The sequence below is a fragment of the Nasonia vitripennis genome, chromosome 3 (genome assembly GCF_009193385.2).
Source record: "Nasonia vitripennis strain AsymCx chromosome 3, Nvit_psr_1.1, whole genome shotgun sequence".
NCBI classification, from domain to species: Eukaryota; Metazoa; Arthropoda; class Insecta; order Hymenoptera; family Pteromalidae; genus Nasonia; species Nasonia vitripennis.
In genome coordinates, this window is record NC_045759.1 from 19,163,507 (window position 1) to 19,285,402 (window position 121,896).

The following is a 121,896-nucleotide window of genomic DNA, read 5'->3' on the forward strand; positions in this document are numbered from 1 at the left end:
CGAATCATCCAGAACGCCGCGTCTTAGTAGGTATAGTGAATAAAAAAGTCACACGTGACTAGCGTATCGACATTATGCTCGATAGACTCATTAAAATAAGAACGTAATCGCAATCGCGCGCGCAAATGTGCGATCATTAAGGCGTGCATGAGAACGGGCACGAAAAGAGCTTTCTGATATCTGTATATAATTCTGACAGTAATAATAGATCCTCACGGGGCCACGGAGGCATTGTTCGCTCGCAGCAGCACACAAAAGAAAAACGCGATCGTTCTGAATAGCCGCGCGGCGATCATCTCGTCGAAAAAAAATGAGGAACGAATAGTCATTACCGCTCCCGTATGGATAGCTCACCGGCAATGCTCATAATCGAGTCGAAGAGTATGGGGAGGGACATTCGTTCGGGAGCGTAACGAGCGCGCGCGCGCGCGGCTCCGTTTAATTTTCTCGCCTTGCGCCGCGCGTAAATTAATGTTTTCGGCGAAGATCAAAAGGGGAGCGCCGATGTCAAAGGAGCACAGTCTCCGGCTCCGATCTCTCGCCGCCGCGATGTAATTAAGTCGGTCGTTAATGATGCGTCGTCCGGAGCTCTCGGGAGTCGCGTGCCTGCCCCGGTGTATGATCCAGACTGATTAAAACGGATGACTCGCTCGGATGCAGAGGGTAAGCAATATATGCGATGCACTTGGCGCGGGAAAAATCGAACGATCGAGTGTATACGCGCTGTGGAAATGAGTATTATATACGAGCGTGGTTAACATCTAATTATGCGCGTGGGACACGAGTGAAATTGAGCCGCCGTCAACCGTGACGTCTTGTACATCGATCGACTTTATGCAAGACTATCAATTAATCTTGTTACATTGCAGATATTTCAAGGATACGTCCGCGTACACGTGTAATAAGCGTGTTTATCGACGAGGAATTTCGGGCAAGAGTATTTTTAATTGAAAAAAGTGTCCCCGATTCTCCTTGCGCAATAATGAACCCACTCTGATCCCGATCGTTTTATCGAATCGCGATACAGAACGCGCGTATCAAAGGTGGAAAGTTTCGGAGCGCGGCTAATAAGAGGCTTCTTGCAACAATAACAGCGCGCGACGAATGCGACAGAAGCTAGGCGACAAGATCGTGCCAGGCGATAAGGAAGGAAATTACTATTTTGCAAAGGTGAGCCCATAATGCCGGCATCCTCGTCGAGAAAGAAAACTCGTTAAAGCAGAGTTACAACACGCCGGAGAACATAGAGAGTGCAGCTGGTGGCCGTAAATAGCCTCGGCCCGCACCGAAATCCCAGCATAAATCCGCTCCCAAAGTACGTTCCTCATCCCCATAATATAAGGAAGACGTCAGTGTCTCGCTCGTGGGAGTGTCTCGCGCGAATTCGAGTTCAGTTTTAGTATAACAAGTCCCGAGGTCGTCCAGCTGCTCGTAATCCTCGAGCGGAGGCTGTGCGCGTCTTGCTGGTGCCCGGGCGCGCGCGCTCCTCTTTCTCTCCCTCTCTCTCTCTCTCTCTCTCTCTCTCTCTCTCTCTCTCTCTCTCTCTCTCTCTCTCTCTCTCACACACTCAAGGGCGATGAAAGAGGCCCGTTATCTAGAGGACCATCGCAGATCGGCGAGGCAGATAGGCTCGCTAACAGGACCGGAGGCTCGGCGAGCTGCGCCGCTCTCGCTTATGGCTAGATCTCGGGGGCGAGATAAGGCCTCTGGTGGCTAAGCTTGTGGTGTTTGCCAGACCCACCAGGGGGCCCACAAAGAGACGTAGCGTACCCGGCTATTGTGTTGCGCGCGCGCGCGCGCGCGAGTCGCGCGCCACGGCCGGCTCTGCCAACTTGTATTTTCATCCCTCCCCCTTCTCCTCTTTCCTTTATCCTGTCTCTCTTTTCTTTTTTATTGGGAGCTTTACCGGCGCTGGCCCTTCGACCCAGAGGTCGTTTCGTGTAGCTCGGAACGTACGTTTAATTTATAGGCAAATGAGCAGCGTTTCGCTATCGCACGCCGACAAAACCCGCAATGTAGCCGTAATAGGCTTGTCGAGATATACGAGCACCTAATTCCCTCTTCGAACGCCGCTCCGCATCATCGGGTATACTCATCCCATTATTCGCATTGCGCACTTGGTGAATGAGCTCAGTGTACGGGAGGACTAAATTTTCACGGGACACGCGTTATTGGCCGGGCCTCCCGTCGATCTCTCGCGGTATATCTCGGCTGCCGATCTCAGTTTTCGGGAATCCGAGGATCCCGCGGACATGCGTGTACGTAAAGCGTTTAGAGAGCTCTCCCGGCTACCTGATTCTCCTTTCTCCCCGCGACTCTCGGCTCGCACGAATTATAAGGACACGTGAAGAAGCGACGCTGCCGCCTCGATCGGTCCCCGAGATTACGACCGAACACTCGAAAAGCGTGCTAAAAAAATCACCAGGACTATCCGAGTTACGTAAATACCTATTACCGGCTATCTTCTCGAGTGGAACGGTGCGGAAATCACAATGGGGCCCAATCTCGTTTTTCGTGTCTATATCCCAGAGAGACGGATACATTAGTTTGCAAACTGAGAATCAGTCCCTCTTCGAATGCTCCTCGAATCTCCTCTCGTCTCCTTCAATGCAGCTGAACGAGAGAATTATTCGACACATTTGTTCGGCGCCTGGTCACTTTAAAAGCTCGACGGGGAAAAAATGTTTTCCGATATTTGTATCCCCTCGCGCGATTACGATCAGCGATGGGAATTTATTTACTCGAAGTTTTACGAAAAATCTATGTTTGCCTGCGGTTTTATCGCGTCGCGTTCCAGCTAACCTTTTGTTTCCAGGTGAAGGTGGATTTTATGGTTACGAGAGAGAGAGAGAGAGAGAGAGAGAGAGAGAGAGAGAGAGAGAGAAGAAAAAAACACTTTTCCCGATACTTTCTTTTCATCCCGTTATTCGCGGCTTTTGTTGCGCGGACACTCGTCGGCATTTTTATGCGAGGGGGCGCGCATCGACGTTTCAGAATTTTTATGACGCGGGGAAAGCGTTTTTTCTTTTTTCACGAAAAGCCCGCAGTATCTTACTCGAAACCGCCCCCTTTCTCCGCGGGAGAAAATCTAGACAGCTCTCTCCTTGACAGCAGTCCCGAAATGCAAGAGACGTGATGTATACGTCAGTGGGCCCCGGAAAAGGGCGCGCTTCTCCATACACGAAAATACGAGGTAAATATTTAGCCATGCCTCAAGGGCTCGACATTATGACGACAGCCATGACAATGGGCGACTTTCAGCGTATTCTTCTTCTCTCGCCGCTATATACCTTCGGTCCACGTACGTGAGCACATACATATACACACTCGTATATACAGCAGTAGTCCAAGGGGATCCCGTGGGGCACGTATCGGCGCCGATCTATACCTGCTCGGCGAGAGCTCTTATGCAGCACACTGCTATCCGAGAGATCGAGCGATAAGTCGCATGATGGAACTTTATGCCCGGCATTCTCACTCTCTCTCTCTCTCTCTCCCTCTCTCTCTCTCTCTCTCTCTCTCTCTCTCAACGGCGTTGGTGTATGTATATATGGTCGCGAAAAACCGGACATGGGATTTTCAAAGTTCGTAGAATCCAGGGCTATGGAGATTAACCGGGATTAGCTTGAATTAGGAGGTTAGGAAACTATGACCGTTGCGCAACTTTCGGCTTAAAAAGTGTGTCATTAAAAAAATTTAAATACGTTAAGATAAAATTGATTTATCTAAAAATTTCGGGGAACATCTAATTCGAAATTCGACATCTGCTCAAACGAAAAAAAGGCTTGCTCGAAGCTTCGTAAATGTTTCTTCACACGGTTCGCGCGCTGCGAAAGTGTACAATCAACTTCTCTCGGGGCAATCGGAGAAACAGCTGAGGCTAGTTAGCTCTCTGGAACTGTTGTAACCTTTTCTCCCTCTCGGTAAATAGAACCGAGCAGCAATAATAGTCACATCGCGAGGAATAATTATGGGGGAGCTAACTGTTCGTTTCTCGCCGCGCGTTTTATAGAGCCGCGCGCGCTTCTATGCCTAGTTTGCCAAATCTTTCGTCGACGCGCCGATTTTAACACTTCAGCTTCGAATGTATGACATTAGAGCCGTTCGGGATTGCGGTGCCGAATATAAGCGCCTCTCGCCGGTTCTAGCGCGGCATAATTTATGCTAATCGTCATAAAAAGCTGAGACTTGTCTGACCCACGTTTTCCGTACGCGCTCATTCCGCCGGTTTGGTAGTTAGACTCAACGTTGCTTCGAATTGCGATAATGATAGACTGGCTTTGCACGATCCGATGAAGGAGAATTGATTCACGTGCGGCGCAACACGAGTTATGATGTAGCTTATAGCTATAGCTGTTTTTACAAAAAAAAACTCGGTATAAATATACGTTCATGATTCAATTCGTGTTGGAAAGACCTGTTTAATCAATTATCTATCGCGTATAAATGGGCATTTTTCTAAGAATTTTTTTATTCCAGTGATACAATGTCGAGTTTTGCATAATTCAAGCACTTAGACGATGCCGCTCTAAAGATCACCGGACAGTCGATCGTCCTTTTTTAGGCTCTTAAAAATTTTGCTCCCCTTATAAAGGCTTAGTCTAAATTGCTCCCACGGACAGGACAAACTCGATAGTTATTAAGCGAATTACAATTTATGCTTGAAAAAATTTGGAATGCAAATTAGTTTACGTTCACTATGAAACTGGCGTACGCCGCAAGCCGATGTGTTCAGAGATGAACTTATATATTCATCTCAATCCAGGGTAAATCAAGGAACACTGCGACTAACATTGAACTAATTACTATACAATATCTTTGCAAAGACATTTTCCTCTTATACCGTGACTTGCTGGAATGCAGTAACATACATAAGAAGGATATAATAAAAACATACATACACTTCAACGGTTAAATTTTACCACCCTTTGTCGCGTCGCGTTTTTTTTTTTTTTTTGACTAGTCATAGAATTCAGTTATGGAGGGCCAATTCATTCAGCATTTGTAATGGTAGACCACATATTTACACTAACTCTTTATTCTTTCTTTATTAAGTACTTAATCATAAAATGATATGCAAAGTTTACTGGAAGTCTTACACATGCCTGACCTCGTGTTTTTGCATATAGTAAATACATGATCGTTATGAATTCGGCAAATAAACTAAAAAAAAGGAGAGTAAAAGAGAAGACCGACTCTTCAATAGCGACTCTTATCAATTTTTGTAAAAGAAAAAAAAATTTATTGAACTTGCTAATCTGCATAAAATACAGATACACAAATATACTAAAAATAGAAAACATTTGCATAATAAAAAGAATTGAAATTCAAATAACTTAAAGTGAATCCACTTGCATGCGACATTTGCATAAACTTTTTACACAATTTCATAGTTTTGTTTACAACCGACAACATTGTATCGAGTATGTCGTCAGCGTTATAAATCTTATAATATGCAGGTGAGCTATTAAATTGTCAAGTTTATATACATCAACAGTGAGTATTTAATGAAAAATAAATCATCATTCTTTATAACTTTTGTACTCGCAATCGTTAGAGTAAAAATATAAATTAATCAATCTCTATACTTGAAACGTGTGATTTGCATGAAATGGTGTCATTTTAGCATTGTTAATCAACCGAATCAGCGATGCTGATGTGGTTCATCGTCATCATCAGTGTTAATGTAGCAATCAGCAACTGATAGCGACACATGAGTTACTGACATCCGTGAATCGAGTCAGTTTTGTTCTGACCGTTCGTATAAGAGGAACTCATTTTCGGCGGACTAAAATATACTCAGATTATATACTTTTTTTACAAGGCTGTCTATTTTTCGTGTTTGGATCATAAGTATTTTTATTATTAACATTATTATTATTAAAGGTAACTTAAAGTCCTGTTAATGAAGTACTTGCCATAACCAAATTTGAAAAATCGTTGTTATAGAAAATTTAAATTTTGCTCTAATAAGAAGCATTTCTTATTTCACAATTACGATATGACATTTTGTAACTACATAGACTCTTGCATTGACTCGATTTTAGTAAAGATGAACTTATATTTGAAACGCATATTAGTTCGAAGTTGCAAAGCGTTATCAAAGTGCCAAATGCATTTTATACACAAATATGTTAATTACCGCTTTAGAAGATCAGAAGCAATTTATTCACCTATTAATATACTTCTGTATCGATTGTTATTTTAATGACATTTTAATGTGCTGCGTGATTATGTAAACCTTATTACAACCGTACAAAAGAGCATCTCGAAAGAAAAAATGTTGTATTCTTCATTCAGCCGTGAACCTGACATATAGAGAAGGTGTAGCAAAGAAGACAGTATCAAATCGTCAATATTTTAGAAAAGTTATTACAAAGTATTTGAAGATAAAATTTGTGATTTCGCAATCCTCTGTTAAAAAAATGATGGCCTTTGTTGTGAAGCATTTAATACGTGATTCTAATTGGTTGCTGGTTTGTTGCCTAGGCAACGAGATCAGAACCACGCTTTAAATTCATAATCCTCAAAACAGTCATAACTCATAACTCTGGTAGAAATGTTTAAGGTGTTTAAAATGAAATGTGGAAACCTTGAAAACAGATAAAATATATGTAATATAACTAGCAAGAAATTTTAGTAAAAATTAATCATTACCAAGAGTGTGTAGTATTATCCCTAACCCTATTTGAAGTAGTAATAAAGTGTGTGAATATTATTTAGTTTTTTTTAAATGTCAGTGAGAAGCTCAATTAAAAGAATAAAGAGTTTGAAGATATACTGTGTCTCTGTGCCCAAAGTCGCCCCGGTGAGGTTTGAGAGGTGAATTTAAAGAAAAGTTCAGTATCCGAGTCAGTAAGTTTAAGTCTATCATTATACAATGCTCTTTGAATTGTAAAAAGGCTACTAGACAACTAAAATATGACACTGCCACTTCCTATGTTACCTAGAAATATGTAACCTAGATGATTCTGATTTTTAAACTGTTTTCGTTCATATTTTCACATCCAGGCTCATGCGAATTTTTTAATTGAGCAGGTCAAATTTTACTTATAGCCAGTTACGCAGAAACTACTATCTCTAGCACATTGTATTTCTGGTTTCTAGCATATTTTTACATGGAGAAAGTGATAAATGTTTTGGCTTTTTAGTCAAGGTTTTAGGTAATTATAATTTTGACTTTTAATAGTTATGAGAGATTTTGAGACCGATATCTGTTTTTTCATTTTTGCATTTATTCTCATTCAAAAACTAACAGATTACTTTTGTGATTGTGGAAAGATATTTAAAGTTGAATCAACGTTAACTGAAATACTTTTGTGTTCGACTACAACACTGATGTGAATGCAAACTCATGCTATACGACTAAATAATTATCATGGGTGTTGTAGTCGAACACAAAAGTATTTCAGTTAACGTTGATTCAACTTTAAATATCTTTCCACAATCACAAAAGAAATCTATATGCAAAATATGAGCTTTCTAGACTTGTTAGTTTTCGAATGAGAAAAAATGGAGTAAAAGGTATCGGTCTCAAAATCTCTCACAACTGTTAAAAGTCAAAATTCTAAGTAATGCCTTCACAAAAAAGCTAAAATACTTATCACTTTTTTCATGTAAAAATACACTGGAAATCAGAAATACAATGTGCTAGAGATGGTAGTTTCTGTGCAACTGTCTAAAAGAAAATTTTGATACGCTAAATTAAAAAATTCATATAGGCCTCGATGTGAAAATATGAATGAAAACAGTTAAATCATAATCATGTAGGTTACATGTTTTCTAGGTAGCATAGTAAGTATCTGTGTAAAATTTCAGTTGTATAGCTTTTTTATAATGCAAATAAATGGCATTGTAACGATAGACAAACCCACTGACTCTTATACTGAACTTTTCTTCAAATTCACTATTCGAACCAATGATGACGACATTGAGCATTATTAATATATTTATTAAAAAATAGTTTTGAGGGATTTATTAACATGTTACATGCTTATAAAATATTAGCAGACGTTAGTGTGCCGCACAACACTTATAATAGATTTTCTACCAGTGTTATTAGACAGAGATAGAATCAAGAGCGCGCGAAGCGCGCCTTCATTCCTAGTAAGTGATAACATTTGTGATTTCGCGATAAGTGATAAAATGTGCTTATTATTGCAGTGGCCAATAATTTTTACAATGTATATTGAAAAAATTGGAGCATCGTGATAAAGAAGTTTTAAATAGCGGGAAAAACTGAAAGATTTTCAGTTACACTCTTGATACATTTTCTTACATTTCGAAGAAGATACATCTTGATCAGTAAAAATGTTTTATTTACTACTTGTTATTCTTGGGGTTCTCATATTTCACATCTCTACTCGATATAGTAGAATGGGAAAGTTAGTGAATAAAATTCCTGGACCTAGACCAATTCCAATATTAGGAAATATGCTGCTTCTGAACGTTTCATCAGGTGAGTCAAGTTAAAATATTTTACCTCCATAATGAATTCCCGATTTTTCTCATTGTTTGCGCCGTTATTGCATTAAATCTTTTGACTGTAAATAGTTTCTTATTTAATCGACATAAAAGTCTTATGAGCTACGACTTATAAAAAACACATTCTAAAAAAATATCGTAAAATTAGTATCGTTAATCCTTCAAGTTAGTCATATTGAAAATAAATAAAGCAAAACATAATTGTTTCAGATAAACTGTTTGGCATTATGAGAGAACTTATAAACAGCTATTATCCGATATTGAAAGTATGGTTTTGTACCAATGCAATGGTTGGTCTTCGACACCCAGACGATCTCGAGGTAACAATTTTAGTAGTTATTGGTATCATTGAAAATATGTTGACTTAATAAGAAAAACTGGAAAATTTGTATTACAGGTAATACTTTCAAGTCAAAAAGCTATAGATAAAAGTTACGTTTACGGTTACCTAGAACCTTGGCTCAAAACTGGACTTTTAACTAGCACAGGTAGGCTCTTTCATTAGTTTTTTAAACACTTCCTATATGAGTATTTTTATTGATAGAATGAATATGGCTGTATGCTATTTACAGGGGATAAGTGGAGAGCACGCCGAAAAATTTTGACACCAGCTTTTCATTTTCAAATTCTGAAGAAGTACATGGATATAACAAGCGAACAAGGTGAAAAAATGATTGATGCTCTTAGACAAAAGAAAGAGATGGTAGAAAATATTGTGCCAATGTGTTCGACTTTTACTTTGAATATAATTTGTGGTAATTAACGTGTTTTTCGAGTCCAATCGTTGGAAATTGAATTGTGCAAATCAGTATATCCCTTTTTTATATGCACAGAATCGGCTATGGGTGTTGCATTAGATAAAATTGACGCTAAAGAACTCAAGGAGTATAAAATGGCAATCCATGATATGGGCGATGTTGTTGTTCAGAGGTAAACATAATTCAATACAAATGATAAACAATTTGCAAGTAATTCATAATTTTTCACTTTATTTTGTGAAAAGGTCGGTCCAGCCATATGTACTAGACTGGATGATGTCTCCTCTTATAAAACTTGGGCGAATGCAGAAAAATGCGCTTACAGTCCTTCACAAATTTACCGACAAGGTTATTAATAAATTTGCGAACTTTTAACATCGATTGCATTAAAATAATGTTAAGCGTTTTTTCCAGGTATTAAAAGAAAGAAGAAACTATCATAATCGCACAGAAAATAAATACTTACACGAATTGGATGATAATGCACACGATGATGATAGTGACAAAGTTGCTTTAGGTATTAATTATTTATCGCATTCATTCTTTTTTAAGCTTGCGAAATTATATTTGTCAATAAATTTTTAGGTCGTAAAAAAAGATTAGCAATGCTTGATCTTTTACTGTTAGCTGAGAAGAAAGGTTTAATTGATGAAGAAGGAATAAAAGAAGAAATGGACACTTTTACCTTTGAAGTAAGTTGTGGGAATATCTAACCTTGCAATACTACAATTTCAGTAATAAATATAACTATTATGTTTTTAGGGTCACGATACAACTGGTATAGCCTTGATTTTTATATTATTAATGCTAGCTGAGAACAAAGAAGCTCAGGTAGGATGAAATCAATTATATGTATTCCAATGTATGTAGAATGTAGAACAATGTTGTTAACTCTACGAATTTTATCACAGGACAAAGCCAGAGAGGAAGTATCAGAAATGCTGAATTCGACTGGAGGAAAAATATCACAAACCGAAATTCAAGATTTTAATTACCTCGAGAGATGTATTAAAGAAACCTTGCGACTTTATCCATCGGTGCCGAACGTTTTGCGTCATTTGACGGAAGATCTTCAACTCAGTAAATATTGTTCCTTGTTTTCACATAGAGAATTAAGAGTTTCTTCATTAACCTATTCATGTTTTTTTAATTAGAAACCCACACCCTTCCTGCTGGCGTAGACGTTATTTGTTTTCTGTACGACGTCCATAGAGATCCAAACTTTTGGCCTGATCCTGAAAAATTTGATCCCGATAGGTTTCTTCCCGAAAGCAGTGCTGGGCGCCATCCTTACGCCTACGTACCATTTAGCGCCGGACCTCGTAATTGTATTGGTAAGAATTGGAAAAAATGCATTCGATCTTTGATACTATAAATTTAATTAATTCATTTGAATTCTTACAGGGCAAAAATTCGCGATGATGGAACTCAAATCCCTAGTGGCACGCATACTGTACAACTTTCAATTAGAGCCTATCGACCGTTCTGCTGATGTGAAATTTACGACGGATTTGGTCTTAAGACCAACCAATCCAATACGTGTAAAATTTGTCAGGATAGACAAATAAGACAAGTCCTGCGGGTAGAATCGAATGTTAGGTTGATCAATTTTTAGAATAAGATGAGAGGTGATGGTCAAAATTTGTAATTCATTGCAGAATTTCCATGTCCGTCATACATGTGTAGATAACCTTTCATTGTCCCGACAATTTAAATATATAAAGGCGAAAATGATAATACACGAAAGTTGCCTGATGGTATATTTATATTATAATTTTGAGTAAAAATAAAGTTAGTTTTTTGCAGGGTAAATTAATGTTCAAATCAGTTCAATATATTTAGAAATTTCATATTTTTTGAAAATTAAACTACATAATAACCATAAGTAATTAACATTTTTTTAGATCTAAGAGGATATAATTTTATCTAATTCGACGATTGGCGACTATCAAAATGCTAATACCGAGGAATCAAGAAAATTATACGTAAAAGTATAGATTGTCCTTTTAATGGCCAGATTCGTTTCATATTACTTTGCGAAATAAAGATTTTCAAAGAACTTGACGAATAAGTGGAAGATGATGAACATATTGAAGATTTTGCATGAGAAAGATTGGGAGGTACAGATGGCGGTCATCACAGACTATTAAAAAGGGATACTTATTAAAATTAGCAGGCAGACCAGAATGAGTCCTTTTATAGGAAATAGTCTTTCAGTCATAGTTTTTACCTAAATCGCCAAATCGAACTAAGATAATTGTAGGTCTTTGTATATATGCTAAACATATGCTATAATGGTTGGCCGTTCGCGAAGGTGATCGCTACAAGTATACTAATATAAGTAATATTATATTACATACTTTTCATAAGTTTGTAAGATATTCTAATTTAAATAATGCAATAATTGTTAGATTAATGAAAAAATCAACTGTGTCAAGATATATGTAAATATTATTCAGAAATGAATTTGTAAAACTAATTTAACACATGAAAAGGAAACGGACGCAACTGTAATTTGAAATTAAAATTAATGTTAAACGCGGACAAAATATGTGTTAAATCAACCATAATATTTTCTGAGAATTTGTAGAGCATTTTAAGACAAAAGAAGTAAGAGCCGAATATTAGAAAATGATTAAAGAGGAATGACAGCTGAAAAAGGTGGATGCCCAAAGGACATTTTGCTGAGGGGGAGGGTCGGTAAAAGGTAATCGTCCATGATTACAGAGCAAAGGATGCTAACCCCGTGGGCTGTTCGATCTTCCTCTCTGGTGGCTGGCAAGAAAAGGCGAGTCCCGTTCATTCGTCGGAGTTGATAATTACAACACAAGGCGCAAACTTGGAAAATCTTCCGGCTTCTTTTGCTACGCGATTTTCATTCATTAATGCCAGGTTGCGCCGCGGACTTGATTCTTTTCAGAACGTTCTATGAACCTATCGGTCTTACGGCAACGTAATTTTCTCTTCATAACTTTCCTATACACAAACTCTATATCAGGCTGTGGTTTTCTTAGAAAAACATTCCTTCGATCAAATCAGAACTGTTGATTTATAAATTTTGCACCCGAACGTGCACTGGCAAATGGAATAATAACTATGCTCGAAAGAAAATACGGTGATCTGGTCAAATGTATTTGAATTATGACCGGATGTCGGCGTGAAAGGAAAATCGACCGCGCTCATCATCAGGTGAATAGAAACAGAAGAGCCGAAGAGAAGTCGATAATTACACAGTGCGGGCATTGGACACTTGGTATTTCTCCCAAATCCTCTCGAAAACAGACGGAGGTCGAAAACAAAAAAATTTATTAGCCTGGCGCCATTCACTGCGCCGGGCAGTTTCCGCTTGTCCGCGCGCGCGCACGCCACGGATATTTACTATAATGGAATTCCGCACACGAGCCAGGAGCAAACAGCCCATTCACTACTACCTCCTTCTATCTCGCTTGTACGTTTTCTGTCTCCCTCTCTCTCACTCGCGGTCTCGCCAGCCGCATTCAGCTGCTAGTTCGCGGAAAAGTAGACAATGGGCAGCGCGCGCGCGCGCGCGCGCCCGTACTAAAATGCGAAACGAGGCGCTCTCACGCGACTGCGAGCTGCGCAAAAGTCAGTCACCGGGAGTCAACCCGTTCGCGGGGCAGCAGCTGCAAACGCGTTTCCTATGGGCATACGCGAAATTACCTATGTACACAGGCACATGTGTTAATTCCGGAGGCAAACAAAGCGCTTGAATTGACCCTTTAAACGAAAGCTTTTTGTAAAACTAACACACCACGCGCCGGCGCATCGTAAATGCTCGGTAAACGAACCGCAATTCAAGCGACCATCCGATTTCTTTCTTCCTCTATTTTCGGGCGAAGAACTTTTTCAATTTTTGTGCGCGCGCAACGCTCGCCCAACGATTATCGTCGCTAAGTATGGTGTAACCCGGAAACTCGAACATTGAATTAAAACGGAGAGAAAGCTTAAACCCCTCTCGAGTTTTGGGACTGCAATTGCAGTATAACGCGGCTCTAAAAGCTGCAGTCTAATAATCTTCTAGAAGTCTATGTATACGCAGGCCGGACCTCGTTCAAAGCGCGGCGCGCAGACGGTGGCATTTAGCTGGCGTCGTCGCTGCGCAGCCTTTTCCCTGTTGTTCTCTCTATAGAGAAGAGAGGGCGGCCGGCGCAGCGACGCGCGTAAGCCTACGCACAGGCCTGTAATTTCCGCCTTCGCGAAGGGTGGCACTTCTGAAAATTGCAGATTTTCGAGAGGTCCGGCTGGTGCGCCGGCGCCTCGAGGAGAAACAGGAGAGGAAGACTACTCCTGACCCGGCCTCTCTCTCCCGCTGGACCGTTAAATTGATGTGTCCAAAGGGAAGACGCCTATTAGGCTCGAACTTTGCCGTTGCTAGTCATCTCCTCTTTGTTTTTAATTGCGCTCGCAGGTCTACGCGCGGTTGTTGGAAAACCGAGATTTTCTCGGACGTTGCGCACGAATTCCTAGTCTGATTCTCTTTGCTACTCAAACAATGTCACGAGACAGTGAAAATACGTAAAAGCTGGAATTTGGGAAGGCGGTTCCAACAAAATGCGCCATGGGCTAAATCCCAAAAATCTTGCAAATTAGGTGAAGCAGGGAAATACATATGGTTTTGGCAACGAGTGTAAAACAAAGTATACAGCACCGCGTACACGCTCCGAAGAGAGACGCTGCCGAGAGGCCGAGGACGAGCAGTTTATATCGAGCTTCTTCTCCGCCCAGCATTTGCGCGCGACCAACCCAAAGGCGTAGGCCGAGAAGGAGGGTGAGAGCTGCATGCATAAAGCCAAGCGCGAGTCCGCGTACAACGTTTGAGAAATGCCCGGTCTTTGTGCGCTCCAGATCTGCAGGCGAGCGTACGACGACGCCCTCGCGCGCGCGCTCCTCACGATAATAATCGCTAAGTTACTCTCGTTTGTTGCTGCTGCTGTCCGGAGGGCATATCGGCGCACGCGCGCGTGCACGCTTCTCTTTCTCGATTTTTTTTTCGAGATCCCTATCTTTTGTCATGCATGCTCGTCGAAGTTCGTCGAAAAATCCAGAAAGCACGGCATCATCGATCCGCAGAAGAGAGAGGGAAAGAATAGTCATCATTTATTAATGAGTCGTTGAGGGGAGCTTTCGAGAATGACTAATTGAGAAGGGTGTCGCACGATGCTTATCCGATGAGTTTGGACTAGGCGATAGTTATACGGCTTCTAGCGCCGCGTAGCTTTGCTCTCCCGTGAAAGCCGGAAAGTCACGTAGGCCTCGTGAATCACGCGCCGAGCGCCCGAGAGCAGGAAGTAGCTTCGCCGCTATCGCGCCGCGACTGCAATCGAAATTGCTGCATCGCATATAGGGGCGAACCGGAACCGGGAAAGAGTAGTTCTCGCAGGCGCCGCTACCGGATACTCGCCGTTGGTACTATATTGCTCCTCGAAATAATTCATTAGATCTTGGCCGTTGAGAAAACCTTTTTTCGACAATCTCACGGTTTTTTCTTTCGAAGATTCGGCCCCATCGGTATTCGAGTTTCGTACGATTTTCGCGCGAGTTTTTCCAAAGAGTTGCCGCGCGCCCGTGAAAATAAACGAAACATCTCGGTGATGCGGAAGGAAAAAATCCGGCCCCTCGTGTTGCGTTCCTTTTTTTCCCGAAACCGTTCTCGGATTCCCGGTCGCGCGGCCCGGAGTCAAAGGAGGTAACGTAATATTTTCGTATTAGGGACTGCAGGTCAGCAGAAGCAGTGTCATGGCAGCGGACTCTATTATTTCGGTAATATGGTAAAACTTTGAACGAGCGCCGCCGCCACCGCCGCCGCGTATATTCAGTATCGCGCGCATATGTACGGCGAAGAAACACGAGAGTTATAGTCTCCTTCTCGAAAAACTCGAGCTCCCGCAGTAAGCGACTCTTCAACATGCAGCGGCAGCTCTAAATCTCGGCCTGCTATTTTATACTCGAATTTTGCCAGGCGGTAAATCGCTCGCGCGGGTGAGTTTGGCGGGGAGAAGGCGAACCGAAAAAAAAGAGAGAGGGAGAGAGAGAGAGGAACGCGCTCGAGGGCACGTTGTGTCATTGTTGATGTACAACGCGGTAAGTATATGCGATAAGTAGAGCTCATAAATTCGGCGATTCAGAATAAACGAGTCGGCAATTTCTACGAGCGCGCGCTCGATTCTTTTTTCTTATTCCTCACCCTCGAATTTATTAAAACCGCATTTGGCGCCTCTCTAAAAGAACGAGCGCAATCTCTAGAATAGAGAACGACTTTTTTCTCACGTGCGCGCACGCACGTAATAACAACGCTCGCGGAGCGTAATCTGTTCAGAAGTGGGGCTGCGCGGCCTACAATTACACCCACGAACGGGCCCTCGCCGCTCGGCCTTTCTTATGCGCATAGCCCTGGGTCCGAGGAGCGTCAACGCGATAATAATTCAGCATCGTTAATCCTGTCGGCACATTAGAAGTTTTACGGCCTCGCGGCGCGGTAATATCTCTCCTCATTAATTGCAATTAAGCAAATCCCGCCTCGAGGCGCTATATGCGCTCGCTTCCTTCTATATCTGCGGCAGCGGCTCTCGGCTGCGCGAGGTGCATTATATATGTATATATCAAGAGAGAGGGCTGTATATCAGCCGAGTGTCTGCGCTTTCGGCTCGCCGAAAGATAGCCGTCGCCCGGGCTCTTATACTTCGCGCGCCATTTCCCAACTAAATGATTCGCACGTATGGGATAATTAGGAGCCGACGAGAATGCTCGGGGTTGCGGTTTTAATTGCTGGTGTCGCGGCTGCTCTCGTACCCTCGGCGCCAACGCGCCGATACAGGCCGATAGATTATGCAAATGTTTTGTGTATGTGCCGCGGCGGCCTTCTCGCGCGAGTAAATATTTTTAGTAAATTCGATTAGGAGGGATTACGCCGAGGAAATTAGCATCGAGGCCGGTTCGACAAACATTGGTGAACTGACAGCTGTGTATGACGAACAGGTATATTTCAAATATCCGCGCGCGCACTTCTCTATATCTTATCCTTCGCCAAACAGCGTAAGCTGCAAGTTAGGCCGCGGAGTATACATGTCCCGATAACGGAAAAAAATCGACGGAACATAAACAAATTTTGAACAAGGAGCTCTCGCTCGCGGCCGATGGCGCATAGACCGCAGCTTGCGAGACAGAGCCTCGCACTTTGCTCTAAAAGAGATTGCGTGTCGTCGTGCCGGCCGAAAAAAGGGGCGAACGGAGGAAGGAAGGAGGAAAAAGAGCTGCGGTAATCCAGGGGGACCATTAGCCGGGGTGTAGTACAGGGGGGCCCTGCCGCCGCCGCCGCCGTCGGTACACGCGATACACACACCTGGTATCGTGTGTCCCAGAAAACAAGCCGCGCCGCCGCGGTCCCCTTCGGGACACACGAGATACTCTCCTCTCTCTTCTGCGGCCCTTTTTCCTTCGCATGCGCGTGCACGTGCGTACGTATAAAAGAGCCCTCCTCTCTCCCGATCTCTACGCCTTTTTTCGATCCTATATGTAAAGAAGAAGAAGAAGAAGCGGAGGCGAAGAAGAAGGGCTAGCGCATGGCAGCTGTGCCGCTGCCTCGGGCGCGCGTACACGCATGATAAGGCCCCCCCTTCGCGCAATTACACGCGATTCGCCCTCCGTTGTAGGCTAATGAAGCGGCGCATTCCGCGAGGCGTTTACACGCGCGCGTTCGTTACTCTCTTTCTCTCGCTCGCTCGGGCAAAAGTTCGCCAGTATTTCACAGACAATCGGGGCCCGATTATCGCCCGCGATAACAATAAATCACCAGATAAGCCGGCGATTAATCGGGCTGGCTCTCCGTCGTGCCAAAACGACGTCTCGCCTATACACACGCACTCCGCATCGACAGCCGAGCAAGTTTCCTCCCGCGTTCGAAATTTTGCGCCAGCGAGCCCGCGGCGAGAATACACCTTTCGCGCGCATACACCTGCACGTCCGCAGACCGCTGACAATTACTCGCCGATCGATGGATAGCCCGCGGTGCGCGCAAGGATCTCATCGGCGCTCGACTGTGTGCGCGCCTCTTCGGCAAATTCGGGATAATCGCGCGGCTCGACGTTTAAGTATTTGCACAGTGTGTGCCTCGGAGTTCGGCCATTATTCCGAGATAAATTTCTGCGGATTCGCGGCCGCAATTAGCCTCATTATTAATCCATTAAGTTGCGCGCGTGTGTATATACGCAGTACGCACGCGCCGGGCGAGCTTATCAGATTGAAATGGTAGCTCTCGCAGAGCCAGTCTCGGATAAACGTATTTTACGGTAATAAGCATCACCGAAGCGGACTCTCGCGTTCTCCCCGGCGATGTGTAGATAAACTCTCGGTCCTGCCAAATAAGCACGTGACGCCGCGCACACTGCACGTGCCATTTTTCTTCCTCCGCACGTACCTCTGCGCGCGAGAGTTATAATACAGTGTATACTTAAGCAGCGAGTTTGACCCTCGACATAATAACAATAATCCGAGGAAGCTTGGGTTTGACGGTTTTTTTCCGAATCATTGTCTTTTTCGAGGATTACACACAGTATAAAATAAGTGACTCGAGGGGCACTGGAGAGAGAATAAAGCACGCCGCCACCCACGTTCTCCTCTCTGCGACACTCGTTCAACTTTTCGAGTGCATTATATACGCGAGTGCATGCAGGATGGCACAAAACGAGTGGAAAGAAGAAAAAACAGGAAAAGCGCGAGAGTGACTTCCTTGAAGCACACGGAACACAAGTGCGCGGCACTTCCCGTCAAGTGAGCCTCGAATAGGCCAGTGGAGCGCGCCAAATCCCAAAGAAATAGTCAATGAATTGCCACTAGAGCCTCGTGCTGGGAATCGCCGCCGCCCATTGACCGGACTCGTGAATGAACGCTTAGAATCGAGTGGACAGATTTTCTCTCGCTCCACGCTGCTGTCGTGGGCTGCGACAGGAAGTGGACACTTTTTCACCGCGCGCATAATGGAAAACGCTCCCGCGGCGAGAACCACCCATGCACCGAGCGAGAGCCAGCCGCATTCGACACGGAATTTGCAGATGTCAAGTGAAAAGCGCGGGAGTCACTTCAAATAACCCTCAGCGACAAATTGTCAAGGAATCGCCTCCGCCGTTCCGTCCTCCCCCGAAAAAGTGTCTCGGACAAAACGAGCCGCGCATAAGGAATACCGTATGTACGGGCGACACTGTCTTGTTCTTGGGCGTATTCGGCTGTTTTTGAAAATTCGTCGATTTGTAAGTTTTGTCTTGTCGCAAAGCGACAAGTCCGCGAATGATCTCCTCCGAAAATCAACAAGTACACATTTCCTGAGAAAATTCGGCCATCGACGAAGCTATTGGATATATAAAGAGAGCAATCGAAAAATAATTTTTTCAGCAGATGTGAATGTACAACGGCTATGATTTTCTCGGTAAAAAGCCAGTCAGTCATCGATTAACGCAATTTTAAAGGAATCGTATTCACTAAAAATCACTGAGCACGACGCTGCTTGCCGAGAGAAGACGCGGCTATGAGATCGAAAAAAGGCGCGTGGATGAATGCACATTGCACGCGGGGGTGGAAAAAACGAGGCTTTCTCTCGTCGCTCCTACAATTTCTCTGATTTTCGAGCGTGCGACTCGGCGCGTGAATGAGCTCTAGGTAAGAAAACTTGAATAGAAATTGGCTGGTGGCGTAAAAGGCTCGTGCTTTGGAGAAGAGACTCCGGCCGGTGTCGGTCGGCTGGCGCGAAAAGCCCCGGGCAATAAAAACAGCAATAGCCTTCGGCGGGTCTCGGAAAGCCGCAGAATGCAAGTGGCCAATTTCAAAATATCCACTCGGACAATTACTTAGCTCTTATAATAGACCAGCCGCATTGTCCGCGCGTGCCACCGACGTGCTCGAGTCGAAGAGTCGGGCTCCTGCAACAAAGTGCCTTTTGCCGGGCTCTATTGGGATACGCGCTTTGAGAGCCGACGGCAGATGTGCCGTTGTCCACATCCGTCAAAGATAAACTGATCGACGCAGGGAGTGCATCAATGAACTCGAAAACTCAGATTTTATGTGATTCTTATTTACTGCGAAAACGACCAAAAAACTAATGCGCAAAAAAATTATTTTTCTTGAATACTGGTTCTTTCGTACTTTAAGTTGCGCCTTGTACACCAATTTTTTTAAACATAAAAAACAAACAACTATATAAATAATGCAGTGAAATCGACACGCGCGGATCGTGCAACATTTGAAAACTATAAATAAATAAACAAATACAACGCTACTCCTGCATGTCAAACGCATGGATGAATAAAATATATAAAATGTTTGGTCAAAAAACACAAAATGAGCGTCATTGTCAAGGGGATGAAAGACTTTTTTTCCGAGTAAATCTTGGGAGGAGAAAAGCCAGAGTAAAGTCGAGTCACTTGGCCGTCTGCGAGGCGCGTGGAAATTTTAAAAGCGACCTAAACTGGTATAATGCACCTTGGGGAACGGACGCGATTTCTAAAGCATCGCGGGACCATATAACTGGCGAGGATACGCCTTTCTAACTCCGGCGATATTCGAGTGCACTCAAGTCTGAATTTCACGACAATGGGAAGCCAATATGTCCCCGGTGAAATTGTCGTTTATTAACTATAAAACGCGCGAGGAGACAAGCTGACAGGGGACGCAACCTCCTCTCCTCCTTTTTCCCTCTGCAGCTTGCGAGCCTCCACAGGCTCTAAACGACGACAGATGAGCTGGTCATTTTGAATTTTCGACTTCTCATCCACTTATTCGGTAATTGATTTCGGCTCAATGTAAAATATTGCTCCATTCAACGATACTCATACATCCTTCGCGCTTACACGCGCAATCGCTTCTTTTTTCAACGCGCAATCAGCTGGGTAAGCGAAGAATGAATTTTTCTTTCTTTCAGAAACGCACTAATTTAATATCGTTATAAAGTGTGGAACGAAATTAATAAGTTTTAATTGTCCCGGCCGAGATAGATACGAGCAATTAAAATAAACGAGACGCTGACACGGGGACAATAAAAATGGTTTCTAAAGCCGCTTGCAATGCAAAATAAATAAAAGGAAAATCCAAGCTGGATCTTGAACGGCGAACCCTCTTGGAATATCTGACCGGCGTCGTGTCGAAATCCGGGACTTGAGCTAGTTAGTTGGCAAAGTCGTCCGGCCTATTTGTCACATCCGAGTGATTTTAGTGTACACCTGCCCCTATTTCGAGGATTCCGATCGCAGTGGAGAAACCAGATTGTGTGTGTGTGTGTGTGTGTGTGTGCGCGCGCGCGCGCGTGTGTGTGTTGTGGCCTGCCCGAATTCTCGTCATTTCGTATTTGTTTGTTTCGGACATCTCTCAGTATCTCTACAGCTAATCGCTCGGGCCAAAAAACTCGCCGAATCTTATTTAAACTTCTACTGCTGCTGTATAGGAATTTTTGGAGCAGAAGCGGATCTTGATAAAAGACCTTCTCCTCGGACTCAAGGCTCCGAAAGTGCTTTCCTTCTTAATCTTCATCCCGTTCGATTTGTTTGTTTTTTTTTTTACTTTTATACGAGGAAACAGTTACAACCGCGACCAGATGACCGTTTTTGATAGATTTATCTTATTGTCTGATGAAATTGCAAAATATGAGATTTAATTAAGAAGGTGCCAATGAACACGATAATTGATTATTTTAACATGTTAGAAGTGACAAAATCTAACGCATGAAATTAATTAACGCGCAAAGTTCAAAAAAAGCTCAGGCACTGCGACAAATCAACCCATTTATGGTGTTGTGTCAATTAGTCAGGCTTTCTTAATAAGTTGAGGCAATTGCAACGGAAATGAATTCCTTGTACAGGGTAGCAAAGCAATTTTATTTCTTTGAATAAAGCCATAATTGAGAATCAAGTCTAGTACCGGTTAAAAGAAAGATGTCTCAGCTCCTCTTTTAGTTCGATTACTTAATAAACCACTGAATTTAACCGTAATAAGAGTCAAGAACTTAATCAAAGATAGAATTAAGAAGAAAAACACAATTTATCGTTAACTCGAGTAACGTTGTGAGTATTGAAGCTTAATACTGTCTAAAAACAGCACAAGTTTGAATACAGAAGTAGAGACATATTTCATTTATAATAACCAAAGTTATGACTTCAAAGAACGATGTACTCCAATGAAAAATTATAAAATGAAGTTTACCTTTTTTCGAAACTAACAAGTGAAAATAAATTAATTATATTTGTATATTTGCGCTGCAAGCATTCTCGTGTAAAAGGGAAAATTCAAATACACCTAAGATATCGCTTGTCAACTTGTACTGAATGAATTTTTTATGTCTGTAGATATACTTGGCAGCAGGAGTTTAAAGAAAGTACAAGATTGCACGAAGCTCTTTTATGCCTTAGACTGACCACCTGCTCTCGAGCTATCCGCACACGACAAACCAAACAGTGCAGTGCGCGTCTGTCAGCCTTTCTCGAGTCACAAGTCAAGAAAGAATCTCAAGGAACTCGTTTTTGCCGCAGTATCCAACTGAGAAGGAGGCCTATAGTGGCAGTTGCCGACATTGCCGAGAAGCCGAAGAACGCATCGATTTACAATGAGCGATTATCGGCAAATTTCTTCGCAAAAAACAGGTTTATTGGATTACGACTGTACAGGAGGTGATCTGCCTTTTTCTGCTGCAATGATAATCATTAATGTTAATTTTGCCATTAAAATCAATGTTACGATAGTAAAGAAGAATTGCAAAGACGAAAGATGAGAACTGTGTTTGTACGGAAATACAATATAGCATGTGTATATATAGACTATTCAAACACCAAGAGTATTGATGATAAAACGATTTTGAAAACTGGTCTGTAATTGCGAGAATCCCCTATGAAGCAAGCAGTCGAGCTATCGCGCTAACTTGTCGCCGCCAGTGTGGCCAGCACTGGCTATTTATCGCCAAAGTGGCGATTTTCTGCTTGTACTGGCGACACAATTTTGTAATATGGCGATGGCGAATTTTTAGGCGATTTTTAGTTATCTTCGGCTATTTTCGGCTATTTTCGTTGACATATTACTAGTTACTGCAGTTTGAACTACGCGCCCTTATTAAAGGCAGCACTCATGTACGGCGCATGCGCGGTACCTGAGTGCTGCCTTTACGACATCCAATCAGAACGAGATAAGGAAGGTTAGGTGCAGTTGCTTTCTCTCTGTAGCTCATGGTCTAGGTAACTAGGTTTATGATTTTCAACGTGACCGCAGCGACATGGTGTTGTGTACCAACTACTGCCTCGCAAGTCGCAGCTCGCAGTCATTCGAATTTGTCAAACTAGTCGGACGTCATTTGTTCTTAAAGCTAACGCTAATATTTTTTAATAGCAGAGACAAATATCAAGTTGAGATTTACTTCATTAATGTTGTAAAGATGAGTGGAGCAAAAGCGAAAACAAAACCGAGTGTGTTTGCTTATAACCCTGCGTGGGAGAAAGAAAGTTGGGCAAAAGGTAAGTGATAATATTTTTTATCGCCTTCGAGTATAAATTCATGGTCAGAATGTTATCGTCGTCCAAATTTTATTATCGCGTTTTTGCATTAAACTATTTTCTGTGTGGAAATACGTGCACTAAGCTAAGGGTATAACATCCCAAAAAATCAGCGAGACAGTGTTGTTGTTTTTTTCTCAGAAATGGATTCGCAGCGCTGCATTCGTGGAACCGTGTGATGAAGCGATTCTATTTAGTCGAATTCGTATGTTGCTTGTAAGACTTCACCACGCAGTTAAAGATTACGGCTGAAATTTATATTTTTTACGAGAAATATTTTCGCGTATACTTTTAATATATGTACATTAATTATTTTAGGTTGGCTTACCAAAAATAAGGACCCACAGTCTACAAAACAAGCGTACTGCAATGTATGTCGTAAAAGTTTGCGTGCTCATTGTACGGATCTCCAAGCACATAAGGAGCGCGATACGCACATCAAATTTGCAAACAGCGTGGACACCAAAAAGCAACAAACAATGGATTCAGCATGCAACATACAAAAAGATAAGGACAACGATAAAAAAGTAAGAGATTTAAAGCTTTCAGTTTATATAGCGTATCACTCAGCTATTCGTAGCATAAATCACCTTTCTGATATTCTAAGCAAAGAATTAAAAGGTTTGCAATTACATAAAACAAAATGCGGGAATCTTATAAAAAATGTTGTAGCTCTAAACATGTTAAAAGACTTAATAGAAGACGTTGGCGATCAATCTTACTCGCTAATTATTGATGAATCGACAGATGTGTCTTCATTTAAATTTTTGTGCCTATGCATAAAGAATTTTATCAAAATTAGAAATGAAGTTGTAATTGATTATTTAGGGATTATACAAGTAGAAAAGGCTGATCCAAATACTCCATATAAAGCGATAATGGATTATTGTTCAGAAATTAATTTGAAAACTGACAATTTAGTAGGCTTAGGAACAGACGGTGCTAGTAATTTGTGCGGTAAACGTCATTCAGTATTCACCCTTTTTAAAGCTTTTTAATAATTCTAAATTACAACTTGTAAGATGTATTTGCCACTCCCTTAATAATGCTGTTTCAGCTGCAGCCTCTCATTTTCCAGCAAATATAGAATTTTTGTGTAGGGAGATTTATAATTGGTTTGCACACAGCCCTTTAAGACAGTTGCAATATAAAAAAACGTGGGATCTCTTAAACTCTAGTGTTGATGCTGATAATGACGAAGAAGCTGCAGCTGAAACTGATTCAAAAAGTGATGAGTGCAAACAAAAAAATACTTTAACATTTAGAAAATTTGTAAAGTTATCAACAACTAGGTGGCTTGCCCGATATAATGTCATAAAAGTTATTAGAAAATTACGGGACTTTGCAAAGCCATTTTAATTTGTTTGTTCAAACAAATACTGAAAAATGTTACACGGCCAGATTACTGAACACAATGCTTAACGACGACTCAAATTATTTATACTTATTAATAGTAAAACCTATATTAAGAGAGCTTAAATATGTAAATGCTTCATTCAATAATATTGATATGGGTAAAGCATATGACGATTTGAGCGATTTAAAGCCTGATTTTATGACTGAAAATATAGAAACTGTATTGAAAAATTTCGAGAATTCGTCAGCGTTTAGACCTGTAGACTCTGTCAATTTCGGAATCGATTATAAAAATGCAGTTTCTAAAAGTAAAATAAGCAGTGAACAAAGAATAGAAATTGAAAGTCGAGCATTTGCTTTTATTAAAGCCCTCTGCACAGAAATTTCTGATAGATTACCATACAATCTAAAGTTTTTTAAGAAGTTGAAATTTCTGTGCCCGTCGGTTTGTTTGTCGCAAACAATACGACCAGATTTTTCAAATCTACCATTCTTAGAAGAATTTGTAAGTGCTCATGAGCTAAGTAATATGGAGAATCGATGGAATAGGTTATTAACAGTAGATTGGGGTGCACACTTCGGTAAAAGTGTTTTCGAAAATAGTTACACCTTTTGGCCTGCTGTGTATTCATTCCAGAATGCTGGTGATAAATTTATATTTAAAAAATTGGCCACCTACAGTTTGACAATGCTCAGCCTGCCATCAAGTAATGCTGTAGTGGAGCGAGTATTTTCTGTCATGAATACTGTGAAAACCAAACTGAGAAATAAAATGTTGATAAATATGTTAGATTCCATTTTAAGAATAAGGTTACGATTTTATTCTAACCATACCTGTTGCCAAAGTTTTATACCAACGTCTCAAATGTTAGCAGATTTTAATTATAAAGTAGTGTACCCAAAAAATGTATCCGAAAATGAAAGCAAATTGCAAGAAGAATTGGAATATGAGGTTATAGGGTTATTAGAATCGTACGAGATTCCATGTATAAACATTAAAGATGTTTATTGACCGAATCTTTCATTTTCGATTAACTTAATGTAATAAGTTATCTCTAATTGTTACGGAAACATCTTTACCGCTAAATGTTAATTTATTTTGTATTAAATTATTTATAATAAAAAAACAATACAAATAAATATTTATAAAATAGTTTTATTCTATCATTATAAAATTTCCCAATTCGAATATTTGAACATTCGCGCCAAGCTAGGCGTACTTAATAGGTTGTAGCGATTTCATTGGTTGTACAAGTATAATGTGGCGATTTTTGGCGAGTTGGCAGCCTGTAGATGGCGACAGGCGCTCAAGCCATACTGGCCACACTCGCCGCACCCTATTACAAATAGGAAGCAAGTCGAGTTTTTGTGACGTCGGCCACGTGTGCGGCAAGTGTAACGGATCCAAGAGAAAAATTATTCGACAAAAAAGACCCTCGCTACTTCTGTTAACAATAAACTGGATATAAATAGGAAGAGATGTTGCATAACATTATAATACACGTTCTCTGTTTAACGAAATGTCTGTACAGGAAGTATTCTTTCGGTTGTATAAAAAGTGGCTTGCGTATGATGAATGAGCCGCGTATCCAAATAACTGCAACCCCAATTGAGCTGCATTTCTTTTTCCCCCTTTGCTTTTTTATGATAAGTGTATAAGGCGTACGCGTCGTCGAAACTGCGGGATCGGTCTCTTTTTCCTTAGCCGACGTCCTCGAGCTGACAAGATGGAATTAAACCTATACGAAAAGATGCAAGAAATTTGCATCGTTTGCTCACTATCGATTACATAATATCTGCGACCATGAGGGGACGGGAGTGCAAAGTGACTTCGCACTGACAAGCTCTTATATCTCAAAGCAAAAAAATAATATAAGCGTTAAAAATCGGTAGCCGTTTTTCAGAACGTAATATCTGAATACCCGTGACAAGGTGCGACTCGCGTCTAAACATTCTATATTTCATGTGCGTGACATTACAACACAATTAAAAATGTGCACAACAATTATGTATGATTTAAACGAGAAAGTATAGTTATCACGTGAGCATATTGCATGTCTTAAGAGAAGCGAGTAATGAGTTAATTTTAAATCAATTTAAATCTAATTTATTGAGCTATTAAAGAATCAGCCCGCTTTAAACTCATTAATATAAATAATATTCATGAATTTTTTAAGATCTCCATGCTCGTAAGTCACGAACATTTTCTAATATTTCTTGTACGGTATTTGAAAAATGCAAATGTCTTAACATTTTTTGCAATACGAGGAATAAAACTCAAGTCTCCCGTTTAAATAGTACGCAATAATATTTTTTGTAAAAAACTAAACCCTTTGAAGTTAGCGAAGCATGCGATCCCAACACGCATATTTTCCCTTTCTCACGTGACTGGTTGGCGCGATGCCGATTTCTCATTCGAATCCCGTTCTCCAGTCGTGGTCGTTTCGCGTTCGGAGGACCCCCTGGAGACTCCCGGATAAACTCGTTTAACTGAGATCCTACCTGGGATCCCACCAATCGAACAGAAGACCAATCGAACACCTCTACGTCTTTTTTCATTCAGTCATTTTTCGCCTCCTAAAGTGCCTTATACACTCGCCATCACATTGAAGCATATTTCTCAAGAGTATCAGTTTAACTATTTACCTAATCCATCGAATAAAAAAAAGTAATCATCCTATTTAAGTAGTTTCGCTCGCCCAGCTACATTCTACAGACCCCATCCTCGTTACAACGTAGCTACGATGTCTGAATCCCGAATAAAATCTTTACTAAATGTTCTTTAATGATAAGCTCTTCAAAGTGATGCTACTTGATTCGATTAAATCAGCCTGCCATATAAACTCCGTCACGGCTCACGGTAGAGCGAGTTCACTGCGGGCTCCTTGTCAATCTTTTCCGCTGACACTTTGGTCAATTGACTAATCACGGCTAATAATCGCACGTATACTAACTGACAATAAGCCGACAGCGGAAATGCACATTATAACAATCTCGCGCGAAGATTGGAACGCTAATGGAGACAGGCCAAATAATCGGATTGCAACCCGTCTTTTGTTTGTGTCAGTATTACATTTTAACTATTGATTTGAACTTTTTATTAATTTAATTTTCATACTAAACTGTAAGAAACTCGACTCAAAGAACCAAAAATAAAGAATGACGAATTTCTACGTTCCCACTTCGCATCACGAACTCGTATTCATCACTGCGGATCTGGCAACAACACGCAGAAAGACGGGGCCCACCTGCCGTCGCTGAGGCACACGCGCAGCTCGCCCGGTGGGAGAAAACAGAGCGTGTGCCCGTGAATTGCCTTTTTCGAGCAAAAGCGCATGCGATGACTATAATATAGACAGCCGAACAGTCGTTTAAATGTAGAGGATAGTGCGAGAGCTGCGCGCGAAAAGAAGAAAGACACCGCATTATCTTCTTGTTGCCTTCGAGGCTTCGTGCTGAAAAGAGCTAAGTATATAGAAGATGACCAGAGCTGTACAGCGCGAGCCAAAGACGCAGATACCGATCTTAATGCGGAGCCGACACTTTGCACTTTTCACGTTGTCTCGAAACAAAATTACGTGGTAATTACCTTTTAAAGCTAGTGGAAAACATTTAAAATGTATCAGCATGTTGCAGTTTTTCGCAAACAATGCATGGCTTATGATAATTCTTGTTATTTTTACAGTTCACATGGTCTCAGGGGCCTCAAGCAAACACGTTCGACGTCCAAAAAATAAATATCAGGCGAGATGCTTTTCTCCCTATAAAAACCCATAAATAATTATGACAATTTAATTCAATAAATGTCACAATTATTAAGTCGTGCACGGACTCGGCATATTTTGAGGATGGCCACGTCGAAAGAATAATCAACGACCAAAAAAACCTGCATGCGTATTTGTACCTTACGCCTGAATTTATGACTCGGCTTCACAAACACGACCACGAAATTCGCCCATACGTGCATTGCACACTGTTCTCCATACAATGTAGCAAAAAAACTCGCCCAACATCTTAGTCCATATTTTACAAGACCAAAGCATCCTGCATGCGTTGCCATAATTCGCGAACGTGCATACATTTGAAAATAAAGATGAATATGATTGATTGAACGAAAAGAAATGATCTCGGCAAGTCGACAACGCGTGCAAACGCACGTAAGTTTTCGAGAAAAAGCCTTACTGGTTAACCCTTGGTGTATGCGATTATAGTTTTGGGAACCCGAGAGTCATAAATTAGGTACTTTGCTTATGCAGAAAACGAGTATGCGAATGCCTATGTGGCTATATATATCGGTGACTGTATGCACGTGAACGCGCGTAATAATGTATCGGATCGCTCGACCTGTTTAACGATAGCACGCTTTAAAAGTAAATCACCACTACGTCAAACGATATTTAACAACTTTTCGGAGCTGTGCCTATACCAATGCTACTGTTATGCTCCGCCATGAAATATTGCCCTTGTACTCAATAGAATTAATTTCTCAAGGAACTCGAGCCCGCTCACAAGACTTTTCGTACAATTGCACTCGCATGAGTATGTGCATGAGATACGCGGTCTCAAATATTAGTTTTGTTGTACCCTGTGCTTGCAATGATGCTGTCATACATGTACAAAAAGGCAGATTCTAGTATCTAATTATTGATTTATCTATAGTTAACGTGTTTACTACTAATTTTTAAATGAATTAAAGATGTTAATAAAGTAAAAAATATCACGGAATTTAAATAATGATAAATAAAATAAAATAAATAAAACAAAATAACTCACATAAATAGTGAATTCATATCATCAAAGTGCAACTATGAAATTAATCAATTATAATGTTTTGTAATCATCAAATTTTTGATTATTGATGACAGCAAGAATTATACGAAGTAATTTTACATTCCAATCACATAGAATTTCCAACTGAAAAAAGATCATAAAATATTAGTTATATTGTTAAAGCACGCATGTGTAAATAGAAATTTAAGAAAATTCGTAATTAACGTATCAATAAAAATAAAATCAATCAACAGAAAATCACTAAAAAGTTCAAAAGTATATAACTTGTACTAAATTTAGTTGATTAAGATAAATGGTAAAAATAGCAACAAGCTTACCAAATAATAAAATCTTCATTTCGTCTTTCTTCAAAAACGGGGCCTTTCTCCACCTCTGTATGGATCAGTAGTGCTTGATCTATACATTCCTTTCCTAGGAGACATCTCCGGCGTTGTCATTTTTCAGACACACACCATGTTGGTTAAGCCAACACTCTCTGCCCCTAAGAGGGCATCGGGTCCGTCTCTTGGTATAGACTGTAGTAAGTGGAGACTTCTACCACCTATGTGTTATGTGAGTGGCGTATGATAAACATAGTTCTTCAGGGGAAGACATCTCCGGCGTTGCCTTTTTTGAAGACACACACCTTGTTGGTTAAGCCAACAATCTCTACCCCTAAGAGGGCATCGGGTCCGTCTTCCAGTATAGCCTAGCCGAATAAGGTCCCACATTTCAGGTCCAAGTTATTTGTTCATTCGCAGGTGTTGTGAGCTGGAAATTTTATAAATATATTAGTATTACAAAAAAAAAAAAGTAATATCAGAACAAAAGAAATTGAATAACTTGAGTAGATTACCAACAACGAAATTGCGTTGAAAAAGGCAAAATATGACGATTGGTAGCATGTGTGAAATTGTAAGCATTTTCAATGAAGTTTGACTGAAATAGCTGGAAACGCCACACATATATATTGGTAAAACAGTATAAATAAGGATTAATTTTTTAGAGAACAAACAACCAGTCAGCAAAGCAACGAGGATATTACAAAAATTCAAAATATTGGATAACTTGATAATATTGTAAAACAATTTATGGAAAGCAAAAAACTTATTTCTCACTGTCTAGTCGTTATAGCTCTCAGCCTTTTAATCGTTTCTATCATATTCATATTATTCCTTTATATTCTTCATATCATGAGAGAAAATTTATTATTAACTAACATTTGCAATTTTTAAGCACGCTTGGTAACAATTTTCTTCATGGACTTTAGTACGCTCAAAAATTTGTAGAATTAAATTACAGCCTAAACATTCTGAGTTTGCATACCCGCACTCCAATAAACCAGTTGCTACTATGAAAAAATTTTAAATATATGGATCAAATTATTTAAACTATATTGATTAATTACTTATAAATTGCGTCGCTCTCCCCTTTCACTGCAATCGCACCAGGAGTCGCATCATCTCCTGATATCCCGCAGAGGTACTGCACTTGAGCCGCCGATGACCGCCATGTTGGAATTTGCGACAGGTAGATTGGTTGGCGGTTGCAAAAATAACGGTCATCCGATGCACACGGCGCCAAGTGTTGCTCTCTTCTCCCATTGTTTGCCTAGTTTGATGTTGATCAGCATTAGAATTCGTTACGATCTGGGAAGACTCGACGTCGCGACGAGTTGCCGGCTCCGGCGAGCCCCGGCGAAATAACTCGCGAATACGTTTTGGCGTCGTTGCTCGACCTCGCGATATCCGCACCGGAAACGAGTAAACCGATTCGAAATTCCAACGGTTACTTATGATTTCCAGAAAAAAACTGCTCTCTCGCGGTGGTGGTTTTCGCGCGCGACTGACGAGGTGACGAGACTAGCTCACGTTCGCGCTGTGCAGGGTGTAACCGTCACCCGCCTAACCGACTCGGTGTTCTATATATACTGATCTCAGACTATGCTTATGACGGTTGGATTTTTTAGGAAAAAGGGGGAGGGGGCGATATATTCGCGAGCCGAGGGGCTTCGTCAAGCTGAATATTTGTCGAATTAGTGCACTATATGCAGCATAGTGTGCTCGTTTCGCCAACTGATTCAAGATTTCAACCGCAATTTTACGAGTGCTGCAGAAAAATGCTCGACTGATCTCGTCGGGGTTCGCGAAATACCTTTACGTCGAGAGTACGACAGTTATTTTTCGAAAAAAATTCAGAGCTAGGCGATGCCGCGAGATTTTGACAGAGGAGGCGAGGCGGGAAGCCGCGAAACGCATATCTATATATAGCTCACTTCCGAACTAATATAAATATTTAATTAATACGATTGATGGTTATTACGAATTCTCAGAGGAAGTCAGGTCGTTAGATTCAACGATCACGCAAATCCGAAAAAACACCGTTCCGACACATTCGCGACTTCGTACGAATCACTTTCCCAATTATTACCTACAGGTACAGGGCGATCGTCGATGCCTCCCGTAGACTCGGCCTCGCACTGCGCTGCAGTATACCTACTGCCCGGCGGCGAACTCTGTACTCTGTCACCCGTCCCTCCCCGCGAACCTTCGAGAATCGAGAATGAGCGTTGAGATGTTCCGCGGGGAGCAAAAAGGACGAGTGGCGGCGTTGCTCGCGGTGGGCGGGGTGGGCGGGGTGGGGCCGCGAGCCCGCGAACTCGAGATTTTTGCACACGACCCGACCACGCTGAGACCAACGAATATAGACTTCATATAGAAGAACGGTTCGTATAGCGGCGAGGGGACGGAAAGCGATAGTTCGGTACGCTCCGCGAGATGGCGGCAGCCATCAATTTCTATCGTGCTGTCTCTCTCACTCTCACGGCGCCATTCAAATTTTAAGCTTGCAGTCGTCAAGTCAGCCGAATGTCAATCTCCTTGCTACATGAATGTTATAAAATTAAATAATAGCAGCGTAGATGTAAATAATAAATAAATATTATATGTGACGCACTATGAAAATTGTAATAGTGTATAATAGTTTAATTATTACGTGATACTTAAAATTTAATTTTCGCTACAGTGTGCGTAAAAACAATAAATCGGGATACTTGCTCTTAGTTAATATTAGTTTGTTTATAATTAAAAACAGCCATCAAAATAAAAACAATCAAACTAATATTATTCGATGGAAACCAATCGGGAAGGTGGCTAAGTTTTCTTCCATCAGGAAAAGGATAGGATAAAAGGAAAGCATAGGTGTAGGAATGGCGATGATGATACACATAAATTATTTACATTTCATGCAACTATCGATCAACACTCATGCAACTGCTGTTAATGAAGGTATTTACAAATATTTAATTAATTAAAGAAAAGAAAAGAATATGAAAAATCAAAACAAACTATGATTTAATTAATGAGTTAAAATATTTATTATGCGCATGCAATTAAATACAAATGATTTTATATTGATGAGTGATTAAAAGTTGTAAACAAAAATAATTTTAAATAAAAAGCAGTGCTTATTCTATTTAAAAAAATTAATACCGTTTATCGACAATTTATAAGAATTCCTCTGTGAACAAAATAAAATATAAAGTATGAAGTAATAATTGGCTGAGACGACACAATAAGCAAATAAGCACTTTGATTATCTTCGAGACATAAAATTTGTTGCTAAAAATGACTTTAGAATTTGTTTGAAAAAATTATTTTTATATACTCGAACTGTGCCTATCGATGACTTAATTTCTGTAATTTGGCATTCGGTTTCTCACCAGCAACAGCACGTTTTTGACATTTATTTGCATCACGTGCGCGATGATTAATCCATTTTAATTTATAAAAAATGTGCACTCTCACAAAAAAAGCTACTATACGTTGTCGATGCGATTTACATGGCCCATCAATATTAAAGTACTCTGGATAAAGTTCATTAATTTTTAGTGTAATTTCGTATATTAATCTCTTAGCAACATTTTTTTCATGGCAAATATGTTCAAAATGACATTGAAAAGAAGTATAAGCTGTGTCAATAACATTATTAAAAAAATCGGAAGGAATACAAAGATTACCTAATTGATTCGAACTATTAAAAACTTTATATGCTTTAAAAAATATCAAAAGATCATTATTTTTTTCAAAATTTCTATTTTCTCTTGTAAAGGCAGTTACACAATCTGAGCATTTGAATTTTGCAAAACATTTTGTAGCTATATAACCTGCAACATATTTTACTGAGCAATTATATAAAGATGCTGATTCATTGTCATTATTTAAAATACTATTGGCTTTATCTGAATGATTCTCTAAACTGGATGTAGTACTAAGATTACTAAGATTACTGACACTTTCTACTAAGTTATGCATATCTGCAGACACTATTTCATCGGCAGGCAAGTCAATACGATCCTCAATTACTGTACATGATTCATAATCAGCCTCAGATTCATCACCTTTACTGATAAATTCATCATGTTCAATAATTTCAGATGAATTGATCGTCTGTTCATATGAAATATCATTACTAGTAGAAAGGTTATTGTCGACATCACTAATTGTTGCAGGGTTATTATTTTCAATGCTATTAACAATGTTATCTACGGACTCTGTGGACTCTGTAAATCGATCTTTATTTTCGATATTGTCTGTTGCTAGTAATGGTACTGTTCCATCTGGCTCACAATTCGTTGACTTCGAGGCTGATCTTATGTTCGCGGCTATAGTATACTGTAAGTTATGTCTTAATTGCATCGCTGTCGGATTTTGATTATGACCGGCCCGAGCTCTTAAAACCGCGAACAAGTTTTCGAGTGGATCTTGATTTAATCGCGATGTTAAGAGATAACAACCACCGCTTGCTTTCATGTCCTCCCATTGCAAAAGTATGCTGTTTACTGTTAAATAAAAACCATCAAAGCAAGCTGGGTTTGTTTTTAGATCTTCGCAGTTCCATGTTTTGATCCACTCTAAACTATTTTTTAAATAATCTACAACCTGTGGATTGTGATCGGATAAAGGTCGACGCAAAGGATTTTTGTCTTTAGGGCTTCTACTATTTAAGCAATCGAAAAGATCGTTAACTTTTTTAATAAAATCACCCGTGGCTATACTGTGTGGATTATTTAATTTGTCCGTAGTTACAAAAGAAGCAGTTAATATAGCAGATGAAACTGCGTTACTGAAAATTTGAGCCGCTAAGCTTACATCCATTACTTCAAAAGGATTAGGTTCGAGATGTTTCAAAGTTAATTTAGGTGCCGATTTAGAAATGCAGTTTTCTTCTTTAGCGTACAATTCTTTTAAAACGTCCCAAGATACTTTGTTACCCTCAACGATCATTTGATGAAGCCTAAAATTATTACGGAGGCATTTAAGTAGGTGAGGAGCATCGTAGTTAAAGAAAATTTTACGTTCATATCGCTCAATGTAAGGTTTATCTTTCTTAATTTTTAAAGTATTAACTGCAGTTCGATTTGGAGAACCCCCATCGCAAACCATGGATTTTACTTTAAAACCGGTTTCTTCTACATAATCTAAAATATCCAAAATAATTTTACTGAGTTGAGTACCACAAACAGCGTTATGTGAAACATAGTAAGCGACAGGTTGTCTCCAATTATACTGTCTACCCCTTAACATGAAAACTAAAACATGATTACCCGCCTGCGCGCTTCGACCGTGTTCAGCTAAATCTGTAAATCCCTCAACATAATCTTTTTTAGAATTGTAATCTAACCATTTTTTTATGCTCATCTCATCCCACATTAGTACACATTCCCGTTCTTTTGAAGACATCGCGTCAGCTTTAGCTTTTAACAATTTAGACAAATTTTCAGATTTTCCCGGAGCTAAATCTATTTCATTAACCCACTTCCTAATATTTGTTACGCAAGGGAGAGCAAAATTCTGTTTATTACGTAAAAAACAATAAGCTTTAGGAGATGTATAAAATAACTGTAAAGCAAATTGTTTTTCCTCATCTGTCCATTTACGTTTTTTAATATGATTAGTCTGCATTTTGAAGAAGTTTAATTGTTTTTCATTTAATTTTTCAAATTGTTTAATAAAATCTAAAACTTCATCATTTTTTTCGATCTTTTTACTCAAATTAACGATTTTTTTGTTTTTACTCTTCAAAACTTTTTGGTAATTTATGATTTTACATTTCTGTTTTTTTAGTTGAGCTTTAGCGGCTATTTGTACTAATTTTATAGATTTCTTGCAGTTTTCATCTTTTTGAAGTAATTGTTTTTTTAATTTAGCGACTTCTTCTTCTAATTTTTGTTTTGAATTCATATACGCATCAGTTGAAGTTTGATTTTGGAAAAGTTGACTGGTGTTAAGTATACTTGAATTTACTTCGCGTGCATTTGTCGAAGAAGAAGCGCGTACAGTTGAACATGTTGGCTCGTTTAAATCGATCAATCTTGGCTCTACATTAACTAATTGTGGCAAATCTGAATTTAATAAAGTATCATCAAGTAAACTATCATCAATTGGTTCATCGATTTCATGAGTAACATGTTCATTTACGTCTTGAGAGCCTTCTGGAACTGTACATAACACAAATGCTTTTGGGATTGCGGAACTCTTAAGTTTTCTCGTACCTGCTTTATCAATATTCATCACATCATCATCTGTGAAATGCAATGAACAGATACGCTTGTTGTCTAACTGCTGCTTAGTCATATCTACCAAAGTTGAGTTGCCTATTCGTAGAACCCATTCGGAACGTCTATAAAATTCGGATTTTATTGAAATAGCTTCTTATTGACGGAAAAATTATTTATTTAGTAATTGAAATAGGGCAGATTAAAAAGATTGCGATAAAATGACGATTTCGGCGTTTAAAATATCATATTTTATAAAATGAGCTGATTAAAAACAAGATATACAGAGCTACAAGCTAAAAATACGTGGCAATCCATGCTGTACGGCAATTCACGTTGGGTACATAATCTTTACGTTATTTTACGTTCGATTATAAAACAATCGCGATTGTAGAAAAATATAATAGAAGTCGTTTCATTGACCATTTATTTAAATACTTTTACATACAAAAATTAAAATATGATATATTTTAAAAATGAAAAAAAAACGTGTACGATAAAAACATGCACCGTTTGCTTCCCAGATTTTATTTTAAGTTAATATTCAAATTACCCTAAAGTTAAACCATATATATTGGATCAAATCAATTCCTTGGTAGAATGCTCCTCATCAGTTGGGCAATAAATGGGGAATTTTCAAAATTGAAACGTTGGACTGCTTATTTAATTATTATTGACCACATTAAATTTACTAAATATGTAAGCATCTATACTTTGCACAAGTTAATATTATTATCTTAAATTAAATTAGATTATTCGTATTCAGTAAAAATAACCCCATTTTATTAAAACATTCGCCAACAAAAATTGTAAAATTACTACTAAAGTTGAAAAATAGTAGTGAAATTTATTTAGTTTAAATATACAAAAGGGTTGTATGGGGCATACAATAATTTTTGTTTGTACTTGAATATTTTTCAAAAAGTATTAATATAATAAGAGAATACATGAACATATAGATATTTGTATCAATAAACAATTGCACGTACAACTTTGTGTATGCCCAGTTGTAGAATAAGATTATAAATATACAATGTTGCTCAATATTTGCAAAGATCAAGATTAATTAAAACGAGCCGACTGTGCAATTGTTTAATGATTAGAAATTATAAATGATTATTATGATAAAAATACAATAAATAATTCAGTAAAACGTGAAAAGACAAACGAGTATTAACTACTGATAAAAAAACAAAATATTGTTACAAGTCATCGTCACATGCATCATACTTAACGTAAAACTAAATGGTGTATAATAAAAAAACGACGAATGATAATAAAAATTTTCCGCGGTAAAAAGATAGGTAATTTTATTTTCTTTCAGGTACATATTAAGCAATTTACTTTTCTTAACTTTTTCAATGACTTTATCGTAAAAAACTCAAATCACAAAACTGAAAAATCACTATAAAAAAAAACGAGTAGACAAAAGGTAAAAACGGACACACACACGCATCCGTACGGACATTTTCCAAAAAGACCATTTCTCGACTCAGAATGCATCAAAACACACTTCCCACACGTTTTTAGACAAACTCAAAAAATCACTATTACAAGGCTTCCTAGGAAGGAATAAATTATATCTAAATAAAATATCACTTGCTCATCAAAACCAAAAACCAATAAATGCAAAATTGAAATCCAAAACCATCACTATTTTTGGTACAAAAAAACCAAATTTCTCGTTAAAAATGTTTTGTATAGACTTTTTACCTTGATAATCATCAAATTATTTGTTTATTTCTGCAATTTTCCTTTAATTTATCTACATCTGAAACTTTTACTAATGTATAAAGATTTTCATGAATTTCGGACGTTATTATAACCTCTGATTACTGAATTTTCACATTTATTTACTCTAATAACACTCGTGATAAACAGATTTACCGTATCTCATCACTGGGAAATCTGTGAAAGGTCAAATCAGGATTTTTTGCCTTCGATGTTCCACAATCGGTGTAGACACAAAGTGCACGTGGAGGCGACATGCTGACCACGAAATCTTCTTCGCTAAACACGATAAACCTATCCAAAAAAATCTCACGAAACTAGAACGATGTACTTCCCTATTCACTACTATTATTTATCGCTATTTGTTGCAAAAAAAATCTGTAAACTGTCGACTACAATGACCAACAAACACAGAGACTGCGGTAAAGCTCTCTTCGCGCTGTTTACACAGCAGGATCGAGCGGGAAACTGACAGGAGCTGCGTTTTCGCGGTTTTTTCCTAGTCAGAAAAATATGGTTGTCGCAACCAATACTTTTGTAAAACCTCCTTACACACTCATTATTCATTTTCTTGTCATTTATTTACTTTCATTATTGTTAAAAAGTATATTTTACATAATATACTGCATGAATGATGAATCGTCTGCTTGTGCGTGCTCATATGCGCGCCAAGCTGTAGGAAACTCATAGGTGGCGCCGCCGAGCGGTTGGGTAACAGAACTAACGGCCTGTTACCCAAGCTTTCGTCCCCCCATTTTAACCCAGAACCGTTCTTCTATAGGAAGTCTATATTCGTTGCTGAGACTGACCTGTGGCGCTCTACACCTCGTTGTTGATGTAATATGTTTATTGTCAACTGTAATATCGTAGTGTTGCGACTTTTTCTTGCTTATTAAAAAACGAAAGTGACAAGTGCTGACGTAATCGACGCCTGCGCGCGCTCGCGGACCGCGGTGGGCTGAATTTTTTCTTGTGGCCGGAATGTGGCGCACTCTGTGACGACACTGTATGTCCGTAAACGTATACTGCAATTTTTCGATGCAACAACCAATTACCAAAGTGATTCGTATCCAGACTTTTTCCCGGGACAATCAGTCGATCGAGAAACCTGCAGGAGCCTGTTGGACCGATCGAGGGAATATTAGCCGCTGCGAAAATACATACGCTGCTAGGTATGTCCGTTTTTAACCAAAGTTAACCTTACACGGGAATGTATCTATCGAATAGAACATTGTCAGTATCAAAACAGCTTCTAAAAACGCAGCGGACGTGACAGGCATCTTTTCTTCGAGTCCCTAGTGCCTATATAAGAGGTATGCTACAGACCAAATAATGCCTCGCTTTGAGACGGCTTTCCTTTCACGTCTCTTTCAGCCGCAAAATCAAGTCGCGTCACCCAATCACCCATGTCGGTGGATAACCTGAACACCGAAATTACGAGTAAGGCTGCGTCGCGTCAGAAAGTAAGTGACCGTCGAACAAAAGGATATATCGAGAATACGTTAATCGGCAGCGGTCGCGGAGAAAAAGTGCATATACCCCGTGGCGGCTCGTCGTCGTCGTCGTCGTCGCGGCGGCGGTATACACCCTGTCAACCATAACAAATTGTCGGCTTCGGTAGCCGCTCTCTCTCTCTCTCGTCTCTCGGCGGGCATCTCGCATGCGACCGACGGCTCGCGCGTGATTAATTGTAACGATGCATTGCTCCCGTACGGCCGGCGATGCCGACGTGTTTTTTACTCTCCTCCTTTCGGCCGGAGATATTTGCATGTCAAGGCGGGATCGACGAAAAGAAGCGAACGAGCGCGGTCTGAATGGCTCTCTCGAGATGCGCTAGCATTATACAGCCGAGTGTACGGGGGCCGCTGGTGGCGGTCGAAAACAAAGAGCCCGACTGCCCTTGGAATTTGTGCCTGCCCCTTTGCATATTTTCCTTCGCTTATGCGCGCTGTCTTTTGTTTATGAAAATCCTTGAGATTATCGAGACTCGTTTTATCGCTTTACGATCCTCGGAAGCGAGCGCAACCTTTTCCGATTCGAAGATTTTTAAATTAGAGAAGCGGGAGCGTTAGAAGACCGATTTCCATGGCTCTGTTTTTTTCTCCCCCGAATGGACAGCTCGCTTGATTCGATTAGCCGAATTATGCACGGCTGCTTCGATCCTGCAGTGGAACGGAAGAAAGCTTTAAACTCTACGGAATTCGGGCTCTTCCCCTACCTATTATGCAGCAACGCGTGATTCACGCTGCCGGCGGCTATTCGGTCCTTTTTATCGACTCGACTGCAAAAAAAAGCTTTCGAATCGGATCAATTGTTTCGTATCGCCGAAGGAATTTTACCCAGTAATATCCCGCTTTTGCTCTTTACGAATTTTCGGAAAAGGGATAATAGAGGAGCGGCGGGCCATTGTGCTAATATTTGTGTGGGGCGACGGAAAAGAAGGGGATAACGACGAAGTAGGTCATCTCCCGAACCGTGAAAATAAAGACGGATCTCCTTGGGCCTCGCGCGCGCACAGTCCATTCGCTTCGATTCGGTGCGTATAAAAATCGGGTGAAAGAGGAGAAAAAGTCCAGAAAGAGAGAGAGAGAGAGAGAGAGAGCAGCTGTGCATAATGTTGTCGCTCTTTAGCTCGATTTCTTCTCCCTCGCATCGTCGAACAAGGTGTGAAAAACCCTTCGACGCAACCCCAGCGCTGCGGCACAAAAGCAGGAAAGGGGGTCTGCCTTTCTTCCCCCTTTCCGTATACACACACACACACACGCACACAGCAGCCACGCACGTCATTCCCGCTTGAAAGGGGACCAACATTGACGCTTATCGAACAATGTTTCCCGAAATCTGGATCCTCGAGCTCTCCGCTTCCATTCATGAACCCGAGCGCGTGTGCGCGAGCAGCTCGCTGCATCGACGGATTTGTCGGGACAACGACGTGAACGCGGAGAAAAGGAGAGCCGGACCTCATGAAGCACCTGTGCAGTGTGCAGCAGCAGCAGCAGCAGCCCCACTTAAGGGTGAACTTTTTTCTTCTATTCAGCGGCTCCGAAAAACCGCTGCACGCATCGGGAACGAGGTTACGAGTTTCTCACGCTCTTTTCCTCTCTATTTCTTCGATCGTGATACACGCAGGACAAGAAAAGGGAAGAGAGTCGCCGCGCTCGCCTGCTCTATTACGCGTTCACCGGTCTGCGTGTTGTGCTGTAACGCGCATTAAGAAAAATGCAGGCTTTTTTATATTTTATATTTCGACGCCTCGTCCATTAGCTATAGCCTCGTAATTCGCAACGAGGAGTCCAAATTTGTAATGGTAATCTGTCGTTGACTTTCATGCCGATTCGAGCGATTTTTACGAGTGAAAATTCAAGACCAGGCGGAGACAAAGAGGCCGAAAACGGAGAGAAGGAAACAATCGAAACGCGCAGCAACGAACGTTATTCGCGCGCGAAAGGTTCGTACACAATGCGATGAAGACCCTGATCGTGACGCGTAAAATCATTCACTCTGTCCGCGATTCTATATCGTATTTGCAATCTCATCCATATAAACTCCAAAATTCAATCCGCTTCTCTCGCCGCATCGTATGGCTTTAGAAATATACGTACTTACGCATGTGTCATTCGAATAAATGGATTCGTATACATTGTATCGTGTGTTTACGACGCATAAAGTCCGCTGAAAGGAATCGACGCGCAAGCACATTCGTTAAATTCAAATCCGAGCGATAAAATACAATGTAGCCTTTGCCAATCGCGTATCTAATTGGCATTCAGAGCATTCCTTCTCTTTTGGAGCTAGTCTGACGATCGCTTTTGAAGATGCGCGCAGGAAAACATTAAAAAACAACTAGATTGAAAACTTTGAGAGCAACTTTTATACGTCTCTATTTCGGTCGTCGAATAATGGGGCCAGGCTGCGGGACGTTAAAGTTCTCGAAAGAGGCTCCCGCGCGCGTATATGTAGCTCGTAAAAAAGCGGTGTAAGGACGATCCGCGCCGCACGTCGAATTGGCAAGATTTTATTAGCGGCACGTCTCCGACGAGGAAGAAAAAAAGCATCGCGGTATAGGAGCGAAAAGGGGGGAAGCGGAGCGAGACGTTCATCTCCCAGTCGGCGGAGATTTATGCGCGCTGATGATGATGCGGCGGCGAGGCTGACGGGACACGCGGGACGACCGCACTTTTATGATCGGCTCTCGAACAAAGTTGACTCGTGCTGCGCGCGCGCGGCCTCTGAGCCTCTCTGACGAGAACCTTTTAGCAGAGATATGCCTTCGAGCTATGTAGAATGCAGTGAAAGACTTTATTGCGTTCTCACTTTCTCACGCGTCAAAAAACTGACTTGAAGATTATTCTTTGTCACTGTAATAGCCCAGTTTTTAACGAGCCATAAATAGCCTCCTTTGTCAGATACTTTGTATCGCGAGTGCGCGTGTGTGTGTGTGTGTGTGTGTGCCTCTACCTTCTCTTCGGATTATTTATTCGCTCAACTTTTTGTTTTCATAAGCCCTTTTCTCGACGCTATAAAACTTTGTCGCTAAATTATTCGAATTCATTCAATTATTTCTTTACATTTATTTGCACCACGGCGTCGCGGTTTATCTCCGAATTGGAAACGCGCTGAAACAAGGTTCTAAAACCCCAAGAAGAAAAGAAGCGAAAACGAGCTCGTGCGCCGCGCAGCCGGCCAAGGTAGCGATAGCAGCGCGTGCCTCCGTTTATGCGATACCTATATAATGCATATTTTCGGCGAGGAGCCGATCGCGATTAACGCCGCGGAGAAGCAGGTAAGCCGGTGGTTTCATTTGCAGTAAACGATGATAAAGCGCGTCTCCCACCCCTCGGCGTACGCGCGAGCGAGCCTATCATCTTCTCGCCGCCGAGCTTTCAGAGCTGCCGATGCCCCCTCTGCCCCTTCTTTTTGCAGCGGCTCCGCCTGATGGCCGCGTCGCGCCCGATAATTCATACATACTTAACCAGGGACTAGAGCTCGAGCGCAACAGGCAATTAAGAACACGTTCGCGAGAATATGCCTGCGTGATACGCGAACCTGCGCCAGAGGACGGGGGCGATGCGGAATCGGGCGTCGCGATACCTCGAGAAGGATCGTGAGCGTATTCCGTGCTTAGTTTGGAAACTAACGACTCCGATGCTCAATCTTGTCGAGGCATTGTTATTGGTTCAAAGACAAATTTTCACCAATCGTCGATGCTAATAATTACGGTCGACGATTTCAACGAAAATTCGGTAAACGCCTCTACTGGAAGTACCGAAAAGTTTGAAGACTAAACCTACCGGTCGGTAAGATGGATGGGACTTTGGGATCCCGACGCTCTCCGTGCATCCGTACCGACTGCAGTCTCAGTGTGGTATGGTCAGTTACCGACGGTGGTTGCAATAGTCTTCTTGGTACAAATTATCGTATCCGGATTTGCAAATGAATAATTTAATCTTGTTGGTATATAGTTGAAAATTAGAGGTAATAAATAGAACAAAGCGTTGTTTAGTTAAAAAAATGCGATGGAAATTTTATTCAAAACTCAATCTCGTAGCATAAAGAATACATAAATTGATGTTATCGAAATACAGAATTTATTGCTTATATACGTACCACATAAGAACTATGATTTAAGCCTAACTTATTATTTACATATGACTGCAAGATTATGTTTAACAAAATATGTACAAAAAATTCAAACTTTAAAAAAAATAGATATTACCTTTCTAATTATAAAAAAAATTGATTTACAATGCTTTGTCTTCTAGAAAGACACATTTACATTTATAACATTAACATAAATATGCAACTAAAGTAAGCCTATAATGCCTGCAGTTTGCTGCGACTAAATTGTTTAGCTACACATTTTCTAATCAGAGCATACGTCATAAGAAAATATTAGAAAGATCACAAAAGTAATAAAATTGCTTACTTTTTTGTCGATAAAAAATTCAAGTTTCAATAACTCATGCATAAAATTTTGAAAGCACACGCAATAACTAAAATAAATGATTTTGATTTTGAAAATTTCACATCTTTTGGTTGTATTTGATCGATTACTCGTTGCATCCAAGGCCAGCAGACCAATTACAGATTCCTCCAATAGGATCAAATGATAGTTTATTCGGGCACGTATATTCTGTTCCCACAACATTGCCGTTCACCATCTTGGCACAAGTAATGAATTTTTTACAAGAATTCGGATGTGGAAAATTGCCTTGATCCAGGCACTTTATGAAACCTCGGTTAGTAATCAGAAGTTTGCCCTCGGTTTTACCAATTACAAATCGTTCTTCCTCATCCTCGTAATAATCGTAATCCGTAATCTGTTTGTAAGGATGAGAGCGAACGAGATACGTGGTTTGCGGAACAATTCGTTCGGACCCATATTTTTGCCCTTGCCGACGTCTATCTGAGGAGATTATCCTACTTGAACCGGTACTCAATTGGGACTCCTCTGTCGTTTGCGGGGATATTGTCGTGCTGATCTTGCGTCTGAAGTTGGGTCGGGTAACGGCTGGTTTACCTATTATCGCAGAGCGTGTAAACATTAGTAAATTGTCTTAATTTAATCTTATATTTTCAATTTTTAACGCACATTAGCCACGTATATGCATTATTGCTGGTTAAAAAGAGACACATAAAAGTTTTTACCAAGTAGTGTTAAGCTCAGTTATAATATTTGACACATGATGCAAGAAAGCTCATGTGAGAGTATATAGTGCGAAGAGATAATAAGACATAGAATGAAAATATATTAGCCGAGAAGTCCCAATTGCGCATCCCAATTTCAAAGCCTTAATCGAAAAATGAATGAAAATGTTTTGTATCGAAAAAATATGTGTCAACTGAATTGCACATATACAATTATTAAACAACATAATAAATAGCTTAAGATACAAGTACGTTGATTTGGGAAGAGAACCATAACCACACCACTGCACAATGAACATGAAAACAATGATCCTCCCCAAAAGAGTTAGTTTTCACTTAATGTAAACGCAGTCCATAGCCAGGCGTAGTTGAGCTGTGTAAAATTATTAGAGTACACCTGTCAGTCGATAAGATGATATAGAAGTAGTAGTAGTAGTATATATGGAGCGATAATAAAGAGAAAAAATAAATCACGCTTGCTTAACAAATAGAAATTCGCAACCACTTAAAACAAATACAGTCACATAATAATGAGTATCGTAGCCGAGGGTTTTATACCCGAATCAGTTGACGAGGATAACGATGCTGGTGGATCGGCTAATATCAGTTCCAAATTTTGTGGATTGCCACTTTGATCAGCCATTATTCCCACCACGCGTGTATTCTCTATACCGATTTGCACCGGATAGATTTTCTTCGTCGGAGATAACGTCGCGGATGAAATCGTATAAACCCCTCTAGGCAGCGATGCGTCTCCTGGTCGTCGGAAAAAGTTTAGGCCTGGCTGCCTCGATGTATTTACCTGTTTTGATCGTTATTTTATTACTTAGGAGAATATTTCTTCAAAAATACGTGCGCTACGTACTTGTGTTCATGGCGTACCATACAATATTATAGGCTACTTATTCAGTGCACGTACATCGTTATACGTAGTGTATTTTGAAAAAAGTGAAAATAACTATGTGCATACATTATTTTAAATCAACAAAAGATACATGATGCGTTTTTGAATACTTTATCTTTTGCGCGTGAGAATACTTGTTATGGATTACGCAATTAAATCTTTCACTATAGATCGTGTAATAAAAAATAAGTTTTTTTAATAACATATTTACATTTTAAGCGTTCACGCGTTCTTCATCAAAATTATTTAATTATTACATTGCAATAAATTATCGCTTCTCCATTAAAAGAAGAGTTAAAGTTAAAGAGTAAAGCAGTAGATTGACGCTGTCAGAATATGGAAAATGAATTTGCTACTAGACATTTCTAGAGAAATTATAACAGCTAAAGTGATTGAAGAAAGATTATTGACTGAACGATAAAAAAAAATAGTTGGATAGTTCTACAATGACACATATTTTCAAATCATAAGCAGTGTATTAGACTTAAAATGAAGTTATAAAAAAGTTATCGCAGAACCGAAGTAGTGGTTATTTTAGCGAAGGCACTCGTTATTTTTTCGTGGCTTGTTTTCTTGACCTCACCCTCTTTTCAATCAAAACTGACCTCGATGAAGCTATCAAGTACGTTCGCTTCTGGCGCTGTGTCGCTGGTTTCTAAATCTTCTGTCGGCTTCGATTTTGTTCGTCTGATTCGTTTACGAACGACTTTCTTCATTATCCATCTTTTTTGAGTAGAATTGTTTAGTGGCTGATCTTTTGTCGCGCCTCGGTAAATGAGAACACGCTGTCTGTGCACTTTTCTTGTTGAATTTTGATTATTTTTAATAAGTTGAGGATTTAAAAATGTCTGTTTAGGCTTGACCGTCGAATTGAGTAAATTATAAATGGCACCTTCAATATTTTTTATATCTAATTTCCCATCGCTATTTGTAACTTGGCCTACTGTTGAATTTATTCCTAAATTTTTTATAAAACTATCATCAGCGTATTTGACAATTGCTATGGTGCTATTTTCCATTCTTATGGTCGGCTCTTTTTTAACGATGAGTGTGTTCCTCGTAAAATTACTAGATGGATATTCATATTCCTGTGATTGTTTGCTTTCTAAAATTTTAGTTTCAATGTTTACACTGGGAGGCGACGAAGTCGTTGCTATTACTGTTTCGTCCAACGCACTAATATTAGTATTATTAACGTCGTTTAAAGTATTTACATTTTTTACATTAAATTCGTCACTGTTTAACACTTGAATTTTTAGTATAGAACTAATTCCGGAAATATTTATTTTATTTTCAGGAATTTGCAATAAAAAATATTCATTGTCTGGATCACCTACAAATTTTACTGGAATCCTTATGAAGCCGTCGGTATCATTGCTATCATTCTTGTTTGCAGGACTTATTAATAAAGATTTTTTGACAAACGAATAATCTTGATCATTTTCTGGCTTATTATTGTATAGGCTATTGTTTGAGATACTTATTTTCTTTGGATGTTCAGTTATAAAATGACTTATGCTTTTATGAGTAGTAATCTCCTTGTAGTCAGGATAATGAGATATCAGCTCATCGGATACCTAGAAATCATAATATATACATATTCTTCTGGTTTCTATAGATTGAAGTTTGTCCATGGAATAAGCAAGAAGAGAAGAAGCAGGGACAAAGTAGTGTAGTAGATAACATCAAGCCAGAGTAGGGGTGTGTTTGAAAAAATAAGAGTTTCGTGTGTGTTGTAGATGATCATATAAATGATACTAAATGATCTTTAAATTAACAATCTACAAATAAATATTTTAGTGTCCTATCAAATTACTAAAAACTGATTCTATTTCTATCGTTGATGATGATTCATCGCTAGATTCAGTTGTAAACTTTTTATCACTAAATTCACTTTCAATTGGTAATGTTGACCATTCAACACTTTGTTCAGTCGAAAATCCTGGCGATATTTCATTTAGTAATTGATTTTTTCTTTTTTCTTTATTTCTTTGTAAGTATGAATACGGTGAAACGGTTGTAGTTTTTGGAATATAAGTAAATGAAGTTAATGACGAATACTTCTTTTTGATTGAAATTTTTTGCCTTTCTGTAGTAGCAGATTCCACAATCGATGTGACTAATCTTGTAACCAATGGTTTAGATGTTGACACTAATACACCGTTGTCGTTATTAAATTTTGGCGTGGTTCGTTGTAATTGATTTGCACGTTTTATTGCGTCAGCAAAATAATCGAATTTCTTGGTCGGTACAAGCGTTTCTTGAATGCTGCTCTCTGTCGTGCTTGTGGTTCTAGATAAGTATCGTGACGTAACTTTATTTTTCGGTGTAAAGTTTTCAAATTCTTTTGGTTCATTATTTTTTATCCTAAATCTAGTCCTTGATTTTCGATATTCGGGTGTTTGAGAAATATCTATATTTTCCTGAGGAATATCTGGTACGTCTAAATGAGAATTGATCTGACTCGATTTGCTGTCTTTTGAAGTGTCTTTAGGAACGGAGTCGTGATTGTAATCAGCAGAATTATAATCATTTTCATCGTTCAAAGTATCGAGCTTACCTAAAGGTCCTGATGTAGGTCGATAACGTTCAAAGATATGTTTTCTCTTATTGATAACGGTAGTGGGCGTAGAAGATGTAGTAGGTGTACCTGGCGATTTAACAATTTTCCTACGAATATACCGTGATTTCGGTTTTACAGATTGATTTAATGACAAAGTCGTTGATTTTTGATTATCGTTTTCGTTGTTAGAATTTTGATAAGACGGTTCAGAAGACAACCTTTTGTTAGCATATCGAGATCTACCTCGTGTTGTTTCAGATCTAGTTGTGTTTAAGTTTGGATCTTGAAGAGGTCGAAGGCGTCTTACAACTTTACGTCTTCGCGAATTAACATCATCATGAGGTTGTCTATCGACCGACGTAGGCGTCGTCGATAGTCGTTTTCTTAGAAGAATTTTGTTTGTTATTTGGTCAGTTGATGAAAGAGTTGCTGTGCTGCTTGATGGAATAGTAGAAAGCTTAGCATTAAAACTTTCTGTAGTCGTATCGAAAATTGTAGTTTGAATATCTTCGTCATTCAAATTATCCATATTGGTTCTATAACTATTCCATAAAAATGAAGGAACTGTTGTTTGCAATGATGATTCCAATAAACTAAATGTTTCTTCTTCTACTGGATACGTAGAAGTAAAAGTTTCGCTTGTGATAGGTTCTGTTACCTCAATTATAAAAGGTGTAGTTTCTGTTTGACTGATTTCAGTGGTATCTTCCTTTTCGCTGGTAAAAATATTCAAATTTTCGGTACTCAGATTTTCGGTACTACTTTCAACCGCTATAGTAGATCCTAATGTGCTACTAAAAGTTGTTGATGTTTTTGGCAAATCAACATTTTTGATAGTCCGAGCTTTATTATCAAAAGTATCAGCTGTTTGTTGATCTAATTTTATACGCGATTGTCGATAAAAGTTTCTACTTCTTGTAGATTGTGTGGGTGTAATTTTCGCAACTCTGGTATCCTCTGATTCGTTTGAAACGGTTGTCGCTTTTAATGGCCTGCGGTGTCGTCTGCTAAATCGCTCGCTGTTTTTAGTTTGTTCGAGATCATCGTTACTTTTTTTTATATTTGAATCACGTGAACGTGTACTTTGTCTGAACCTACTAGAGCCTCGATTAGCGATTGTAGACCTGGACCGACTTACCGGCTCAGTATCTTTTTGATTTTCCTGCAATTCAGAATTGTTTTGCAAAGCTTCATCTTGGTGACTTAAGTGTTCATCATCAACAGTGCTTATCGACTTTTCATGATTTCGCGTGCGCGATCTTGTACGTGTTCTGGGTGCTTTTGTTGTAGATCGTGCTAAATTTCTGGAGGATGTACTCACCTTAGTTCTTGATGTTGGTTCTGTTCCTGCTAAAGAACTACGTGTTGTATCGGTAATCGTTGGTGCAGCTGAAGTGGGCCTAGTTCTCCGAGGGAAACCGAACGGACGAGGTTGCGAAACTGCTGCGATCGTTTCTTTTGTGCTTGATTCAGTTGGGGCAATAGTTAATAAAGACTCGGTAACACTATCTTCAATAATATTAGGGTTAGGGGTGGCATTGGCTTCCAATACCCGCTTCGTAGTATGATGTGTACTATCGAAATCTTCGTCAATATAAGGGGTCGTTGGTGCAACAGTGGACAACAAATCTGAGAATAGACGAGCTGTTGAAGGCGTTTCCGTAGTAAATGGAGAAATACTTATCCTGCCTGATTCTCCAGCTACTGTTATGGTTTTCTCATCTTTCACGAGTTCTTTTTCCAATATCTCACTTGTGGTTACAGGTTTTACCGTAGAACTTTCGATGGTCGATTGTTTGACCTCTTTTTCCGGCGTAACTGTAGTACTTCGGAATCGATTTATACTGATGTACCTGTAACGTTTTTATAAGATAATTTTTTTTCATACAAAACACGATACAAAAATATGAGAGAAGATTTTATTAATTGATTAAAGTACCTTGATTTCGGGGTAGTATATTCTTGTGTAGCTTTTTGCGTCTGTTCCGTAGATCTGTAAGAAAGACATACATTTTACCCTTATATAGATATGTTTCTACATTATAATTTTTTTTAATAACTAATGAGAACTACCTAAAAGTATGTTGTCGCAAGTTCGGAGTAGGTTGGTCATCAATCGTATCTTCTGCTTTGATATCATTGTCATTCCTAAACAAATACAGATAGTTGAACCGTATAAGCTATTCACTTATAGAAAAATGCTATATTCAGTTTATAATATATATGTATTACCGTGATATTTCCGTAGTAGTTGTAGGTCTAGTGCGTCTTATATTTACATATCCTGGAGTAGATCTTTGTGTTGGCAAACTTGTTTCTTCTGGCACATTACTTATTAATTTTTCTTCCGAAGAAGCTATTTCTTCGTTGTCTTCTTCCTCATCATCATCACTTTCACCCTCTATCAATTCGTCGTCTATTTTCGTTGATGTTGTTGAAGAACTAAACGAAAAAAGTTAATATCTTACAAAAAATACCATACAAGAAGATCCATAGAATTCTTATAATGCATGTATTTATTTTTACCTATGGCGCTCTATCGTCACATACTTAGGTTTGTTAGATCTACGTAAACTTTTCACTTCAGGAACCTCGTCTAATCCCTCAAACTGTGATCTTCCAGGACCATTCACAAATTTCACTTTTGAACGTGATCTATCATTTTCAATTTTTTCATCTTGTTCTTCATCTTCGTTAGTATCTTTGACTTCTTCAGTTTTTCTAGTAGTGGATAATCTTGAAGTCGGTATTTTGAACAGATTATTCTTACCAGATTGCCGATTTAAGACTCTATCGTACAAACTTTTACTTATTGTAGCTGGTGTAACGTGCCCAGTTCCTTGAGCAGACTCGCCCTTTTCTTGAAAAGCTAATTGCTTTTCTAACTGTTCGATTCCACCTAAACATATATGAATTCTTTAAAATAAAATGTGAATGCAGCGCGTAAAAGAAAAATATGCAAGTATTTATAGGTACGTACCGGCTTTTTTAATTAGGTCAATCAGTTCTTTGATTACTCTGGGATCTTGTTCTTCCTCGGAAATATCGTCGGATAACCTAGGAGTAGCAGCTGTAGAAAATGGTGCAGACGTAGTAGTTGTAGTGGTTGTTGTAGTTGTAGATGTAGTTGTCGGACGGCTTCTACTGATTGTTTTATACAGAAGTGGTCTAGCTGTGGTTGTAGTTAATCTCTTCGGTTTTTCTTCAACCTTTTCTTCTACTTCCTTGACGTCATCTTCTTCATCTTCATATTCTTCGTCTTCGTCGTCCTCTTCACTTACTTCATCTCTCTCTGTTGTTGTACGCTGTGTAGTTGTTGATGGAGCATCTTTAGATTTTGGTTTCGGGCACACCACATTTCGTGGATAATCACAAGAATCGGCCAACTTATTAAAAACCAGTCCTGAGAAAAAAAATAAAATGTTTAATGTGCCCGAAATTAGGTTTAATTATAATTGTCTTTCTTATATAATGTACCTGATGGGCAGGTGAACTGATTAGCTACTATACCCAAACCACTTGGCCCGCTATCGAGGCACCAAAAATACTTCTTACAGTCTCGAGGGTGGGGAAAGAATCCTTCGTCTTCGCATTTAAAATCTAGAATGTCAAGATTTATATATTACAAAAAGCACTTTCTCAAAATGAAAATCTTTGGATAATGTGATATAATTGTCTTACCGCTTCCAGGATCGGGAGTGGTTGGTGGTTCAGGTGTGGTTATTTTATTGTTGCGGGATCTTTGTGTCGTTGTAGATTCTGAGACTTGCTTCTTGCGGTTAACGCGATCGTTTGTATTTTGACGCGCTCTGAAGCGATTTTTATTCGTGACTTGAGGCCTAGAAGGTTTATTCGGCGCTCTGGTTGTTTCTACATTCTCGCTATTTTCTGCATTTTCATCATCCGATTCATCATCGTTTTTTTGTTGGGTTCTTGTTTTAGTGTTGGATCTACTCCTTGTCTTTGAAGATGGTCTCTTCGTCGTGACTGATCGAGAAATTGTATTTTTCCTGTTGGAATTTCTGTTTGATTTGCGAGTGTTAGAATCAGATTTTGAACTTTCAGTGATTCTGTTTCTTTTTCTCGAACTGATTGCATTAGGCCGTTCGTCTGGCTTTTGTTTTCTGAAATTAATACGTATTATTATAGTAAACTGATACAAGCATTGTCAATTATGGCTATAATTTTGATTTCTTACTCATTCTCTTCAAGAAGAGCTTCTTTTGCAGCCTCAATCAGAGGATATGGCCGGCCGTGACATTCACCGCGGAAATCGTCGTTATCGATTGACCAAAACATGATACCACCAAGCTTCTTTTGATTTACGTATTTTGCTTTCTCTCGAACTATGTCTTCATCGTCATAACCTACCCATTGATTTTCTTTGTAAGCATATGGACCCATCGCTTTCGGATTGGGCTTTTCAACAATCCAGTCATCCTTTTGGACACTTTTACAAATCTAAAAAGAAACCAACGAAAATTGTGTCAATAGTTAATTTTTTAATTTAAAAATTGACGTAACGATTATTCGATACACACTTCATAATAAGCTAGATATCCTTTTTCTCGCGTGGCATCTCCTTCGGCACCAGGTCCATCAGCTGGAGATCCAAGATCGGTTGCGTCTTCATTGAAAAGAGTATAAGATCTTCCATATGTAGGAATGCCAACCACGATCTTTCCAGGTGTTGCGCCACTTTTAATGAGGTGATTAATCGTATAATCCTGAGAATTTATCAGATATTACTTTCAGACGTTATTATAAATAGAAAAATAACATGGTGAATGTAAATTACTCACTATCGTTAATTCATTATCGTAATTATACTCGTTGTCTTCTTCGATTGGTCGTAGCGGAGCATGATGATTAACAGCTGGCTCGTAAGCGGAATGGTAATCGTACGATAGCAAGTTGATGAAGTCTAAATATTCATCCAATTTCGGAATATCGTAGCCCTTATCGATGTATTCGATACCCGCGGGTACTGCCATCGTCAGCAACAGTCTTGGCCTTCCAGTTTTAGAAGCCTCTTTCTCGAACTCCTCCCGAAGTTCCTACGCAATCACATTTTAACGCATCTGCATGGGTTTTTAAACGCACGTTTATCGAGGAAAAATTGTTTACCTGTACAAAGCTTGCATAATTTTCTCTATCTTTAGGTTTACCGCCATCTCGAAAAGCTGGGTATTCCCAATCAAGATCCAGGCCATCAAAATGGTTCTGCCTCAAAAACTTGACAACATTTTTTACAAACTTTCGCCTCTTATGTGGATCAGCGACCATGGGTGAAAAACGACTAGAAGCTTCATTCCAACCTCCGATAGCCAACAAAGTTTTCAGATCTTTGTTGTACGTTTTTAAACCAGTGAATTTTGCATATCCACCTACAAAACCGGTTGAGAATTGAAAAAATGTCGATCTTAAATTTATGAGAATGAAAACAAGTATTCGAAATTTACCCTTATCAATATCTTGGTATTTGTCGAATGGCTTCAAAGTGTTATCTTTTGTAAAACCACCGAATGCATATATCAGATGGGTACAGAGATACGGATTGATATTTTGAGGTGAGAACTTTGCCGTTCCCGGCCTGTACACAGACCAATTTGTGTAGTAACAAACAACTCGCTTCTCTCCTTCATCTGAACATAAAATATTGCTCGATCATTTAAATTCCTATTGACGAATGATTCAATGGTCATTGAACCAAATCGTCGCGAAAGTAAACGATTTTTATCGCTCGCCAAATTTTCCCTCATGTCGTACAGTGTGCACGCGGTAACTTGCGTATTCACAACACGCGCTCGAGCTTGCTGCGGCTCTGTACGAAACGCTACTAACATTCCAGTCAATTATTTCTATACAGTGCACGTGCGCCGACGACGACAGCACCTAAATCGTCTCTCGGAGAAATTTATACGACATTGCCGGAGTCCAAGAGAAACGGAACTCGGACTTTCGAACCAATTTGATGATTCTGATGTTTTTTGCGCTCGAAGCAAAACAACAAGTAAGGAATGCGGTATTTACTTAACAAGTTATCAATCCAAATTGCACCTTATGTAAACCGATATATACTTTTATACTGACGAAGTAATATAATTAAATTGCAAAATTAATTTGAGAAACTTTTAGATAAAAACTGGCTTAACCGTGAGACAGTCATTCGTCATAAGAAGCTACTCGCGGAGCGGAAACGAAGCCGAAGGGAACTAAGTACGGGGAGACATTAATTCACTCATTTATATTACTAACCGCGATATTTCCTGCAGGATAACTTACCGCTTTTTACGCTCGTCGAAAGTAGTATCAGCAGTAAAACCTTAGATCCGACTAGCACCTTCTGAAAGAAATAGAAGAGTATAATAAATATTTTACACTGGATCAAACTTGATTCATTGCAATGAGCTACTAATAATTTTACTGGGGGAATAAAACTCCTCGTTTAATGAGAGAAATAATTACTTTCGCGAAACACGATGGTCGTTTAGTTTAACGAAAGGGTAATGAACGCTGCAGTTTGCCGGTGCGTTAATAGAATATCGACACGTTTTAATTCAGCCGGTCTTATCACTTGCGGAGAAATATGTAGAAATAATTTTTTAAAAGGTTATAATTGGTCTAATCTCTCGATCGATTGCAAAAGTCGTTCAGGAAACGATATGTCCGGATAGCTCGCGAGTGCACAACTTCCTGCAGAGCGGCCAGGACAGGAAACCGATCACATGCATGGACTCCGAGCGTGACGCGAATGTTCATATTATGATACGTTTCGTCTTGCAATCAATTCGATCAATTTTGGCTTTGAAGACGCTGGAATAACGAGAGGAGAAAATGCCGAAAAGGAAACTTTGCTTTTCACGCGCGCAATTGTACACGTTTATTGAATCAATCACATGTCACCATTAGCAGTCAGCGTGTCCGAAGAAACGAATCGTTATAACGTAACGCGCACACGCGTGATATAACGGGCATACGGGCGCGTTCGGAGAATTCATTAGTAGGTAGGACCTCTTATCCAATAACACATATGTTTAATCAATAGGCTTAACGGATGTCCGACTCTTGGAGAAAGCTCTCGGGGAACATGACGGCGCTTATGTGCTTCTTTCCCAAGTGAGCCTCCGATATACGTATAATATACTCGCGCATCATTGTCTCGATGTATAAGGTTTAATATATAATTAGTGTGGGATAATTAATGGTTCAGTAAGAAACACCGCATCATTAAGGTCTAGTTCTACTTGTCTGTCTGCTGCTGCTGCTGCTGCTGCTGTAGTAAAAAGAAAGGTAGAGGAAATGACTTTTGATTGAAATGTATATCAGCGGGAGAGCTGATGTGTGTGCCTGTGTGAAATTTCGAGATATTGTTTTACATTTTCTTTCTCCGATTGCGAAAGAGCAGTAGTTTTCTAGTGTTTACAATAATGACGCAATCCCAGTTGTAAAACGCCCGTAACTGTCACTCAAAGAATCTATTCGGCGAATATGCCCGCCTGTGAAATTAGCTATAACGATTTCGCGCGCGATATTTCTATTTTCTCCGCGCATAAGTAAATCGATCGATATAAACTTCCGAACAATCATCGCCGCCCAATCGATCGAAGGACCGTTTGAGAGCCGATCGGCGCATCGGCCCCCCGTGTGTAAAAGCCGCGGCGTCGGGGCCGTGACACACTGATGCAGAGAGTAAGCTAATAACCGCACACAGCCTCACCTCATCGTTATGCAATAATAGGCGCTCTTTCTTTCGCTCTCCTGCGCCGCCTGCGCCGCCTGCGTCGCGTGAGGAGAAAGCGAGAAAGAACAGAAGGAACGAAATATCTTTCTCTCTCGAAAGCACTTTCTCGGTGTTATGGGCGGGAATCGGCTGCTATACACGCTGGTATAGCTATGCGCTAGCTGTATGCTCTCCGCGTATCTACCGGCGCGACGACATAACGCGTAACGTAAACGTAACGACGGCGACACGTAAGTACGCAACTAAGCTATCATTAGCCGTACGTAGTACTGCACGTTCGTACAGGCGAGAAATCGTTAGCGACCTCCAAACTGCCTGTTGCGAAAACTGTGTACCCGCAGTGCACGCATACTGCGCGGAAATTGATATGCTCGCTTCCTACAATTATCGCTATCGTTTTTAGAACGCTATCTCTCTTTCGGATCCGGCCGATCCATCGACTCTGATGCTATATCGCTAATTAGCATCGCCGCGCGCTCTTGCGCAGCCTCTTCTTTGGCAACCGCGGGCACTCGGCTTCAGGGTCGTAAATTCGAAGCCAATATCGCGCGAAGAGAAAGAGCTGAGGAATAAGCAGGTTCTTTAATCTCCTCGTCAACTTTTGTCATTGCCAAAAGCCGCGCGGAACCCGTTCGCCCTGGAATGCGGGGGAGGAGGAGGAGGAGGAGGAGGAGGAGGTGGAAAATGATTTTTTCGACCTCTTGCACTCGCGGTCAGATGCCGCAAACCCGTTCTCTCCGCTGAAAATAGACCCGGTACAATGGTCGCCGAAACTCTCTCGCGGATTCGATTCTCGAGCGCAGCCGCGGCGGGAAATATTTTCCGAGTTGCGCAAACGCGATTTTTTCCGTCCTAAACGCCGCGTTCATTTGTAACTGACGTACACACATAAGACGCGCTTGCTTGCTGTGGAATGGAGGTCTCGCGAATGCAAAGTATTATAGTACGAACCGCGAGAGAGCCCGGCGCTTTCTCACCCTCCGAGCGTCCGTCTGTGTGTGCGCATGTGTGTGCCGTAACGTCTAAATCGGGAGCAGAGATAAGCGATTGGCGGGGCACGTTTTTCATTGGGCGTGGTGCCGATTTTTCGAATTAACATCGATGAATCACGCGACCTGTGTGTGTGTGTAGATCGAGACGTCTCTCTATCGAAGTACACCGGTGAAAGTATATACGGAGAGTCGCGCAAACACACACACGCACACAGCCTTATGCAATGCTTAGGCTGCTTTTGCCGCGTTTTCCCAAATAATCAACGCCGCCGTCTCGTTTTCCCATAGCGAGCCTACGCACAAAGCGAGAGTCTGTCTCTCCACAAGTCGAGCTCTCGGCCGGATTCGTTAAAATTACGTCGCAATTTGGCGGAATTAGCCTGAAAAACGATCGGCCCGCCGAGAGAGATATTGCGTCGTCGTCCGAAGCGGGAGATTTTCAGCGCTCTGTGGGGCCGGCTGCTGCTGCTGCAGGAAGCGAGGATTGTATCGGCGCGAGCGCGCGCGGATATTTTACAACTCCCTTTTACTTTCGAGAAGGAATTCGCCGGGCGTCTCTCTCTCTCTCTCTCTCTCTCTCTCTCTCTCTCTCTCTCTTTCTCGACGTTCCAAGCGCGCGACTTTACGTGCAGGTCGGCGCGAAAAAATAATCCCAACTTGACGGAGAGGATATAAATCCCGAGGTCGCCGTGTCGGCGAACGCAATTTGCGGCCTGTCCGAAGGATAAAGGCTCGACTGCTGCTACGGTGTATATATCCTACGTCGTGCAGTTTTGCAGAAAAATAACAATGGGCTACTCTTTCATTAGCAGCGAGCCGTAAGCTAATCTCCGCGGAAAAGCGCCGCTCGCGCGCGCGATAATTATACCAAGCTGTATACACACGAAAACTGAAAGTGAAATCGCGAATCGTCGAATTAGGATCCGCATTAATAACCGCGTCGTCGGTCGGGGGCCGTTTTCACTTTATCGCGCGGACGAGTAGATTTTTCATTTCCACACGAAACGGCCGTGGTGGCGACGGTGCCGGCCACCTGTCGTAAGGTCGCATCATCAGCCGATATGGCCAGTCTTTGACACGCGAGATTCATGCCAGCTTTCTCTCCCGCGCGCAATGTATATATGTATATACTACGCGGCTCTCTCTCTTTCTCTCTCTCTCTCTCTCTAATTGTTCAACTACCGCGGCTTGATAAAGTGCCGTTTTTTCGCGCGCCGAGGATACGCCGGCGCTTCCGTCGGGCTGCTTTAGGAGACGCGCTTGGATTGAGAGTCAATGATCCAGGGATAACGAGCGATCGGAACAAGCGAGGGAAAACAAAAGTACGCGGCTATACAGATGTTTCTTTGGATTTCCGCGAGCGTGTATGTTTGCGTACGTGCGGGTATATAAAAATTCTTAATCGCGCGCCACTTTCACTTATCAAAGATTTTTTTTTTTTTTTTTTTTTTTTTTTTTGACTATATGCATACAAGTGGCGCTGTTATAACTCGTTAATGAACGAGTCTCTTGGCGATGGTTAAGAAACACACGCAGATTTATCGAATCCCGCGATAGTGTCGAGATGCGGTGAAGGGTAACCTTGAGGCGCTGAAAAAATAGACTCGACTTTCGGAATTTCCAAAAAGTTACTGATTTTAAACGAGATGACACAACAACGTATAATTAATCGATCTTGCGACGATAAAAATCGAAATTCGTCGGAGACGGAGAAGAAGGTAGAACTTTCGAATTACCTTCGAGGCACACATGCGTGCAGCGTATTCCGGGAGCAGCCTTGCGTTCACCGCGGGGAAAAAAAGTCGAGCAGATCGAGTTCGAAAAAGCACACGAGGCGTTGCTTAATTCGATTAAGGGTATAACAGAGAGAGAGAGAGAGAGAGAAAGAGGCGAGGAGAAAAAATGTAAATTTCTAAGCCGCGAGAGCGGCGGTGAATCGTAATGAGGGGCGGAGGCGTTCGCTTTCTTGTAAAATGCTCTCCTCCGAATATAATGACAGACCGCTCGCGCTGAAATTACGCCGGGGAAAAAATGGAAATGACCCGCGCGCCGCGGTTAAACGGCGAATAAAGCTTCGCCGCGCTCGTAAACACGGCCGCGCGGGGGAGGAAAAGTGTAGTAATACCCTTACCCAATCCATGGTCCCGGAGTGTATCGAGGCGCCCAAAGCGCCGGTCTTCCAGCTGGCCCCAGTTGCGTGTCTCGTCGAAGCTCCTTCTCCGGTTTAGGGCAGTGGCATCTCTCGCGCACGGAGAGACTCGCTACAGCACTGTGGCAGATAACGTCGTCCTTCACTTTGATACGGCCCGAGCGAGAGTGAGCTGCCGACGTGCATGGATTCGCACATCCAGGCGGACTGAGTCGTCGAGCGCGCGCGCGAGAGCTCCAAGTTTCGCTCGCATGCAGAAAGTCACCTTCGCCGCGCGAGTTTTCTTTCTCTCCCTCCCGTGTGCTGAGAGCCGCGGAGCTCACTGAATCCTTTGCCGGCGCACTGTTACTTTCATGGGTCGACTGCTCGCGAGTAACTATACTTACGGATGGAACAGCACCGGCAGCAGCCCGCGCGCTTCCATTTCCATCTCTCGATGGAATATCCTCGCTGAGAGCGAGAGGCGGGGGATACGTGCCTCGTACCATAGCGCGTATACGCGCTTGCGGTGAAAGGAAGACATTTCCAGTTTCTCTGTCTGCGTGATCCCCGCCACCGCCGCCGGCTTTTCTTCAAAGGAGCGACGAGCGCTAAATTTTCGTAGGCGCGATGTGCATTGTGCGCGCGACGCACGTCCTACCGTCCCACGCACCGGCGCTGCACGTACGAGTTTTCCTCGGAACCCGGCGCTCAGGTGCATCCCGATGACGCGCGCGACAGCTGACTTTGGAATGATTCAGTCGCTCGAGGGGGTTCAAGGACCTCCGCTGGAGAAAAAATTGTTTTGCCGCGAGACTCCTCGGGATCAATTCGTTGCCTTTATTATCTGGTGGCCAACGAGCGATCCTTTCTTCGCGCGCGCTCGCGCCCCGAGAGACAAAGAGCGCTTCGGGCGCCGCTGCAAGCGAGCTGTCGTTTGGATTATAGAAGCGCAAAAAGTTGGGCCCGCCGAAATTCTCGATCGCGTGTGCCTATAACGAAGAAAGAGAAAGTTGTTTTTTGAGATTCCTCTGAATATCGGTGTGACGGAACTTTGGAGCCGACTTTGCGCAACGCGATCGCTCTGCTCACAGCTAGCTCTCGGAGCGAGTATAGGTGTCTTTGAGTTTTCACGAAAATCCGAGCCTGCTGTGTAATTTCGCCGCAACAATTGAAGCCAACGCCGTGCATTATACTTACGGCAAACAAGAGCCATTGTCGGGAGTTTATACGCGGAGCAGCGGACTTTCTTCGCGCCTGCGAAACGCGCAGCTGATATATTGTTATGCGCGAACTCGTCCCTCGCGTGCGTCGGGCATAAAGGCCCGTTTATATACGACTCTGGGGCTGTAAAGAAGAGAGAAAAGAAAACACCTGCGCTATTACAGCTTCTGCGCAGAGACACCGCGTGGGCTGGCTCAAGTTCAAGTGCGCAAAACGCGAGAGGAGGCACTGCGCGGGCGAAGAAAGGGCGACGGGGAGTCAGAGAGAGAGGGGGGGGGAGGGGGGAAAGGAGTGTCGCGAAGGTGCGCCGCCGACATAGTTTTTGCGGCCGATCGTGCATGCGGGAGAGATGCATCGCCTCTTTCATCGCCGGCGATAAATACAGCCGCTGCGCGAGTGTGGAGAAGTGGCTCAATTACTCGCGGGAGAGATGGGTTGTGTAATAATCCGCGAGTGTGATTCGTATATCGTGTGTTTGTGTGTGTGCTCTGATTTCGAAATCGCCGGCTGGATGACTTTTACGCGCATCCGCACTAGATGGAAGTAAAAGTTGCGCTCGCGCGCTGGGTTATATGGACTGAGGAGAAACGCAAATGAAATTAAATGCTAAATTTCAAATATAAACTCTTTATTCCCACTCGATAGATCTCGGCAGAGTCGATTAGGCATGCATACTTCTCTCTCAAGCGCGTTTTATACACCCGACAAATTGCGTTATTCGAAAGTGTCGTGCATTTGAATTTCATCCAGCGAGCGTATGGCAGAGCTGCGAGAGAGTAAGAATCGCATGGACTATACTCGAGGCGCGTGTAGAGCGAAGGACCACGCGCAGCGTGCGTCGGCGTAGGTGGAGCCGCGTGTGCGCGTAACGAGCAGAACAGCGATTATCAACTTGCAATTATGCGTGGCTTTCTTGCTTTACCGGGAACTCGTTTTCTCCCGCGCTCGAGTCGCTCCGTAACGCGATTTTGTCCGATTTATTTACCATACATATAGTTCCATTGTCTTGACTCCCAAGCTCGAGTGGTGAAACGTATAAAAACGCGTACATACATCTCGTTCGCATTAGGAAGCGGCGTAGTCGATTTGCTAAAACCGCACCGGCACGCGGGCGCAACTTTAAAATAAAAGAGTAAGAGTTTGCATTGGTAAAAAGTATATCGAATGAACGCGAAAACTGCAGATAAAGAATAGTACTCGTATACAGGATAGCGTGAAAAGCAATAAAATCAATCCTCGGTCTGCGTGGACTGGTGGGCCCGGGAGGGCAGCGGCAGGAAGGTGTTGTCCCCGATCGTGAGCGATCCCTGCTGGAAGCGCTGAGTCTCTCGGCAAGCTCCTCTGGGCGACTGCGGCACCAGCTGACGCTCGCGCATCCGAGCTATGGGCTCGCGAGCCCTGATCCTGTACCAGCCTCGATGACGCTTGGCTGCGGGGCTGGAAACCACCTCCTGCCGGGGACTGCCGCCGCTGTTTCCTGAAACGTGAAACAACGAGCCATTGGGCGCCCGCAGCGCAGTCTGATCGAGCGAACCGACTTCTCACCTGGCCAGTCCCGCGGTGGCGGCTGACTCTGCGGCTCCTCCCCGGAGTCGATCCGGTCGCGCGGACGCTTGCTCGCCGATCTCTGGAGGATGATCTGGGAGGCGCTCGTGGTGCTGCGCGACGAGCCGATCTCGAGCACCTCGGCCGTCGAGGCGATCGACAGCGAAGACGCGGACGTGACGCTGCTTGCTGCTGGACAGGCGCCTTGAGGCAGTGGCTCGCGCGACAGGCAGTGGCTCGCGCGACTGCTCGTTGATGCCGCGGAGCCGACGGCTGGAAACGCAGGTGTGCGGATAGTTACAGACTTTCCATTATATTATACGATCGCGCTGCGCGTGCTTCCGAGGCTCGATAAATAACGCGCCGATTTCCTATAAACGCTAATGCCGATAGGATCGAGAGGGACTCGCGCTTTTACGGCCGGAGCTGACACACATTTTCGGAAGAGAAAAGTCGCGACGCGTATGGGTGAAATTCTTTGAAAAGTAAAAGCGCGCTCGATCATTACTGTATGGCCGGATGCTGGTGGCTTCTGAAAACTGTGAAATCGGCCTGAAACGTGCGTGGATGCGTAACTCGTGACGAGTAAAAAAGAGCTGGTCGACCTTAGATTGCTGTGAGTATATTGGTATATTTAGGTTTAGAGGTCTAACATCCAGCAGGCGTGGTAAACAAGGCTCGGAAGAGTTTCGAGCACCAGCGCGACAGGCTCGCGAACTAGTAGCGAACGGAGAATAAATCCAACAGACCATAGCTCGTACCGGGTAGCCTCTTCAGCGCGCTCCTGACGACCCTCGCCATCGCCGAGAATATCCCGTGCGAGCCGCTGCTGCTACTGCTGCTGACGTCGTTCAAGGACACCTCCTCGATCTTCGACTCCTGGCGCCTGTCGATCGGTTTCTCACTGGCGCAGCCGAATAAGCTGTGCTCCTCGATGAAGCTCTTCACCTTGCGGCCCTTCTCGGACAGCTCCTCGCAGAGCTTGCTCGTGTCGCTTTCCTCCAGCTTCTTCAGGCCCGAGTCGATCAGCGGCGCCAAGTCCAGGCTGGACAGGCTCTTGGAGCTGTCGGTCTTCTCCAGCAGGAGCATCATCACGACCCTCGAGGAGCTCGAGGAGCTCGAGGACTTGTTCGCGCTGGTCTCCAGGCTGCTGTTGCTGGCCTGGTGATGGCAGCAGGCGCAGGCTCCGCTCGGCTGGCTCTTCTCCTCCGTCTTCGATGCCAAGTCCTTTTCGTCGTTGTTGTTGCTGTCGGGCTGATCGTCCTCGAGGCTTTCCCGGGCCTCGAAGAAGATTTCGTTGTCGGCAAAGTAGGCGCTGGTCTCCGGTGCTGCCGCCGCCGTGGAGGTCGGGACCGGACACTGGTCGGAGAAGCGGACGCGCTTCTCGGTCGAGTCCAGGCCCTCCGGCTTCATGACGTTCAGGGGCTCCAGCTTCTTCAGGATCGAGTAGGTCGGCGAGTTCCAGGTCGGCTCGACCTCGGACTGGTTCACGCTGTATGGAGACGAGAGAGGAATTGAACGACATAATTGAACGACATAATTGAACGACATAATTGAACGAATTTTGGTATAGTAAATCCATACCGATCGAGCTCGTTGCTGTTCTTGCCGGCGGACAGGAGCTGGCTGAGCCCAGTGTAGTAGCGCGACTCGAAGGTCGAGGAGCTCGAGGTCGCGGAGGAGCTGTAGCGCCTGTCGAAGGAACAGGGCGTCTTGAGGCTGAACTGCGGGATGACGCCGCCGACTCCCGACTGGAGCTTCTGGCCGGGAAGAGCGACTGCCGGATGGTGCACCGGAGTGCTGGTGTGTCTGGCGAGCTCCGGCGGCGAGTCAAAGTTCTCCTGCTTCAAACGGATTATGGAGCTCGTGTCGATGCTGCGCAGAGACTTGTTCGCCTCGCTCGACGGCTGTATCTGCGGCGTCAGCGGCAGCTTCCTCTCGGCGTCCCTCGCAGCAGCGACCCCCTCGTCGTTCTTGACACCGGTCTTGCTGTCCTTCCGGCGCCGCTCGTTCCACCATCTACACACGCGTACGTGGGCACATCGATCTCGTCTTATTCCTCGCAATTTTATCGTCAATTTACCTGCAAGGCTCGGCCTCTAGGAAATCCTGGTTCTTCCGGAACCTGTCGCCGCAGAGCTTACAGCGAAGCGGCAGGTGATTGAAGACGAGGTGGCAGAGCAGCTCGGATTTCTTCAGCGAGTCCTCCTCCGACGCGACTCCGAAGGGCAGAGCCTGTCTGACGCAGAGGGAACACTTGGGCTTCGGGTGCTTGCTGTTCTCGTGCTTATCGCGGCAGTCGGCGCAGCAAAAGACCTTCAGGCAAATTCGGCAACTGTTTTTCTAGCGACAAGGAGAAAACTGTTCTTTTTAGTTAAATAACATCACACACGGCTATCGTCGTAGCTGCATTCAACCACGCCGAGGATATTTTATGGGTCTACCTTTGTCACAACCATTTCAGTCGTTAGCGGTTTTCACCGAATCGCTAGTAAGCTATTCCTTCTGCCAACACAGCTACGACTGGGCCCTCGGCTCTGGTCGAAAGTCATGTATGTGCCATAGGAAAACAAACACGACGGCCAGTCTCGGCGGTCCTGCAATCGTAGTAGTATAACGACTACCGACACCACTGCCAACCTCGCGCGAGATTCGGGCTTTGAATAATGAAAGGCGAGATTCTCAAAACGGATGCTCCGATCGTTTATTTTTTGCTTTTTTATACACTTGTTTTTCATTTAATACGTGTATACACAGTGTGACCTGCACAGTTAGACACACTTTAACAAAAGATTCATACCTTCGAATACTAGTCTTCAGATATTAATCGTCGTGTATTATACATTATAACATTTTGCTTTTACGTTAAACGTGCCGTACGTGTACACGTTATACAATGCACATTATTATCGATACATTATGCCTCATGGGTATACATACGCACGCGATGGATTCTCAATATTTCCGAAAATATAGATGCTTTTTTTCTTCTTCATCTCGTTCTTCCTTTTCTTCTTCTCAAAATGCACACTCCTCGCTCCTCGATTCTCCTCATTTGTTTATTCTATTCACTCGATAATTCAGCTACGTAGTTCGCTATTTACACGAGTTTTTCCCTCGAAAAATCTCTTCGGATGCGCTCTCTATGTAACAACAATTGCAAAATTGAAGTCTACGTTGCAAGTACGCTTCGAGCGAGTCTCGAAGCGTATATTCGATGCAAATTCGGCTACCTCGCGTTACGTTTTACTCTCTATTCGTTATTTTGTGCTCGAAAAATCGGCATCTCTTAACAAGAAGAAAAAGAAGAAAACTGCTGGCGCGAGAAACGGGCATGGCTGGCATATACAATGGACGGCGACATACGTGTGTGCACGGTTTGCTTTTTGCGCGTAATACAATAATTATTATACGAATTCGACACTTTTGTCTCCTTCTTGTCGTTTATGCTTAGGTACTGTATTACAATCGATTGACGGCCCATCGAAAAGAAGAGCTCAACCTCCTCTGCTGAACGTCGTTCTTTCGTGTACTTTGGAAAAAATCACAGGCTTATCGATATAATGAATAAATTTGTTTGCGCGATACAATTTTCTCAGCGTCATTCTCAGCTCACTCCTCGCCCTATTGCACACGCGCGCATTTTATTTTTAGTTCGCTTTGTAAAAATGTCGACATTCTCGTGTTCGAGGGTTCGAAACAATGCCCCCAAAGTAGTAGGTTGTAGAGAAACGTTCTGTCTCTCGTGCGCGTGTGTGTATTACTTTGTATCGTTACGTTCTAGTATAGGCCATGGCATTTTTTAATTCTTACGTCTATAGTGCCTTCGCGAAGAAACCAACGATCTCTCGTCGTACAAACGAAACGATTATCTAAGATATAGCGTATCGGAATACTTTCGCAAAATGAGAAAAATCATTTCTCTCGAATATACGGCGTTTTAGAAAAATAATTATCATCTTTTAAAATTCAATGTAAAAAATTTGTCCCACTGTACAAATTATCTCAGTTCAAACGAAGCGTAGAAAAGTATTACTCCTCCGATATAACTATATAGGAATGATAGTACCATCTATTTTGTCAACAAATGTCTAGCGAATGCTACTATTCAATATAAAAAAATAATATTGCCTTACATCGATACATTCGACAGCTCATAGGTGTGTGTACATATATATATTCCGCTCATGAAACATGCAAATTTTCGCGCAGGCAGTCGATAATACCTAATACACGTGAAAAGTCGATCTAAAATACCGAACTTGTTTGCCATTTTTGGGGGCGACTGTGGTACAATAGAGTAACCGCGATAAAAACTGAAAGCAGCGGAGTAGAATGGAATTAATAATGTATAAACTATATATTGGATTTCTTCCTCTAATTTCGTCGATACACTTATATAAACATTCACTAGGGTATATAATATTTATAAATCTTTACAATCAAGTAAACACAATAACAGAGACGCGTGTAAAATTATTATAGTCATTTGATGACGACGTTTTACAAGATACTTCCTGATTAGTCTCCCATGCAGAGTCAATGAGAAAATGATCATCAATTCCTTTTCATCGGCAGATATAATGCGCACAGTCCATTATTCGTTTTTCACGTTTTTTACAAATTTTCGACTAGACAGAAGTGTGGGAGAGCAGCGTTCGGTGATAGTCTAATCGAATCACCAATGATTTGCGCGTCCGTTGTGCCACGTGCCAAGTGAATCTGACAGGGAAGAATGGTATAAAGAATCGCGCGATCATGCTCGGACTAGAATTGACTAAATCTGAAAGAAGTTAAAATAACATAGTGAGATTCTCGGATGTCGAACGATTTGATCGTCGTTGTGTGGCGTACAGTGGTTCGTCGTCGATGAGTAAAAATACTCTCGGGAAAATTACAAAATAGCGCACTTTGCCGAGCGCCGCCGCTTCCGGCGGTTCTTCTCCAGTTCAGCGGGTGGCTGGTTCCTGATGATGCGCACAACCTGCGAAAGAAAACTCGTGGTTATCCTCTCGCGGAAAGGGACGAAGGGGAGAGCGAGAGGCTTACCTCGTGAAAAGCCGCATCGACGTTCAGAGGTGGATCCTTGGCGGAGGTCTCGATGTAGGGGATGCCCAGACGGTGCGCCAGCTCTCTGCCCTGCTCCTCGGTGACCTTCCTCAGATGGACCAGGTCGACCTTGTTGGCGACGAGGAGCATCGGGTAGACGTCCCTGTCCTTGACGCGCAGGATTTGGGTGTAAAAATTGACGATGTTCTCGTAGGACTGCTTGTCGGTGACGGAGTAGACCAAGAGGAAGCCGTCGCCCTTGCGCATGTACTGCTCTCTCATGGCACTGAACTCCTCCTGGCCCGCCGTGTCGAGGACTGAGGGGCAGAGGCGCGCGCGGACTTTCAGTCGCGGAACCAAGAGGATCAGCTAAAATGCAAGGGCTAAAATGCACTCACCGTCCAAGATGCACCACTGCTTGTCGACCTCGGTGTGCTGGATGTAGCTGTCCTCGATGGTGGGGTCGTAGTCGGTGACGAAGAGCTTCTGGAAGAACTGGATGGTCAGGGCGCTCTTGCCCACGCCGCCGTCCCCGACGACGACGAGCTTGAAGGTCATGAGGTTGTCGTTGTTCGGTGGTCGCGTCATGCCGGCTGCGCTGAATCAGGCGCTTGGATAGACGTACGTCTCTGGATCCTCTGGCTCTCCGCACTGCTCGCAGCTGCTGCACCTGCGGCTGTTCGAGCGTCAAATGAGACTTGAATTTTTTTCCACATGCATGCGCGGAGCGTCGGCGGGCCTCGACGTCATACGCGCTGTTTATTTTTACGTGCCGAGTACGCGCCTGTGCTCTCCCTCTCTCCCTCTCTCTCTCTGCAGCTCCGCGCTGCATGCACAATGCCGTATCTGCGCAGGAGAGCGGCCGTTTATCATCGAGCTATGGGGGGTTGGAGGATGCTTGGCAACAGAGACCGACTGTCCGATAGCGTCTGCGTACATACAACATACAGGCGATATCTCTATACGCTCGATAAAGCCGCCCGATGCCAGTTTAATTTTGCGGTGGGGGGAGGATGGAGCGTGTATACTAATATGGTGCACAGCAGCAGCAGCGGGAATATCAATCGCGAGGAATTCCGCGCGTGCGGGGGCGGAGACTCCGTTGCGAGAGAGGCGACGCATATGCGCGCGCGCGTGTGTGTGTGTGTGTGTGTGGGGGAAAAAGAGGAGACGCTAAAGCTACGACATCTACTCACGTCGCTTTACATGGTTGTTCCGCGCAGCAGAAATACGCGTCGTCCCGTCGGCTCAGCAGCCAGCAGGAGCTCGAAGATGTATCGCTGCAGAACGCCCTTGATTTCCGGCTGAAAAGCCTGCCTCTCTTCCGCGCACTGGATCGAAGGGGGAGGCTGACAGACACTTGACAGTCCGGCGAGAGGTCCGCGACTGAGTCTGCGTCGTCGACGGGCTGATCGCCGCCGCCGCCGGCCGCCGTCGGCGTCTATGCTATATAGGTACACACGCAGCCGAATGCGCGCGCGCGCTCTCTCCCTCTTTTCTCCGATAGCGAGCGTATATATAGATTATAGAGAGTTATATGCTTATGGAGGTTTCGGGGCTGGCTGTATGTAATGTGTATAACAGTAGAGAACTGACCGAGAACGAACGAGTTGAGAATTCACTTAGATTATTCCTAGATGACAGCGAGAGCTGCGAATGAAATGACTGACACTCCGATGTTCGAAACTTTGGCAAGCTAGTTTTTCTGAAAAAAGCTTATTGGGTACTATACTCTTCAAACATGTTCGAACAAGCCCCGCGACTGCGCAGAAAACGAGCGCGCGCGCGCGCGAGAAAAGTAAAAGGCTGCATATGTGCATGAATCATCTGATCAAACTGCGACGTTGCCACATTTCCGAGCAGAACAATAATTAGCAGTAGTACCTAAGTAAAGAGGCTAGCGCCGCGCTGCCCAGGGCCAGTATGCTCCGAAACGTCAACAACAGTCTTCCAAACCGCACCAATTATCCGTCTGCTGCAAGTTAAACAACGGCATAATCCTCGCGTTTCGTCACAGAGTAGCTCATGGCATCGCTGTAATCGCGCGGGAGGGAAAGAGCTGCGGGCGCAATGTCTTGGCGCGAACGTGAATCAGCTGGACGACCATTGGTCGGCTCGTATAGTCGTTGCAGCCCCTGCAACCGCACAAAGGAGCTGTCGCAGCTCCTCAGCTAGTCTTTCGAACCTTTTGTTCTTCTCACCTGCTGCGCCGTCGGAAAACTGTGCCTTTTTTGCTACCGAGAGGAGCCACCAGGAGGGAGGCTGATTCATGCACTTTCCTCGTCGATTTGTAAACAATGGAGTTGAAGGACCGCCAGAAAATCGATCACCTCTGCAACCAATTGTTGCCGAGTCTCGACATCAAGAGACTCTGGCCAAAACTACTGGAGCACAAAGTTTATAACAGGGATGATGTAAACATTCCAAACTGGCAGGTACGTCGTCCTTTCATCTCGAGCGTGATTTCTTTACACTTCATTGATTTGTTCGTCGTCTTGCAGAAGAATCTGTCGAGTCTGGAAACCGTCCGTGACATTTGTTGCACGATAAAAACAAGAGGGCCGCGCGCATACGCAGCTTTGATCGCAAGCCTCAGGCAATCTGATCACCAACATGTTGTGGATCAGTTGGAAAATGATGGTGCTTCCAGTAGTGTTAATAACGCCAACAATAACACTACTACAGAAGATAACGTTCCACCAGTCAACGATTCTTTAGAAAATTCTCTAGAATCTGCCAGTAATTCTAATTACCAAGAACATTCCGAGTAAGTCAAGACTTTATAACGCTGCATAACTTTGGATTATTCATTGCTGAAAACATTGAATTTATTTCAGAGATGACTACCATACAAAATTGTATACAGAGTACGAGCCACTAGTAATCAAGGTTAAAAAAGCTGAACTTTTTAGAGATGAGCCCCAAAGCAGAGGTATAGAAAGGTACGCCATGAGGAGTAATCCAAGAGGCTTAGTCTTAATGATAACAAACATCGATTACAAAATACTTGATAGGAGACCAAGTGCCAAATACGATGAAGACAATTTGACAAATCTTTTTGAAGAAATGGGATTCAGAGTCATAAAATACAAAAATTTGACTGGAAACGTAAGTTTGAATAGATTCAATTGTTAAAGGCTCAAAATAATTTGTCATTCTATTTCATTTTAGGAAATTAAAAAAAAGGTCAGAGAATTTTCACAAATGAAAGAATTGGCTCGAGTAGATTCTGTATTTGTTATTATATCATCTCATGGGTCTGGAGAACGTGGCAAGCAAGAAACTGAAATCCAAGGCATCGATTACATGTTGTCTACTTATGAGTCAATATTTTGTACAGATATCATTGACAACTTCACTGCAATGCAGTGTCCATCCCTCATAAATAAACCAAAAATATTCATCTTTCAAACTTGCAGGTTGGTAGAATGTGCTAATATTTTGCTTGATTGCATGAGTAGGGACACATTTGAATATAGATTATACAATCTGTTGAAGCAAATAGTATATGTTCAAAAGTGCCATGTATTTTACACGTAGATACATTTATTTTACACTTTGAATTAATTTTTATTTTTATTTTTTATAGAAAGTGTGAGTTTGTTCACCTAATATATTATAATGAATAGCGTTAACGTTTATATACTTTATTTACAGCTTTAAAAATGATAAAAAAATTCAAAGTCGCTCTAGTATACCAAAAAACAGCTTTAACTCAACTAATCTATCTACTTTTTCTTCAAATTCCATCAGGGGTGACAAGCATCAACAAGCTGTTGTTTCACGATTTGCCACTGATGCTGTAGTTACAAAGGAAGCATCTTCTGATTCACATAAACCATTTGGTGTATCAATGCGCAATTACTCTGATACAATAATTGCTTATGCGACTTTACCAGGATATGTTTCTTATCGTGATACACACAATGGAAGCTGGTTCATTCAAATTCTCTGTGAAGTTTTTATGAATTATGCTTGTGAAAAACATGTTCAAGATTTATTTACTATGGTAAAATATTTCTAAAACATTCAAACTTAAATTACTTTGCATTCGGTTTTTAATTTCAAGTAATTTTTCTCTTATTTTTACAGACTGATGGAAGAATAAAAAATCTGAGGACTGGTTCTGACCAATGCCAAACTTTGTCAGTGATAAATGAAGGCTTTCATCACTGCTATCTGAATCCTGGACTTTTCGATAAACCAACAACTAGTGCATCAGCCAAATAGAAGGTGTAAACAAGTGCATACTACCAAGTTTTCGACACAAATTTTATATCAAAGATTTTATCTAATATGAAAAATTTGTTGGTAAATAGTAATTTTATCAACGCAATGTCAAAAATGAACAAGCATTTATAACATGTGATGTATATTATTATATTTGTAATTTAATTATAACTAAGATTTTTTATATGAATGTACATTTACAAAAATTGTGATACAATGACAAAAAAATATATGTATAAAGACGTTTTTAAGTAAATCTTTTTTTCATTTTAAAAAACGCCTTAATTTATAAGTACTCGTGCGTAAGGACATTATTTTGAAAAATTAATTTCTGATATTGTCCGCGCAAAACTTATTTGTTGTATCGTAAATTAAAAAAATCAAATAGCATTGGTATGATGATGTGATCGCGACGGTGAGCCATTCATGGCTATATTCAAGGTGTTGAGATCAGGATCAAGGACCTGAGAGAATGAAAGAATTGAGTATAGAAATCTGAAAGTCTTTTGCACGTCTTTGAGGAAAAACAAATGGCGTGAGTGTAGAACGGAAAAATGCGCCCGAGTAGGTAGTGTTGGCGTCAGTAGTTTTGTGTTTAGTCTTAATTTTTTAGCATATCTTGTAGAAACAATACTCTGTTAAATAATTACTTTTGGCTATGTATCACTGGTGATTTTTTTGACACTTGTTGCACAAGTAGCGGTCGGTAAGTTTACAAGTGCTGATGATGTTCTCTTGTTCACATTTAGAGGTTAATGCATTGTTGTTATTTTCTTAATCGAACAAAGCTTGTTTTACATTAATTAAACCAACATTTTAATTAATTGATAATTGATGTTGAGTTCTTTCAATTTTGAAAATTAAAAAATTTCTTCTGATTCATTAGACCATTAAAATGTTTTTGGTTTTTTCTTTTATTTTTTCTTATAGGACGTTAGAGTAAGAATTATAAAAAATGGGGGACCAAGTGCACTTGAATAAAACTACTTATACAAATTTGATTGCAAGTTTGCATGAATTACAATTGCATGATGTAGCAGACCATTTACAAAGAAGTGTCATTAAACCAAACGATGATCAAGATGTAGTTGACAGGCCTGATACACCTGATACACCAACAACTGTTAATTCAGACTGCATCTCCTTTAATTCTTCAGATGAGGAGTCTGACGAGAGGTATGAAAACATTTCAATTTTAATTCACATATAATTAATTTTCTTATAAACAGGAGTACTGATATAACCTATTGATAATTATAATTTGAATCCAGAGAAGACAACTTTCATACAAAACTACAGGTTGTCAAAGAACCTCTCACTATAAATGTAAAAAAGGCGACCAAATTCAGGGACAGGCCTGAAGTTAAGCATATCGGAGCATACCCAATGAGAAGTAATCCTCGAGGATTGGTTTTAATTATTGCAAATAATTTGTATAAAAAAGAAAAAGATAGGCGACCAAGTGCTATACACGATGAAGCAAATTTAAAAAAACTCTTCACTGAGATGGGCTTCAAAGTTATATCACATTTTGACTTGACTGGAAAAGTATATATTTCCTCTTAAAATGCCTTTGACTTTATTGGTATTTGTACTTATGTTTACTTAATTTTTAGGAAATTGAAAGCAAAATTGAAGAATTTTCTCAAATGAAAGAACTTCGACGTGTAGATGCTGCTTTTGTTATCATTTCTTCACATGGTAGTGGTAAACCAGGAAATTGTGAAACCGAAATTACAGGTATTGATTACAAATCAAAAGGGTATAAAAAGGTTGTTTGTACTTCAATTATGAATTATTTTACTGCTGAGCACTGTCGCTACCTCTCAGGCAAGCCAAAAATTTTCATTTTTCAAACTTGCAGGTAAGTTTATTAAAAAGTTGCTTTTCACATAGTATATATATATATATATATTAATGATGAAATAAATAATAATTTTGTACAGAGGAAGCAATGAACAAGTAGCTGTTCCTAGGCATGCAATTGATGCAGTCACTAATAATTTACCAAGAATTGAAGAAGCATATGTGCAATTTTCAGAAACTATGAGAAATTATGAAGACATGTTGATAGTTTATTCAACTATACCTGGATTTGTCTCTTATAGAGATGAATACAATGGAACTTGGTTCATACAAATTTTGTGCGAGGTTTTCATGAACTATGCTCATAAAGTTCATGTAAGAGAATTATTTGACATGGTTAGTATTACAAAACTTAGAAATTAAGGTCTTTCATCAACAATACACTGAATGTAAATTATGCTTTTATTTTTAGATTGATTTTAGACTTAAAAATTTTCGTACGCCAGAAGATAATTGTCAAACACCATCGGTAACATCACGTGGCTTCAATAGACATTGTTATTTGAATCCTGGTCTTTTTGAAGATAAAACCTTGAATGGAAATCACAATGTCATACCGAAGACTGAAATCGATTTGACATTCAAATGCTGCACTAACAGAAAAGCAAATATTTATGTCTGTACAAGGTGTGAATCTGTTTATCATCGCAAATGCGCTAGGAAGTTAGATAATATTAGATGTATTGGTAAAGTCAAGGCTGATTGCTGTTCTTCAAAAGTAAACCTCGTCGACAACGAAGATATCAGCGTATCAAGTGTAAATGAGGTTGTTGAAGACGTAAGTAAAATAACAACTAAGCAGGGAGAAGTAAGTCATAGCTCAAAAAGGGAAGTTTCAAGAGTAGAAACCAAACATTTTGATATTGTTACCAATGGCGTTTCTTTAGCGCAGTCCCTACAGAATTCAAAATTAGAAAAACTTGAAAGTAATTACGAACTTTTACAACAAGTGGTCAAAGAATTGAGGAGCAATAATGAGTTATTGCAAGAGAAAAATGAATGGCTTACAAAAAAATTGAAAAAGAAGAAAAGAAATCATTGGGTTAGAAAAAACCTGGGAAAAGTTCTGAAAAAGAGGAAAAAACAAGCATCGAATGTAGTTGAACCAGTTGAAATTTGATTGGGATTGGGAAATTAGCGCAATCGTGAATCATGCAATAAAAATTAGCTTTGTTTTATGGTCAACAAAGTCAAGTAAAAGTAATTATGCAATTATCAAAGGTATTGCTGAATTAGAAAATTCGTATACATGAAAATCCAACCGCAATATTTGAAATGAAAATTATTCTAAGGAAATCAGATTAGAACTTTAAAGTATCTGTGATAAAAACCGCATTTACAATTACATAGAATGTTAGTCACTCAAGAGAAAAATAGACAATGTTAGTATATTTCTTTGAATATTGAACGAACAAATGATAAAATGCACTGTTTTCCATAAAAGCTTTTGATAATTTGTATAAATATTGAATATTTATACAATTCACTTGAGGAAATGACTTTTTATTGATGTTAATGTATGATACTCGCCCGTATTTGCGTATCAATATATTTTAAAACGAATATTTGTAGTTGAAACTAAAAAAATATTTATCTATATCAAATGTTTACGAATATATTTAAGTTAATCAATGAAGTATTGAAAGGAATTTGAGAAATATGTAAAAATTGTATATATAAAAATTATAACTGAATTACTATCATAAAAGTTTTCAGATAATCCACACCGCTACTGATAAAAATTAACAAATTATTTTGTTATATATTAAAAAAAGTCTGATAAAAGTGCATTTATACCGAAAAATAATATCCTCGTTTTTTATAACTGCCATTTGTGGATTAATTTTGTTTTAAAGAATAATGTTTACACCATTTCTGCCATATTTTTATACATATTTTTTGTACGAGAGTGCGTACATACTCTCAATTTTTATAAAGCTGAATAAAACTAAATTTATAACATAACAAGAGCTTTTTTTTACTGTCATTAAGAAAGCATGAAACACCTAACCACAGGATTTGTTTGTGTAAAAATAATTGATACAAATGAAAATGGGTGATTGTATCCATGACTTTTAGTAATATAATTTTTTACAATAGTGATAAATATCTTCACGTTACATTGGATATCGACATTTCCATGATTGATAAAAAAGATCATACGTTTATTAATATTCTTAATTTTTAAACATATGAAAATTCAATTAGCTATTAGATATTGAATTGTGATTATTCAATGCTAAGTTGAATTGTTTTTAGATTTGTAAGTACATTAACTTGTGAGGTTTTATTGGAGAAATGTTTATATTATTTTTAAAATTAAAAATCTCCATGTGACTATTACAAAAAAATACAGTTTGACAATTTAATAAGATAAAGCACTCATCTACACGTTTCCATACAGTATTTCTATTATAAGATTAGCCAAATATATAAAGCGGTAGGTTAAACCAATACTTTAATATGATGAATGAAGTATCTATTACTTGTTTACAGTATTATCCCAGTCGCACGCGATTCTTATATAGTGCATCGTCTTTCGTCGTTTGCTCAACTAGAACTTGAAAAAAGAACCGAGTAATTATCTGATAATACTATATACAATTAAAGCGCGACATTGTTAAAATTCATTTGGCCACATAAAAAAAAATGCCGTGCTAGAACTATTACCATTAAACTTATTGTAATGTATGAGCGATCTGAAATTCAGCCACTGATAAAATAAACGAATTTTCCGGCACTAAACTCGGCACTCCTTTCTGATCAGCGTTTTCATATTTAAAAAGTATACACCATTAATGTCCATTGTGTTTGGGCACACAAATAAATAGGTTCAGTACAAAGATTCGGCATTTGAAGAACGGGGCTTCTTGATTTTCTCTATGTTTTTAATGACAAGATCGTGCAGGGAACAGTATCGGTTACGAATTTCACACATTACCAGCCACAAGCTTACATACTCCTTTTCATCGAGCTCTTGAACAGCTCGTCTATAATCATCAATGTGAGGATATTTGGCTACCTTACTGACCATCTTTGCTCTTGATATAAAGTACCTAAAATTTTATTCATTTTAGACCTTTGAAATTCTACAATTTAACATGGTATAAGTAAAAAATCTATCTCACCTCGAAATTTGATCGAAATATGCTGCAGCTTCACTTTCAACAGCTTGCACTTCAGCTAGAGTATCTTCTTGAATAGATACACCAAAATTGTTTCCATCTTCGATTTTAGGAATCATAAATGAAATCCACATTTTCAACTGCAATAAGAAGTTGATGAACAATACATACACGCATGAATAATGCAATTATTTATCTTAATAATGCATGAAATGTAATAACAATTACTCACAAGATTTGAATCTTCCAAAAGTTGTCTAATGTATGGCTTAACTATATGAAGCAAATCACAAAGATGCTTGTTGCATGGCACAGAGCCATTCGGTAGAACCATCACTTTGGTACCAGAGGGAAGTTGATCGACACTGTTCTCCAACTTTTGTCTTTTAGGATTGGGTCCATCTTCGGAATGATTGAGAACTATCGGATCTGGAATGGGCACATTTAAGTCTTGATGGACTTCTTTTAAATCTCGATTGCAGAAACCTGGCGTTTCAAGAATCTCATTGAGCTTGACTATTTTTTCTGGAAAACCCTTGATTATTAGCTGTTCCGCCTGCAAAATCGAATAGCGCATTAGTTCTTTGCTGTATGTTCATCAGAGATAATAGACTTTGCGCAAAGTTTTTATTTACCTTGGTCTTCAAGGAATCCTTGTATTCTTGAACCTGAAAAGCAAACTTTGATGGTATATCATTTAAAACAATGTGTAAAAAAAAAAATAATCCGTGTTAGTTTGGTGTATTAAAAAATTAAATTATAGATTAAACGTTAGCGACAAAACTATACGACTCGTTTTGTGAACAATCTTTACAAACTATATGATAATTAGTATCGATGAAACTAGTAGTTATATTCCATCAATGACAGTCAATCAACTCTGCTGTGCAACTATGCAGCATTTAGACGGGTTAAACTCATTGAATCTACATCTCGTCAAACTTTGACCTCGCGACACGCGCCCCTTCATTGTTGCGGTGTAACGTAAAATCTCGACTCCTTTCTTCGTGCTAACCAGCAGCTAACTTAGTTTTCGAGGAAGCTCGTGCACAGACCTGGTTCGACATCGCGTGTTAAGCAGTGCTCAAAGCCCAGATTACTGTAGAGGACAGGCGTCGGAAACCGATGACTGTCCGAAAAACAGCGAGAAAGACGACGAACTTCTGAAATTTGGTCAACCACGTTGACGCTAAGTTCGTATTAGTTGTATAGAAACACCAGAAACGCCGAACAGTTGAACATTCGCGAAGCAAACAAGCGATGGAAGAGCTAAGCCATTGACGGATAACCTCCAAATCGCAGTAGTTACAGCGGTGTAACGAAAGACGTTCGCAAGTGTATACAAGAGCCACGACTCGCGCTCGGCGCAATTCGCGCGGTCCATACTCGAGGCTGACAAGTCGGACAATAAAGGAGTAAAGTGCAAAATTTACCTTCTGTGCAGTGGCATTGTCCATTGTTACGAAGACGTGCGTGAGACACTGCAGAGCAGACCAGAGCTTCGACTTTCGAGTCGCGTGCTTAACGAAACGAGAAACGCGCAAGTAGTTTGCGGAAATAGCTACAGTTTATAACCTATAGCCGTACGGGAGTTTGCGTTAGAGTATACGACGAGGAGAGCGAAGAGCCTGTCCTTTTCCCTCTTTCTCCTTGTAAATTCACGATTCGCGAAGTCGGGACAAGGAAAGACTTGCTCGATTCGATCGGCGCAAGCGCGCGAGCTCGCGTTTTCGCGCCAGTCTCGAGCCGGCGAATCGTCGCGGCTGGCCTTTAAAAAACGGCGTGTGCGTGTCGATTCGTCGACGAACATAACCTCCAACTCACCGCATAAGACATTGCAGCTTTGGTGGAAATCCCGCTAAAAGGGCTCGTTGTTTATATATCTTCGTAGTCGGTGTAAATTCATATTCATCAGAGGAAAATCTCTTGCTCCACCTATCTTGAATGTTAATTTTTAAGACACAATTTGACTGAAATGTGATATAAATTTATTCGATCCTGGTGCTCTGTATAAAGAGCAATTCCACTCTTTACTCGCGTTTATAAATCCAAGCCCATAAAACCGTTAATTTTGTTTATCCCATGCCTCTATACTTAAAACGCATCAAGACGCGCTCAATCCATCAATTATATCGTGCACTACGCGCTGGCTTGATTCAATATCGCGTACAAGACATGAAATTGTAGCGTCGCACGATGATTGATGCGCTATTGAGGCTGCGAGCTGGCTGAGCAACGGAAATACTTATAAACGCTTTAAATGCGTACTGACTGACGCTTCCGTTATAACGGCGCAGCGCGCAAGATCTCGCTTATAGGTCAATTTATTAGTATTGCAGTGCATACGTGCAGTGCAACATTCGCGCACGAACACGAGATAGAGTAACGCCTATATATACGAATTGAAATTAATGGCAGACCAATTGTTCGTTTCATTGCGTTATCCGGCGGCATTGGAGTTGACCGCAATGTCGGCGCGAGAGTTTCCTTACTTTCTGCCGTCCGAAGTGGCCCTGCACAAGAGGCCTGAGAATTGCTGGCTCTCCTGCCTGGGCGACGTGTACGAGCTGAGCGAGTACGTAACGCGCAACTCCGAGAGCCCGATTAGCCAGTACTTGGTCGGGCACGCGGGCAAAGACGCGAGCCACTGGTTCGACGCTCGGGTAAGAGCCGCTCTTTCCTTTCCCACAGCCGCGAGAGCTCTGCATTGCAGACACTTTTCGAATTTGCGTAAAAGGGCAGATTGAGGCGTTACGTGGAGCCGAGGACCGGTCGACGCCAGATTCTCCTGCCATTTGCCAGCCCGAAACCCGAACTCGGCGATGGAATGTCGAAGCCCCTGCATCAGCCGGCCGCCTACGGCTGCTGCGCCCGATACCTCGAGCCCGGCCACGTGGACGATCATTCGCGGCTTGGTTCGTTGTACAAACGCGTCTGTGCCAACAATTAAACAACAAAGAATCGCGCCCCGACTGTACACAGAGGCGACTGAGCTGACGGGAAAGTGCTGGCTGGAGCTCGAGTGCCTTCTGAGCAGCCGGCGGTACCGGCGGGGCCGACTCACGAAAAAGCCGAGAACTTGCAGCATAACGAACGTGCTCACGTCGCAGCGGGCAGTTATAACGGTAGGACGGAAAAATGAGCAGTCGACAAGCTGCGTCCCCTGATAGCTTTCCCAAACGAACAGACACAGACGCGACACTCCTCCTCAGGTCTGCGAGGAAGATAGCATCGGTCGGATTCAGGAGCGCGCTTCGATTTTCAACCGGCACATCGGCTCCTACACGTGCAAGTTCGAGGGAAAGCTTCTGCAGCCGGCTTGGTCTCTGACGGAGAACGGCATCGCCGCGCTCGAGAGCGATTCTTATCTCGGCTCCGCCGGAATCACCTACGTTCCTAATCTCCTTTGTTACTTCAACGACGATTTGACGGAAATGTAGCGCTGCTGCTGGAAAATAGATTCGCGCTTTCTCTTTTCTCTCGTGCATTTTATGTACTTATTTATTTATTCACATAGGCATTTTTGCGTACTAAGTATTGGTCGATCTCGTCCTTTCGCTATTTTGGTCTGATGGAAATGCATTAATCGCAAGCGTTAAAGTCAAAAGCTTCGTGAGATTCTATAATTTCGGTGATCGTTCGTTATATTACCTCCGCGTGTATTTGATACTTTGACGGTCTTGCCGGTGCATTTTCCGTTCACCCTCCTGCCCAAGAGATGACGTCGCAGTATTTGCCGGCTGGCCTCCCGGTCTCTAGCTCCAGTTTAAGAGCTGTTTTCCACGCCGTACTGGCCGTTGAAGGCGATGAAACCCAGGTTGCCTCGGGAGAAGCCTGTTCAGAAGACAGTTAGACCACCAGTTGACGAGGGTTGCATTTTCGACGACGTTACGGAAGCCGACCATACCGTGGATCTGGGACCAACGATGGGGTCGGACGAGGTGATGTTGCACTTCCTGTCTGCTGGGGGTCCTTCATTTGGGTCGGTAAAGTCGTACGAGCTCGTGACCGTAGGGGTGGTTAGTTGCATAGAGTTCATGGTAAAGACCTTGTAGCAAAACAAGTACCTTGTAGAGTCGGGGGTTCTTGTAGGCGAGGATGGCATCGCTACCGAAGGAAAACTCAACGACTGCTCCAATAGGCTTGCACTCCCACTTGCTGACCACAGCGTTATTCCTACCTTTGTTGAAATCAATGATTTCTTGGCAGATGAAGGGTCGCTTGCCGGATCCGAAAATGTCCACCCTGAGGTTCCTCGTGTTTTCGTAAATGCATTTTAAATCTTCAGGCCACATCTGCTTCGCTGCGTCAATTCTGCGAACATTTGCCAAGATATCAGATCTGCCACGAGTTGGTCGTGCGATTGTGCGGAACCACGCGAAGAACTCGATAATTTTTCTTCTCTCGCGTGTTTCTTCGCTTGATTGAGATCGTGCAGGTTTTTTTTGTTGAAGTCATCGAGACCGTAGGGCACACCCGGGTAGATTCTCTTTTCCGGATCAGCCGTGGAGCCGGCGGTTCCAGCAGATGGTACGTCGTCACCGGCCATGTGGTTTAATACCGCGTCAACGTAGGCACGGACACCGGCTCTGTTACAGCGCTCGACCATGTCTGCGAATTCTCGCTCATTGCGGAACGGGTGACGATCTTGTAGGACATGGACTGGTAACGCTCGTACCAGGGAATTATAAATTATAGTTTCGAAGATTTTTTTACAGAAGTCATAGTATAGCTACCTGGATACCACCGAATCCCATTGGTCCCAAGAATTTCTCGCACTCCACGGCAATATCCTTGTATTTCCACTCGAACGGGTGGACCATGCTGGTTCGTACTTTCGCGTAGTGCGGATCCTTGTACGCGGCTGGGTCGTAAGCTAGCGCCCAGTGTACCTGCGGACAAGCATCGAGACAGCCAGAGCCAACTTGGTTAAGAGACTTATGCTGTACATGATGGTGAGGCTTTGTTGACTTCGGTCTTTCCTAATCCGCGACTGCACTTACATGTAAAAACCCGCATCCTCTCTTGCTCTTCTATGCGATAACTATTGCCGAGTCACAAACATTATTAATCTACGAACATTATATTTTTTAAATTTTTTAGTTATGTGGCTTATTTCTTTTTCTAATCCTACTAACTCGGAATTGCTATTCCTTCGATGTCGCCTTGGCCATTGCAGGCAATTCTTTGGATATACGTTTTTCCATTTTTTTATTTTTTCGATAATGCGCGTTAAATCGCATTTTCTGCCCCTGGATCGAAAAATAACGTTTGATGCACGCACTTGGGTATAGAATAAACTTTTGCGCACTCGTATTGAAATATACTACTTACTTCACTTCACTCTACTTCAAAATTCTTTATTTATTTTTGTACGTGCTAGGTATTCGGGTAAATAGACCGGAATATTCGAACACTTTTGAAATCAATAATTTACTTATGTTGTAATAGAATTAATACACCGGGCATAAAGTAATAGACCACAAATATACACTAGGTAGTGCTCTGAAGTGCCATCTGGTTCTGGAAGCTGGAATTGTCATAAATGCTGAGTATATCTCCCCAGTATACAGTGTACATCTATAGTCTAGATTTCTTTACACTCGTATGCACACTGGTTAATATATATATATATATATCTATACCGACAGTTGCTGATGCTGAAGTGCTTAATTTGTAAGCAAAGACTTTATTAATAAACCACTTGGATCCCCCAGTCTGCTTTAACTTTGTCTAAAATTTCATAGATTGTGGCAAGTGTTAGAATAGAGAGCGTGGTATAATTTTATAATGGGCAATTGTTCTTAATCACCTTCTCATGGATGGCGAGCACACCTTCTTTCTCATCCTTAAGGATTTTGATTTGAGCGAGGCCTTTACTGTCGACCTTGATGGTCTTGCCAGTACATTTTTCGTTGACTTTCCTGCCAGAGATAACGTCACAATACTCCCCGGCTGGTAGACCGGTCTGGAAAAGGCTGTTCGATAATTTGACTCGTCACGCAAAACTCGGCTCTAATTCAAATGATCCGTTGCTTATCTTGTACAAATTGTATGACAAATAGTTGTCCGTCCTTTCGCGTAGTGCGGATCCTTGTACGCGGCACCTTTGACGTCGTCAGCTAGTGTCCAGTGAACCTGTACCACAAGCAAGCCGAGCACTACCACCCTCGTTAAAAGTTTTCTGTTATACATCGTCATCGTGCGATCTAACTTATTCAATAGCTTATTCAATTCCTATTTTCTCTAATCGAAAGCAGTCTTTATACGCAAAAAATGTTTCCCTCTCTTTTTTGAAATAGCTATTTTTGAATCACAAGTATTCTCAAGTTATCTCATTTCGTGACACGAAAATTTGCTATTTTGTTCTCTGGATGCATCGAATACAATTTGTGGAACTTATTTTTCTCATTTTTTTCATTATGCTATTTGTGCTGTATTCAGTGTTGATCCCATAGGCCCTATTCATCGAAATACTTCAATAAGATCGAATTCAATTATGCGTACTAAGAAAATAAGGAATTTTTCAAAGATAGGTAAATATTCTTATGATGTACGGAATATTTTGAATATTTATAGGATGTAGTCCATTCACGCGTTTACGGATTACAATTGATGACAATCATACAATTTATACTAGATCAGTTTTATGAGAAGTGAAATAGATTTTTGCGTTTCAATCATTCAAATACTTTTGCAACAGTCGTATGAAAATCAAAGTTTTTTCTATAGTTTGTCTTTAATGCATTATTTTACTTGATAAACACGCGGACAATACATGTATGAATTCATGAAAAAGTAAATGGAATTTTTTGCTCTATTTTACTTCAAACAAACTTCAAATGTTTTAATTTTATCATACCTACGTGTTACCGTCTAATCCAGGTTTCTGTTTTACCGATGAGCTGTACATTTTCGAGCTCTTTATAATGTTTAAAATTACTGTTAAATGGACATGTATGGTTGGTAGTAAAATAAATTGGCAATTTGATTTTTCTTTTATATATTATATAAATTTATTATTAAAAATTTATTTATACATACGCATTAAATAAATATAAATATAAAATCCAAAATATAAAATCTAATAAAGCTTCTAATCGTGACGAAACTTTTTTTGTCGTTTAAGTATATAAAATCAGTATAAAAACCACCGCCGCGCTACCGGCTTATTCATTTTACTAATAACTTGCTCTCACTTTGGAAACCGGGACGTCGCACCGCTTTACAGCTTTGTCTGAAAATTCACATATCGCTCGCATTAGAATAGAGAGTCTTTATATAATTATCTCACTTTTACCGCACATCCTCAAGAGCCTAAGCTCAATTAAATTGATTGCAATAATGAACGTTCGTTCGTAATTACCTCTGCGTGTATGGCAAGCGCACCGTCTGCCTCGTCCTTAAGGATCTCGATGTAAGCGTTTCCGTCATTGTTGACCTTGACTGTCTTGCCGGTGCACTTTCCGTTAACTTTTCTACCGGAGATGACGTCGCAGTAGTCGCCGGCCGGGAGACCGGTCTGGAGCGTCTCCTTGAGATCGGTGCCGAACTGGCCGTTGAAAGCCGCGAATCCACGATTGCCTCGGGAGAAGGCTATTAATGGGAATAAAATACGTTACGCAAAAATGTCCTCCCATTAAAGTGATTAGAATGCGCCGAGAGGGCATGACAACCAACTTACCGATCTGGTTCTGGCCGTTGGACCACCAGTTGGTGAGCGCCTCGTCCTGGACGACGTTGCGGAAGCCGACCATACCGTAGATCGGGGACCAACGGTGTTCGCAGACCCAACCGTGACCGCAGGGGTTAGCCTCAGCACCGGATGCTACGTCGCCGTTGATGGGATCGGGAGAGATGAGGTTACCTTGGGAATCAGCTGGAGGTCCCTGGCTCGGGTCGGAAAAGTCGAACGAGCTCATGACGCGTGTATGACCGTAGGGGTGGGCCAACATGAAAGCTACTGCCATCTGGAATTATGACGAGATAGAACGAATTGAATATTGCGTTCTATTCACGACCACAGTCGTTAGTTTTTTTTTAAATGTAGCTATCGTGTACCTTGTAAAGACGGGGGTTCTTGAAAGTGAGGATCGCATCGCCACCAGCGCCGTGTCCCCTCTGATTGTCGTGATTGTCAACCATGACGACGACGTCGTTGGAGGGCAGAAGACCACGATCAGAGAAGCCCCAGTGCTGAAGGTGGCTCAGATCTTCCCAACCACGGAAGAAGCGTCCTATTTGGATACCAAAAACGAATTCGATGACCGAGCCGAAGTAGTTGTACTGCCACTTGCTGACACCTTCACCGCCGCCCAAGTCGATTACCTCTTGGAAGATGAAGGGTCGCTTGTTCTCGCCGAAGACGTCAGACCTGAGGTTCTTCGTGCGACCGTAGATGATCTCCAAATCTCCGGGCCACATGTGCTTCGCAGCGTCGACTCTGTGAACATTTTCAAAAATGATGTTTGTCAAGCGCTGTCACGACTCAGACGTAGCTATTTTAATTCAAGATGAATTGTGTAACTACCTGAAGCCAGCAACGCCATGATCGATCACCCGATTGAGGAATTCGAGGATCTTTTCTCGGACGTATTCACTGCCTTGGTTTAGATCGTGCAGACCGCTGAGGTCGCAGTTGCGCACTTCGATACCGTTTCCGTAGTTGAAGATACCACATGGTGTGTTGAAGTCTTTGGGTCCGTAGGGTACTCCTGGGTAGAGCCTCTTGCCGGGCTCAGCGGTGGAGCCACCGGTTCCTACAGCTGGTACCTGGTTGCCGGTCATGTGGTTTATCACGGCGTCGACGTAGATGCGGACACCGACCTTGTTGCAGCGCTTAACCATATCCGCGAATTCATCTTCGTTACCGGAACGAGTGATGATCTTGTAGGACATGGGCTGGTAACGCTCGTACCAGGGACGTCCGGGGATCACCAGATTTTCGTTGATGGGTGATACCTGCATCGATTGAATATATTTTCCTTTAGTTTTCATACTGCAGGTTCAACATATATTTTTTAACGCTAAATTCGCATTTCGAATCACTTACCTGAACACCAGCGTACCCCATGGGTCCCAAGAATCTCTCGCACTCCTCTGCAATATCCTTGAACTTCCACTCGAACAGGTGGACCATGCTGGTCCTTCCGTCCACGTAGTGGGGATATCTGTAGGCAGCCGAATCGTAACTCAGAGCCCAGTGTACCTGCAGCAGGAGCAAGCTGGCCACCGCCAACCTCGACAAGAGATTTCTATTATTCATGCTGATGTGCAGCTAATTCGATCTGACTCTGATTCCCCTAGCTCGACGACGAGTATATATACAGCATTTTCTTTCCCTCTCCTTGAGACACTGGCTAGTGCAAACATTGATAATAATTTTATTGTCTGCTTGACTAGAAAATTCGTGTATTTCCACTACTTTCGATAAACCACGCATTGATCTTGACAGCTACTCTGTCTACATCTCGGATACATTATACTTTCGGTGTATGCATAACGTCTAGCTCAAATAATTTCCAGCAGCTGCGCCTATTTGAACACGTGTTCCGCCGGGCTCGTCTTCCTCCATGTATCGTACTCATGTCCGGGCGCAGGCAAGCTTCCTCCGTTTGTTTGATTCTTTAACCATTCAAGCTGGTAGGAAAGTTTCCGAAAATTTAGATCTTCATTTTTGTACTGCGGCTAGATTAACGTGATACTTTATCTCTTGGACCATTTTCTGAATTACATTTACATCTGCATCCACTGTTTTGTAACGAATACGAAAATTTGGTAAAATCTGATATGATCACGATACAAATACTGACTGATACAATGTGCGGAATATTTCTAATATTTATACAGCTTGCATTATCACGCGTACGCCAAAGTTAGATCACTCGTTGATCATGCAGTTTGTACATTTTTCAACTCTAAGAAAATTGAGATTGATTATCATTTCTGTGAAAATACAGATTGACTCGTTCAAACTTTTTCACAGAAGCCATTGAGTCTGAGAATGACTTTTATCTACCAATATTTTTTATTATGTACAAACTTTTTCATGCATAGAAAACCGAGTCGTTTTTACGATTTGCCATTAATTTTTATTTCTGATAAAAAAAATTTACTTATATCCGCAAAAACAAAAAATAACAGCAATAATGAATCCAGTAAACAGAAAGATTTATAACGAATATTCAATGTCATCTTCTTTCTGTCGTCTACGTCAATCGAGCAAACTTTAAATGGTCAAAAAAGGATCGTCAAATATAAAATTTCAAGTCTCCTTTTTTAATTTTACAGACAAGGCCATTCAGCTTATACGACGTGCATTAGTCACGGTCGCTTTTGTCGTGTTCGATTTGTCTAAATAATTATTATAGTATTATTTGTAAAATGAAAAATTACGAATTTTCAATTATATAATGTCTGGATGCAATCATGTATTAAGTTGATCTTTTTTTTAAATATTGGTTTATTCGTTTAATCGTGGTGAACAAACTCGTTTTATGCACTTAATTATCTGAATTTATTTTGTCAGTTCTCTAGTATTAAGAATCTGAATATGATCTCAAGTACAGCAACTTTACGTAAATTTTTTATCACGTTGAATTCTCATATAAACTAATCATCGAGTCTGATTTTATGCGTTCACGACTTTTTGATTTTCTACTTGTGTCCACCACCTCCTGTTCAATTGTTGCTGTTTGTGTGCAGGTGCTGCTATCTTTGATTTCTATTTTACCGGCGAGCGGTACGATTTAGACTCGATCGTTTAAATCTTTAATCGATTAGAATTAAAATTATTTAAAATTTTCATGATGTCAATAGAAATTTTCGCCAAAAATAGACATGGGTATAACCATATTGTGGAATTCGAGATGGGACTCCCCTCGTATTTATTCTCAATTTATTTATGCACACATATTGAAGAGCTAAATTTACAGAATCTAATAAAGCTGCAGTTCATGACAAATTTTTACCTACTACTCATTAGAATTGTTTTTGTCATTTGAGTATGCGAAATGAAAATAAAAGCGCCACTGCTGTTGGCTTGTGCATTTTTCAATAGCTTGCTCTCACTTTGGAAACGGGGACGTCGCACCGCTCTACAGCTTTGTCTGAAAATTCACATATGGCTCGCATTAGAATAGAGAGTTTTTTATAATTATCTCACTTTTACCGCACATTCTCAAGAGCTATAAGCTTAATTAAATTGATCACAATGAACAGTTGTTCGTTATTACCTCGGCGTGTATGACGAGCGCACCGTCTGCCTCGTCCTTAAGGATCTCGATATAAGCCTTGCCGTCGTTGTTGACCTTGACTGTCTTGCCGGTGCATTTTCCGTTGACTTTTCTGCCGGAGATGACGTCGCAGTAGTCGCCGGCCGGGAGACCGGTCTGCAGCTCCTGCTCGAGATCGACGCCGTACTGGCCGTTGAAAGCCGCGAAGCCTCGGTTGCCTCGGGAGAAGGCTGTTAATGGGAACAAAATCCGTTACGCAAAACTCGCCTTTTATTCAAATGAAATGATGCCTGCGAGACATGACTTACCGATCTGGTTCTGGCCGTTGGACCACCAGTTGACGAGAGTCTCGTTCTGGACGACGTTGCGGAAGCCTACCATTCCGTAGATCTGGGACCAACGGTGTTCGCAGACCCAACCGTGACCGCAGGCGTTGGCGTCGGCTCCGGATGCTACGTTGCCGGTGATGGGATCGGGAGAGATGATGTCGCCGTTGGAATCGGCTGGGGGACCCTGACTCGGGTCGGAAAAGTCGAACGAGCTCATGACGCGTGTATGACCGTAGGGGTGGGCCAACATGAAAGCTACTGCCATCTGGAATAATGGCGATATTTTGCATTTCAATATTTTATACGGGATGAATTTAAGGCTATGTGCCAAAATAGCAGCAATCGCATGATTTACCTTGTAAAGACGGGGGTTCTTGTAGTTGAGAATAGCATCGCCACCGGCACCGTGTCCTCTCTGATTGTCGTGATTGTCAACCATGACGACGACGTCGTTGGAGGGCAGAAGACCACGATCAGAGAAGCCCCAGTGCTGAAGGTGGCTCAGATCTTCCCAACCACGGAAGAAGCTTCCTATTTGAATGCCGAAGGAAAATTCGATAACATCGCCGAGGTCGTTGTACTGGCATTTCTTGACTCCTTCATTACCGCTCACGTCTATCACCTCTTGGAAGATAAAAGGTCGTTTGTTCTCACCGAAAACATCGGACCTGAGGTTCTTCGTGCGACCGTAGATGATCTCCAAATCTCCGGGCCACATGTGCTTTGCCGCGTCGATCCTGCGGACATTCGGCACAATTGGTACTCTATTGGTATCGTTTAAAATTGCAAAATGGGACTCGTGCATAGATACCTGAATCCAGCAATGCCATGGTCGATAGCTCGGTTGAAGAACTCGACGATCTTTTCCCTGACGTATTCCTTGCCTTGGTTCAGATCTTGCAGACCAGCAAGATCACAGTCGCGTACCTCGGTGCCGTTTTGATAGTTCGCGATAGTGCATGGTGCGTTGAAGTCGCTGGGCCCGTAAGGCACTCCTGGGAAAAGCCTCTTGGCGGGCTCGGCTGTGGAGCCACCGGTTCCAACAGCTGTCGCCTGGGCGCCCATGGTCATGTGGTTTATCACGGCGTCGACGTAGATGCGAACGCCGACCTTGTTGCAGCGCTTAACCATATCCGCGAATTCATCTTCGTTGCCGGAACGAGTGATGATCTCGTAGGACATGGGCTGGTAACGCTCGTACCAGGGACGTCCGGGGATCAGCAGATTTTCGTTGATGGGTGATACCTGCCTCGGTTAAGTTTCTTCACGCTCTGTTTTTTAATTCTACATATATTTTCCACTCACCTGGACGCCAGCGAATCCCATGGGTCCCAAGAATCGTTCGCACTCCTCGGCAATGTCCTTGAACTTCCACTCGAACAGGTGGACCATGCTGGTCCGTCCGTCCACGTAGTGGGGATCCTTGTAGGCAGCCGGGTCGTAACTCAGCGCCCAGTGTACCTGCAGCAGGAGGAAGCTGCCCACCGCCAGCCTCGACAAGAGATTCTTGTTGTTCATGATATCATTGAGCTGCACATTCGGCGCTCTGGCTTCTCCAGCTTGAAGACGTGTATTTATACAGCATTTTATTTCCCTCCCACCCTACGGCAGTGGCTAACGCACACATTAATAATTCATCGTCTGCATCCTTATAAAAGATGTGCGTATTTCAATTACTGTTGTCAGCACGCGACACAATGCTCTTCATATGCCACTCTGTCCACATCTCGGACATATCATTGTTTCAAAGTTTGCAAAAGACTAGCTCAGGTGGATTCCCGCAGCTGTGTTTATTGGAACACTTGCTTCGCTAGACTCTTCTTCCTCGATCTACACAACAGACGGACAAAACAGCTTAGAAGAACGATTTGAAAATTTGCAGTTGTAATTGTTAATTTGGAATTCGGAAAATTGATTGAAAAAATTCGATATTCTCACGAAGCCAACAATGCCAGCCAATGGCATTCAATGAATGTTGGCAAGTTATCTTTGTCTTTTGAAAATAGTTTTCAAGGCGAATCGAGATCGAAGCTACGGTGAAGCGAAATCGGTAAAAACGACATGAATAGATGTTGATAAGATTCTAGAATGACCCCTCGCGCGCGATGCAAATAGTTAGTCATCGGCTATAATGAAAAGTTATCCAAGAGAAGGACTCATTAGTATGAAACGTAGAAATAATTGACGGTTTTTCGATAAACGTTTGAAATTCTGTTCACACATCATAAAGTTTCTAAAATTATACACTCCATCTCTTCATCGCAACCGGCTGCACACGATCAATCTCTCATCCTTTTCCCGCATCGCCTCGATCGAGCAAACCGCAGTTAGCCTCACGGACAGTCCGAGTCCTTTTCAGCGTGTGAGACAGCAGTAAAGACGCACCGAACGGTCGATTCTAAAAAATGAGTACCCGTATAACTGTAATGCCTCGAACGAAGCTGCATAGCGCACATACACGCGTACGCGTATGAGTAATCGATGACAGTCGCGAGTCGTTCCCTTTATCGGCTCGCTTCATTGAATTCAATTGAGAAGAGAGAGAGAGAGAGAGAGAGAGAGAGAGTCGCAGGCGGTTCTCGCACGCAGCGCACACACGCGCGCGCACGAGTGTATTGTGGCGGAGAGCCGCAGGTGTCGGGCACAAGGCGTATAGACGCGCGTGCGTAGCATGCGTCGCTTTTCACCTGCAGCAGCGCCGGCGGACGATTATTCCCGAAGGGAGCCTAACCGTTAATGCGTCTCGTCTTTGGTGTGAATGCATAACGGAGAGAGAGAGAGAGAGACGCAGAGAATGCGGCTAAGAAAACATTTCGGTTCTTTTTCACCCATTTCGACTCGCGCACAAAGGAGTCGTCGCTTCTATGCAACCCTTTGTACGTCACCACGCGCACACGCACGCACACATCCGTAACGAGTGAAATCCGTGATCTCGTTGTGCAAACACTGCACGCGCCGAGGATGAATGAGCGAGTGATGAATTGTCGCTGATGCTCGCGATGCGATGCACAAAGCTTTATTGTATCGATTCTCTTGGTCGGCTTTTACCGCTTTTACCCTACTTTCCCGGTGGGCGTGAAATCAAAACAGAGGATAATATAAGACAGTATACTGATGCGGGTACACGACCGTCCTTAAACTCATCATCTCGCGGGAAGACAATGGCTTCCTGAAAAACAAAATTCAAATTCACGTCGTTCGATTAGCATACTTCAGCTATTATTATGAAATATATGTACACAGGCGCGATCGGAAATGTTTCTGCGCGTCGATACGCAGCCAATATCCGTCGATCGTGACTCATACAGTCGCGCGCATTTTTCCTTATACACTCGCATAACCTCATCAAATTCACGCGTATATATCCGACGATGATGATATCCTCGCACACGTTATTGCATGCACAGGAGTCGAAATTCTGAAGGCCGTGAAGGGAAGCTATATAGAAGCATCGCCTGTGTGTATAGCTTATTCCACTCGATCGTCGTCGTGGTTCTCAGTGCGCGGCAGCATGAATTAATCATAAAAGCGTGGGCGCGAAATTGCACAACACGAGAGGAGCGGAGATGGCTGCGGGACGACTATTAGCGCGAAGGACCGGCCGCGGCTGCCGAAGATGGTGCGAAAGGTCAAGTGGCGATGTTTTCGAGCTGCGCCGCGATCGTTACGCCTCGACGGTCTGCGCCTCGAAGAACTTGAAAGTCGCGATCGTCGGCGCCACGGGACAGACGGGTATACACTTATATACCTCGTACTTTGTTGTTGTGAGGTCAAGTTTAACGAACGACGAGCGATGCGCTCATTTCGATTTTGCGATGTTTCCCTGCAATAAGTAGCCGGATTTCGCAACGGTAGAAAATCGTGCGGGACACAATAGTAAAAGCGGCTCTCTCTCTCTCTCTACTGTAGTCATAACGCAATATCGGAGCAAGGGCGCCTATAGAGAGAGAGAGCGCGCGCGCGCGGTTATAATGGTCAGAGTGAAAAAACGGATAGACACGTATACACGAGCGTCTGTTAGAACATCGAGAGCACAATAGCGACGTAATGTCCCGTAAAATATGCAGCTCTCGCACAATAAACGATTGTGCTTGGCTTAATTTCAATTAAAGTCGCGAGTAGCCGTAATACGTTGCGCAAAGTGGAAGAGAGTGAAAGTATAACACACTGCTAGAGAGAGAGAGAGAGAGAGAGAGAGTTTTTTGTCGGCGTTTATCGGAAAAATTTTAAGGGAAAGCCGAAGCAACACACATCCGATCCGTATGTATTATGGCATTGTAGGAAGAAGCCTGGCGCTGTGTCTGAAGCAATCGGCTCTAATCGATGAGTTGGCAGTCTACGACAGCCATCCGACGCGCGGCCTCCTACTGGAGCTGAGCCACATGGACTCGCGGTGCAGAACGATCGTCGAGGACGAGGCTAGCACCACTAGCGCCTGCAATGGCAAGAGGGACCTGGAACGAGCTCTCACGGGCGCGAAGATAGTCGCCATTACTCTCGACGGGGAGAGCATCCGCGAGGAGGCCGAGTACCTCGAGAAGATCCTATCGGGCTTGCTGGGCTGCTGCCCTAAGGTGACTTTTACTGCTTCTCTTTTTTTTTTCTTCGAAACATCTAATTGCTCGCGCGCGAGAAAGTGTAACAATGCGCGAGAGCTAGTTTAGCGTTTACGTAACAGCTCGCCTGTGTACAGTATAAGACAGCGGCTCGATTATGGGAGTAAGTGCCTCCGCGGTGTAGGAGAATTCCCGAAATTGTTTCGCCAAAAATCCGAGAAAAACAGCAATCCCAACATGCGCTGAGGCTGCGGAAAATTTTACAAGCACGTCTCGTAAAGCCTGCGAAGGCGGCCAAAAATGCGCCCCCCCCCCCCCCCCCCTAGCGGCCTAATCGCGGAGACACGTATTAATACTCTTTCAGTGTCAGTTTTTCGCTCGATAATATAGAGGCAGCTTGTACAGGCTTTCGAAATGCGCTGTTATTTCGCGAGCCGGCGAACAAAGAGGCCCGAGTTTAGCCGTATAACTGGCACACACACAAGGCTCCTTTCGCGGGCCTTATCGGCGAATGCTAATGCGCGGGATAGTATAATGAGACTTTTTATTACGGGATCGAATCTGTGCCGCCGCCACCGCCGAGAGATTTCAGATACACGGGGCGTTGCAAAACAGACGCCGAACTTTTGTCTCGTCACCGCTCGCTCCAATATGTACACATATTTCGCGACGATTTTCTAGAGCAGTATATAATACAGGCACACGTAATGGCGAGAAGAAAAAGCTTGCGTCACTCGCGCGCTTTCGACTTTCTTCAAAGTGCCATCCCACATGTCTCGTGAAATGTACCGCTAACGCACTGTGCACTATAAGCTTAACGAACGCGTTCACCAGGCGCGCGCGCGCGCGATCGTTATCTTATGTCCCGGGCCGCCGGTTTTCCTGCGCGTAAAGCCACCGATCATAAACACACGATTCGCGCGCGTCAGGCCTTGGTGGCGCTGGTGTCGCGCAGGGTGAACAGCCTGGTGCCGATGCTGTACGAGCTGTACAAGCGGGCTGGGCTCTTCGAGGCCTCCTCGCGTATCTTCGGCGTGGTGAGCCTCTTCGCCACGAGAGCCAATGGCTTGGCCGCGGAGACGCTGAAGATCCAGCCGGAGTTGAGCTCGGTGCCGGTGATCGGCGGCGGCTGTCCCAGGAGCTGCGTGCCCCTCTTCTCCCAGACCAGGCCCTGCGCCGATTTCACGCCCGTAAGGATTCGTTACGATAGGTCGGCGGCTTGCCGCGCGAGCGAGTATATAATAGGCGTACGACTCGATGCAGGAGGAGCTGAGCAGATTGAGTGAGGCGATGAAGAGCGCCGAGGCGGCCGAGTCGTCGTCCCTGTGCCTCGGCTTCGCCGCCGCCAGGTTCTGCATCTCATTGTGCAAAGGTCAGTAGACATAATCGGCCGATCAGGGCTGCTTTCTCCGCGCGGCCTCTTCGCATAAATGTCAATGAGCAGGTAGAGAGAGAGAGAGGCCAGTCGGTAGAATACGCGCTTTAATTCGAGGGGACAGCATGGCCGAGGATTTTCTCGTAGAGGGCAGCGCTTGCGGGGAGAAAGCGTGAGAGCGGTCGGTTTTTCGCGAGATTCCTCGCGCGACACGAGCTCGTGATTCGATTATTCCATTAGCCTGGCTTGTGCGGCAATTTTTCCTGACTTTTGCGCCCGCGCAGCCCTGAGAGCCGAGCCCGGGCTGAGGGAGTGCGCCTACGTCCGCTCGTGCCTCGTGCCGGAGCTCAAGTACTTGGCCGCGCCGTTGGAGCTGGGCCCGACTGGGCTGCAACGAGAGCTCGGCGTCGCCAGGATCAGCAACGCCGAGTGCCAGCAGCTCTACCTCGCGCTGCCCAAGATCCAGCGGGACATCCGGCTCGGCGAGGTGTGTGCGCCTTTTTCTCTCTCGATATACAACCAGCTGTTTATGCTCATAACTCGGCTGGATCGTCCTTTCAGAGCCTGGCGCTGGGCCTGCGGGAGTCGACGGGCCGCTGCTGCGACGCCTGACTCGAGCTCTTTGTTTTTCTAATAAATTCGCCTGTCTAACGTGTCGCTGCCGCGCTATCTCTTACGCGGCTTTTTTGTTCGCGTGCACGCTCGCTCTCTCTCTCTCTCTCGGCCCAACAAAACCCGAGAAACTGCAGTGCAGCAGCAGGCTCTTCCGCATTCCCTGTCCGGCCTCTCCAGCGATGATGTATAGCAGCCTCTCGGAGCCGAGAGGGAAGCTCGAGCTCGTTGAATTATAAAGAGCCTAATGAGACCTTGAACTCACTCGGTGCGCGAGCGCGTGTGCAGCGCGAGGGGGAGGAGGAGCAGTCCTGCTTCTCCCTTTGCTGCTCCTCTCTACTCTCGTTTCCTTCGTTTTTCCGCGCGCGCTCCACCTGCACAGTGCACACACTGCAGGCGGCGGAAGAAAAAATGCCGCCGCGCTGATTGCAGCCGGGGATACAGAAAAGGGCCTCGCTATTCTTCAGCTACCGGGCCTACTCTGATTATTCATTTGCAATTACGCTCTCGAGAGCTGCCGCCGTAATCTCCGGCTGAAAAATGCAAGAAGCAGAAGGCAGAAGGAGAAGCGCATTACCGGCTCGCCGAATTTTCCCCCCTGCGTATGTACGTCTCCGCTTATATCATAGGCAGCCGAGAGCGAGCGGAGGCTAGAAAGCACGTAATTGCGCCGCGGCCTTATAAGGCGTTTAAGGTATTATTTGCATTCTACAAGTGCGCTGGCCTTCAAAACGGGTTGCTGCTCTGAATTTCAAGTCTCTCTCTCTTTCTCTCGGCTGGATTTGCAAATCAAAGTACCTCTAGCGATACGCGCACGCACACGCGCACGCGCAGGCAGGCGCGAGAGCGAGGAAATTAAGAAGAACCGGATCCATCCTACCGCGCGTATTATGCAAGCGAGAGCTAATGCTCGAATGCTGTTCGGCTGATGCGCGATCGCGTGATTATTATTATTATTATATAGAGTGTGTAACAACGTCGCTATTTTCTTTGTCCTCTCCGCGCTGGCTCGATGCTCCACATAGCGGCCAGACGCGTGCATACGTGTACAAAGGATGAGACTCTCGCTGCAGCTCGAGGTCGCGATAGGATATTCCCTTGACACCGCTGCCGGCGGTGAACGGCCGCTGCTGCAGCTTCCTGCAGTGCACATGTTCGCGCTGCTGCTGCTGCTGTGTGTACGTATTTCATAAAATATTGAAAGCAACGGTATCACTCTCTCGTCGCTCCGCCTTCTCTTTTCACGCCACTTTTCCAGCCCCTTCTGCTTCGCTCGCGTTTTTGGCGGCAAAATTTGCATGCCAATCTCGAATTTCGAGCAGCACGCGCGGAATACGTAATGTGTGTATCATCCGGTATATTATTATGCGCATTTTTTTAATATTATCTCGAGCTCGCTCGCCTACCCGAAAAATCCATTTGTCCGCGTGTACAGTTAGCTCACAACGGGATTCTTATCGGGCCAAATTGCTTTTATTCGCCGCCGCCGCCGCCGCCGCCGCCGCTGTAGATACACGTATAACGCATGCTTCTCCTTGGCATTGTCCCTTTTTCTCGAGGCAGTATGTACTGCGTGGAATTTCAGCCGTCTATACGCGAATCAGCGTACGTCCGTGTATATGGCAACAATCTGGTTACGGCTTGTGTCGCGCGTATCTATACGTTGCGTTTCGCGCTCGACCGGCTGGAAAGTATTGCGCAGTAGGTGAAAAAAGAGCCGCAGCTGCATCGCGCGTGTTTGGGGGAGCTGTTTTCGGGAATTTGTCCGTTTAGGCGTTGTGCGTCTGAGAAAAAGAGCACACGGAAGCCGCGAGAGTTATTGTTAGCGGCGAACGGCGGCGACGCTTGAGCCGGTCCAAATTATCGAGGGCTTCGGCGGCGGCGGCCCGATTAAATTCGAGCGCGAAATTCGTGCGTTCGCTCGGCTCTTATTACATAAATAACCGTGTCGATGCGCTCTTTCGAGGACGAGGGGGCAAAAATGGCCGGCATCATCGCTCTCGAAAACAGGGCCGCGGCCCGCTTCTCTCTCCGTCGATTCCCACGTGTAACGAGAGGAAGAAAAAAGAATCGGCTCGCGTGCTAATCGTCCCCCCTGCGCGCGCGCGGCGATAAAACGAGAGGCCTTGAGAGAGGGAGCGAAGAATGCTCGAGCGAGCAACAAGTGCGTGCAGCGCGCCGGCAGATCGAATCGGGAGGCGCGAGAGCGCATCCCCTCGGGGACAGTTGTTGAAAATATCGCCCGACTCTTTCTCTCTCTCTCTCTCTCTCGAGTGTGCGTAAGTACTCGGAAAAATGCCTATCCCCCGATTTGAGATTTCAATTGAAGGTTGAGCCGCGAGTACGCGCGCGAGAGAGGAGGCCGGATAAAAAGCCAGCCTAATGCGTTATTGTTCGGCAGATGAGCGCGTCGATAGAGGCGAGCGCGCGCCGCGGACTGTAATGAAACTGCCGAGCATGTGCACGCGCGAGCTCGGGGATGCTATCGCGAGCGAGTGGTTTAGTTATATACGAAGATTTTGACGTTAAACAAGCAGGACAAGTCGAGGGAGAGAGAGAGAGAGAGAGGCGACTATCGGGAATCTCCGGCCGCAGCTTTATACTTACAGCCGAGTCTCTAGGAATTCCCGAGTGCGTACGAGTTCGCTTCGAATATTACGCGCTTTGGTGATGCAACGTCGATCGTCGCGAGCTCGGAAGGAACAAAAGAGTTTCACTTTCGTCGCGAGCCACTTGACCTTCGGGGCGTAAGACAACTCCGCTCGAGGCACTTTCTCATTCATCCAATCTCCGGAAGGCGAGAGAGAACGTTTTCACCGGCTCGAGTTACCCCGATATCGCTTTTCCGCATAAAAAGAAAAAAAAAAAAAAGGGACCTACACTACGGGCGCAAAGCGGCGAAACGATGTCGCGCTGCAGAGGCGAGGGGTTAACGGCTGCGCAAAAATAATCGCTCGGGCATGCCAAATACTTGGCTAAAATAGAATAGCGGCCGGCGCGCATAGGAAGAGCGCAACGGTGCGAGAACTATTTACCCCGTCGCGTGGGCTCCTTTCTCGTGCCGCGCCGGACCACTCGACCCGATGCGCCAAATAAAGCGAGGCGCGGGTTATTTCGAAAATCTCCCTTCGCTGCGCTATATTTATACCGCGATTAACTCTCAGGCAGCCGCGCAATCCATCGGCGTCCTTCGATGCGAGCTAGGCGCAGAGCTCAGTACAGCAGCCCCGCAGCCCCGCTTAAGCGCAGTCCTTTGTCCTTCCAGGAATCGCGCAGGTTACACTCGCTCTCTCGGCGGCATTTCTATTAGCGCTCGCCCAAAATAGAAATAGAACGTCGCCGCGGCGCGCGCGTAATCTGCGTTAGGCTAGGTCGCCGTCGACGCCACCGCCTTTCCCGAGACTGAATCACGCGAATATTTCGCCCAGCTGTCCCGCCCGCGTATTTATAGGCCCTAGCTGAAAATCCAACGCTAATCGCGCTAATGAAGACTTTAGCGGGGAAATCGCAACAAGTGCGTATGGCTTGTTCGAGGGCTTCGAGGCTGCACCGCATTCTTTCCCCTCTGCCTCGCGGTGCGTTGCCGGTATGGTTGCGTATGGACGGCTGGAAGGGTCTCGCCCGAAGCCAAATTTAGGCTAATCGAACAAAGAGAAACGGAGATGAAAAAATCCGAACTCGCGGCTGAAATTAAGCGTTCTTCGATTATTATAGCCTCGGCTCTTACGACAGCCCGAGCGCGAGCGCGCAGGCATAAGAGAAAGTGTGCAAGAATCGTTGAGCTCTTTATTGCAAATGTAATGTACTTCTCGGACTGTAATTCGGACTGTAACGCGCGCCCCCGCTGTTGCTTACGTCGAAACGGAACTCGCTCTAAAAATCGGCATCACTGTCAGTAACGGCCCAGTTCGCAGGTCAGCTCGAAGGTGCCAAGGGGGGAGAAGAAAACAGCCCCAGAGAGCGAATACGAAGAGCCGCGGAGGTCGATGCTTCGTCCGCGCGTCGTCCCATAAATAACTCCTTCCTGCATCTCTCGCTCGCTTGCGCCGCGCAGGATATAGGTACTGCTCTGCTGCAGTATAGGGCGTCTTCGTTCTCGCGCGCGAGCCTGAGTCGGAGGAGGGAGGGAGAGAGAAAGAGAGACAGCGAACGCTCGCGACCTCGGCCGTCCTTGCCCCCTGCGGTAGGCAACCTGTCAACGTCCGCTCGCACTGTAGAGCGTTCGCCGCTGCTGCTTTTCTTGCTTATATTGCTTTGCGAGAGAGAGAGGGCTATACTCGCGGGCCTGAAAACATCGGGCCCAGCGAGCCTCCGCTCTCGACGTCGTCGTCTATATAGCAACGGGCCTTGAGCCTTGTGTATAACTCGCCGGACGGCATGGGGGATACCTTATTAGGATAGCGCGAAATATATCGCGTTGCTTGATTTTACACGCGGCGCCAGCTGCTGCTGCAGCGGAGAGCAACGCTCGATCTCCTCTATTAATGCCGGCTCCACTCTATAGCGTTTCTCTCTGTTTTTCTCTTTTTTTTCCGTACACCTTTTCTCGCGCTCGCGCGTCCTTGCTTAGAATTGACGCGGCGCCGCGCAGAGAGTGTATTACGGCTATTAATTTCTGCAGCGAAATATAACGACATCGATGGCAAGCGAGAGACTCTGTATAGTATACATTGTTGGGCAAGTCGCGTGGAATTATTCGTTTCGTCACCCACACACGCAGACACACAGTCACAGCTCTTTTCATCTCTCTCGGCGACATCGTGGCGCCTCGAGAAATGTTTTCCAAAGCGATACCTATACGTCGTGTATATGCATAACACGTGTTTTGCGAGCTGCGATTAAGAGCAAAAAGTGAAAGGCCTCGCGCGAACGCGAGCGCGAGCTGCAGAGGGCTCGGATATAATGTTCGCCTCCGCCGAAGAGAAGGAGCGAGTAATAAATAGATTCGGGAGAATCGACGCAAGCGCGCGCTGATTTACGAGGTGACAAAATCCAAAGGGGGCTCGTGCCACCCCCGTGTAATCGATATGCCCTCGTTATACCGCCGGAGACGCGCCGCTTTGCATTGTCTCTCTCTCTCTCTCTCTCTCTCTCTCTGCCCCCCTCGCACACGGGCCAACGCTGCAGGTATACGTTGGCTTGGCGAAAATTCATAAATCAGCTGGTGCAGCTGCCGTAAATGAGGGGCCTCGCGTCTAATCGTATTAACAGCCCGGAGACGCGTGCCGATCGGTATGGGTGTAAGTATACGCATCGGTGCAAACAGTACGACGATAAACACATTAGGAGACGACACCGCCAGCAGGTACACGCGGCAACGTGTGAGAGCCGCGCGGCGCATCGCACACCGGAAGAGAAATGTAAAAAGGGAGATAGAGAAAGAGAGAGTCGACGCCGGCTTTTTTCCGGGAACGCTGGCCCTTCGGACCTCACGTACACGACGCCGACTCATCGAGTGCGCTGCTGAATCTCATTGGCGAGCGCCGCCTGTGGAGAGAGAGAGAGACAGACCGTCGCATCCATAAATCGACTACAGCGTGCGGGCGCATCAGCCACCCTCGTGTGGCGCACATCAAACAGCTCTCTCGCGCGCGCGCGCGGCCGATCGGCTTTGTTGCGCAAGTGCGCTGCACTCGGCGAAAAAAAGAAAGATTTGTTTGACTTTCTCCCGCCGACTGCAGCGGATTTTTCTCGGCCGGGCCTCCCCCCGCATGCAATGAAAGTACACGCGAGATTCTCTCCTGCCAAAATTCGATTCCCGGCGCGCTGCTGCAACGTTCACCATCGCCGAAGCGAGTAAAAGTGTACATTGTAATTTTTTCCCCTCTCGAGCAGCCGCAGAGAGAGAGAGAGAGAGAGAGAGAGAAAAATCCCGGTATGCAAGCACGTCCGTCGCGCGCGATTTTCCCCCTTGCGAGGAATGCACACGGTAGTGTACACGCTCGTGCGCCGCTGCTAAGGTCCTCTCCTCTCTAGCATGTGTATACATATACTCTCTCGCTCTTTCTAGCTAGCTCACTTGCGCTGCTCGTTTTTTCCTCCGTTGCACGTCTATCCTCTCTCGAGCGCGCGAGTTGACCGTATGCACGCTGCGCACGAGAGAGCGAGGATTTTACTTTCGCGAGCTAGGGGATGCTGCTGATTATGCGCATCAGATAGCGCGCCACGGCTCTCGCGACCCGCATGAAGTATGCCACTTTTTCGCCGAGGGCCATTTATATCGCGACTCCTTCTCTATATACTGCACGTGCGAGCTGCCCCTCTCGCTCTCTCTTTCTCTCTCTCTCTCTCTCGAGTCCTAGTGCATTCCTTCGTCATCAGAACGCTGTAAAGTGCAATTACAGCGCGCGCCGCGAGGGAGAAGAAAGGGCAAAAGCCGCGCTCGCCGGAGAGAGAGAGAGAACAAAGGATACACGTAATACCCTACATCTAGCGCGAAAAGAGCTCACGTACTCTCTGTGCTAATAGCGATCGAGTCGCTCTGCAGCATAGTGCATGGCTGAAATTTCCAGCGCGCCGCCGCCGTACATAATATAGTACAACAGAGCGAGCGAAGGGAGCGCAGAGAGCCGAGAACCAAAGCGAATAGCCTCGCGGTCGTTCGTTCCTTCGTTATAGACTCGCGCTGCTGCTGCACAGCGCGCCGTGTGCCCAACACGTGTCCCCTTCTCTACAAGCCAACCGCCACTCGCTTATAACGTCCAGCTGCTGGAACACGAGCTTCGAGGCTGAGGCCGCGACTGCAACGGCCGCGGGCCTCGACTCCCTTCCGCGACCCCTCGGCTCGGCTCTCGCTTCGCGGAATCCAACTCGGAAGATCGGCGAGCGACCAGCCGGCACTGCAGACCGAGCCGCAGCGTAAAAGGTCCTGCAGCGATATATACGCTCGCCGGGAAAGCAGCAGCAGCAGCAGCGGCGGCGTGCGGCCGACAAAGACGACTGCAGAGAGTATAGCGCGGAGAGAGTGGGGCTCGCAGCTCGCTCTTCTCCCCTCCCCTCAATCACGTTACCGCTTACCGACACGGCGCGCAGTCTTGTCGAGTCCACGGAAGCGCGTGGAGCTCTCGCGCTTGCCTGCGGCTCGTCCGTTACGTATACACTTATTCTTACCTACTCTGCGCCCGTGCTTGTGTCTCCTTCTATACTCGTATAATCGCAGTATCCTCTAGTGCAGTGCAGTACCCCACGGAGCCGAGGCGTATTCTCCAAGTGTGCAAGATGCAGCAGCACGTCGGCACCTGAGAGCCTGTCTCGCTCACGCTCAACGCCAGGACGGACTCTCTCTCTCTCTTTCTCTCTCCCTGCTGGCGCGCGATGCTCCCGGTGGCTCCGATAACGTAAACAAATCTCTCGAGCACCAACGCGTATCTAGATATCCCCTGTGTCTGCGTCTGTGTACAACGCAGCGCACAATAGATCTCGAGAGCCGAGCGCTTCGCTCTGCAGCCGCGGGAGGGATAAGGAAGGAGCTGCAGGAGCTGCCGCTGAGACTTTGCGAGAAGAGTAGGAAAGAGAGAGAGAGAGAGATGGCGGGCGACGGCCTCTTCGAGACTACCAGCATCCCGGGCCACCTCGCTCCCACGCCGGAACGCCTCGAGAGACTCCTGTCCAAGCAGACTCTCGAGGAGCTCTACGAGGTCGAGGAGCAGCCTTTCGCACGGTGAGTTCCAATTTCAAACTGCCCGCCTCCTTCCTTTTTTTCTTCCGTTTTAAACAAATTCGCGCGCGACAAAACTAGATCAGCCATTCGGCTGGCGCGCACTTTTCACCTCGCGAGCATAAGTAATATTTCCGATTCGGAGAAAGCCAGAGCGGCGTCCGCCGTATAGAGCAGGATGACTTTTACGCGCAGTGTGTCGCCGTCGCGTTACAGTTACGAGTTACTCAAGTATGTAGGCGAGAGCGTATAATATGCGGAAACTGTTTTGGGGGACTGTCGATCGCTCGCTTCCCCGATCGATAAATCGATACAGCGGCGCGTGTTTAGCTTCTTGAACGGCTCAACACGCGTCATTGTGCGCTCGAAATCGTAAACGTCCTTTCTGTATTATAACAGAGGGAGAGCCACTCGAAAAAACACGGCGAGCTCCGAGTATTTTGTTCTCTCTCTCGCTCTCTCTCTCTCTGCGTTTGGAATTCAGCCGTGAGTATACATGTTGATTCAAGTGCTGCACTCGTGTATTGTGTAGGCACGTGAAATACGCGGAACGCGCGGCGTTGTTCTTTCTCGAAAAGCCTCTCTCTCGTCGACATTAGTAATTCAAAGCTGGAAATCTCGTTGAACTCCGTCTCTCGTGACTGTGGATTGTCGTCGTCGTCGTCGGCGCAGTCGTCTCTCAAAGCGGATCATTGTCACGTGCAGAGTGCGTATGGAATAATTGCTGCAGCTCGCCTTTAATTAAACTGTTTCTCCTGCCGGCACAATAAACATTCGTTCTTATATGCAGCAGTGGCGGCACGCGAGAGGCAGTTTTAATTAAAAACGCGAGCCGCCTTTTGAAAGACTTAATTCGGCTGATGAAAGCACACGAGAGAACGGATAGCGGCGAACAACAAACGGACGCATCATCGCAATCGGACCTGCCGGGAATAATAATTTTTCGCGAATCATTCTGCCGAGCGGAATTTGCTCCAAAGACGAGCGTGAGCGTGGCTCTGCAGTAACGGCAGCTGCCTTTGAATTTTTCTCCAGCCGACGACCAGCTGTCATCCTTCTGTCTCTCTCTCTCTCTCTCTCTCTCTCTCTCTCTCTCTCTCTCTCTCTCTCTCTCTCTCTAGGCTATGCTGCTGGTAGTAGGGAGAGACACATGACACACACACGCGCTGCTGCTGCTGCTTCTCTTTCTTCGTTGTTCCCCCGTACATAGTATATAAGTATAGTTGCCACAATCAGCAAACGCGACGCTTCTTCACTCGTTGAATTAGCTCCGGAGGGAGATGGGGGGAGGGGGAGATTGAAACGAAGCAAAGTGCGACCGGCAGTGATTTACCGCTGGTTTTAAAAGGCTTTAATGCCGGACGCGCGGTCGCACATGCGGGACAACAATTGCCGAATCGATTCTCTCTCCCTCTCGACTCTTTTTCCACTCGAAATTGGCCTTTGTTTAAAAAGGATAAATTCCGCTTAGCGGAGATCGATACATCGGAGAGTCGCTGTAATAATACACGATCTGAACAATATTTCCTTATGGAGAATTACGAAACGCGAAGCGAGCCGATGATATGCAACGGCGAAACGCAAGTAGCCTCGGATCCATCCGCGTAATCATCATCATCATCATCATCATCATCATCATCATCATCCTCGACTATTCATTACGCACACTCGCGTTTTTGTTACTTCACGTTTTTTCTACGTAGAGAAAAACAGCCGCATTGCCGGGATATCGCGAAGCAACGCAACAGAACGGCGATCATTGTTATTACACACGCAGCCGATATAAACTCTCGAAAGCCGGCAATTACCATAAATTGTATAGACACAATATGGTAATTTGTCGCTCGCGAGTGCGCATCGCACTTTTTTCCTTCGGTACGGGTATAGCCCGCGCGCGCGCGCGCGCGCGTATTTCAATATACAGTCAATACACATCCGTGCGAGCGAGCGAGTCCTTCAATATTCATCAATCACGCGGACGCCTCCTCTCTCTCTCTCTCTCTCTCTCTCTCTCTCTCTCGTCGCGTCTCTAAGTCTCGTCGTCTGCCGCGGCGAAAAGGACGAAAAAAAGGCGCATCCTTGAAGAGTCTCGACGACTATTCTTCGCTCGCTCTGTCCGTCTTGTTTCTCTTGGCGCGCGCTTCACCCTTGGATCAAAAAGTTCAAGGCCTCGCGCACTCGTAAACCGTGATCTATGCGCGCGCGAGCTTGCGCCTACGCCTCGCGAAAGCTCTCCGCGCGCTGGAAGAAAGGAGCGGGTTATGTACGCGTGTACACGTAGCGCAGAGAGCCGAGAGGTCAGGTCGAAAGAGAGAGAGAGAGAGAGAGAGAGAGACAAACGGATAGGCTTATATTCGTTCCTAAGCATTCTCTCCGCGCGACCTCGTTACACTCGCGCATACACACACACAGACAACACACGTGGGTCCCCTTCAGTTTCCGTTCGGTTAACCGTAAATTACGAGAGCGAGGCAGCAGCAGCAGCAGCTCTCTGTGTAACGAGCATAATCAGGCGTCGGGCATAATAGTAGCAGCAGCAGCAGCGGCGGCACAGCGCAGCCGCCGGGTGAAGGTCGGCCAAGTCGAGCATAAGAGAGCGGCGGCGGCGCTCGTTCGTTATATTCGCGCATATCTTTCTCCTGCTTATTTCCTATGTGTCTGACTGCCTGCATACACAACCCGCCTGTCCCTCTCTCACGCTTCGCGCGCGCATATAGCTGGGACAAAGAGCCCCGGCGACACCTCCGTTGCGCAATTACTGAATCTTGAAAATCCTCATACCATGTACCGGGGCAGGAAGACCTCGACCTTTCGCGCTGAAATGCCCCCGGCGTGAGAACTGCTGCCCGGCGTGTAAAGTGTTACAAGTTTAAAAACTGGAAATTCGCGCACAATCGCGCGGAATTAAACTCGCATTAACTCCAGCAGCGGCCGCTATATTACAAACTAACAGCGGCTGTGTGTCTCATGCTTTTTGTGCGTATAACTCTCGGTAAGCCGTGATGTGTGGAATTAGTACACAGCGAGAGAGCGCGATTAATTAGCCCGACGGGACTTGATTCTCAACGACGACGACTAGATTACAGATAGAGATCGAATCTTGCTTTTCGGAGGGATCAGCGCGCGAATCGGCTGAATCTCGCTGTACTTTGACTCTGCTATAAATATATCGATCCGATCGTCTACACCTATACTCGAAAGAATTTAATCGCGAGCAGCGCGCTGATAAACACGGGTAAATTTCCAATCGCGAGAGCTTGCGCCTCGATTTTCTACACGCAGCGGAGCAATAACGGTACCGTACCTACCGTTCTGAATGGATTAGCGCGCGCGCGCGCGTACGCTCGCGCAATACAAATTGCCGATGCCGCACTACGGCTCCTATCTATATACTAGTAGTAAAAATCACGAGCCGCCGCTCTATTGTTGCGGAGAGAGAGAGAGAGAGAGAGAGAGAGAGAGAGAGAGAGAGAGAGAGAAAACGCGCGCACTGTGCCGAGCAGGAAAGCTCGTTCGCGAAGAGATTGCGTCGATGGGCCGTGCAGGAAACGAACGGTGATTTTTATGGCTGTAAGTACCGCGCGCTCGTCTGTCTTTAACTGGGAATTTTTCCGAGTCTTCTGAAGGGTTTCTGTAATACCTGCGAGTGAGAGAGATGCTATCGACGGGACATGTGATTATTGGAGCAATCTGTTTACTCTGTATGCGTCGAGTCGGAGGGAGATAAACCACGGCGAGAAATAAGATCACACGCGACAACGTTGCACCACGAGTGGAATAGAATAGGAGCGAAGAAGAGGGACTAGATATAGAGAGCTCTCGCGTGAGTCGGGGCATTTAAAAAAGCCGGTTGCCGGGCGAAAGCTAGCCCGAGAGCGAATTGGCAAGCTAATTAACCTGTCTCTCTCTCTCTCTCCTATACGTGTGTATAGAGAGCATCTTTCCAGGCCACATTCATCCTCCGTCGCCTATATACAACAGAGAGCCGTCTAGCGAGAGAACAAGAGTCGATAGCCGTATACCACACACGATTATATTATATCGAGTGAAAAAGACGAGTTTGAAGCGCCCCGAGTTTCCCAAGAAAGCCTCGATTAGCATAAGCTTTCAAGAGAGAGAGAGAGAGAGAAGCGATCGCCGCCCACGGAGCGACCTCACCAATGTCACGCGCCCGCGGAATTCAAAAAATGCGCCTCGCTCGCGAGAGAAAGGGCATCGGCGCTGCCTAAAAAAAGAGCCTGTATGATATTATAATACAGAGTGACTCTAATACGTCGTCGTCGCTACGCGTTCGAGACCATATGTAGAATGCTCGGCACCGCCTGCAGGAGGTGAGCGCGCGCGACGATGACCCGATTGCGGTCTCTCTCTCTCTCTCTCTCTCTCCGATGTGTGTATGCGTGTATGCATACAGCCGACGTCGTGGCGCCGCTGCAGAGACGGCGGCGCCGGCGATATCGCGCCAACGACGACTTCTGCCAACGATGAATAGGACGGACTCTGTAGTATTATAAGCTGTGCAGCATACGCCCGATGCATCTGTCGAGGTTTTTCTCGTAATCCCCTCGGAATGCTGCCGCATTGTGCGGGTGATTGCGACAGATGCGTCCTCGCGAGAAAATCGGACCTCGGGGATGAATTCGGCCGAAAATAAACGAGCGATCGAGCTATTCGGCCGATTATCTTTATGGTTTCGCGGCCGGCAGACAATGCACGACGTGTCAAGGTGAGAGAGGAGAGCGCACACAATCGCGGATACGCGCGGAGAAATGCGGAGAGCGGCGCGAGACTCTTGTTCAAGGGCTCCTGCTGCTGCTGCTGCTGCTGGTCTCTTTATCTATCTACTATACTACTGCTATGATATTATAACGCTATCGTTCGTCGAATTTTCGTAAGGCCGAGAGAAAGTCGATAGTGTAGGTCGCTAATTTCGCGTGGAAACCACCGAAAATCGTGTTACACACTCTGTCGAGAACCAGTTGCGAAAACAAAAAGAAGTTGATATTTCTCCTCTCTTTTTTTCGCGTACGCACACGCTGCGCTTGTGTATACTCTCTTTCCTTCCTTCCTTCGCCGAGCTCGAGCGCGTTTTGTAAGCTCACGGAAATGGCAATGCATCGCCCGCAGAAAGAAACCCACTGACACTCTCTCGCGTTACGCGAGAGCCTTTCGCGAGTTGCGCTCTTGTACACACACACACACACACGCGCACACGCACATACCTCTCAGACGCACAATACATACATATCGCATCGCGCGCTCAGTTCGCTGCTGTATACCTGTATCGGATTTTTCGTAACCCACTTTTTCTCTCTCTCTCTCTCTCTCGATGCTCTCGAGCTTTCGCCTACTTTTGCGGCTTTTTCGGGCGCTTCGGGCTCTCGGTGGCGATGCTCGATTTACTCGCGTGCGTAATTTTTCCGGCGAAAGCCCCAGCCGAGAGAGGAGATTTTCGTAGGCGATAGCGAGAACAATTAGGAACGAGCTATTTCCCGAGAGCGCAATTACGTGCCACTGAACATAATACCTAGACGTTCTCTCCACATCAGTATTACAGACTATGGGAGAGGTGATAGCGCTGACGCTAATTTAAGCATTCGTGTAATACACTCCCGTCGCGTTTCCAGAAAAATCTCAGTGTCCGGAAACGATGAGTAATAACTCGTCGCATGTGTAAACGGTAGACGGAAAATGTCGTCTGTGTAATTCCCCGCTTTTGCGGCTTATCTCAATTAGCGTTCCTGCAATAAATCGGCGCGCTCCCATCTCCTATGCGTTTCCGGCGCGAAAGTGATCGCGGGAACTTTTTTCGATCGCGATCTGGAAAAAATATCATATTGTATTATACTACGCAGGGGCGCGTATGCAGTGAGAAAGAAGAGCCAATCAGCGCGGATATTCCGACTTAATTAATACTCTCTCCGAGAGAGCTAAGAGCTGGCGTTCTATTTTTAACCGCGTCACTCCTTATTCCCTCGTCGTTATCTAAGATTGAAAACGATACGGCGAGTCTATGAAAAAGACGGTGCAGGTGCGCGCAGCTTGCAGCAGCATTGAAAAAGTAATAACTTACATATATACGATATAGCATACGTGTGCAGTCGCTGATAAGAGAAGTGCAGCGCGCTTGTGTGTACGGAGGGAGAGAGAGAGAGAGAGAGAGAGAGAGAGAGAGAGAGAAGAAACGCTCGTTCCGGCGTTTAATTTCGAGTCTACGTATACGTGTATGATACACACATACCGCGGGAGAGAGGGCTTCTCGCGAGCTCGCGCGTGCGACGACGACGACGACGGAGAGGAGGAATTCCTCGGCGCTTAGTCAGAGCTCGAGCGTTTTGCGCCAGCTCCGCGCTTTATAGATGACTAATATGCCAGATAGACCTTTTATTTTTCCACGTGTGTACGTTGGCGCTCTCTGTACTGTAGAGGCGTCGACATACCTTGATCTTTCTCTTACGTCAGGGAGCACGAATTTTCGTGCGACGAAGAGCGTTTGTAAAAATTAATTATACACGTACTAGGTTATCGCCTCTTGATTATCTTATGTAAGGCTCGTTATGCGCTTCGCTCGCTCGCACAGTAGTGCAGCTTTACGAAATAAATCAAGAAAACTGTGCCAGACCACTTTCTAGAAATTTCGCATACTAGTCGTCGTTGTGCGCTATCGCGTTTCCGTGCGCGCCTATAGCTGTAATGTGTATAGCTGAGCTTCCTGTCTCTACAAATGCTATATTATCCTCCCGAAAGTTTGGGGATTCTTTGTCGCGAGTTATTGGCTCGGGTCGAATAAAGGATACCACGAGTGTCTCAGCCTGCCGCACTGTTGTTGTTGTTGTTGTTGTTTTAGTCACTGGAATTGACCTATTATAGGCGAGCAAAGAATTTTCCGGCAATGACGACGTTTTCCGTTATCTCGAACAATACACGCATTCGCCGTTCAACTCTCGCATCGAGAGAAATATTAAATACCCGGCGTATAGTCGGCGAGCCTATTATTATCATACATGCACCGCACGCGCGTGTATAGCTGCAGCGGCGCGTCTATTTCGGTCTCTCACGCGTTCCTTGCACTCTCGCGCCCCCCGATAGACGGAATTTCGCTCCATCCAACGGCCAACCTGTCTCTCTAGACGGCGGCTGACTAAGCCGTCCGGAATTTCGCGCTCGGAATATACAAGCGTGCGACGACGAGGTGGGCCGCCGCAGGGATTTACTTACCTGCGCGGCCAACGGTCGCTCTTTCCTTTCCTTCCTTCCTTTTTTTGGCCGCGCGCGGTGTCCGTTTGACGCGATACTTACGATAGAGGACGATTTTCCTTGACAGTGTGTTTGTGTGTGTGTGTGTGTGTGTGTGTGTGTGTGTTACGGAGCTATTTTTAGCCGCGGCGCTGAGTAATGGAATCGGGAGTCCAAATGCAGCGCGCGGTTTTATACAAACTCGGATACATGCGTGTATATACGATTTCAGCCCGCAGCTGGATACTCCACTTTGTGTGTACACTGTGCGTATGAAAAACACACAGCTGTTGCACTATTTCCGGCGGCGTATAAAAAGTCGGCGAATCAGTCACGCCCGCTATTTCGGTCTTTCATTGATAAGTCCCTTCGTCTCTCTTTTTTTTCGCCCCCATCTCTTGGCCCGGCTCCGAGTAAGCTCTTCGCAGAAGAGAAGAGCCGTTGCGAGGGGGCTCTTCTCTTCTTGCGCGAGGTTAAGGCGCGACGACATTCCGCGCGCCCGAAATAATTTTCGCGGCTGTAATAATAATATTTCAGGCATTACGACGCGCTGACTCACGCCGCGTGCGCGCGTTATATTTGGCTCTCGGCTGTGCTGAAAATAAGAGCGTCTCCCGAATCTCTCCCGCTAATAAAGTCCCCGCGTGTACACTCCTTATTATCTCGACGACGACGAGAGAGTCCCTCGGAGATGCATCGAGCGCGCGCGGAGGGGGAAGCGTGAGATACGCGCGCCTCAAGGCTCTCTCTCTCTCTCTCTCGTCTCTCTTCTTCTGATGTCTGCGAGAGAGCCGGCGGCGGCGGCGGCGGCTTTATATGAACCGTTATCCTCTCTCGCGGAGAGTTCGGTCTCTCCCGATGACTCGGTTCGTCACTGCACGCCGCCGCTTCTTCTCTCTTGACACGGCCTATCCAGGTCTCTGGGTCCTCGCCGCGCGCATACGTTTTCTGCCAGAGCCTCGTGTGATACGAAAACCGAGGGAATTTCGAGAATTCAGCGCGCATTCCGCCAGTCACGCCGTTAGAGATTACGCCGAGCGCGCGCGAGAGAGAGAGAGATGATTATCGCAGCGCTCTCGGGAGAAACGTAACGAACGTAACGTCCTCTTCTCTCTCTCTCTCTCTCTCTCGCTTTTTTCTCATTCCGGCCGTGAAACGCCGCTGCGGCGGCGCGCTGACCTTTGCACCGCCCGGAAAAGCATCCGAGTCGCGCCCGGCATCCTCTCGATGGAAAATGCAGACGAGCATCTCTCGAGCGCGAGAAATTTCATCCGCCGCCATGCGATGCCGGCATTCAAGTCTCCCATAATACACGGCGACGATGCCAGGCGCGGCGGCCTCTCTCTTTTCTCCATTTTCCCGGCGTTACTCCGAGAAGGAGGCTGCGCAGTCTAAACAAACGATTCCGACGTAAATATACCGCGAGCTTGCCATTCAAGAAACAGAATCGGGAATGCTTCTCCGTACAGTATAATACAAAGCTCGTTGCAATGTTTGCGCGCGGGGACGGCGATTTTTTCTCACCTTTCTTTCTCGGTCGCGCGCGAGCGATAAAGTTCATCGCGGTGAGAGAGAGAGAGAGAGACGAGAGAGTACAAGTCTCTCAAGTTCGACGCGTTGCGCGCGCGCGAGCGCGGAGATGTAGGCCACACGGAAAAGTGGGTCCGAGGAGCAGCCGGCTCTTTCTTCCTCTCGCTCTCGAGCGCGTGCGCTCCTTCTTCTTTCTCTTCTCTGCAGCGGCAGCGGCGGGGCACAAAGAGCCTGCGGCAGCGGAGCAGCTCCTTTTTTCCAGAGAAGACTCGAGGGGCCGCATGGGATAAACATCGATATTTCTCGGGAAAAATTCCCTCTTTTCTTCTGCTTCTTCGTTGCCCCCCTCGCGCGCCTAAGACGGCGGGAATATCACACGACGACGAGGAGATAGACTCTATACCTATATGTAAATGCTATAGGCGGCCCCGAAAAATGGTTTTCGGGTGCTTTGACCCCTCATTGTCATCCTCGCGCGCTTCCTGCCATTATGCCCGCTTTTCCCATTATTACAGCCGAAATTTCTCTCTCGCTTTCTTGATATTAATTTCGGAAAGTAAAAAGTGTGTTTGTGTTGTGAAACTACTTTGTACGTAATTGCGAACTGGCGCGCGGTCACTTGCACTCTCTCTCTCTCTCTCTCTCTCTCTCTCGGAAGCTTGCGACAACGCGACGCCGCTGTTGACGCAACGTCGGTCTCTCTCTCTAGTTCGCGCGCGCGCGCGCGAGAAATTGTTGTGAAAACAATAAATTCCGAAACCGCCGCCTCGACGAGAGAGGTCAGACAGAACGTCGTGATACGTGACGCTTTTCAGGATCGGCGGAGATAATTGAAAAATGAAAATTACCGTTCGATAAGTTCACAACACGAGGATAATCGTCGCTGGCGTGACTCAGTACTGTCAGCGCCCGGAGTAAGAGAGAGCGGGGCAATCGTATAACACAACTAACTACTCCGTGACATCACTCTTACTCAATCGTCGCTCGTGCGCGATGCTATCGTCGAAAACAAGAAACATTTTTTTAATCGCCGCTCGCGCTGTACCGTTGCACCCTCGCCGACAAAGCTGCGAACGTTATGTGCGTCCGAAAAGAGAGAGAGGGACGATAAAATGTTATTAGCCCAGAGTACACAGGCTCGATAAACAATTCGGAAAGAACGTCGTCGTCCTGCATACATGCATACGTGTACGTAGAGGAGAGAGAGAAAATGCAGCGAACGACCGGTTGTTGGGTGGGGGTCCTTTTAACGGTTCGCGGGTCAGAGAGCCCCGCAGGCGCGCTTCCATCAGAGAGAGAGAGAGAGAGAGAGAGAGAGAGAGAGAGAGAGAGAGAGAGAGAGAGACCCAGGTCAGCGTGTTTCGCTCGCTCGCGAGAGAGGAGGAGGTGATTCACGTGGGAAGCGGGCAAAGCGTAAAGGGAGCTGTATCCTCTTTTGCCTCTTCATTAGCGTCCCCGTACAAACACACATACACGCAGACGGTGGGTTTTTCGCGCGCGACAATAATTAGCACGCGGCTCAAACTCCTGCGCTCCTGCGCGCTGCAATGTCACGGCTCTCTCTCTCGCGGGAGGAATCCGTTCTCACGTGTGTGTGTGTGTGTGTGTGTGACCGGATGTACTATTCCCTCGCGATGCGGCAATTACCTCCTCCCGTTGTTGTCCTGCAGTCTGTGCATCGCGCTTTTTTCCTCTCCTCGTGTGTGTGTGTGTGTGTGTGTGCGTGCGAGAAGACACGACCTTGAAACGAGTCGAGGTGCGTTAAACCCGCGACTCGTCTTGAATTCGAAATCGAGTGCGTAAGTAAGTATATAAGATGTGTGACTAAACGCTGTTAGGAAATAGTATAGGTATCGCGAGCGGCGCAAAAAGTACGTTCAAGGCTGCTGCGCGCGCGACCGATCGCCGATATCTCCCTCACCTCGTATTTCACCTTATCACGCACTCGCGAACAAAGGAAGTTTATACACACTCTTTTCGCATACAGGTCTAATCTATATCTACTGCGCGGAGTGCGCGATCGCTGATATTGCGCACGCAGGAGAGTGTCGCAGCTTGTTGCCGGGTGAAGTCATCGTTTTGAATATAAACTGCACTCGCTGTATATTACCCAATCTCGCGCACCTTGTTTCCCTCTCTTTCTCGCTTTTAATGCGTCGTATTCGTGTTCGCGTATCCTGCGACCCAGCCCCAGGATACACACTTGCGTCAGAGCGGCGCGTTTATCTCTCTCTCTCTCTCTCTCTCTCTCGTCGAAATTGATTTTCGTCATTTTGATATTCCCCCCGCGTCGAGAGATGAAAGTATACACGCACTTATATCTCTCCTGCAGCAGCGGCGGACGGAAGCAACGAGGGGGGAATTATTAAGATTCTATGCTCGCGCGCGAGTCCGCCGTGTGTGTGTGTCTGCCGCGTCATCGATGCATTTCTTTGTTCTTATTGAAATCAATCTCTCTCTCTCTCTCTCTCTCTCTCTCTCTCTCTCTCTCTCTCTCTCTCTCTCTCTCTCTCTCTCTGTCTGTCTTTCTCTGGCATAGGTGGAATAACAACGAACGAAAAAAGAGAGAAAAGAAAAGGTGTTCACGGACATTTTTTCGTACTGAATCTCTCCCGAGACTCGGAATATAAGGCTGGTTAATCACACACTCACACACTAGGTCGAGCTCTTATGAAAGAGCCCACGTCATTTGCGCAGTTTCTGGGCCCTCGCGCGAGCGCGCTCGACTTGTCTCTCGACAAAGGAAAACGCGCTGCACTATACCAGCCTGCACCGCGCGCGCGAGTCGATGGAAAGGCAAGGCGAGGCATTCCTGTTTCGCGACTAACGGGCCTATATCATACAGTCTTTCTCTCTCTCTCTCTCTCTCTCTCTCTCTCTCTTTCTCTCTCTTTCTTCGTCGGTACGCCCGTGCGAGCTTCCCGCCACTCTCTATGTCCTAAGCTCTATCGCTTTATCTGCTGCAGCTGCACCGTACATACGCGTGTATGACGGGCGAAAAGAATTTCTGCGCGATGAGCTGGCCGCGCGAGGACGCGAAAAGAAAGGGGGCCGAAAGTTGCTCGGAGGATTTTTTTTCGGGTCGCTGCGCGGAGCAAATTTTTGAGAATCTGTGTCTCTGCCGTGGGTGTATACAACGTATATTATATAGAGAGAAGTAGTGGTCGTTCGGTCGCGATCTAGATCATAGGCGCGATTCGGAATGAAGGTGTATCCGACCGCAGAGAGTACACACTCACACACACACACACGCGCGCGCGCGCAGTCGAGAGAGTAGTAGCTCTCGCTGATTTATCGCGCTGATTCGACGCTATGAGAGCGCGCTTACGTACGATTGAACAAGATTTCGATATGCCCATTCGCGTGCAGCGACTTCTTTGTGTGTCGCGCTATCACAGCGTATGCGCATATATACGACTCTTGTATACATCGCGCTATAATCTCCCATTATTTTTATCCTTCCTATATGATAATTAAATTTTCTGGAGCGAGCTTCCGCGTGTAGAGCTCGTCGTGTGGGAAAAGATAGCGCTGTATATTTTCGTCCTGACTTTGACCCACATACCATCCCAATCGCGAGAGATATTTTTTTCGGCGCTTGATGGCCCGAGAGCTCCTTTATATGCGTATATACTTTATAATCCAAAATAATTACTCGAAGCTTTGTATATTACTCGACCTTCTCCTCCTCGCGTCGCACATCGTGTACGTATAACACAGGAGATTAATGTGTGTTTCTAAGCTTCGATTGCGATCTAATCTGAAAAATTCGAAGGCTGCGATTTTCAGCGGATAGAGAGAGAGAGAGAGATACGAGTCCCCGAAAATCGCTTCGCTACAGAGGATAAATATAATCGAAGCCGTAAAACGATCCCTCTCGCGCGGAGTATGGAGAGAAAGAGCAAGGTTTCGGAGCGCTTAATACATTTACATATAGACTATAGCTGCAACGGAGTAAACGGTCGAGCGCAGAGCGCGAGAGTTTTCGTGGGAAAATCATGAACTTGTTCGCGTCGCTAGATAATATTCGATCGTGATCGAGATTGAATACACAAAAGCCCATAAAAGATTCCTGCAGCCGAGAGGAGGAAGCGTCTCTCTTTCTCTCTCTCTCTCTCTCCCACTATTTGCAGAAATTCATTCGACTGCGCGGCAGTTCGTGCATATTCGCGCGCGGGATCCGTTCCTTCGTGCGCAAAATTTACGTAACGCTCGGTACTGCTCCGGTGTATACGTATATGTGTATAGCTGCGCTTTCACCCGCGCGCGATATTCTCCTCGCTTGTCTCGTTAGAGCGACTTTTCTTCAACGACGAACTCCGCTATCTGTTACAGGGGCAAATACGCGACGGTGCGCAGATGCCGCGAGCGTACGAGCGGCCGGCAGTGGGCCGCCAAGTTCCTGAGGAAGCGACGTCGCGCCCAGGAGCTTAAGGCCGAGGCGCTCCACGAGGTCGCGGTGCTGGACGCCGCCGCTCACTGTCCCCGCCTCGTGTCCCTCCACCAGGTCTTCGAGACCAGCACCGAGATGGTCCTCGTCCTCGAGCTGTAAGTATACATTATCTGTTTGTAAAATTATTTATGTCGCGCGGCCGTGTGTGTTACATGTACTGTACTGTAACGACGCCAGCGAAAGAAACGCGCGCGCGCGTTATCTAATCGCGTTTCGCCGAAGTTATACGGTAAAAGCCCGCGCAGCTGTTACAACAGGCTCTGATAATTCATTTTCCAGGAAGAAAAATTGTTCGTTCATGTGTAATAATACACAGTAAATATAATGTATTTTGCCACTTCTCAGGGCGCCTGGTGGCGAGCTGCAAATGGTCCTCGACAGAGACGAGATCCCGGAGGAGCGACAGGTCGCCAAACTGCTCAAGCAGATCCTCGACGGCGTCGCGTTCCTGCACTCGCTCAACGTCGCGCATCTCGACATTAAGGTAAGCCGTCGTAAATCACTCTTTGCGATATACCTCTGATGTACTCGATGTATGAAAGAAACTCTTTTCCTTATCGTCCAACATCGGAGCGCGTTTCGCAACGACTTCAATTAAGCCGAAAAGAATTCTCAGTGCAAATATTTATACCGCGCTCTGGCGCGAGAAACAAAGACCGAAAGCAGACACAAGCCGGTCGGTTTCTTCTGCAGCAGCAGCAGCTCGGCCAAGAGAGATACGGATCCTCACGCCGCGCGGCTTATCGATTACATATCTATATAGGCGTGTGTGCATAGCCGAGAGCCAAGGCGATCCGCTTTCCTATTTTAAATGATATGCCTACGCATATATTCGCGCTACGCCGAGTGTAAAGTGTCCCCGCTTCGAACTCTCTCGCGCCTCGTGTTTTTCTCCAATTTTTCCACGCGATCTCGCGTATACCGCTTGGATTGAATTGCTTTGTGTTATAATAACGTCGCGCTCTTTCATTCGATCGTGCGCGCGCGAGAGAGAGAGAGAGAGTATTGCTGCACACTCGTGTCTGTCGGAAGGCCTTTCTCGCGCGCCGAGACATTGAGCTTTATGAACTTTGACGCTAACTTGATCAATCGATCATCTTTTCGAGTAATACTACTTCGCTATATGTGTTATGTACACGCAGTGATATACTCGCTTCTCTGACTCGTAGACCACTTTGAAAAGTATTCCAAGCGCTTATTCTCGCTGCTGATGTGTACATCCTTTCTCGATCCTCGCGCGCGCGCTCCCCTCACTGTATACGCAGCGGAAGTCGTCGCCGCGCGCGCGCTAACGTCGCTCCGAACAAAAAAAGAAAAATAAAAAGAGTCAACTCGACGCCAAGAGAGCTGAGGGCTCGGTCGTTCACGCTCACGGGTCACGACCTTGTTCCGCTTCCCGGCTTCGCATACCTGCGCGTTCATAGTGCGGCACTCGGCCCTCTCTTTCTCTCTCTCTCTATATATATATATATATATAATATGCGTGTACGAGCGCTTATCGAATCAAGTCAATACGCGGCCGCTGTTTGCGCACCTCGAGCCCGGAGCAGTCGTAAAAACGAAGCTTATGCGGCTGCGATAAGATAATATATCGTACAGCGAGAGAGAGAGAGAGAGAGAGAGAGAGAGAGAGAGAGAAAGCTCGTGCGCGAAAAATTGACAATAAGCTGATAATGCGAACGACGCTTTGTCATTCGCGAGGAAATCTCAAAAACACGACCGAGTTCTTTCGTGTTTACGATGGCAGCGTTTACCTATATGCGTATACGAAATCGGCGCGCGACCTTTGGCTACACAGCCGCGGAAGACAATATCATCGCGTGGGAGAGAAACAAGCTCGCCTTGGAATTTCGCCTTACGGTCTCCTCGCTCGGCGTGTTACGTTAAAAATAACAATAATGCGACGATGACGCGAGAAAAAGAACGTTTTTCAAATCGACCAGCGCTAAACGGATAGCGGATCGTGATGCGTGTAAACGGATTTACCGTGCGCGGCTCGATTTAATTCGATATAAATCGGAACGCGTTATATTCGTTTCTCTCTCTCTCTCTCTCTCTGTAACACACGCGCAGTCCAATTACCGCCGCACCGGAGCAGTGCATGTCACGCGCGAGTAAGTGCAACGGCCGCGCGCAGCCAGTCGCGATATTTCCAGTCTACGCCGAAGGAATGCGCCGAAAATAGGACGGCTGCTTGAAGGAAAATCTGCTCTCTGTTTCAGCCGCAAAACCTCGTCCTGACCGGCGAGTTCCCAGACTGTGATGTGAAACTCTGCGACTTTGGCATATCCCGCTACATCAGCCACGGGGCTGACATCCGCGAGATTTTGGGCACGCCCGACTATATCGGTAAGGATCATAGACATCGGGAGAGATGTTTCGAAGGCAGAAGCGAATCATAACGACGACGTCTCTTTGTTCGCAGCTCCGGAAGTACTGAACTACGAGCCCATAAGCCTGGCGACGGACATGTGGTCGGTGGGTGTGCTGCTTTATGTCCTGCTGACGGGCTGCTCGCCCTTCGGCGGCGACAGCAAGCAGGAGACCTTTTGTAACATCAGCCGCTGTCGGCTCGACTTTCCCGACGACCTCTTCGAGGAGGTCTCCCAAGAGGCTCAAGACCTCATACGCCGGCTCATCGTCAAGAATCCGAGGTACGCAACGAGCCTCTGCATTCGATCTTCTCTATTTTCGTCTAGCGCAAGCTCTGGAACGTCTTTCAATAACTCCGGACCTTTTTTTGATCCCCTTTTTTCACAGCGAGAGGCTCTCAGCCTCGGAGTGTCTGCAGCACTCGTGGTTCGGCAAGTTCGAGGACGTCGAGTCGCCCTTGGCCCTCTACGCGTCGGAGTCCAGCAGCGCCTGTGATAACGCGATCGAGTCGTTGACTGCCGAGCACAAGTCGGACGACGACGTACTGCTGCTGGACCTGTCCGTCGACGAGACGGTGGAGGGTGTGTCGATCGAGCTGGAGCCTACTGCCGAGGTAGAGCCGGTGGAGGATCGAGTAGCCGAACCGGCCGACGAGGAGGAGTCGGCCACGCTGGAGGTCGTCGCGACGGAGCAGCCGGAGAGCGAACCCGACAACGAGACCAGCCTCGAGCTCGAAACGGTCGAGGAGACGGAAACGACGAGCGGCGCGCTCGAGCTCGACATTCAGAGCGCGGAGGAGCACGTGGAACCCGACGGCTCGAGCGACCCACTCGAGGAGCAAGAGTTGGCGGAACAGCCTTGCCTCAACAGCACCACTCCCAGCAGTGACACCGGAAGCTCCGAACGGGTCTACTTGAGGAGGATGAGCTCGACCGTGCCGAGGACCTCGAGCAGGCATCAGTTCACTGGCCTCTCGTCCGAGCGCCGAAGCAACTTCAAGCGAAGCATGGATTACCTCGCCAGCAAATTCTCCGCCAGCGCAGATCTACTCTCGGTCTTGGACGACGGCGTGCTCGACATGGAGACTTCCTCCAGGAGATCGTCTGGTAAGTGGGAACTACTTTTGGAAACAATTCAAATATCCCGTTGAAATGGTCTCCGTTATAACTCGTCATCTTTTTCACAGTCAACAGCGCGACGTCGCTCAGCGAATCAGTATTCAAGTGCACGCCCGTATTCATCTTGGGCGAGGAGCAGCAGTGCAGCGACAGCGGCTCGGACACGGTCTCGGAGATCTCGACCGACAGCTCATCCGACCGCAGCAGCATCTACTCCGACGACTCGCTCGACTTCATTCTCTACGGCAAAACGACCCAGGGCCGCGTGAGCTACCCCTTCAGCGCGAGCGAGTCGCACAGTTGGAAACAGCGAAACGGCCTTGGCAACGGTAACAACAGTAGCAGTAGCAGCAGCAGCACCAACAGCGCCAACAGTGCTGCCAGCGGTCTGCGCCATGGACCCCGCGTCTGGCCGCGTGAGTGCAACGGAGCCGTCAGCAAGGCTCTGAGTCGCTTCACCAGCAGCGATCATCACCACTACCGCCATGTGTCGAGCAGCATGAGCAGCGTAAGCAGCAGCACCACCAGCAGCAAGTCGCCAATCGTCAGCGTGAGCTCGAGCATCAGTAGCAGCATAAGCCTCACTTCGAGCTCGGCGATCAGGAGTGAGTGTCGATACTTTTGTTTCGTTTACTATATGCACTTGCAGTACCCCAAAGGACTGGTTTAATGAGATTTTTCTACTTTTCAGCGAGCACGACTCGTATGACTGGACTCGAGGCGCTGCGGCGAGAAGGCAACAGAGGCGAAAGTTTGGTGGTAATCCGCGAGCCAGTGAGGGCTGGCAGATACATGCGGTACAGCGAGGTGCAATGCGAATCCGTTCAGGCGCGGATCCGAAGATTTCAAGTTCACGGATCTTCGTAGAAAGTCAATCGATCAAAAGCAAAAACTTCTTTGACGCAGAGAGCGCGTGATGTATTTTGTAAATTGTACACGATCCGCATCACTGCCGCTACAGCTGCGTCGTAGGGACATTTGTAAATATTAATCAAAATAGCAACGCCCTGATGGCTGCTATGTAAGCTTAATTAATTTAAATGAATCGCGGCCTACCTTTGTTTCTTCATTTTCTGCGTATTCGCCTAGCGCGCAAGCAAGTTCTTACCGAAAAGTATATCTAAAGTTATATTCAGCTCTCGACAGTCTTGCTCTGCTGGAATGTTGAAACATTTTATCATTCATTGACGTCATAATGAAACTATTTGTATTTTAATGGCGGTTAACGCGACTTTTATCTCTATTAAAATAAAAGTAGTTTGCATCTACTTTTTCCGTAAGACGGGAACGCTTGCGCATTACGCGAACTCGAATATTAAGAGTGTGTACATATCGTGAAGCTAGGAAATTTATCGAGAGCGAGTGCATGTGTTGCGAGAGAATGTAGATGTTTACTGTTAAAATTGCGCGTCGCTGTTTGTGTGCTTGAAGAAAATTCGCGGACGGACAATCAAGGTTAATCTGAGAAGTTTGCCGGTTCCGCGCTAGAGACTTAGAGACTGATTTACTACCCTCCGTTCGGCTAACATTAAAATACTGTCTCCTGCTTAAACTTGAAAATTGATTTTTAATACAAGTGAAAATACAAACAAGTGAACACAGAGTGCCTTGCAGATATTTCAACATAAAAAATAGTCAAAGTTCTAGCAGACTGTGAATGCACAATCTAACGCATCAAGAGGCACAGATTTTTGTTTATACGTCAATGAAGCACAGCATTGTCTCGCCTTTTTATACATAGTTTCTAAAGTTTTACATTATATGTGTAAATATCCGAAACAAGTGCTTCGATCTTTCGTATATACGTGGTCTTGATCCTATCGTGCCTTGATATCATATTTATGCTAATAACGTAAAATTTACAAATAGGAAAACAGTTTTTGATGTCGACCGAGCGATTAATACAAGTAACATTCTTTGATCGTAATATTTGCCCAACTTGTTCGCGTTTCTCCGAAAGTGCCTTGCAGCTCCCGGTATATTATATTTTCTATCGAGTCAGTGCTGTGTTGTAATTTAAAGAGACTCTTCAGAGGTCGACATTAATATTTTCAGATATTTATTTTTTTCACTCGTCTGTATGTCTGCTTCGATTGACTCTTTCGAACTAGCAAGCCCCAAGTAAAAATTACGCCAATCAAACAATAAAATGAAGTCAAGTTTAGTTTAAAAAATTAACTTCTCTTTATTTTTACTTGGAACTTGCTTGAAATTTTGAAAGCCTCGCGAATCAAGCGACAAAAAAGACGCGAGTATCGACGACTTTATTACCTTTATAAAAGAAGCGTTTGTACTATAAAAGCTATTCTTGCTAGTCATAATTGCTGAATTACTGCAAAGCTTTGTATATTTCTTTCGCTTCTTTCGATCCTCGCACATTATCTTATGCGCGACGAGTGCAGCCAGAAAGCAATTTTCCCTCGTGTTCAATCTAACGTTTTTGTTGTTTCTCGCGGAAGTGAATGCACACGCTCATTGGCCGCGCTGCCAACGAGCGTCGTTGTGACACCTTTGCGAATCGCAGTTGCAACTCCGGTTTTCTAAATGTTTCATACTGTTTTTTCCTCTCTAACAGAATGTTACATTGCGTTTATATAGGAAGGTGTTTCATCGACACCAAACGATTGCTGAAATCGCGTGCAACTTAAACAATTAATTTGCGTACATGGAATCTAAATGTAAACGACGTATTTACAAATCAAAATTTTCTTTCCTTTTGCAAAAATTATTCTTGGTTTGTTTGGGTGAATTTTTAAGCTATAAAGAGATATGCAAAGCCTTTCCGAAGAAAGCTGATGCCACGTTCCGACTAATGAATTTGCAGCCATCATGATACTGCCGCCGACAAGTTGTTTGTGTGGATACATTGTAAGCGATTTGTTCAATAGAGTCAAAGTCATGATTGCGGACTCTTACCGTGAATTAAAAGACCGTTCTCATAATAGATAGACCGGGGTCAGCGTACTTGATTACTTTGGAAGAGACATTCTTAGCATGTTTAATTGAAGCGCGTGCTAATTACTTTGTAAAATATTGTACATTTATTGTGATATTTATATTATCAATCTAATATATTTAATTAATATAACTGATATGTGGCTAGAAAGGTGTTTATTGAATTTCCGTAATCAAAATTACTATTAGCGAATAGTACAAAGATTCAATGATATATTCTATAATCGAAAACCGTTTAATTTATTTACTTTTAAATAGTTTATTCGTATATTCTTCAAACAAGTTAATGCAAGTAACAATGCAAAGTTTTTTTTTTGTTACATCAAGTATCTTTTATATTCAAAATTTTGTACGCACCTATCATTTTTATGTATGCATACAGGTTAATGCAGCCTCTGGATAAAAAATCTTTAATAATTTTAGGCAATCGAAAAAAGAGATGTAAGTTTGTATACGTATCTTCCAAAGTGATATTGTATCTTCCAACGTCGAATCATTACGGACTGGCAACGAATCGCTTGCGCGCAAGAAAGCACAGGCCGAAGAACAGTCCTATTCACGTGTAAATCTTTCTCATTTGTATCTTATTGTTGTGGCTTATTCTTTTGTCCTAGCGTGCGTTGGCCTCAGTCTAGTATGCGTTCACGTCCATCATCTTGTACTGCGCAGCTATTGATATTTTCTTGCGTTTCCGCTAGAGTTTGGACTGCTTTCATCGTCATAATCAACTTTATCAAAATTTATTTTCGACAAATGAGTAATACTTATACTTATTAATGCCATTTATCTTTTTTACCCACACGCATAAAAAGTTTACATCGTCCGATCATCCTTTACTTACCATCCGATTACACGAGCGTCAATTATCGAAGAAGCCGAGCGCTTTATAGGAATATATTCGAAAGACCTGTGTAAATAACTGATTTAGAATATTACGATAATTTTAATAACTATATACAATAAATAACAAAACTATTTCAAAAGCATCGCCTGTTTGTTTATTTTTGTCCCAATCTAGTTCAAAAATTCTTTTTATCATAAATAATATTCAAAATATTTTAATTGAAATAAAAACATTGACAAGTATTATAACTACAATCTTGCAGCTTTAAAAGTAAATTTTTCAAATCGTTAAAATATTTATTCGCAATTTGTTTTTCTCGATATCGCTGACGTTGATTGGAAAATTTTCGCCGCATCAAATGCCGCGTGAGAAAAGTTGTACGAGCTCTCTTTGTACCTCGACTGCAGGACACT

General features: G+C 44.2%; 11 protein-coding genes, 1 long non-coding RNA gene and 1 pseudogene across 28 annotated transcripts; 5 read left to right on the top strand and 8 right to left on the bottom strand.

The window, feature by feature from the left end:
- Positions 1 to 5,711: 5,711 nt before the first annotated feature.
- Positions 5,712 to 11,298, top strand: CYP4AB12 (cytochrome P450 4AB12). 6 transcript variants are annotated; one of them, XR_004227202.1, is made up of 14 exons: positions 5,717 to 5,853; positions 8,164 to 8,458; positions 8,695 to 8,804; positions 8,882 to 8,972; positions 9,057 to 9,239; positions 9,318 to 9,414; positions 9,488 to 9,590; positions 9,657 to 9,759; positions 9,828 to 9,934; positions 10,005 to 10,073; positions 10,154 to 10,322; positions 10,397 to 10,576; positions 10,647 to 10,870; positions 11,147 to 11,298. XR_004227202.1 is itself a non-coding variant. In XM_031927178.1 (14 exons), the coding sequence occupies exons 2-13, from the start codon at positions 8,311 to 8,313 to the stop codon at positions 10,808 to 10,810; spliced, it is 1,524 nt and encodes a 507-aa protein (XP_031783038.1). In that variant the 5' UTR covers positions 5,717 to 5,853; positions 8,164 to 8,310; the 3' UTR covers positions 10,811 to 10,824; positions 11,147 to 11,298. The 6 variants fall into 6 exon arrangements, 5 of the variants coding, with proteins under 5 accessions (NP_001165978.1, XP_031783038.1, XP_032453609.1 ...); XM_031927178.1 differs by having other exon boundaries at positions 10,647 to 10,824; XM_032597715.1 differs by lacking the exon at positions 11,147 to 11,298 and adding an exon at positions 8,008 to 8,106 and having other exon boundaries at positions 5,733 to 5,853; positions 10,647 to 10,988.
- Positions 11,299 to 25,319: 14,021 nt separating this feature from the next.
- LOC103315919 lies at positions 25,320 to 31,567 on the bottom strand. Its single transcript, XR_512123.4, has 5 exons — positions 31,337 to 31,567; positions 30,315 to 30,517; positions 29,763 to 29,854; positions 29,245 to 29,677; positions 25,320 to 29,050 (listed from the first exon to the last, which is right to left on the bottom strand). It is a non-coding gene; the product is annotated as an uncharacterized LOC103315919 (long non-coding RNA).
- Positions 31,568 to 42,695: 11,128 nt separating this feature from the next.
- LOC100117876 (mucin-5AC) lies at positions 42,696 to 59,391 on the bottom strand. Of its 3 annotated transcripts, XM_016984778.2 has the most exons (18): positions 58,176 to 59,391; positions 53,594 to 53,654; positions 52,771 to 52,953; positions 52,436 to 52,695; positions 52,111 to 52,365; positions 51,850 to 52,035; positions 51,507 to 51,769; positions 50,990 to 51,432; positions 50,786 to 50,908; positions 50,289 to 50,711; positions 49,835 to 50,207; positions 49,541 to 49,750; positions 49,382 to 49,456; positions 49,248 to 49,301; positions 48,630 to 49,161; positions 45,351 to 46,322; positions 44,400 to 44,643; positions 42,696 to 43,713 (listed from the first exon to the last, which is right to left on the bottom strand). In XM_016984778.2, exons 1-18 carry the CDS (start codon positions 58,182 to 58,184, stop codon positions 43,244 to 43,246), a joined length of 5,136 nt encoding a protein of 1,711 aa, XP_016840267.1. In that variant the 5' UTR covers positions 58,185 to 59,391; the 3' UTR covers positions 42,696 to 43,243. The 3 variants fall into 3 exon arrangements, with proteins under 3 accessions (XP_016840267.1, XP_008205183.1, XP_016840266.1); XM_008206961.3 differs by lacking the exons at positions 44,400 to 44,643; positions 45,351 to 46,322 and having other exon boundaries at positions 43,507 to 43,713; XM_016984777.2 differs by lacking the exons at positions 42,696 to 43,713; positions 44,400 to 44,643 and having other exon boundaries at positions 46,209 to 49,161.
- A 616-nt stretch (positions 59,392 to 60,007) lies between these two features.
- LOC100679353 lies at positions 60,008 to 63,542 on the bottom strand. 2 transcript variants are annotated; one of them, XM_031927885.1, is made up of 6 exons: positions 63,386 to 63,542; positions 63,025 to 63,284; positions 62,526 to 62,960; positions 61,703 to 62,433; positions 60,942 to 61,214; positions 60,008 to 60,873 (listed from the first exon to the last, which is right to left on the bottom strand). In XM_031927885.1, exons 1-6 carry the CDS (start codon positions 63,398 to 63,400, stop codon positions 60,626 to 60,628), a joined length of 1,962 nt encoding a protein of 653 aa, XP_031783745.1. In that variant the 5' UTR covers positions 63,401 to 63,542; the 3' UTR covers positions 60,008 to 60,625. The 2 variants fall into 2 exon arrangements, with proteins under 2 accessions (XP_031783745.1, XP_031783744.1); XM_031927884.1 differs by having other exon boundaries at positions 61,691 to 62,433.
- A 78-nt stretch (positions 63,543 to 63,620) lies between these two features.
- Positions 63,621 to 67,419, bottom strand: LOC100117915 (ras-related protein M-Ras). Of its 4 annotated transcripts, none has more exons than XM_031927889.2 (5): positions 67,187 to 67,412; positions 66,389 to 66,666; positions 65,991 to 66,307; positions 65,796 to 65,925; positions 63,621 to 65,724 (listed from the first exon to the last, which is right to left on the bottom strand). In XM_031927889.2, exons 2-4 carry the CDS (start codon positions 66,576 to 66,578, stop codon positions 65,836 to 65,838), a joined length of 597 nt encoding a protein of 198 aa, XP_031783749.1. In that variant the 5' UTR covers positions 66,579 to 66,666; positions 67,187 to 67,412; the 3' UTR covers positions 63,621 to 65,724; positions 65,796 to 65,835. The 4 variants fall into 4 exon arrangements, with proteins under 4 accessions (XP_031783749.1, XP_031783747.1, XP_031783746.1 ...); XM_031927887.2 differs by adding an exon at positions 66,764 to 66,919 and having other exon boundaries at positions 63,621 to 65,925; positions 67,187 to 67,410; XM_031927886.2 differs by having other exon boundaries at positions 63,621 to 65,925; positions 67,187 to 67,419.
- Positions 67,420 to 67,814: 395 nt separating this feature from the next.
- LOC100117953 (caspase Nc) lies at positions 67,815 to 74,054 on the top strand. Its single transcript, XM_032598125.1, has 11 exons — positions 67,815 to 68,425; positions 68,492 to 68,757; positions 68,828 to 69,098; positions 69,162 to 69,409; positions 69,648 to 69,999; positions 70,083 to 70,217; positions 71,173 to 71,396; positions 71,492 to 71,768; positions 71,837 to 72,084; positions 72,167 to 72,422; positions 72,499 to 74,054. The coding sequence occupies exons 1-11, from the start codon at positions 68,288 to 68,290 to the stop codon at positions 73,204 to 73,206; spliced, it is 3,123 nt and encodes a 1,040-aa protein (XP_032454016.1). The 5' UTR covers positions 67,815 to 68,287; the 3' UTR covers positions 73,207 to 74,054.
- Positions 74,055 to 74,139: 85 nt separating this feature from the next.
- Positions 74,140 to 76,956, bottom strand: LOC100118024 (proteasome activator complex subunit 3). 4 transcript variants are annotated; one of them, XM_008206966.4, is made up of 5 exons: positions 76,645 to 76,956; positions 75,847 to 75,891; positions 75,444 to 75,767; positions 75,215 to 75,351; positions 74,140 to 75,142 (listed from the first exon to the last, which is right to left on the bottom strand). In XM_008206966.4, exons 1-5 carry the CDS (start codon positions 76,666 to 76,668, stop codon positions 74,920 to 74,922), a joined length of 753 nt encoding a protein of 250 aa, XP_008205188.1. In that variant the 5' UTR covers positions 76,669 to 76,956; the 3' UTR covers positions 74,140 to 74,919. The 4 variants fall into 4 exon arrangements, with proteins under 4 accessions (XP_008205188.1, XP_001604188.1, XP_008205190.1 ...); XM_001604138.6 differs by having other exon boundaries at positions 75,847 to 75,879; positions 76,645 to 76,953; XM_008206968.2 differs by lacking the exon at positions 76,645 to 76,956 and adding an exon at positions 76,267 to 76,638 and having other exon boundaries at positions 75,847 to 75,879.
- Positions 76,488 to 78,689, top strand: LOC103315921 (cytochrome b5 domain-containing protein 1). Its single transcript, XM_031927891.2, has 5 exons — positions 76,488 to 76,755; positions 77,671 to 77,874; positions 77,949 to 78,126; positions 78,194 to 78,336; positions 78,424 to 78,689. Exons 2-5 carry the CDS (start codon positions 77,680 to 77,682, stop codon positions 78,649 to 78,651), a joined length of 744 nt encoding a protein of 247 aa, XP_031783751.2. The 5' UTR covers positions 76,488 to 76,755; positions 77,671 to 77,679; the 3' UTR covers positions 78,652 to 78,689.
- An 80-nt stretch (positions 78,690 to 78,769) lies between these two features.
- On the bottom strand, positions 78,770 to 81,507 carry LOC116416949 (annotated as a pseudogene).
- A 695-nt stretch (positions 81,508 to 82,202) lies between these two features.
- Positions 82,203 to 85,015, bottom strand: LOC100118139 (alpha-amylase). Its single transcript, XM_031927406.2, has 6 exons — positions 84,264 to 85,015; positions 83,742 to 84,172; positions 83,273 to 83,654; positions 82,896 to 83,181; positions 82,578 to 82,807; positions 82,203 to 82,448 (listed from the first exon to the last, which is right to left on the bottom strand). The coding sequence occupies exons 1-6, from the start codon at positions 84,474 to 84,476 to the stop codon at positions 82,437 to 82,439; spliced, it is 1,554 nt and encodes a 517-aa protein (XP_031783266.1). The 5' UTR covers positions 84,477 to 85,015; the 3' UTR covers positions 82,203 to 82,436.
- A 1,050-nt stretch (positions 85,016 to 86,065) lies between these two features.
- Positions 86,066 to 88,586, bottom strand: LOC100118178 (alpha-amylase). The gene is made up of 6 exons (XM_031927405.1): positions 88,080 to 88,586; positions 87,586 to 88,019; positions 87,130 to 87,511; positions 86,754 to 87,039; positions 86,446 to 86,675; positions 86,066 to 86,319 (listed from the first exon to the last, which is right to left on the bottom strand). Exons 1-6 carry the CDS (start codon positions 88,290 to 88,292, stop codon positions 86,308 to 86,310), a joined length of 1,557 nt encoding a protein of 518 aa, XP_031783265.1. The 5' UTR covers positions 88,293 to 88,586; the 3' UTR covers positions 86,066 to 86,307.
- Positions 88,587 to 89,995: 1,409 nt separating this feature from the next.
- LOC116416910 (malate dehydrogenase, mitochondrial) lies at positions 89,996 to 100,592 on the top strand. Of its 3 annotated transcripts, XM_031927296.2 has the most exons (6): positions 89,996 to 90,506; positions 91,056 to 91,348; positions 92,260 to 92,520; positions 92,594 to 92,702; positions 92,990 to 93,192; positions 93,267 to 93,374. In XM_031927296.2, exons 1-6 carry the CDS (start codon positions 90,341 to 90,343, stop codon positions 93,315 to 93,317), a joined length of 1,083 nt encoding a protein of 360 aa, XP_031783156.1. In that variant the 5' UTR covers positions 89,996 to 90,340; the 3' UTR covers positions 93,318 to 93,374. The 3 variants fall into 3 exon arrangements, with proteins under 3 accessions (XP_031783156.1, XP_031783155.1, XP_031783157.1); XM_031927295.2 differs by lacking the exons at positions 92,990 to 93,192; positions 93,267 to 93,374 and adding an exon at positions 100,023 to 100,592 and having other exon boundaries at positions 90,032 to 90,506; XM_031927297.2 differs by lacking the exons at positions 92,990 to 93,192; positions 93,267 to 93,374 and adding an exon at positions 94,343 to 94,542 and having other exon boundaries at positions 90,033 to 90,506.
- Positions 100,348 to 121,625, top strand: LOC100118283 (death-associated protein kinase related). The gene is made up of 8 exons (XM_031927294.2): positions 100,348 to 100,977; positions 114,076 to 114,288; positions 114,539 to 114,677; positions 116,416 to 116,542; positions 116,619 to 116,847; positions 116,954 to 117,672; positions 117,753 to 118,289; positions 118,376 to 121,625. Exons 1-8 carry the CDS (start codon positions 100,844 to 100,846, stop codon positions 118,549 to 118,551), a joined length of 2,274 nt encoding a protein of 757 aa, XP_031783154.1. The 5' UTR covers positions 100,348 to 100,843; the 3' UTR covers positions 118,552 to 121,625.
- The last annotated feature ends 271 nt before the right edge of the window (positions 121,626 to 121,896 follow it).

Bases quoted from the DNA above. Each gene is read 5' to 3' on its own strand.
- CYP4AB12 (NM_001172507.1), top strand. From the start codon at position 8,311: ATGTTTTATTTACTACTTGTTATTCTTGGGGTTCTCATATTTCACATC. The intron at 9,591-9,656 runs GTTATTAATAAA...CGTTTTTTCCAG, and splicing joins TTCACAAATTTACCGACAAG to GTATTAAAAGAAAGAAGAAA. The intron at 10,074-10,153 runs GTAGGATGAAAT...ATTTTATCACAG, and splicing joins CTGAGAACAAAGAAGCTCAG to GACAAAGCCAGAGAGGAAGT.
- LOC100117876 (XM_016984777.2), bottom strand. The intron at 50,712-50,785 runs GTACATTATATA...TTTTTTTCTCAG, and splicing joins TCAGTTCACCTGCCCATCAG to GACTGGTTTTTAATAAGTTG. The intron at 50,208-50,288 runs GTACGTACCTAT...ATATATGTTTAG, and splicing joins TGACCTAATTAAAAAAGCCG to GTGGAATCGAACAGTTAGAA.
- LOC100679353 (XM_031927884.1), bottom strand. The intron at 62,434-62,525 runs GTATGGATTTAC...GTCTCCATACAG, and splicing joins AACAGCAACGAGCTCGATCG to CGTGAACCAGTCCGAGGTCG. The intron at 60,874-60,941 runs GTGAGAAGTCGG...TTCACGTTTCAG, and splicing joins GCCACCGCGGGACTGGCCAG to GAAACAGCGGCGGCAGTCCC.
- LOC100117915 (XM_031927886.2), bottom strand. From the start codon at position 66,578: ATGACGCGACCACCGAACAACGACAACCTCATGACCTTCAAGCTCGTC. The intron at 66,308-66,388 runs GTGAGTGCATTT...TCTGCCCCTCAG, and splicing joins GCAGTGGTGCATCTTGGACG to TCCTCGACACGGCGGGCCAG. The intron at 65,926-65,990 runs GTAAGCCTCTCG...TTTCTTTCGCAG, and splicing joins TCGATGCGGCTTTTCACGAG to GTTGTGCGCATCATCAGGAA.
- LOC100117953 (XM_032598125.1), top strand. From the start codon at position 68,288: ATGGAGTTGAAGGACCGCCAGAAAATCGATCACCTCTGCAACCAATTG. The intron at 70,000-70,082 runs GTAAAATATTTC...TTATTTTTACAG, and splicing joins TTCAAGATTTATTTACTATG to ACTGATGGAAGAATAAAAAA. The intron at 72,423-72,498 runs GTTAGTATTACA...TTTTATTTTTAG, and splicing joins TAAGAGAATTATTTGACATG to ATTGATTTTAGACTTAAAAA.
- LOC100118024 (XM_008206966.4), bottom strand. From the start codon at position 76,668: ATGGACAATGCCACTGCACAGAAG. The intron at 75,892-76,644 runs GTAAATTTTGCA...ATACCATCAAAG, and splicing joins ACAATGCCACTGCACAGAAG to TTTGCTTTTCAGGTTCAAGA. The intron at 75,768-75,846 runs GTAAATAAAAAC...TCGATTTTGCAG, and splicing joins AGGATTCCTTGAAGACCAAG to GCGGAACAGCTAATAATCAA.
- LOC103315921 (XM_031927891.2), top strand. From the start codon at position 77,680: ATGTCGGCGCGAGAGTTTCCTTACTTTCTGCCGTCCGAAGTGGCCCTG. The intron at 77,875-77,948 runs GTAAGAGCCGCT...TTTGCGTAAAAG, and splicing joins GCCACTGGTTCGACGCTCGG to GGCAGATTGAGGCGTTACGT. The intron at 78,127-78,193 runs GTTCGTTGTACA...GACTGTACACAG, and splicing joins GGACGATCATTCGCGGCTTG to AGGCGACTGAGCTGACGGGA.
- LOC100118139 (XM_031927406.2), bottom strand. From the start codon at position 84,476: ATGAATAATAGAAATCTCTTGTCGAGGTTGGCGGTGGCCAGCTTGCTC. The intron at 84,173-84,263 runs GTAAGTGATTCG...CAATCGATGCAG, and splicing joins TGGGGTACGCTGGTGTTCAG to GTATCACCCATCAACGAAAA. The intron at 82,808-82,895 runs GTAAGTTGGTTG...TCCCATTAATAG, and splicing joins CAACGGCCAGAACCAGATCG to CCTTCTCCCGAGGCAATCGT.
- LOC100118178 (XM_031927405.1), bottom strand. From the start codon at position 88,292: ATGAACAACAAGAATCTCTTGTCGAGGCTGGCGGTGGGCAGCTTCCTC. The intron at 87,040-87,129 runs GTAAATCATGCG...CCATTATTCCAG, and splicing joins AGAACCCCCGTCTTTACAAG to ATGGCAGTAGCTTTCATGTT. The intron at 86,676-86,753 runs GTAAGTCATGTC...TCCCATTAACAG, and splicing joins CAACGGCCAGAACCAGATCG to CCTTCTCCCGAGGCAACCGA.
- LOC116416910 (XM_031927295.2), top strand. From the start codon at position 90,341: ATGGCTGCGGGACGACTATTAGCGCGAAGGACCGGCCGCGGCTGCCGA. The intron at 90,507-91,055 runs GTATACACTTAT...ATGGCATTGTAG, and splicing joins CGGCGCCACGGGACAGACGG to GAAGAAGCCTGGCGCTGTGT. The intron at 92,703-100,022 runs GTCAGTAGACAT...TATAACGTCCAG, and splicing joins CTGCATCTCATTGTGCAAAG to CTGCTGGAACACGAGCTTCG.
- LOC100118283 (XM_031927294.2), top strand. From the start codon at position 100,844: ATGGCGGGCGACGGCCTCTTCGAGACTACCAGCATCCCGGGCCACCTC. The intron at 114,289-114,538 runs GTAAGTATACAT...GCCACTTCTCAG, and splicing joins ATGGTCCTCGTCCTCGAGCT to GGCGCCTGGTGGCGAGCTGC. The intron at 118,290-118,375 runs GTGAGTGTCGAT...TCTACTTTTCAG, and splicing joins TTCGAGCTCGGCGATCAGGA to CGAGCACGACTCGTATGACT.